The sequence below is a fragment of the Scatophagus argus genome, chromosome 8 (assembly GCF_020382885.2).
Source record: "Scatophagus argus isolate fScaArg1 chromosome 8, fScaArg1.pri, whole genome shotgun sequence".
Taxonomy (NCBI): Eukaryota; Metazoa; Chordata; class Actinopteri; family Scatophagidae; genus Scatophagus; species Scatophagus argus.
This window is the reverse complement of record NC_058500.1, coordinates 25,293,295-25,435,424: the sequence shown is the minus strand read 5'-3', so window position 1 is coordinate 25,435,424 and position 142,130 is coordinate 25,293,295. Positions and strand designations below refer to the sequence as shown.

Here is a 142,130-nt window from a genome sequence, read left to right as displayed (position 1 = left end):
TAGTGTGTTAGCATGCTAACATTTGCTAATTAGCACTAAACACAGACTGTTGACAGTGTGTTCTGTGAATAAGGCAGAGAGACGGAGAACATTGGTTTTGGAAAGAACATTGCAGCACTGGTGGTTTTAATCTTAGATAACAGAATTTAGAACCTAGACAAATAAACTTCGGACTATTTGAAACAGATGCCACCAGGGGGGAAATGATTTTTCTCTACTCGGGGTGAACTCAGTTTGAAGTTGTATGATATTTACTTCCTGAATTGCTGCCCACTACTTATCTACCCAAGGCCAACTTACTCATTTTTTTAAGCTTTTGATAGTATTACAGTCTTTATTAACTGATTACATTTGTTCACTTGTCATTGAACTATAAATATTCAAACCTACCACTATTCCATTATTAATAATGGTAAAATGTATTCTGTCAGAACCAAGCCATAAGAAAAGGCTTTAATGATAAGGACCTAAGCTGTACTCCAGTCAAGGTGTTAATGGCAGTTAACGGCAGTCCGTCCGTTGTAAACACCACCTCCAGATGCATGTACTACAACCAAAGAGACAACAGCTGTATGTGACACTATGTCCTACTTCACAATGAATGAAGAGCAAATTTCTTATTGTGCATAGGCAGCCTTAATGGGTTGACAGTCTGTGTAAATGTATTGCCAACATTCATCCATTCGCTGAGTGCAGAGGATACCATGCAAGGTGCCACCTCCTTATCAGGAGCAATTTGGGGTTCCGTGTCTTGCCCAAGGACACTTCGACATGTAAACCACAGGGGCCAGGGGTTGAACCACAGACCTTTGCCAGAAATGTAGCTATCAGATCTGATTCACAACTGAACCTCGAACTGCATGTCACCAATCTCACTGAATTCTTCCATCTACGAAATATTACTAAAATTAAATCAGATTTATTCATGCCTTTGTCTTTTGGTGTTTGGACTACTGCTATGCACATTTTACAGGCCTAGCTAGTGTATTTTAGGTCCAGTCATAGGTCTCACATTTTTGCCTCCATTCACTGGCTGCCAACCAAATTCAGAATTGAATTTAAGGTTCTTTTAATGACTTTTAAGGTCCATTATGGTCTGGTCCCCAGTTATATTACAGAGCTATTGACTCCCTATGCTCCGAGTTGTAACCTGAGTCTCTAACCTACATTCCTTGTTGTTCTGGAGAAAGGTGATGACTAAGGGTGATCGGGCTTTTACCATCAGGGCCCCTAGACTTTGGAATTCCCTGCCTCATAACACATTAGCTGTTTCCTAAATCATTATTATTATTATTACCTACACCTCTCGCAGCTTACATTTTGATTTGTTATAACAGTTCATCAAAGGTAGCCGTATTCCACTTAGGGCCTTGGTAAACAAAGTGATTCAAAGATCATCTAACAGCATCTGATATCAACTTTGTAATGGCAGCTTCTTTCAAGTGGGGACTTTATCTGTAACTCTCTCTAAAACTTTTGGAATTTGACACTCGCACAGTCTTTTTTCTTTTTCCATTGTTCATACAATCACTGCTATTACTTTTTGTGTGTACAAGTAGGGCAACATATTCAGTTGCCCTGAATGAATTCATTGCGTCACAAAGTCAGACAAAAAAATGTACACTCTCTAGTCTCAGTGTCTAGTGACAGCCTGCTTGCTCAGCTTTTTCAGCCTTGCTGATGTGTAAGTCAACTGGAATATGCCTGTTTATTAAGAGCATCAAGTTGATGTTTCCAACAGTTTTTGAGGTATTTTAGTTAATGGAGCCATATTTTCTGGTTAACTGGTCCAAACATTGTATTTTTTGTGTTTATAATTTATGTTTTATCTGTCTTGACTTTGATTGGCTTTACTTTGTTTTTTGGATCTTATCTGCTTCTACTGCCTCTACTTTAAATTCTTTATTGAAGGCATTATATGTGGTGCTCCAGTAACAAAGAAGGTTCATGAAAACAGCAATGACATGATGCGTAATACACGATATCTGGGTTGCTCTGAATGGGTAAATAACCTGTTTCCTGCTTTTATTGCACAGTCTGTGCTATTGTTGATTGAATGGTGTATATATTTGGCCAAAACCAGTGTGGTAATTAGTCAAGTATGATTAAAAATCCATAGATTATTGTTGATTTGTAAACTATAAGTATCCAATCAGTATTCTTTTTTTTTGTATTCACATTAATTTTTTTGTAACACTCCACTGAAAAATTAAAGTACAAGGGTTACACTGAGAAGATTGCTTTATCGTGATTTGTGATCACCAGCGTGTATTTAAAATATGAGACCTGGTGTGGTATTTCCTTGATGACTGAAATGACTGTCCACAGATACATCTAATGGAGAGCCATGCAGACTCATTTTTTTTGTCTTCCTTGTCTAGGATCAGGAGGTGACAACATAATCCACCAACAAGGGGACCCTGCTCGAAATGGCGCAATGTGGATTGAGATGTTCCTGCTCCTGTTCCTTGTGAACTGCAGAAAGGAAGCAACCACGAGGACGAAGAAACGACTAGCAGACGAAGGAGGTGGTGGAGGCGTGGTGTCTTTGGTGTCTGAAAAAAAGGTGGCATGGGTGGGGGGGCATTTGGGATGGCAAATGGAAATGAGAGCAGCGAAGGGCTGGCTGGGCCCATGGCAGCAGTGGTGGCTACCGCAGCAGGCTTGGTAGCCGAGAGTCCTTCCTCAGCTGTTTCTACCTATATCAAACTGGTGCTATTGGGGCTAATCATCTGCGTCAGCCTAGTTGGCAACCTGGTGGTGTCTCTGCTTGTACTGCGGGACCGGGCCCTGCACAAGGCACCTTACTACTTCCTGTTGGACCTGTGCCTGGCAGATACCATTCGCTCAGCCATCTGCTTCCCCTTTGTGCTCGTGTCTATAAAGAATGGCTCAGCCTGGACCTACAGTGTACTGAGCTGCAAGGTGGTTGCCTTCATGGCAGTGCTCTTCTGTTTCCATGCCGCTTTCATGCTGTTCTGCATCAGTGTAACACGTTACATGGCTATTGCACATCACCGCTTTTACTCAAAGCGCATGACATTCTGGACATGTGTGGCAGTGGTGTGCATGGTGTGGACACTGTCTGTGGCAATGGCTTTCCCACCTGTTTTTGATGTGGGCACGTACAAATTCATTCGCGAGGAGGATCAGTGCATTTTTGAGCATCGCTACTTCAAGGCTAATGATACGCTAGGCTTCATGCTAATGCTGGCTGTGCTCATTTTAGCCACACATGTTGTCTACATGAAGTTACTCCTGTTTGAGTACAAGCACCGCAAGATGAAGCCGGTCCAAATGGTGCCAGCCATCAGTCAGAATTGGACCTTCCATGGGCCCGGGGCTACTGGCCAAGCAGCAGCCAACTGGATTGCGGGCTTTGGCAGGGGGCCGATGCCGCCCACTCTGCTGGGAATCCGGCAGAACTTGCACAACCAGAACCGGCGCCTGTTGGGCATGGAGGAGTTCAAAGCGGAGAAACAACTTGGCAGGATGTTCTATGTGATCACCCTGCTGTTCCTGGTGCTTTGGTCTCCCTACATAGTGGCTTGCTATTGGAGGGTATTTGTCAAGGCCTGCACAATACCACACCAGTATCTCTCCACCACTGTGTGGATGAGTTTTGCCCAAGCTGGGGTAAACCCTATTGTCTGTTTCTTCTTCAACAAAGACTTGAAGAAAGGGCTCCTTTCCCACTTACCAGTCTGCTGCAGGACTAAACCTCATCTGCCACGAGAGCCTTATTGTGTCATGTGAACAGAAATGATGGAAAAACCAAGGGGCAGTCAATGGACATGTGTTTGCTCGAGTTATGGTGGCTGTAGATTCAGTGCACATACTTTTAAGAAGTAGGTGCAAACTATTGAGTGTAATGGAAACAAGAATGGTAAAGATGTATTTCCATCTATGAATGTTTTTTTTTTCCCACTCAAAACAACTGCACACCATTAAAAATAGAAAACAGAAAAATACCTTAATAAAGAAACGAGTAATAACGCAGACATTGTGGAAACCAAGCCAAATATTGCCACAAACAAATGACAAATACTGCTTCATAAACTAGCCAGTTACAAAATTTGAATGACCAAGGGTGTTTGAGTTGTTTTGTCAAATAAATAAATAAAAATAAACATCCACTTTAGTACAGAACAGCTGAATTACAACCCTGATTCTGAAACAATTGTGACACTGTTTGAAATGTGTATAACAAAGAGTGTGGTAACTTCCTAATTGTTTTTGATATATACTCAATTGAAAACAGTTCAAACCTTCACTGATTTTTGTTAATATACGCTTATTGTGAATTTGATGTGAACAGTACATTTCAAAAAAAGTTGGGACAGGGGAAGTTGTTGGCATGCTAAAAGGCGTAAAACAACATCAAATGCCTGTGCCTGTTCAGAAAACCATTGTTGGTCAACATATTTCTGCATTACATTCACAATTACAACTCTACCAAGCAAAACAAAATTCAAATTCAGATAGAAAATTGTGCTGCTGTTGGAAATTGTTTAACCCAGATGTTGTGGACTATCTAGATTGTTACCAGCACAATGTTCAAAAGCCAACATCTGTGATGGTATGGGGTGTGCTAATGCCAATAGTATGGTTAACTTGCACATCTGCTAAAGTCGCTAACGCATGCTACCATCCAGGCAACGTCTTTTACAGGCACGTCCCTGTTTATTCCAGCAAGACAGTGAAGCCATATTCTGCATATGGTGCAACAGTGTAACTTTGTACTGAAAAAGTGCAGGTACTTGACTGGTCTGTCTGCAGTCCAGGCTTGTATGTTATGGAAAAAAAAAACACTTAAAGAATGTTGTTCAAAGAAAAGGTGATGGAGCACAGTGGTAAACATGACCCTGTAACAAGTTTTTTTTGCAATGTTTTGCAGACATCAAATCTAGAATGAGTGTATAGTTTTAAAAACCACAACACCAGTTTGAACATTAAATAACTTGTTTTTGTAATGTCTTTGTGGGAAAGGATTTGCAAATCTTTACATTCTGTTGTTATTTTCGTTTTGCACAGCATTATGACTTTTTCAGAAATGGGATTGTAGTAAAGAAAAAAAAATAGATAATACTGTTAGCAACAGTGGAGAGACAGATGAAAAGAGGGAGGGACGGAGATGCAATATCTGAGGTTGGCGGGGATGTTGCCGTTCATGGTCTGTCATTGTTGTCTCCCCACCCCCTTTGCCTCTCTTCAGGCGTAATATACAGGAAGAAAGAGAATTCCAGTCGTCCATGAGCTTATTGTTTTGATTTTGAGGAACATAAAATGACTGTTTGGGTCTGAAACAAACACATGAGTGACACGGACACCAGCTTTTATCACTATGATTTTGGTATTTTCTTTTTGTCTCATCTTTGTTCACAGGTTATCCATGTCCCCAGTATCTCTATTTGTTGCTCACTGATGTTAGCCTAAACAAAAGTCTTCTCCAGGTGACTGCAGAAATTCTTCCACTTGATGCGCATGTGCTTTTTATTCAAAACAAAAGATGAGACTTGATGAACTCAGTTAATAGTAAACAGAGGTTTCTCACTGACAGCAGCTTGTTTAGAGTCTGAACACAGTGTTCAGTTTCATAAAACGCTCCTATTACAAAGTAAAAATTTCCTGAGCCAACCATTACAATTAGAAATGGTGATCCCTCTATTTCTAAGATAAAATAATCATTTATTAGTCCCGTAGCGGGGAAATTCACGCTCTAGAAGAACAGCTCGCCTCTCTGAAGCATGAAATTCACTTGTGAATAGAAGTAAATATCTGTATTTTTTTGACAATTGAATTTAAATTAATATTAAATAATTAATTTTATTTGTTACTGACTTAGCAAACCCAGCTTATTATTGTTAAACGCAGCTTGCCATTTCTACCACTACCGGTTTCCCAATCAAAACAATGACAACAAAAGACATAGTGTGATGATGCACTGAAGTATGGTGGAATCGTGGCAGTTGTCTTCATTGTTAAATAACCACATCATGACTCAGGCAGACATGTTCACAGATAAGGTAACGTTTTCAAGTTTTATTCGTGTTTAGTCACATTCTCCAACTTCCTTTCTGACTCTTTGACACTCTCCTGGAAGTTATAGCGACAAGAGACAGATAATTTACAACTACAGATTTCTCCGGGTTTCTTGGAAATATGTGGGATAATTTAAGTACACCACTCAGCAAAATATGTAACAACGGTCTATTTGGTTTTTTGTTTTTTAGACATTTTAGTGCAGAAATGTTATTTTATATTATATCTTTGAGAAAAAAGAAATGCTCTGGGTTGCTGATAGATTAATGAGCCAAAGTAAAACAGACGCTGCAAATTAATGATGTCATGGGATGCCATATAAACAGCAGGGCACTTTTAAGAACATCTGCATGTCATCTCACGCATTTTACACTTTTCGCTTGTCACTTTACACCGTTCGCGTTGTATGAGTTTCAGGCGCAGGAAAGACTAAGTCTGGTGATTTTCTTTGTGTCACCTTCATTGTCTTTGTGCTGTGTTTAAACACTGCAAGTGCTTGGTTAATTTTAGGAAACATACATCATGCTTTGGGTTAAAATATGTTTACATTACCTGTGTGATGAAATGTTACTTAAGTTAACTTATGGCCATGTCTTAAAATAGATCAATAGTGAAAGCCCCCTGACTCAAAGTGAGTATTAGAAAAGAGTGAGTTAGACATATTCATTTGGTTAGGCCTGGCTGGCAAATTATATCTTATTAGCCTATCTGAAGAAAGAATGGGTTGTGATATAACAGACAGGAGAAAATCTTCTGTTTGTCAGTGCAAAAATAAAACTTCCATCTGTGGAAGTGATGAGTGATGGTATCCTAAAACATTTTAACATCATCACTCACTCATGCGACAGAAAACATACAATAAGGAATTATTTTCAGGCTTGGAATACACACACAGAGATGACAAATCTGTAAAACAGTTTTCACCGATGGTAACTGCTTTTCTAAACGGACGACTGATAACTGAATCTAATTCTACTGTCACTTGTTTAAAGCCTCTTTTTATCCGTGCTGAGGAGAAGTGAAATGCGACAGTGTTACAGCGGAAGCCAGACTCTGTCCTCTACAGCAGACTGGAGACTTCATTCACATCAAATAGCCATCTAGTGGCATTACAACAGCCCCACTCAACTCAGGCTTGATCACACAACTTGTTGTTGCTGTTGAAAAATGAACTTCAGCCATTAGTAGTCGTCACCTGTTGTCGGTTGATTATTTCATTTCTTCAGATCATTTCTATCCATTTTGGTTAGAACACTGGAAATCAAAACTGAAAGGTACTAAACCAAAATTTGGGCTTTTAAACATGTCCAAATACTGAAATGTTCTGTCCTAAGTCATATTTTTGACTTAAGTGTCAGACTTAAACCTTAGTTAAAATAAATCAATCTTCAATTTCTCATTAGATACATAAAGATATATAGTCCCAACAGCAATCATTTGCATCCTCCATCTGGTTGTGAGGTAAACAGTACGACTGGGAGCTGAGATAGCTGGCAGGAAAATAAAAAGATTTCTCTCCACCAGTTTGTAAGATTACAAGATAAATCTCAATATCCTCTTGACATGATTTCATCTCACAGTTTTTTGCGGAGGAGAAATGATCATCAGTGAACATATGAGGACGCGGCAAAAGTCATATCTACTGCTCTACTTTTGCACAAATCTAGATATATCGATTAACTGTGCTTCTTTCTTGTTTCTCTTTGGAAATGAACTTGAATTGGAGTTTTCGGTGGAAGTAAAGGACAGGACACAGAGATTGTAATTTGTCAGTGAATGTCTGAAAACATGACACAGTCCTTACGAATGAGGGGGGGAATAACGCGGGGCTTTGAGGTCTCTGCTGTGGTGTATCTGAAACACCCAGCGACAGCATGCCACAGCTAATCTTGTTTTTATTTTTCAGAATTATGGCCTTACTGCATTTAAAAAAAAAAACAAAACAACAACAAAAAAAAAACAAAGTCAAAACAATGCAACAAAGACTTGACAAATGTATCTGTTGTGTATGTGCTCAGTCATTCAAAAGGAGGAAACGGAATACTGTGTGTACACAAGTGACATCCAGAAGATTATTTGCTCTTCCCATCAAAACCTGGATTGACTGGACTGTGGTCATGGAGAGATGAAGAGAAGGTGGGGGAGGGGGGCTTCTGTTACATACTGATGATATGACTTCATGCTCTGGATTTTTTGTGGGATTGTTTTTCTCAGTTGTTTCCCTCTTGGATATCAACATGAGGAAAGAAGAAGAAGAAGAAGAAAAAATAACTTTCCATTTTCATTTGTGGATACAAAGCCAGAGAAAAATGTGGATTCACAACTGATGCTGAAGAAGCCTGACAGTGCTTTTTTAGTTGCCTCAGGCGTATTATCTTTTGTAAATTTTCTGTGACCTCTGTACTACGTAGTGTGTATTATATTGGCAACAAACCAACTTTGAAATGCAATGAAACGGTTCCTGATCATCATATTTTTAATGTGTGTGTGCCTGTGTGTCTGTGTGTGTGTGTGTGTGTGTTTCTACTGGCAGGTATGAATGTGTGTATGTGTAAGATGTGTGACACAGAAGACACAGCAGAAGGGAAACACTGACTGCGTTTTGATATTCCACTCACTCCACAGTATTTCTCATGTTGACCCTTTTCCTGGCACAAAGTTCTGAATGTGTTTTCAAACCAATGAAGTTTACTCAAAACTCTAAACAGGTAACGGATGGTTACTAATTGTTTGTTTGTACATCTTAAGAGATAGTGATGGTAAAAAGAACATCTTGAGATGAAACATCCAAATGTGACTGCGTACGCTGTCCTCTCTCTAACTGTTTTATTGAGGAAATAAAACAGAATTTAAAAATTAAGAATTAAAAGATGAAGACTGAACTCAGTTGCAAAATAATCTTTTTCCGAAATGAGGTGACTGTGACCATAACGTAGTGACCCCACGGTCTCAACTGTCAAGAAACAAACCAACGGGTTAGATGGAAGGTGCACAGTAAAAGTTTTGCGGTTTATTGAGGGATTACTACAGGCCTCTCAGCTGCGCTCACCTTCGGTTTGACATGCCAGTGTGTTGCAAGTGCTTTCTGTCATTTGGATAATTTTGTTTGATGTTGCTGCATTCCCTAAGATGTAACCATTGGAAATGATGGAGAAAATTACAAACGAATAAACCCAAATTATAATAAACTGAAATTAAACTTTAATATTTGTATTGTGGCTCTATAACAGCCGGGTCACAGCAGGCATAAGTGGTAAACAAGAAGCATTCATCAGCAACAGGCGGTTAAACAATACATTTGATACCGTATCACCAGACTCTTTTCCACTGCAGGTTTTACTTTGATTTTATAGAACTGAACAAGCTAATGTGGTGCGCCCTAAAGATGGAATTTGTTTGTGCACAAGAAAATAAAACATAAGATTTTATAAAATGTTTGCAAGCCAGGACTCTCCAGTTTGGACTCTGCATTGTGATTGTCCAAGACAGTTTTTGCCAGTTTTGCTGTCATGAATGCTGGTGTGACTGGACCCCATTAAGGAAGCCACATACCAATCTGACAAGTGAGTGTCCAATGTTACTGGTATAAAATGGACGGTAACATGAATAACAGTAACAATCTGTAACGGTGAAGCTGTAACCAAAGTAAGTACGAGGCCTGTGAATTCTCCAGAAACTTTAACGCTTTAATGTTACAGCAGAGCTACAGAAGCAGCAGCGGACCGGAATCGGACAGCTTTCAGCGTGCTCAGCCCGGACCAGAAGCCAGCCAGTCAGTCTCCTGTATGTTCGATTCCAGAGCGCTCCACTTAACATCACGCACGCCGTACGTACAGCTGTGCGCGCAGTGACGTCACAGCCGCACGCTCACACGTCCTTCACCGTGAGCGAAGAAGACACAAGGCTCACCGTAATACATGCAAGGCCAAAGCAAATCGTATGGGACAAGCACGAAAACAAACAACAACAACAACAAACCTAATCATACACGTAAACACACCATGACTCAGCTGAACATGCCCAGTTTGAGGAAGCAAAGGAAAAGCGTTTAAAGCTAAAGCTAAAGCTAGCCCGACCTCAGCGCTCTCCTGTCTTTCCCTGGTGTGAGCAGTGAAAACACCAGAGCAATTAGGAGGAAAATGATGGAATTCATCACCCTGGATGTCCAGCTGTTCTCCATAGTTGAGAATGGAGGCTTCAGAAATCTGATAAGTTACCGCAGTCCTGGTGAATTTATAAGCATACTGTAAAATGATATCAGTAACTGACATTTGTTTGGTTATAGAAATCTGTTGCACCTGCTTTTGTTTGGTAAAGTAAAATAAGTAAGATTAAGTTGGGTGTAAAGCTCATTTTAAATTCATTGTTATTTGTAGCTCTTTCAAGCTGCTTTATTTTGAAAGGAAACTGTAAAGTTTTCGAATTTCTTTTATTATGAAAGTAAAATTTTGCATTGAAGAAAAGTTGATTTTTGCTTCTATATGCTGTCAGTTATAGCTCTTAGAAAGAAGACTGGAATCATCAAAAATCAGTATTGGTAGGTCACCCTTGCGAAAAGAAAGAACGGAATTCGAAGTAGAACATTATTTGTCAAAACCTAAAAGAAAAATCCTATCTCAGCACATCCTGGAGTACATACAATCCATCAGGGTCATGGGGGGGCTGGAACCTATCTCAGCTGACTACGGGCAAGAGGCGGGGTTCACCCTGGACTGGTCGCCAGTCAATCACAAACCCAATGTGCTTGTTTTTGGTATTGTGGGAAGAAGCTGGAGTACCCGGAGAAAACCCACGCAGGCACAGGGAGAACATGCAAACTCCACATAGAAGGGCCCAGACCGGGATTCGAACCTGGAACCCTCTTGCTATGAGGTGACAGTGCTAACCACTGCACCACTGTGGCGCCCCAATTCAATTCAGTTCAGTTTATTTATATAGCGCCAGTTCACAACAAAACTCACTCACAAAACTCTAGACCAAATCCTTTAATTACATTGACACCTTAACTCTCCTTTCAGTGCATACACTCCCTGCATTACTTAATTTCAGTCCAACTTACATTCTGCAACTCCTGTTTTAAAACATCTGAAACTGTGTTTACATGTTCGATTTTCAGGAATGAGCACACATTCTTCATAAAACTGAATCTTTTGTAATTTTTAAAAATCCCAGAATCTGGCCAAATAAATTCAACAATTTGGATGGCGAGCTACTGTATCACTACAGGTAAAGGGGAAAATATGTTAGCTGTAGGAGGGCTAAAGGCTGTGCAGAATACTGAAGGAGTATACAGATTTTAATATCTTACAAAATATGTGGCAACCGCTGACTGCCTGAAATGTACGGAAAAATCTATTCAGGATTCTGAACTTGTATGATCCTTGTCAGGAGAGACAAAGTTTGTCTTTACGGGTTATAATGATTTAACTTGTTTCCAAGAATGGTGGGATTGATGTCCTGTAACACAGTAAACTTGATTAAAGCCCCATAATAGCTTCAGCAGAACTTTTAACGGGAACTGTGAATTTTGTTTCCCGTGTCTGTCATTTGAGTCAAAGAGTGAAAAAGATTATAGACACCAAACATGTCAGCTCCCCTATGGGCACAATAATAAGTATTACATTAAAAAATTGAAAATGAATTAATTATTCACCCTTTCAGTTCATTTTTTTTAACATGAAATGCATGCAGACATCAGACTACACATCATAATAGCCATGAATGATCCCAACTGTTCCTGATCAGCACTGTTGTTTCATTTGACCCAGACACAAGCTGTGAGCATACTTCACCTCTTAATGACATCAAGCACCTATGTCTCACTTAGAGCTCAGGAAGTCCTGATCCAAAGCAATCTCTGCCACATGAGGTGAGGCAGATGATTGGCTTTTACTGAGGACACACTCAATACCATCCTGGCCTACATTTTCATCCAAGTAGCTTTCAGAGCAGCAGCGACAGAGCCGATCTCTAAACAGAATTAGGCCAGACTTCGGCGTCTTGACTCCTGCTTTGTGCATGCTAATACCTTACTGCTCCTTTAGACCAAACAACAGTGATATCCAGACTCCATATATACCAAAAGTCGAAACAATTCAATTCAATTCAGTGTATTTATATAGCGCCAATTCACAGCAAAAGTTAGCTCATGGCACTTTCCAATTAGAGCAGGTCTAGACCAAACACATTCTACCATTTGCAGCAGCAGTGTTTGCAGTGTTTTGAAATAAATTTTCCTTCATGTTTATACTTGAGGCCTTATACCAAAGTACAGAAGTGCAAAAGCACAGTGCAGAGTTAACCAACTCTTGCATGATGGACCTACCCTACCTGAAAACTTTACACAGGATGTAACGTATGTCATTTTTCAGTCATTAATGGGTTATTGTGCAAACAGTTAATGTATTTTCTGATACGGGAAGGATAGATTCAGGATTGCTGTAAATGAGTAAAGTATCAGGATTTTCAGTACAAAGAAATATAATTGCCAAGTCTATGCTGTTATAATCACAAAAAGTGAATAACGCTACACATTCTCTGTATAATTTGGCTGATAGCTATAGCTGGTCACCATCTAGTGGCAAAAAGTGCTGCATGCTTAAAAGAAAAACTGCAAAAACATTAAAACCATTTATTTACATTATTTTATTCTCCAACTATAAGGAAGTCACACACTGAAGTACTAACAACTAAAATGTTTCAATATACACGCTGTAAAAGCTAGCTATTTGACCACAAAATACACACTGTACAGTCATAAGTAATGTTTGTAGGAAAAGAACTCATTTCTCATTTAGTCCACTGACATCCCCCCCGCCACACACACACAAAATAAATTAATTAAAAAAAAAGAAAAATACCATAATGACACTAAAGTGTCCATTTGTAAAACAAGTTGTACTATCCTGACCTTCCTGCATCACTGCTGCTGTTGGTGACAGGAAGCACAGAGTGTATACCTGCACGTACATATAATGAGCAGCAGTGCTGGCTGAGCTGCACTTTGTATGCAGGTTCAACTTCACTGAACAGTGAGCCATGTCTGGGGGGAGATCTGCATGACACTGTCACTTTGGCTCTGGGTGCTTTTCAACTCATTTACTTGATTAGAATGTAGTAAATGTTTGCTCAGATCATTTGGAGATGGTTCCATGACCACTTCATTAACTGAAATGAAATGAAGTGGACCTTTAAAATTATGTAGTTTTTGAAATCTTTATTTGAGCATGTTACAGCTTGGGTGTAATATTCTTACTTTTGTCCATCACTCCTGTCAGTAATGACAATACACTCACCTAGCTGATCTGGGAATACTAAAAATAATCCCAAAGTGTTTATTCAAAGGTCAGAGTGAAAGTGAGAATCAAGTGAATTGTTGCTACAATATCCCTTTTTGCACAGGACACTACAGTATGTACAGTAGGCCAAAGGTGAACCAGAAAGTGGCTCTTTATAACGAACAGATAACAATTTTACCGTTCATCTTTGTTTTCTGTTCAAATAAAGTTGCCCAACGTGAGATTTATTTCCAGTCAGCTCAGAGTTTGATTTATTGATGTGGTTGTGTTCCCAGATCTCAGCTTGTTGAGTACAATGTTTTCGCTGGTAGACATTGTGGTCAAAACTAAATGTATCATGTAATTTTGGAATATATTTATTTAGAGAGCACAACCATGAAATTTATTTATTTTCCTCAAAAAGTAAACGGCCATTCATTCTCACTATTGCACTTTGCGATGGATGAGCTGATATACCTACTTGCAATTTAAAAGCGAAGGATAAAGATGCCTGAAATCACTCATATAATCCATAGTCGACATAGTAATTAATAGTACAGATCAGATTGTGGGTAGGAATCTCTAAGCATATCACAATTTGAAAATGACTATTGAAACATCTTGTTCAGTTTTATTTGAATTCTATACATGATTTATTTTTTTTTCTCACGATGCAACTACATTCTGCTTTTACAGCACAGGGTATTTGTACTGAGCCATATTTAAAATAAACATATGAATTTACTTTAACGGTTCATTTATGTGCTGCAGGCAGCTAGTTTTTCTTTGTGTTAAGAAATACTGAATGTAAACTTGTGGGCACATGGTACATGCATAACTGTTTACACTCAGCAACGGCATTCATTTCCCCTCCTTTTTGTCACTGTTAAGCTCTTGTACATGCAGGATGTGACAGCTGGTCTTTGTGGTATTTGTTCCACCCATCCTCCACTGTCATTGGATCAGATCGGGATTTTCGTTTTGGAAGAGTTTGTCACGTTCAGAAAAACCGATGGCAAATTTCAGTTTTCATGAAAAAAAATAAAGAAAGAAAAGAAAACCCCATTTTAAAAAGCTGTACAATTTTTTCACATCTTTACACAAATAAAGGTGTTGCGTTTCCAAAAGTCTATTGTCAGAACAGGTATTTTCGACACGAGTCTGATCCACACCGACACTCCACTCGAATCCTCTTCTTGGGAGAACTGGTGAGCCCCGCTAGACTGAAACTGGAGTCCATTTTGGTGCTCTCTGTGTCAACTGGATCAACTGGAAACATATAAGAGTTGGTTTGGAAAGGGCTCAAATTTAATTGAACACGACCCCTTCACAAATTTATCCCCACCTCTTCATCAGCTGTTAACGACACGGTGAACGCATGGTGCCATTTGATTCAGGGGTGTCATATACAGGCATGATTATACATCTCATCTGATATATTTTGATTGGTGGACAAAATTACTGAATTTCTTTGGAAGAAAACCACAAACCTCTGTTGTGATGAACACTAATCTTTAAAATCTTTTGGAATAAAGCGGATGGTCCTCCTCTTCTTCAGAGGACACATCCATGATTCCAAAAACAATCTGAAATGTAGACTTTGTGTCAGTCTCTCTCAGAAGTCAGCATGTTATTCATATGTAGTTTTTACTTTTTACTGAATATAGACTAATAATGATTTTCAAATCATTTACACAGGATCCCAACTTTTTTTGGAATCAGCAATATACCTCATGGTCATGTAAGCTTAGAAGAAAATCAGTGACACTGCTTCTTCTTCCACTGTGGGTGCCTCCACGATTGCTTACTCCAAAGCCTTGAAAAATTCTTAGTGCAAAAATTTGAGTTTGGTCCCACCATATCCTTTTTAATGGCCTGTATTCAAAACAGCCCAGTGCGCAAAATACTAACCGCTTTTTACTGCTCCTGTCCACAGCAGTACATTTCCCCAAACTAGGGGCACGCGGACCAAATTAGAAACTTAAAACTATCCCTTTATAAGCCTATTTAAAGTTCAGCTAAAAATAGAGTTCAAATCTGTTGAATCAGTGACACTTACTTTGCATCTTGTAGTCAAAGGTGAGCTCCTCTCCTGCCCGAATAGCTCTTGTTGAAAATAAAGCAATTCTCGGGAGCCTCTCATCAATGTTGTCGATGAACACATTAAATACCTGCAGGTTGGGGTTACACTGCAGAAGAACAAGTTTGTCAGGAACTTTTTCATTCGAATTCAGACTATCCTTAAAACACCATACAATAAAAGAAACAGCATATTTCCAAAGTGTTTGCACTGAGGAAGGATCCTTTTCAAGTCACAGATGAATACAGTGCATCCAGAAAGTATTTTTCCACATTTTGTTATGTTACGGTCTCATTCCAAAATAGGTTAAATTAAATTTCTCCCACAAAATACCACATAATGACAAAGTGAAACAAGTTTGCTTGAATTTTTTTGGCAAATTTAGTAAAAATAAAAAAACAAAATTATAACATGTACATAAGTATTCACAGCCACGACACTCAAAAGGACTCTTCCTAGAGCTGGCTTCCCAACTAAACTGTCTCCATACTCGTTCTACTGGATATCAGCGCTGCTTTCGACACAGTAGATCACAACATTTTATTACACAGATTAGAACATGAGACTAGGATCACAGGGATTTCAGATTTCACTTTGTTCATGTTAATGATGGTTCCTCTTCATATATAAGAGTTAGCCTCGGTGTTCCACAAGATTCAGTGCTTGGGGCGGTCCTGTTCACCTTATACATGCTCCCTCTAGGAAATATTATTCAGAAACATGGCATAAACTTTCATTGTTATGCTGATGACACTCAGCTGTACTTATCCTTAAAGCCTGAAGAAACAGAGCCGTTAGCCAGACTCCAGGCATGTCTTAAGGACATGCGTAGGACATCGTAGTTTTTTGTCTCTCCCTCCCTTTCTCTCTCTCTGTATCTTTCTGCAGGTATCTCTCCATCCAGATCTTCATGTTGAACTGTAGCCGGCCCTATGGCCAACCCAATGTCTGCTGTTGACATCTGCCTGTCATTCTTCTGTGCACTGACCATCGGCGGGGAATTGAACTGAATAGAACTGATAGGATAGTGATTTTCAACAGCACATAAAAAATACATGAATGATACAGCAGTTCATTATAATTTCATTATTATAATTTCAGTCTTGTGAAATGTTAAAATCATATTGAGGTGGCATCAAAAGTGAAACTAAACAGTTGAGATTTTGTTTTACTTGTCTTTTTAGTAATGTTGTTCTCATGTTGTTAACTGCTTTCCTGCCTGTACAACATCCATTGCACGTCTGCCCGTCCTGGGTGAGGGATCCCTCCTCTGTTGCTCACCCTCAGGTTTCTTCCATTTTTTCCTGTTAAAGGTTTTTCTGGGAGTTTTTCCTTAGTCGATGTGAGGGCCGAAGGGCAAAGGATGTTGCTGATGTTATGTTAAGCCCTTTGAGACAAACTGCTTGTAAAAATGGGCTATACAAATAAAGTTGTCAAGGCAAGTCAAGTCAGCTTTATTTAACTTTAGTTGTCTTGTCTTGTCTTGATCGGGGTAGAAGGGCCTTGGTCAGGGAGGTGACCAACGACCCAATGGTCACTCTGACAGAGCTCCAGCGTTGCTCTGTGGAGAGGGTAGAACCTTCAAGAAGGACAACCATTTCTGCAGTACTCCACCAATCAGGCCTGTATGGTAGAGTGGCCAGACGGAAGCCACTCCTCAGTAAAATGCATATGAAAACCCGCCTGGAGTTTGTCAAAATGCACCTGAAGGACTCTCAGACCACGAGAAACAAAATTCTCTGGTCTGATGAAACAAAGATCTTTGGCATGAATGACAAGCGTCAGGTCTGGAGGAAACCAGGCGCTGCTCATCACCTGGCCAATACCATTCCTCCTGTGAAGCATGGTGGTGGTAGCATCATGCTGTGGGGATGTTCTGCAGCAGCAGGAACTGGGAGACTAGTGAGGGTTGAGGGAAAGATGACTGCAGTAATGTACAGAGACATCCTCGCTGACAACCTGCTCCAGAGTGCACTGGACCTCATACTGGGGCGAAGGTTTATCTTCCAACAGGACAATAACCCTAAGAATACAGCCAACATCACAAAGGAGTGGCTTTGGGACAACTCTGTGACTGTTGAGTGGCCCAGCCAGAGCCCAGACTTGAGCCCTTTTGAGCATCTCTGGAGAGATCTGAAAATGGCTTTGCATTGATGCTCCTCATCCAACCTGATGGAGCTTGAGAGGTTCTGCATTGAAGAGTGGGAGAAACTGCCCAAAAATAAGTGTGCCAAGCTTATAGGATCATACTCAAAAAGACTTGAGGCTGTAATTTCCACCAAAGGGGCTTCAACAAAGTATTGATCACAGGGTGTGAATACTTATGTACGTGTTATATAATTTTTTTTTAAATTTTACTTTTAATACATTTGCAAAAAGATTCAAGCAAACTTTGTCATTATGGATGCACTGTACGTGAAATACTGAATATGATTAATGTACGTATAAATACTCATGATGATGATTCTGGCACTGAGTTGAATTCTAAAATTAACTTCTTCATTAAAAGACACACAAGACTACAGCAGAATAGAAGCCCTGTTTTAAAACTAGGACATACACACTGCTACATAGACTATATGGGCAAAAGTAATGGGACACCTGGCAATTACACCAACAGGGACTTCAATGACATTGCATTCTAAATACACAGACAGCACTGCTATAACAGCTTCCAGTTCTCTGGGAAGGCTGTCCGCAAGATTTTGGAGAATTGTGTGCAATGGGGCACAGTCATGCAAGAACAGAAAATGGCCTTCCCCAAATTGCTGCACACAAATTTGGAAACATAGCATTGTCAAAAATGTCTTGGTATGCTGAAGCATTAAAATTTCCCTTCACTGGAAGTAAGGGGTCAAGCCCAACCACTGAAAAACTCCATACAAATACTTTTATCTATATAGTGTATGTAGTAACAAATTCAGTGTGGTCCCTCAGACAGAGAGCTGCATGCAGTATAGTCTGTACACAGTTTGAAGACACTTACACTGTGGTTGACAAAGTGGGAGATGTTGCCTTGGTGAGCTGCATCCACTGTATACACATCCTCCACATAGTCCAGGTCAAATAGGTATGTGGAGCCTTGGCGGTCATACACATGACCCCTCCTCTCTGCTTCATCTGTTGTGATGATCTGGAGGATAAGACATGACTTTACTGGAACAAATCTGTCAGTGTATTTCATTATTTTAGATACAACAGCAAAAAAACAACATCAACTTCAGATATTAAATATATCAGTACAAGCTCAGCCACAAACAACTACTGTTGACATACAGAACAATAAGAAACTGAATATAAACAAAAAGTGAGTGTCCAGAAGAACAGAAAGCCCTGCAATTAACCCACCTTTGGTAAACTCTGGGGGTTCAGTTTTTCTTGAGTGTCACAGATGTTTTAGGTTTTAATTTTACTTTATACTTCCACGTGCCAGAGACTATTTTTTTAGATTTCTGGGTGCCTACTTATTTATTACTTATTTTTAATACAAGTGTGAGTGCTGCTTCACTGATGTTCTGGTTGTGACGTGACAAGCTCCGAAGTTACTGGCAGGGAGCTGGAGTCCCCTCTTCCCGTGTCCCAGAGGAGATATGGAGATATGGAAGTCATGAAAAGAGAGCCAGAGTGAAGGTTCAGGAGAGGAAAAGGAGAGACAGGAAAGTGAAACCATTTCTTCCTACAGTCATTATGGGGAATGTGAGGAGCACCGCCAACAAAGCAGACAAACTCACACCTTTGGAAAACAACCAGCAAGTCTACAGGAAGTTTGCTTTGCTTTACAGACACATGGCTGAATGAGAATATACCAAACAGTCTGCTCAAACTAGCCTGGCTACACGTGAGTACGGGCGCACAGAGGAGAAGGCTGGGGTTAAGATGGGACAGAACAATTCAAAAAATGAGTGGGATGAAACCTATGACAGGCAGCGGTGTGACTCTTTCCACTGTGCAGGGAGAGCTTGATTCTGCATCTATGCTCAACCTATTCCTCACTGGGTTTGACACCACCCCCTCCCTTGTGGACTCAGACAGTGTGCTGGAGCCTCTGCCACCTTCCCCATCAGCAGCCTTACTATTCCCCCTCTCGGTAAACCTCAAGCCCCAGAGGACAGCCCCCCCTTACTTTCCAACCCCCCCCCCCCCATTCATCAAACAGAACCACAACACATCATCAATTCTTCCAGCCCCCCTCCCCATCACCTACCCGGACCCTCACCCCCATCCAGGTTAAGCAGGAGCTTGCCAGACTTCAGAGGAGCAAAGCTAGTGGGCCTGATAACATCAGTGCCAGGTTACTGAGGATGTGTGCTGGCCAAATGGCAGCTCCTCTTCAGCATCTCTTCCACCTCTCCTTGAGACTGAGGGAGGTGCATAAACTGTGGAAAACCTCCTGCATTGTCCCCATGCCAAAGACAAGTAGTCCCAGCAGTCTGTGACTACAAGCCCATAGCGTGGACATCACATGTCATGAAGACCTTTGAGAGGCTGGTTCTGAGGCACCTGTTTTCATCTTTCCTGGACAAACTACAATTCGCACACCAGTCACACATCGGAGTGGAGGATGCCATCAACTTCATGACTTCTCAAGTGCCTCCCACACCATCCAGCGCGGGTTTCTGAGAGGGAAGCTACTGGAGACACAAGTGCATCCCAACACAGTGTGCTGGATTATGGACTACCTGACCAGCCAGCTGCAGTACGTCAAAGTGGATGGCTGTAGCTCTGAGGTCGTGCTGAGTAACTCCCCAAGAATGTTCTGCCACCATTCCTCTTCACATCTTACACATCGGAGTTGTTTTACAACTTGCCACCTCCAGACATTCTGTTGACTCTGCCATTGTCGGATGTAACAGGAGAGACAATGAAGAGGAGTACAGAGAACTGATAGAGAGCTTCATCACATGGTGCAACAACAACCACCTGAAGCTCCACATGAACAAGACCAAGGAGCTGCTGGTGGCTTATTAGACATTACCCTACAAGTACCGTGGTGTACAAATAAACAACTGGACAAACAGCACTGATGCCCTCTACAGGAGGGGCAGAGCAGACTGTTCTTCCTAAGGAGACTCCGGTCATTCAATGTCTGCAGTAGACATCTGAAAACTTTTTATCAATCTGTGGTTGCCAGCGCTCTGTTTTCTTTGCAGCGGTGTGCTGGGGTGGTAGCATAAAACATAAAACAGACTAAACAAGCTAGTGACGAAAGCCAGCTCAGTGGTTGGTCTGGAGCTGGACAGCCTGGAGTCAGTGGCTGAGAGGAGGATCAGGGACAAGTTTAGAGCCAGTCTAGATAACCCAGTTTGCCCTCTGCATGACGAGCTGTGGCAGCTATGTAGCTCATTTAGTCACTGGCTAATACCAACCAAGAGCAGGACAGAGGGCTTGAGATGCTCATCTGTGCCCACTGCAATCAGACTGTTTAACAGCTGTGCCCCCCATAGCCCCGTTCACTGTATACTGCACTGTCCACTTTAAGACAGCACTGCACTAAATTTGCACAAATGTGTTTCTATTCTGTTTTCAGTGATTAACACATTACAGCCTACTAGTATCTATGTATAAGTATTTTGTATATATTGCCCTCAGTACTTATTCCTATACATATTCTGTCATGAGATGCTGCAACACTTGAATTTTCACTTCGAGGGTCAATTACAAACTGTCTTACTTTATTTTAATTTTAGGCTTAGCTGCTAGCTGCCAAATGTTGCTTTATAAAAAAAAAAGCATCTGTTACTAATGTTAACAATGCCCATTACATGTTGTGTCTAAGATGTTATGTTAACAAAGAATATAACTAATACTTTCAAATGACTCTTGTAATTTATGCAGTATTTTAACTTATAGATTAAATTGTACTCAATTTTGACTGTTTTTTTTTTTCTTTTCTTACTTTTAAACTAGTTAACTAGTTTAAGTTCAAGTTTTCTGGTTAAAAAGTCAGGGAAATTAGTTGTTAGGAACATCCCTAGTCAGAGAGTTGTCATTTCTGTTCATGGTGGTGTTGCACTGGATATGTTAAAAAAGATATTTCTAGTGTTTTCCCTTCACATACAAATATTAGAAACACCTTTCAAAATAATCCAATGAAATCTAACCCTTTCACTAACTATAGCCTTGAGTAGACATTATCTGCTGCCTTCCACTGCATCTGTGCTTCTCTAAATGGCAGAGGTAGAGTGTGGTTTATGAGCCAAAAACACTGAGATTACAACAGTCCAAATGATGGGACATGTTTTGACGTACAAGCAGCACTGGGTATACACTGTATACCCAATAGCAAATTCATAAATAAAAAAAAAGAATCAGTGTTGGATATCTGTTCTGGTAGTACAAATTCAACCCTACCGTTTTAACATGATATGGTTTCTGAACAAAATACCTAATTCAGTTATCAGCTGAATTTGTGGTCTTGAAACAGTTAATGGGTGACACGGTGGTGCAGTGGTTAGCACTGTCGCCTCATAGCAAGAGGGTTCCAGGTTCGAATCCCGGTCTGGGCCCTTTTTGTGGAGTTTGCATGTTCTCCCTGTGCCTGCGTGGGTTTTCTCCTGGTTCTCCGGCTTCCTCCCACAATACCAAAAACATCCACATTAGGTTAACTGGCTACTCTAAATTGCCCCTAGGTGTGAGTGTGAGAGTGTGTGGTTGTCTGTCTTTGTGTGTTGGCCCTGCGATTGACTGGCGACCAGTCCAGGGTGTACCCCGCCTCTCGCCCGTAGTCAGCTGGGATAGGCTCCAGCTGACTACGGGCTGGCTGACTCCTGACGGATAAGCGGTATAGAAAATGGATGGATGGAAACAGGTCGTGTGATTTTCAGGGCTATCCAGTCTGTTTTATAACTTCAGATGGCTTTTCCATGGTTACATAATTGCATAAAGCCAAGAAATGAAAAATGACAGGACATGGCTGACAGCGAAAAAAGCAGTTTTTGAGGTCTCACCTCTCCCACATACTCCATGACGAATGTGTTCTTTTTGATATGCTGCAGTGTACGGACGCCCCATCCCCGGCCGTTCTCCGTCTTGAAGATGCACAGGTCGAACTGGATGCCCTTCTGCACCACTCTGTTGGGACAATCAGGGCCACAGCTGCATTGGGAGTTACACTCATATATGGGCTTCCCCGGCCGGATCCGGACCTGCCCTCTGGCATTGTAGGCCATGCGGTGCAGGGAGGCCCCCGGGCAGCAGCCATTTACTGGCTCCTCTAAACAGTTTTTACACTCACAACCCACGGCCATCTCATCTAATATGATTCCCTGGCCTACTTTGTAGTTGTTAATGTAGGTGAAGTTTTTTGGGGGCCCCTCCAAGTCCACTTCATTCATGACAAAAATGCGACCTGGGTGGTTGCGTGTCTGGTTCAAATGGGCTTCCCACCGCTGCAGACTTTGACGGAGTTTGGCTTTCTGGATCAGGGATAAAGCAACTTCTTTATCGAGCTTTTTTGGGGTGCAGCGTCTCTTGTGGCGCCTCAGCTCCTGATCCAGGTCAAGGTGGAACTGTTTCATCAGTTTTGGACATTTGAGGTTCCTCTTGGGTTCCCAAGTGTTTTCCGACTCTGGGTAGCCTCTCCACTTTACCAGATAGAACTCCTCCTCCTTAAACACACAACAGTTTCAGTTAGTGGCAAAGACTGAATTCTTTCTCATTTATGCAACCTATTTTGTATGTCAACACATATACATGAAACACAGAGCATAGATATTCTCAGCAGTAAAGTGTTGGTGATTTGAAAATTCACAGCACCAAATCAGCACTCAAGCCTTAATGTTTAAGATATGATTACAATTTTCAATTCAATTTATTTATACAGCACCTTATACAATCAAAATTGTCTCTAGATGCTTTACAGAGACCCAGAGCCTGAACCCCCGAGCAAGCAGACAGTGGCAAGGAAAAACCCGACTCACAAGGGAGAACTATCCTGCTGATAGTTGGCCGGGTGAAGGGGGGAAAGAAGAGGTGGACAGGACAGAGAGGATGAAAGAGAGAGAAAGAGAAAGAGAGAGAGAGAGAGAGAGAAACATACATGCAATAAACATCATTCATTACAAAGGACAAACATGACAGGTTGTTATAATTGGAATTCTGAAGACTATGTATTGTATGTATAGGGCTGGGTATCAAACTTCAGCTCTTTTAAGGTACCGACCGAAATACTTCGATAGTATCAAGCATCAAAATATGCCTTGTCTTTCGGTGGCAAGTTTTGGTACCCAGATGTTAATCATGTGATCAAGGCCTGGTCATGCTGCCGCCGATTGGCTGTAACGTTACATGTTGTTTGCGCATGCAGACGGGGTTCACATGCATCTGTGTTGGAAACTGTAGTTGTGAGTGTGTCAACGAACTGGTGTAAAAAATGCCGTCGAGGTCAAAAGTGTGGCTCCATTTTTGCAAACTTGATGCCAATAGTGAGCGATGCAATGTAAGCCAAAAGGTCATCGTCGGTAAGGTCGGCAACACAACAAACATGATGAAGCACCTGACTGTACACGGAATAAATTTAAGAGCAGAAAGTTGCTCGGTGTTTGACTTCAAGAGGAGCGGACCACAGCCTTCCTCAGTATTCAGGTTCGCCTGTGGACGTTACAAACCCGGAGCGACCTGATTCAAAATCTCCACTGTTGGACTCCGCTTCATCCCAGAGTACCGAGGACGGCGCGGTGTGTGGGATTTTAACAGGTAAGTTTACGTTCAGCGAAATACGGCATTAATCTTAATGTTACTGCAACTTAATACGTGCATTGCGTGGTGAGTTAAACTGGGATCTTTGTTACTCTAACTTCAGATGTTAGTGTGTAGCTTTATTTTATGGCTATGTCGCTAGCTAAATCAAAAGCTAACTAAAGATTGACAGTAACATATAAAGCTTAGCTTGTAAAGATGTGCTCATCAATTGGGTCAGCTGGTTAAACAGCTCACCTAACGTTCACTGTTGTTTATCTTCTCACGGTAGCCTCTGACCCTGACGTGAGGACGACAGGGCCAGCCAGTGTGAATCCATTCTGGAAATTATTAAAAAAGGATCGTTCAGGAACCGGTATCGAAGTGAAGGTATCGGTATCGAAAATTTTTGATTGATACCCAGCCCTATGTATGTATTTGTTTTTTAGCTGATATGTTGTTTACAGTGATTCAAACTATTAGAGTCAGAGAAAATCTTGTTTTCTTGATGTTTCATTGTCTAATGAATTCCATTAAAGCCTTTTTATGGTTACTTCTGCTTTCTTTGAAGAGTTCTGCAGCTAGTCTTTCTCTGCCTGCCAGTCAGTGAATGTCTGAACCAAAACAGTAATGTAATAAAAAACTATACTGTGAGAATCAGTGTCAAGTCCTTTGCAGTCTGTTATATTGTCTACGATATATGTTTTTATATAACAATGACACAAAACTGTTCATTTTGAACACTCCTGTGGTATTAAACCAAGTATTACTTAGTTTTTCTGGCCAGTTCACCCACCCCTAAACAGCAGACAACTGTCATGTGTAGGGTTGCCACAAATTATTATTTTACATGATCCATTATGACAATTATTTTCCCCTCTGGTATAAATAAGGGAATTCTGATGATTACTTGTTTAGGCCATAAAATGTCTAAAAAATTGGGAAAAAACTCTCCAAGAGGTGATGTCTTCAAATTGTTTCTTTTGTCAAACCAACAGACAAACCAAATCTAAAGGCTCCTCACTTATTGTCGCAAAACGACGAAGAAAAGCAACAAATCACTACATTTAAGAAGCTGGACCCAGCAAATGTTTGCCATTTATACTTAAAAAAAATGACTGAAATGATTAATCCATAATCAAAATAGTTGAAGATTAACTTTCTTTCAGTGAACAAATTGATTAATAGACTAATGGCATGGCAGCTCTAATCATGTGTTCCAATACTGATACCTTACCTTAGTCTTCTTGTAGTCACAGAGGAATTCCACCTCATAGTCGTTGATATTGGCCCTGTTCACCCCAAGCTCTTTACAGTGGAGCCTCTCTCCACGACACAGGGCTTCCAGCTCACCCCAGGACATCTTGCAGGGCACACTGCAATACACTGACACAGCAACTCCCCTTAAAAGTGGGGTGAGCGATTCTGCAGACAGAAAGCAGATCGTTTAATTTGTTGTTAGTTGATGAGTGTAATTCCCAGGCTTGGGTTGATCATCAGATAACAACAACCTGGGGGGTGCGTGTGGTGGGGTGCTATAAAATAAGAGTTTACCTAACAGGTAATCCCCCCACATTTAAATTTAAGCTTAAATGCAGACAGAAAACTATCAAAGTTGCATGGGTAAATACTGTCCAAAAGCACTTTGTGTATATTATAAGAACTATATGAAACTGTTCATTGCAAAGCGATATTTGACTATGAAGACATGACATTTCAGTGTAAATTATGTCAACATGTAATTTGTACTGCAGTGGTTAAACTTTAACTTGATTCAACATTATCTGTGATAAGTACCAGCTGACTACCTAATCATTTTTTTAATCAGTCTTCTATTCTTTGCAGTACCAGCAGTGTAAAACTTGGCAGTAAATCAGGACTAAGAATTAAAACATGATCAACAGTGATCTATACACAGCATTATTCTTTTAGCGTGTAGATGATATGCCATGTAAATTTTAAAGTGTGTAATAAGTGTGCGAAACGTCTTGAAGAACCCTAACAAGTCCAGATGCCCTAAGAATATACTACACAGAACAGGACCTGGATGACTGAGAACCTTCACCAATAAATTTTAAAGTGTTAATATTACCTGGAGCAAAATCATATTCTCCAATAAGTCCCCATGACCAAAAAAAACAAAAAAAACACAACATGATGCAAACGTCTTGTGTAAAACAAGGCTTCACTGTGTGACATTTTAACATATGGCTTAGCCAGACTGCATATATTGAATTTCCCTCGAGATCAATAAAGTATCTATCTATATGACATATTCCCTCAGATGAGAATTTCATTCACAGAAAATATTGCTAGAGAAAGATTTACTCAAAGCACAGCGCTTTTTAATAACTGACTTTTATCTGAAACTCTGACTATAACCTCTTCCAGACAATATAAGGTGTGCAGCATATGTTACCATGGTGATTTAGCCAGGTTAAGAGCCAACTTTGTGACAAACTAAAAATTCTTTAATTCAGCATACCTCGTTAAGCCATTAATCGCAGTTCGCAGTACACCACTCTGGGGATGAGGAGCAACGATCACCTTTCTCTCTCCAGAACTGCTCCCCCGCCTTAAACAAAGTTAACTTAGACCCGCGGCCAGGCTAACTCCACCTCAAACTACCATTGCCATCCGCTTTAAATTGGCATTGTCCATTTCTAAATCCGTAAATGCGAAATAACTTTACTTTTATACCTATTAACCTTGTCTGGATACCTGCTTTAATTCTGCATACATATATCTCATTGAATAACATTTTTCTCAATAAAACCACTTTCAATCTGATAAATACCTTCTACCGCCTAACAGTGCAGGGGAGAATGATAACAGACACAGCCGAAAGCACGCTAAAGGCGGAAAGCTTAGTCAACTAACCCTCAACAGTTATGTTGTCTGCTAACCATTTGGCTCTCAGCTATTCAAGCATTAAACAATACTTTCTTAATGTGTCATGGTTCTCTAGATAAACAGAGAAGCAATGGTCGCTTAATGTTTTTGTTAAAACGTCACTGACATGTCCCCACACAAGGAAGTCGAGGTTTTGACCAGGTTTTGGGGATTTGAATCGTCACGTCCATAGCCTCACGGGAACATCAAACAACCGAAAAAGACATTTAAACATTTGCGTGGCGCTGCATGGCGCGAGAAGCTTATTGAGAAACATTAACGTTACATTTTTTGCCCGCTAAATCAAGAAGCCTGTCCCCACAATGCAAATTGCTAAACTGACTTCTCAAACTGATTCATGTATGCTTCCCAGAATGTATACCTTACATCTACACTGAATCAACTACTCACAGTTCACGTTTCCTCACAAAAGTGACCGCCGCTTTTAACTGCAGTAACTTGACTTCCTCGAGTCACCACGACAAACAATTCCACCGTTGTCGTTAAAGTTATGTGAACTTGAGAATAAAAAAGCGTGCATACTTGAGATCTTTAAAGAGTTTGCCCTTAGATTTAACTAAATACGAATGGTGAATAAAGGTATAATTGAATATAAAGTCATATGTAGTCATCATAAGTTACCTTTCAAATTTTCCGCCATGTTTTCCGCACAGCCGCCAAAATAGAAGAAACTATAGTAGCGGGGAGGGTCCTACTGCAGAGTAGACTGTAGCGGCCGCTGATTGGATGACTGTCATCTATCAACCCTTTCATTGGCTCAGTTAGAGTCAGGAGGGTCGACCGGAACAGAGTCCTCGATTCAGTGGAGCTATAGGCCGGAAGACAAAAGAAACTGTGAACCAGCGTCGAACACGGGTCGGAATAGTGTATCCGCATCTTTTTCTTGCTTTAATCCCTGAAAACGTCACATTAGTGTCTATTGAAGTTGACAGGAAAAAACGCTAACACGTACGTTTTGCACGCCACCTTCTTCTATAGAGGACTCAACATAACGCGTTAACAGTTTCTGAAGGGAAGCCATGCATTCAGTCGTTTCAAAGCAACATTAGCTTTCGTCCAAGTTCCCACTAGATAGCAGCATTAGAGCACAAATAGCAGCATGTTGAATTTTGAGTAGCCTGGAATGGAGACAAGAAGAAGGAGTGTGATGTTCTTCAGTCCATTGATTTCAAGGCAAACAAGATCCTTTCTGTTGAATGGTGATACTGGCGTGACTTTTTTATACTGCGATGAAAAAAATCCAATTTAACGTTTGTCCTTTACAGAACAGACTGTAAATTAGGAGTCACTATTTTCTTATTAAAACACCACATTTGTGTTTAGAAATAAATAATTGTATATCTGAGGTTATTTGAAAAGCAGCACTCTTGTCCAGCTAGATATATCTGACATATCCCATATGGAAAAATAGATCAGAGGTCAAAGACAGCACAGTTTGCTGGGACAGACTAAGTCATCCAGATGAAGGACGACTTGTGCCACCCTGCTGTTTTGAATGGAAATGATATATGCAAACTGTCAAGTTCATTTTTAGCATTCGTAACATGATCTTAACTTTTCCAAAACTACACGATCAACACAACAGCAGTTGGTGTGGACTAAACTGCAACTTGTTATTGCTTTAAGACAAAATCCATTTAGTTTTTTTTGGTCCTCATTCAAACTCAACCATCATTTTGCTGTGCATGACCGGAAGTCACAGAAATGGTAATAAAGAATTAAAGTGATTAGCGCTGTCAGGTCTAGCGCCGACCTGAAATTAAAGGAATATGGCATGTATAAATATGCCTATAGGCTGTCCTCACAGACTGAGTGAGTGCATGAAGAGACTAATTTAAAGCAACCCTGAACCTCTCATGTTTGTCGTCAAATAAAATTATTTTTGTCTTTCTTTATTTAATATCAAATTATGAGACATCCATTATTTCCAAAATGCATTCACATTATGATTCTAATGATTCTCCAGGACTGTAGTCATGTAATGAGAGAGCTGGGTAAATTGATATGAAAAGGTTGTTGCTGTGAATGATGTGGCAAAGTGGGAGCATGTACAGGTTGAACAGAAGTGGGTTGAGAATTGGCCCTTGAGGGACACAACAGGTCGAGGGCATGCATTTTGAATTATAGATAGACATTTAAATATTTTTCTGTTCAGTGCACTGTATACTGATCTGATCATAATTAGATGAACTGTAACTCTGCATTGGTGCTCAAGTGGTGGGGCCACCTTATCACTGCTATTGGGTCTATTTTATTTTTTTTAGACAAAATGAACATCAGTCCATATAAACCACAGCTGGTGTTGTGTAATTGGCTGTACTGATATTTAAAATACGCAAGAACAGGAGACATCAGACAGTTGGCTTCTGTCAAAAGGACATTAGCATTAGCAAGACATTAACTACAAGGCTATTGGGTTGTTATTTCATTTGCAGTTTAAAATAAAACAATTAAATTGGCTGTATGCAAAGAAGTTCTCCATATATGTAAACAAGAAATAAACAGATTCTGATTGGTGGGGCACAATCATGAAATCAAAAAATGAAAACAGTAAATTTCTCTTTTCTGTACTCATTTCATAGGATATATTATTTGCACACTAAAAAAAATACAATTTAATTTCTGTTGCTTTAAGTATAAGGCGAGTGTACAGAGTGTTTTTGCTTGGGCAAGAAAGACCTCTCTTTCAGTTGGCTGACACTTTCATCCAAAGTCATGTATAAATGTGGTCAAATCCATGCCACAGTAGGTTAAGGATACACAATGTTGCAGGACACTGAACTTGGATGTTGTAGCACAGAATTTTAAGGGACAGCAGTTTCCAGCCCTTTCAAATTCTTAGGGTTTTATGTTATCTTGTATTCATAGAAACTTTCACTTTTATTGTGATAGTCTGTGGAACAGACAAATAGTATATACAGTACAAAACATGAACTATTAACACAAACTCTAGGGATTTTAAATAGCCAGAAACAGAAACATGACATTTCTATTGATGAGACCAAGTGTTGAATAATTCATCATTCTGTAGCAGCTTATGGCAGCAGTGTATAGTTTGGACAGTTTAAACCTCAGAAATGTAAGTTTAAAAGGTTTGTTGAATCTGCCCCAGGAGATTTACCACGCTCAAACAGTTTCATGTTCGGTCAGTTTGTCATGGCTCAGTGTGCAGTTCTCCAGACAAGTCCTCAGGGCCCCACCATCCTCAGTGGTTAAGCTTAGACTTAGACACTTAGACACTGTATTTAGACTTTTGCTTGGTTTCTTATAGTTGATCAAACCACAGTGACATCCTTATAGTCCTGATAGTTAATGTCAGCCCTGACAGTAATGTGGGTCAGATCTACACCAGGTTCCTCTGCAGAACTGGATTCCAATGGTTCTGGCCTGCCTGACTGCTGACCTCCAGCCTGAGGGAAGGTGAAACCATCCAGAGGTGCATGCTCTATCCTGCACAGGCTGTCCTCGCTGTTACTCGTGTAACTGGGATTGAAGGCACCGGCAAGGCAGTGACCGGACAAGGTGTCCTCTGATAAAAGGTTGGGCTTGTGATGTGTCATCTCAACATTGTCTGTTTGAACAGCTTTGTCCAACTGCGACACACCAATAGGCCCCTCCAAATCATCTACCATTATCGGCTCCACTTTACGGAAAGTGTGGCGGGCATATAGACCGATGCAAAACATCTCCACAACAACACAGTAGTGGTAGATCACTGAGGAAAGACAGAGAACACAATACACGTTAGAAAGATACCAGCAACCAGTGCCTACAATTTAATGTCCTGGTAATGCAGAAACAAATAATTCAAACATTCTTGTATTGTTAGAATAACGACATGTTTTATGTTGTTGAATGCAAATTTCAATCGGAATTGCAAATTGAAACTTGCTTAGTTGGTATAACTTAATATTTTTATCTAAATCACATAAAAACAGGTAGTTCTGTCTCTGTTTGACAGTTGTCTCTGGTGTTTGGTGTAGATGTGATCTTTCTCCAGTTACCTACTGACTTTGGTCATTGAATCAATGTAGAGAACATGAATGTCTATACACAAAAAGACATATGCAGGAATAAGAAATAAACCAAACCAAACAGATCACTGACCCAGACATGGAAGGTACATCAGCAGCACCTTTAAAACCAGATTTATGGTGTTTCAGGTTGGTTTTCATTTTGTGAAAACTGATTTGTGAGGCCAATAGACCATATTCACACAGCGGCCATTTTCATCTGACACCATGCTCAGGGTGAGAAGCTCAAATGCTGGGATAATGTCATACTGCTGTGTTCTTGATAGCATATAAATGCTGGGAATATGAGAAGTCAACAAAGGATAGTGACAATCAAGCCATATTTCAAGGCAAAACATATTTAAAGTTAGAAATTTCACTTATAGTTACCATTTTTGTTTGAGTTACATGAGATGATAACATGTAAATAAATTCTTATGTATCAATAATATCACAATACGTTAACATTACTGACTTCACCAGAACATTTCTGAAGTTGAGTAATAAGACAGCAAGACTGTTAATTACAATTAGTTACAATACAAGCTTGATTACACTGTCACATTTTGAAAACAGCTCAGGCTGTCTCAAGGACCATAACAATGGCCTGCCGACTCCCCAGATCACAACCTGATCAATAATCTGTGGGATGCACTGGAATAAGCAAAATCCATCCTCCAACCAACTTGTCAGGAGAAGGCACACAGGACCTCTGGGGGTATTTTGTGGTCACCGGCATTGAAATGTCCGATCCTTTTGGTCCTGTGCAATGAGGGTAAATTAGCCATATTCTGGGGTATCCCACATATTCTCAGTCAGGTTTGGATCTGCTGAGTCTGCATGCCTTTATTGTGGTCCTGTGACAGGGTACATAGTCCAGCTGTGGACAGGTTGCTGCTGATGGAAAGAGTCATTGCCATGGGGACGTGTATTTGATCTGCAATGTTTGGGTGGGTGGTGTGTGTCAAAGAACATTCAAATGATTGTAAGAACCCAAGGTCTTCCCACAGAACAGTGCATTGTAAACATATGATTAATTTATTTACATCATGTGTCAGTGGTTTTAATGTTGTGGTTGATCAGTGTATAGTACCTAATGGATTATCAAATTAGTTGTTTTGCCTTGAAATATGGCCCCACATTGTCAGTATCCATTGTCTTTTTGGATACTGATTGACAATTTGTCATATTCCCTGTGTTTACCCAGCTTGCAACATAGAGCACAGCAGTATGACATTGTCTCAGCATTTGGGCTTCCTACTCTAAGCATGACTTCAGAGAAAAACAGCAGCGGTTTGAATATGGTCGACAGAATATCTGGGAAAGCAACGAGGCAAAGCACAGTTCAGTTTGGAAAACCCAGTTACACTACAGCTTCCATCTGAGGTACTGGTAAAGATGATTTGAGATTAAAAGAGAACAGATGTGATGTGACTTACACTGGGACCTAGTCAGAACAGAGAAGGGAGGAGTGCATGGGATAACCTCCAGAGCACCCATAGTTTCTAAGATGCCATTCTGCAGGCCACACAGCACCAGCACCACAATGATGCAGATGAACTTGGCTCTCAGTCCGTAGCCGTGTAAAGCACTCTTAGTGGCTTTGTAAAACAGAAGGTGACCATAGAAGGACACGAGGGTTGACACACATATGATACCATTCACATACAAGTTGGGGTTGACTGAATCCACCTGGAGAACAAGAAGGTTGTTGTTACCAATTTAGTCCTAGCTGATCTTACACTGTTTGTACCTGCCTGAGAGTAATTCAAATGAAATGAACCACTGCAGCCTCAATAGGCTGCTAGCCAGGTTTTGATATTTTCAGGCCTCAGTATGCTTCAAATGAACCTGTTCCTACAACTGCCGAAGTGTTTCTAGTGGTTCTGAATATCCATGCTGCAAGGAGAAATGAAGAACCTGGCTGCATCTCATTGCCCCTCTGCTGTCTCTACAAGAACTGTGTCCTGTTGTCTAAAATACAAATGGAGTAAACAGGACAAACTTTCATACATTGAAACATTCAAGGTACCATTGTTCACAGGAAAAGTGAAAAGTCAATCACTGCATAAAGTGTGAAACATATTGTATGTTTTGAAAAATTAAAAATATTATTGGACGCATTTGCAAAGGTAGTTTAAGATGCTGTTCTGACAAGCACTTCATTTGAAGCATGCTGAGGCCTTTAGTTGTGTACATACAATGCTCAGTTTCCAAGTGAACGACACTATAGACTTCTAATCTGCTGAATTAAGGTCAAAAACCATTTTGAATAAGAACATGATTGCTGTGTTTCATAGATACACTGTAGCTACAGATGGGCTTGAAATGGCACCTAGTAAAATATGGCCAGAAATAGGAAGGGAACTCCAAACAGAGTAACCACCACTCCTGCTCACTATACTGTTTGCAGTGGTTTTCTTTTAACTATAGCTACCATTAGCCATATTCCCGACTGGATTGTGATTGCACAGCAACCTTAGATTACAGCTGGAGTCACTGTGAGGAGCAGCTGCCTGCAGCCTCCCAATGAACAGTGACACCTGACTGGGAAAGGACACAGCGACTGAGACTCTGAGACTTAACAACATGGAATACAGCAGAAGAGGTCTTTTACTGCTGCTCTGACAAGGACTATGACTCCAGGGACAAGAAGACCAGAGGTGAAGCAGCAAAGAAACAAGAGAGAGTTGGGCTCACTGTTTATATATGTTTCCCAGCTGAAACTACAGCAGGGTATTACCTACAAGAGACAGGACAAGCCGCTGGAGCCAGCTATTTAGCAAGCTAAATATAGTCGAAAACTGTGAAGACAATACAGTACAGTACAATACAATACAAGACATCTTTGACACAGTGTCAACACTGTTGTAGTTTTGTCTAAAATTCTGGCCATATCTTACAAACTACACATTTGAATAAGGTGCCTTAACAATTTCAGTGCAAACATTTGGTAATTTTTATGTGTTGACAATGTTTTAAAATACTGTAATATAGACTCAGTTAAGAGAAAAACAAAATGTTTTAATGTGGTAATGCACTGAAAAAAAAATCCAAGAGGAGAAATGTCCTTTAACCAGGGTATGTAGAACAGACAAGCAAAGAAGAAAGGCTGAGGAACAGTTCTAATATACAATACATTACACTACCACAGGTAACACCTTGACTGTTTATAATCCCTGTGATGTTCACTGGGAACATTCACAGAAATGGAGGTCTGAATAAACGACTCACATCACCATAGTTGTACTGTTCATCTGTCCACAGAACCAGAGTGATAAAGAACAAGATGCTGCGGACAACAGAGAGCTGCAGAACAGCAGCCATCATCCAGCCACGACTGCTGCTACACACATAAGAGAAGGGAGCAAGCTTCAACATGTTAGTAGCATGGCAAGTCTTATTGCCTACACGCTACTATTTTCTACAATCATGCAACACAACTGCTCACATGACTTTTGCCATAAGCCATTTTGTACTGAAAATTGGGTTTTTTAAACTTTTTGTACATATTTCCTGTATTTTCTGTTTGTATCTGTATCTATAAAGACACCAAAAACTTTGCTGAAACAACAAATCTAAGGGGTGGGGGGGTTAAGACTTATGCACAGTATTGTACATGTATATGCATAAACATGCTTTTCATTGTGATGTTGTCAATATTTTTAAACTGTCCCACGTGCAGGTAATACTTAACCTAAGCCAGGACAGTAGCTATACACATATACAAATCATTCTTAAAATTGCTCTCAGATGACAGGAAACCATGCACTATCCAAAATAATAATCATTAGTAAATGTGATCATAATCATAACTAAACTGCTCCAACTGATCTTATTGTGTAGACTGCAGTTCTGTGTGTAGTTTGTCCAAGTGGTATCTGCTCACGGGGGAATGTTTGTTTTGTGTAAGAGTCTGGACCTGGACCTGCTCTACATGAAAAGTATCATAAGTTAACTTTTGTTGTGATGTAGCTTTACTAAATCCTGCTAAACAAAATCTTGGTGACAGTATCTGGACTTGTCTTTATATATGAATGTATAGGTTTGTTTTTATACAGTTGTGTATTATACATACATTATATTAAATATTTGAGCTCTCTTGGGGGGCGGGGCATGTGTTTGAAGATGTTAGCTCTACCATGACGTTGACTCTATTGAAATCTATTCTTAAAATATCACATTCAATGCAGTTTGGTGTCTGGTGTGTACTACCTGTTGATGGCCACCATAGGGAGACAGCAGCAGCAGCAACAGGGAAATGGATCTGGAGATACCTGCTGTCCAGACAAAGCAGCCAGCATACGAGCTTTCCCTCCAAAGAAGTCTGTGATCAGTCCCATGAATTTCAACAAAGTGATCGAGTGATACCTGCACAGATATATACTTGAGACAGGGGCAGCAATGTGCAGTACCAATGTACAACACGTGATTATAGTCTTAAGTTTATGTTAAGACCTATTAACTCACAATGAAGCAATGAAATTACACAGTGAGGAAGAGCGTGGCACATACAGCGCTATAACGGAGGTCAAGGCAAACACCTAAAAAAACAAGCCAAAGTGCATTTGGAAAAAATATGCTTGACAAAGGATTGAGATGGTCATTGATTTCATGGCACTGAAAGATGTGCAGCTATCAGAGAAGGAGGAGCTGATGTTACCGGGTACGTTCCTAAGATCCACAGGTAGAGCCATTTTCGTCTGGACAGGGTAACGTGGCGCAGGAAGAAGCCCACTTCCTCCAGAAACACTCCCAGTAAAATGACAGCCAGGCCGGCCGGAATGAGAAAAAGCCACAGCTCATCTTTAATGGCTGACAAAACACACAGTATGATCACACTGAGGGCTGGGCTGTATATCAAATATTTCAAGCTACTAGAAGCATCCCTGGGTCTCAAAAAAGACATACACAGCAGACAGGAATGCATACCCACACCCATACATACACTATATTCGCTCATCTGCCTTTACACGCATATGAACTTAAGTGACATCCCATTCTTAATCCATAATTCAATTCAGTTCAATTTTATTTATATAGCACCTTTCACAATCAAAATTTTCTCTAGGTCCTTTCAGAAACCCAGAGCCTGAACCCCCAAGCAAGCAGACAGTGGCAAGGAAAAACTCCCTTTTAACAGGAAGAAACTTTGAGCAGGACCCGGCATCCATAGGATTTAATATGTTGTCGGCCCACCCTTTGCAGCTATAACAGCTTCAACTATTTTGGAAAGGCTTTCCACAAGGTTTAGGAGTGTGTTAATGAGAATTTTGACCATTCTTCCAGAAGTGCATTTGTGAGGTCAGACACTGATGTTGGACGAGGCTCGCAGTCCTCTCTCTAATTCATCCCAAAGGTGTTCTGTTGGGTTGAGGTCAGGACTCAGGCCAGTCAAGTTCTTCCACACCAGACTTGCTCATCCATGTCTTTATAGACCTTGCTTTGTGCACTGGCACACGGTCATGTTGAAACTGTTCCCACAAAGTTGGAAGCATGGAATTGTCCAAAATCTCTTGGTATGCTGAGGCATTCAGAGTTCCTTTCGCTGGGACTAAGGGGCCAAAACAACCCCACACCATAATCCACCCTCCACCAAACTTAACACTTGGCACAGTGTAGTCAGACAAGTACCGTTCCCAATCGCTTTCACTTTGTTATAATACCACTGACAATTGACTGTGGAATATTTAGTAGCGAGGAAATTTCACGACTGGACTTGTTGCACAGGTCGCATCCTATCACAGTACCACCCTGGAATTCACTGAGCTCCTGAGAGTGACCCATTCTTTCACAAATGTTTGTAGTGCATGCCTAGGTGCTTGATTTTATACACCTGTGGCCATGGAAGTGATTGGAACACCCAAATTCAATTATTTGGATGGGTGAGTGAATATTTCTGGCAATATAATGTATGTACATAGGTCCAGACTTTTCCAGACAGCACTTCTTCTCTCACCTAGGTTCTCTATCCTCTTGCTTCAAGACCCATTGTAGAAATCTGGGTTTTAGCTTTGACAAAACACATAACTTTGGTCAACAGTCCATCCACTCATTCATTACATCCTGCTAAGACTACAGTAACAGCCTGACAAACGACTGGTTCAAGACCAAAAATTTTAGCAGAGAGAAGAAATAAAGTAGAAGACACCAGAATTTTAGAGAGAGTTATCTCAATTACAGAAGTTAAAAAATCACTTCTATGTAGCTAATTATTTGTTCATTAGTTGAAGCATGTTAATACAAATCATTTTATTTCTAGTGGGATGTATTAAACCTGTATGCATAATCATAAAACATCTAGGAATAACAGCATTTTGCCTTGAATGTTCAATCCTTCTGACTGAGAACACTTGTTTAGCATTTTTGTTTTTTAAGTAAGACAAGCTGAGATTTACTATTGTACTTTATCTTGAGTAAATAAAAAAACTTACCACTGAAGATCTCTGATGACAGAGGGATCTCAGGCCCGATCCAGCTACAGTTTGCTCCTCTTGTCATTGTATATTTAATGTTCCTGTACACTCTGTCTGTCACAAAACAAACACATAAATGCAGCCACCAACCAAAACAACAGATTAATGGCCAACTGAATATCAAACTAACTTTTTCTGGATCACAATGAGAGAGCGTTGTGTTCGGAACGGTTTTTGTCCTGTCGTTTCCGTGTACCTGAACAAACCCTGTCTGACTGGAGACATTAATGATTGACTAGATACAGGTAAGAGGACAGGTGGGGGATCCAAGTCCATCCTGCATGAGGTTAGTTCATGTAGCTACCATAAGAGCTACAATTCATTAAAAATACACCTGTATTTAGGTGTACTATTTGTTTGTAGGTGCACTAATCAATATTCGTATAAAAACAGGGTGAAATGAGTTTGTGCGTATGCTGAGCCCTTTTATCATTTCATCAGTAGCAGCAATTGCAGATATCAACAATTAGTTTGTGACAAGTTAAAATTCCAAGCAAACATATTCACAATGTAATTTTGACTTGTAACTAATTACAGATATCAACGAGTAATTTCTAAGTAGTCAAAATGTTCATTCTTGATATCCCTCTTTAATTTCTCAATGTGTGAAAGTGACAATGCACATTGTAGATATCTGTACCTTAGTTACAGCTAGTCAACTTGTACAATTGACTTCTATTCAAACTCAGTTACAGATATCTATAATTCAATTTTGATGCTTTATCATTCAAAGTCAGCATATCCATAATGTCATTTTAACTAGCTGCAATTCTGATTAATGATATCTACAACTCAGTTCTCACTTGTAAGAATGTATACTATTTATGTCAAAAAATGATTTCTCACTAGGGGAAATCCTCATCTGAGATATCTAAAATTGCTCCTACATTACAGATATAATAAATGGAATTCTAGATATTTAAAATTAATTTCTGACCCTCAAATACGAATTAATGACATGTTGGCTTGGAATTGTAACTCGTAGGCACAGAGATACGGAGATTTAGAATTGCATTTCAGTTGTCTGAAATATAATTTTAACTAGTGAAAATTATATTTGCACTAGCAACACTATTCAAAATACCATTTATAACTAGTCAGTGTTGAAGCTTAGATATCAACAAAGGAATTTCCACTTGTCGGAATGATGACATATCCAAAGTCATTTGTTGATACATCAGACACACTAGAAAAGCAAACAGTGATATCTGAGAAAACCAATTTTTTCTAGTAAAAGTAAAGAAATACAATAGTAGATATCTGTATTTGTTATTTTTACTAATCAAAAAAGAATTAATGATATCTATAATGAAATTTAAGATATCTGTGAATGAGTTTTGACTAGTTGAAATTTTTTCGCAGCTGAAAATGTACTACGTGTCAAAATTATTTGTCAAATAATTTAGATTAACATTTTAACTAGTCAAAATGACACTGTAACATGTTGAAAGACATAGTGGAAAGAAAACATCCAAATACGCATTTAGACCAGACAGAGCTTGTTACAGTACTAATCTGCACAGTATAGGAGAAGGCTGCACACTGGACAAGCATATTCTAGTTTCTGCAGGAATGTGGGAGTATTTCTGGGAATATGTGTCCATCTCTGTACTGTCAGAGTGGGAGCTTGGTTCACATTATCAGCAGAAAGTCAAACCAGGGCTGCCCTTCGTCACCAGTTCTGCTCACAACCTTTATGGACAGAATTTCTGGGTGCAGTCAAATGGCAGAGGGTGTTAGATTTGGTGACCTTAGGAGCTCGTCTCTGCTTTTTGTGGATGATGTGGTCCTATTGGCTGCATTGAACAGTGACCTCCAGCTCACACTGAAACAGTTTGCTGAGTGTGATGATGATCAGCACCTCTATATCTAAATTACGGTCAAGTCAGCCTCAGTATTTGAAAAGCACCCCAGTCAAGAAAGCCCCCACAACATTTTTCCTGCCTGGTGCGTCAAGCGCCTAGTGCGTCCATATGAGTAATAGCGTGTTCAAACCGATTTCACAATAAAAGCAGTGTCCCACACAACTATAGGCAAAGTTAGATTCATTCATTTAATCAATTCATCTTTCAGCCAGTCTCTCAATAATATGATGAATAGAATAAATGAATGAATAAATAAATAAATCAAGATAAATAAAATGAATGTAAACAAAATGAATATGAAAAGTAAATATTAGTCATCTAATATTTACTTTTCAATAGAATAAAACTACGGTACCTGATAATTGTACTTCGAAGACAAATTCTGTTAATAACAGAGGATTCATGAAAGGAAGTTACAATGTGATATTTCAAAATTAAAGCCTTCTAACTTGACTTTTTGGGGCTATTTTTCCTGCTTTTAATGAAAAGAAACCTCCAGTTTCCACAGACAAGTTTGACTTCACAGCCATACCAGACTACTCACAGTGTCACACAATAACTCACAGGAAGTTCTGATGTGATATTTCAAAATAAAGGTTGTCCCAAATCCCATATATCATCAAATGTGTTCTCTGAATTCAGAACGCTGTTAAAAGCAAACTTCCTGTTGCTACTGACCAATTTCACTTCAGCATGATAGCAGGCCTCCCCAGTGTCACACTGTAACTTACAGGAAGTTCTGATGTGGCATTTCTTGGTTTGTCTGTAGGATGAACCTCTTCATTAAAAGAGGTCCCTTAATTCTTTTGAAAGTTTCATTTATTTATTTTTATTTATTTTTTTGTATGTGGTTCTTTTTTCCCCACAACTTGACAAAAACCCTGAAGCAGTTAACTGAAAACTTGAACTAAGATCTCAAATGATTAACTTGAGGATGTCAATATGCGCAGGTGAGCAGAGTCAGTGGGCTGCACAATGCAAAGAATACTTAGAAGCTACAAACTTTTAATCATGAGCCAGCCTCTGTCCTCCATTTGGGCACGTTGCATTGAGGAAAGGAGGGACCCAATTAAAAGTACTGCAGGTGGCTCACGAGGTTGCAGGTCTGGGCCCAAAATTTCAGAATCTGTAATCTAGATCAGAATGAGACAGATTTTCAAAATTTATTTTGCTATCCCAGATCAGAATCAGAATCAGAATTCCTTTATATATCCCCAAGTGGAAATTCTTTTTTGTACAGACATTGCACTTGCAGTTTTCCTGACCAAGAAAGAAAGTGAAAGATATAAAAATATGATAAACAACAAGATAAGTATAAATCTAAACAAATACAGGTATTTACATGTGTAACATATATACATTGTATATATAAAAGTATGTGTCCGTCACAGAGCAGAGTTTGATGGCGACAGGCAGGAATGATTTCCTGTGTCGCTCTGTGGTGCTGGACACCACCGACTCATAGAACATCCTCAGCATTGTCCTGCAGATGTTGAAGGACCTCAGCCACCTCAGAAAATAGAGGCGGCTCTGGCCTGTTCTCTACGCAGTGTCCACATTCTTGCACCAGTCCAGTTTGTGGTCCAAATACACCCCTAAGTACTTGTACCCTTCCACCACCTCATTGGAGCCTTAGTGCTCCTCAGGTCCACCACCAGTTCCTTGGTCTTTGTCACATTGAGCTGTAGGTGGTTTTTCCCGCTCCATGTGACAAAGTTGTCCACTACCGTCCTGTACTCTCTCTCACACCCCCCAGTAATACACCCAACCACTGCAGAGTCATCAGAAAAATTGTGAAGATTTCTGAAGATGGCAGGTCTCTGCAGTGCTTAGTCTGTGTGTAAATAGTGAAGAGGAAGGGAGAGAGAATGGTTCCCTGTGGAGCAAACTGATCTTGTAGGTTTTTCAAAAAATGTTCAAATATTATTGCTATTTATTGTTTTTAATGTAGGTGATCTTGAGTGATTTGAAAGTCACCTTTAAATAAAATGCATTATTTTATTATCATTACTATTAGAAAGAATCATCCTCATACCAAAAGATAAGGCTTACAGAATCTAGATTTTCAGTGACTGGACAGGCATCCTTCTGATGGTCAAAGTAACACCTGATTATCTGATGTTCTATCAATTGATACAGAAAACAAATAAAAGCTCATCGGATCCTTTAATGTCTATATGCTCGTCAGGTGCTCAGTGACACCAGGGAAACCTTCCTGGCTCAGTGCACACTCCAACAGCTGTACAATGTCCCCAAAATAAAACCTCCTTTGTGGAACTCCTTTCCCACACAACCCAAATCAGGTTAAGAATGGCCTAATTTTTATGCAGGGATTGCACATGTAGGCACTGGTAGAGCAGTGCTTTTCATGAGGTCTTGATTATTTTTATTGGATCAGGAGAGCAGAAACTGCACATCTTCCATCATAGGCTGAAAAGTCAGACAGGTAAGAAAGTCTTTTTCTCTTGTTTCTAAATGTGGCACTTGACACAGTTTTGCATATTTGCTGCACGTTAATGTACCTGCATATTTCTTTCAATATGGGTTGTATCCACATGATGCATGGTGAATGCACTTACTGTAAGTCTCTTTGGATAAAAGTGTCCTCCACAGAGCTGTGAAATATCACTGTATATAAAGGCCCATTTGTAGATGGCTGTTGCAGATTAGCTTTAAGACAATCTCATCCATGAGTATATGCACGTTTTCTTCTGCACAGTCCATGTGGTCTGGATTTTGCAGTGAACTGTTCCTTTAAGTTGCAAGTGCAACATTACCCCATACTATATACTTGATTGATGAAGGCAATTATAATTACCAACAGAAAAAATTAAAATTTTCAGTGTGACCCCTCCATCCTCCATACACCCGACTCAGTCTGTTAGTATTGTGACTGCAGACCAACCAGCGTGTTTACATTTCCACAAATATTTAATAGAAAAATACAAAAAATAAAAAAAACCCTGAATTGTTACACTAATCTATATACCTATGTGTCTATAAAGCATGCTAAGCTGCTGAAATGGTTTTTGACCTCGATAGCAACATTCCAGAACTTGTTTCTGAGTTCTGAATTCCTTGTTCCTACCAAACATATCTAACCTTCTCCAAACAGTGATCTACAGGCAAAAGGGCAGAGGTCTTGTGTTCTTCCTTTCTTCTCATCTTATTTTCACTGCAGTCAAATAATTGTCCTGAAGCACTCCTTTGATCCAAGAAGTACAGGCTTCATAATATATTCTGTTCTCCATCTTCACATCCAAAAAATGTCAACCTGTAAAAAACTATCCACCTGTCCCACAGTTCTTCATTCACATCAGGTAACAAGAGACTGATATTCATGGAGACAAACCCCACCCCCCGTATTATCAAGTATCTGCTGTCTGTCGGCCTTCCCATCTGCTCCGGTGATGTCAGTGAATTAAACGGTAGAAGACCCAGCAGGCGAATGCAACCCAGTGGCTCGCCCAGTTCAGTTCAGACCACCTGTGGATGGTCTGGATTGCTGCGTAACCCTGCAGAAAGGACAAATAAGCACCAGTGTCAATTGAAATTGTAAAAAGAGTCTTGGTCAGTCTCACTTGCCTGGTCACTGTGGTGCTCTAAAACAGGCACTCTTTCATTCACTATATTTCTGTAATCCCTTCCCTTTTAGATCACCGGTCAAGGCAGATGGCCGCCCATCTTGAGCCGGGGTCTGCTCCGAGGTTTCTGCCTTCTAAAAGGCAGTTTTTCCTCACCACTGTCACCAAGTGCTTGCTCAAGGGGGAATGTTGGGCTCTCTGTATTACAGTTTAATTAAAGAGTTTGGTCTAGACCTGCTCTAATTGGAAAGTGTCATGAGATAACTTTTGTAGTGAATTGAATTAAATAAACTGAATTGAATTGAATTAAATCACTGTTATGATGGGGCACAAAGGAAGTGAAGCTACTTTTTAGTCTTGTGCTACTCACGCAAGTTTGATCACTGGATCATTTATTTTTATATGCTTTACTTCCGCAAATATGTAACATTAGAAGAGCAACAGTAAAACTAGTTAACGAGTTTACTCTCTTCTTTTTCCCTCTCCTCTCTGTGCATTTCTGAAGCACATTTCCCTCCAGTCAGCACTCAACAGTACAGAAACACACAGCAGGTAATGTTATGTCATTAACCAGCTGTTGCAAAGAGGATGATAAGGGAGTCTGAAGATAAATCAACTTTTTAATACCAAAGTGGAAATGTAAACTCAGTTCTCTTCCCGCCAGTAAAAACGCTCCAGCAGCAAGAGCAGACTCTAATGTGACAGTGGGTGTTAATTCCTCCAGAGGGTCCAGCTGTGAGCTCCCCAGGTGTACCCGTCCGCTCCACCTGGTCCTCACCACAAAACATTCTACATGTGCATATTTTTCCACTCAAGTTGAATAGTTTTAAAACAGAAATGACACATATTTTGCATATTTATGTCATTTGCATCACTGCCTTTGTATGTGATCTAGATGCGCAAAAAAAAAGTATTCATTTCCTATGTGAACACACCTCTGAACATCTGTCAATTAATCTCAACACTTCCTGCACAGATGTTTCATCACAAGATTCTAACTCAAAAGGTAGAATCCACCTCCGTAGGACTTTAAAAAAAAAAAAAAGCACTTTATCTTTTTGACCGTAACATAGCCTGTAAATATTCCTTTTTCCTTAAGCTCTGTTTTCAGGATGCTCTTACCTCTTCTACTTCCTGTTCATCAACTCCAGGATCAAACATGGAGCCTAGGTAAGTGAGGTGGAAGATGGCCAGCAAGCTGAAAACCAGGTTCAGCAACATCACCCAATACTCCTACAGACCAAAGGAAAATGAACAAACTGTGAAACAGCTGCAAAATCTTCATAGTGCGTCATTCTCTTCCTCAAGTGTCGCTCAAACTATAAAACCTGACAACTTTCAAGGACACATATACTTTTCATAGACACCATACACATTTTACAGTGAGAGTAACAATGCCAACGAGCTGTTACATGAACTCATCCTTTCCTCTCTCAGTGCCTTATACACACCAACACAAGTTTGCCCAGCTATCCTTGTTAGGTCAATGCACTGACTCTCATTGTGGACAGCACTGTAGACCCTAACCAGGACCTCAGAAAAGATGTTCCTCATTGGGACCAGGCCTTGATCACCACAAAGTCCACAGATCCCAGTTGGTCAGCAGTGTTTTGCCGGGGGCCCTCCCATGATGCACTGAGCTCTTTCTTCCTCTCCCTCTCCTTCTGCACACATTCATGTCCCATTAATGCATATTACTAACCCAACTTCTTCCCTGGAGTCCTTGTGCTTTCTCGTCTCACAGGTTCCCATGGATCGTGGTTGGACCTCCTGCTGCGGTCCTGCTCAAAACTTACTGCGATTACTACTGTTTAGTCATAATCTATTTTAATTCTGTTACTACTCTGTACAGCTACTACCATTATTACTGTTACTAATACTGCTATCATAATCACTGTAGTACCTTATGTATACTTCATTATCATTATCTACAGTTCCAATACTTCTGGTATTATTACTGCTGCTATGCTTCTCTGCTTGTGTGCTCCTTCTCTCCCTTCTCCCCCTCTGCCTCTCTCTCTCTCTCTCTCTCTCTCACAACCCAACCAGTCAAGGCAGATGGCCGCCCATCTTGAGCCGGGGTCTGCTCTGAGGTTTCTGCCTTCTAAAAGGCAGTTTTTCCTCACCACTGTCGCCAAGTGCTTGCTCAAGGGGGAATGTTGGGCTCTCTCTATTTACAATTTAATTAAAGAGTTTGGTCTAGACCTGCTCAAATTGGAAAGTGTCATGAGATAACTTTTGTTGTGAATTGACTCTATATAAATGAACTGAACTGAATTGAACTGAAAGTGTTTTCAGCTCTGATCATTGAGGCCTCACCTGGCTCAAACACAGAGTTCATGTCAGTGAGATTTCTCTGTTACACTTACACTCTGTCACTTTTGCCAACTGCCAGTTCAACATGTAGGTTAGCTTCTGCAATCTTTCTGAATTTATTGTATCTAAAACAACCCTATCATCCCAAACTAAGATTTTTAGCTTTTACTTATTTTAGATATTTTCTGTACCTTTAAATGAATAGATATGGAAAACATACAATTCCAAATCAAGCTTCCTGTTACTTTAAGCTTCCCCTAAAGTGGCATGTGAACTTGATATACTGATAGTGATGAAAATGTCCCAGTCCGGCACAGTATGATGCTGCTTTTAATGTCAGATACAGGCTGTCTTTCTCTGTGTGTGTCTATATGTTTCCACTGCTTAATATTGCTTTCCATTGCATACTGTGCTAAGCAGAGGTGAAGCTGTACCTTCTTATGCTGATGACCGCAGTCAGAGGCGCAGGGCCTGGACAGGATACAGGCACTGAAGATGGATGCAAGCTTCTTTCTCAGAACTGACAAAGAGAAATAAAATCAACAACCTTGCTGGCTAGTAGCGTGCTGCTGAAAGGGACAGTTCTTTTCTACCTTCATTAGTTCAACATTCAGTCAACTATGTGCACACAGAAATGTTATTCATACCATGTTCAACATATGTGATGAAGCCCAAAGAGAGCAGAACAGCTCCCAGGTGAAAACTCAAACCCTGAAGAAAACAAACAGCACATTACGTTCAACTAGTGATGGTCAATCAGTCAGCATCTTACACAAGGCGCATACTGCCTATGACTCATTTCAATCGAATTCATTTTTTTCAGTGATGGTCAATAGTCATTACATCAGTTCAAATGCTAGTTAGTGTTTAAAACAAAAAAGTAGAAGCGGAATGTTAAACCGTCCTATTCACAGTGTTTCTATCAGTCTACAGTTAAAGCCATGTGACAGCAGATGGTAGCTCAGTTTAAACTGAATTTTACATTATAATCAGTCCTGAATGGGTGCATAATAAACAAAGTCCGGCTGTAGCCTACAGTGCATTTCAAAAGTGAGGAAGCAGATCACAATTTAGACTGTAATTGTGTGAGCCCTACTTCCAACACAGGAATAACTGTCTAAAACATGATATTAGTGTATGTTAACATGGCCAGCAATGCTGTACAGGGCTCCAGACGAGTGTGCAACATCTTACTAACATGCAGTAAGGCGCTGGCTGCATATGTCACCAGGATGGCTGGAAAAGTGCCCAGTTTCATGGTGCTTTTAAAGACATCTGAGGAACATGGAGAACAGAACACACACATAATGACAACATAAATATACAATACAATCTGTAAAAATATAAGTAGATCTTCAACTATTTTCATTATAGATTAATTTGACTGGTATTTTTTTCATCCATGTAAAAGATAAAATGTAATATGGCCTCAAGTTGCGATTCTGAGTTCAAAGGTTTTTACGCTCAACCGAAAGAAGAAACTCAATAAGAAAAAAAAAATCAAACCTGTAATCAGCAATGAATGGGTTTCAGGCTTCGCAAAGGTGGGCAAAGTCACTTCATCTAGTTTAATTCTGTTTAAATAAGGAGGGAGACCAATCACACACTTGTTTCATGAGCTCCACTCAAAATGTTATGCTCAAAGTTTGTCCTCCTTTCATCAGATTTGTTATGAACTTTGGAGCGTGTGTTCAGGAGACAGTGCAGAATATCTCCAGTGACTTTAATCAAGACTACTTAAAGACATGTTGATTTAAAAGTGAATAACTGATATGCCACGCCCACCTGCACCAATCAATAGAACACCTCTCTGAGCACGCACACCGACATTGGTGGAAATTCTCTCTTTTGAGGTCTTTTTGTTGTATTTGTGGTGCCCCCTATGGGACAACATGAGAATACCTTGGCAGATATCTTCTCAAAGTCAAGGGTAGTCCCTTAGTAGGAAGGGTCCTTCCATGTTGGGTCCTACACAAGACTCCTTCCTAGCATGCAGAAAACACCTGTGATGCCGTCCCTTCGCTTCCATTTGCCATTTTTAAAAATTACAAGCATTATGTGCATAGACGATGGTTGGTGGTGATAATTCAGCAGCATTTGATGACATAGCCACCATAAAATTCAACTGTTTGAAGATCCTTCCTTGACTTTGAGATACACACCCAGCCTGAAGCTACTGTGCCCATACATGCACCCATAGCTATGATGACTGGTCCCATAATTCATGACCATTTTCCTGCTTTTTTATTTTTTTTTTGACTGATCTCGCTCATTTTTAATCCAATTGTATGTCACTGGCCAGCAATGCTGTATACCCAGTTTGGTGTTGATAAATTAAATAGACAGGGTCACACTCATGAATACACTTTTTAATATATTCCTCAGTGAGACCCTCTCTTTCAATATGAACACATATTATTCATTTAGGGTAACATTAACCAGGCTGACAGCACAGACTAGTGTCAATACAGTCAAAATCCAAAAATCCGATAGCAAATTATTGTTAAGACTGCAAAACGGTGTCAAATCCACCTTGAGTTCGACTTCTGTGTCTCCTCCATACTTGAATGACCTTTCCAAAAACTGCAGTTTTGGCCTTTAAATACAGTACAACCATCTGGCTGACTAGGCTCATGCTTCTTGAGGCACCTGCACATTATTTCCAGTTACTGGGCAAAGTCTCAAGTTTCTAGCACATTCCAGCTGACAGCAAATTGTGCCACTGCAGCAGACACAACAGAAACAACTCATAATAAACTGGTGCTGACAAAATAAAATACTAAGAAGTGGAATTCACAGTTTAAGGGCCACAATGATGTCTTTTGTTTAAAACTTTAAGATATTCAATTTACTGTCATATACACTATATAGACAAAAGTATTGGGGCACCTGACATTACACCAGCAGGGACTTTAATGACATCACATTCTAAACAAATAGACAGCCGTGCAGCTATAAGAACTTCCACTCTTCTGGGAAGGCTTTAAACAAGATTTTGTAGTGTTTCTGTGGGAATTTTCGCCCATTCATGCAGCAGAGCATTTGTGAGGTCAGGCATTGATGTTGGATGAAAAGGCCTGGTTCGCAATCTCCATTCCAGTTCATCCCAAAGGTGTTGGATGGTGTTGAAGTCAGGGCTCTGTGTGGGCCAGTCAAGTTCTTCCACATCAAACTGATCCAACCATGCCTTTATGGAGCTTTGCTTTGTGCACTGGGGCACAGGCATGCTCGAACAGAAAATGGCCTTCCCCAAAGTTCTGACACAAAGTTAAAGCATAGCATTGTCCAAAATGTCTTGGTATGCTGAAGCATTAAGATTTCCCTTCACTGGAAATCAGGGAACTAGAAAAACAGCCCCAATCCCAATACTTTTGTCTATATAGTGTATGACAAAGAAACCAGCCTATCAACACTTTTGAGGAGATGAAATGGCTATGGTTTGGCATCTTTGATTCAATATATGTTATTGATCTTTAAAATTGTTGTAGATTAATTTTGTTGACTGACTGATTATTATTTGTTCAGCTCCAAGTGCCAGACAAAGAGATGATCAGCTCAGTATTGGAACTCATATTTGCTCAGGCTGATAGTTTTTCTTAAGCGTATGTTGCATACAAGTAAAATATTTGGTGTGAATGGCAAAGGAATGACTGTCTGGACACCATAAATGTCTTGCCAGTAGCCAAATGACCAAAGTGCTGATCAGACCAATGGCACACTAACTTTACCGTTTTTAAGTTCAGCATCTAGGAGACCATACCGTGGCGTTTGATGTTCAGGCAGCAGTGTTCAATAATGCTGGTGTGTTTAACAGAAAGTGTAGAAGCAGGGACTTACAGGTTTTCAGCCACTGGGACATAGGGATGTTCCAGGATGTCACCACCAGGACCATGGAGCGAGGCATTTCCACACTAAGAGGCTTCACCACACTCATATCCCTGCACAACAAACACACACATACATACACAGTTCTGCACAACGTAGTATCACAGACCCACTGGTTCTGAGAAACCTGATGACTTTTGAAATGGACAACCTGTTTCAGCAGCTACTGCTCCTTCTCTCTGTGCTTGTGTCTACTTTACACTTTTTGAATGTTACTATTAGTACTGCAGTTTTTTTTTTTTACTTCTGATTTAACTGGTGCTGGTGTGTGTGTGAGTTTTTGGGGACTTGAAGTTTTGCACACAAGTTAACTAGAGAGAATGACTGCTCACACCCACGACAAGCTAATGAGCTACCTGCACAGAGGTATGTAGGCTTAGGGTGTACCATCTGCCAAAGGAGTTCCTGGACACCACTGCTGTTGTTATTTATATTCCACTGTCTGCCACAGGGGCGAGTGTGAGGGATGTCATCGACCTCAGCGGCGCTAAAGAACATTGTAATAAATGTTTATTAAAGTGCTGTCTAAATGAAGCTCATACTAGCTTGACACACAAGCATCTCTTCACTATCCTCAGTCTGTGAATAAAATCCTGTATCAGAGCGGCTCAGCCCCAGCTAAACTCACCACATGATGTTGTCTTTTTCTTCAGTGAAGCCAGCTCCAGCCAGCATGCTGGTGCCTTCACTGAGGTGACCCACAAAGTAGTTACTGAAATGGAAGGACACTGCATTCTCATAAGCATCCAGCCACCTGTGCAACATGCAATATATACAAGTCAAAAACACACAAAATGTTTCGTCCTCCCAAGTAACAACAATTCTTGTAATTTATTTATCTGCCATTTATTGTGATGATTAATCGATTAAAAGTTCAGTCCATAAAATGTCCAAAAATGTGAAGAATGCAAATCGTTATTTCCCAGAGCCCGAAGCGACATGGAACAAGTTGCTTCAGTCTGAAGCCCAAAGACTCTTCATCACAACGATAAATGACAAAGAAAAGCAGCAAATCTTTTCACTGAAGAAACTGGAAGCAGCAAATGTTTGACATTATTGTTTATAAAATGAATGAAACGATCAATCAGAATAGTTGTAACTAATTTTCTTCTGATGGACTACAGATTAATTGACTAACCAACTAATTATAGCAGTTAAGTTCTATACTTTGCTCACATGATGACAACTCACGCATCTCACTGTCAACTGTGGATATTCCATCCACTGATGAAGACTATGAGATGCAAAGAAAGTTCCAGAAAAAACTAGTAAGTGGATCTTGAATTGTTTTGTACCTAACAGTGTGTTACAATAACATCACACTGCACATAATCAAGTACAGTAACATTAAACCGGTGACGTGCTTTCTAGTGGTATGATGCTGGAACAGAACATTTTCTCCAAAGACATGACCCAACAACAAAAGTCCCCTGTGCATGTCTTATTATAAACACATTCATTCTAACCCTGATAACAAGCCTTACCTTTCTCATGTATCTTGGAAGCAGGGAAAGAAAGACAGACAGTTTGTTTTTAAACCAGCCTATTGTAAAAGTCGTTGGCACAACTACCAGCAAGTAAATAACCACCCAGCTGCAGAATGAAAATGTGCCTTACTTCTGTGTGACTGTGTTTCCTTGGATGGGGATAAACAAAATGAAGAGGTAGGGGGCAATGCAGGTGGAGACCAGCAGACAGATCTGACTCTTCAGGAGGCTGATGGAGGAACTCTGCAGCCATAACCAGCTCTGAGGAACATGCCACCTCATTACCACCACAGGACTATACAGGAGGCATAGCATCATACACACACACACACACACACACACACACACACACACACACACACACACACACAGGAAGCATCAATTACCTACCAGTTTCCTGCCTTCAACAGTGTCCTTATAACTGGAGAAACTGATCCAAGGGCCAAAGATAATAGTGCCCACAAAGAGAACATAACCAAGGAACTCAGCAAGGGAGGGAAAGCTGCTCACTGCTCCTCTGTCCAGGTCAAAGGCCAGAGAGATGGCCTTCATGGCCACCACCATCTGAGAGCCTCACACAGGGAGAGGGAGGGGGAGGGGGACGGAGGGAGAGAGAGACAGAGAATCATTTGCACTACATCTGAAGTATGCATGCACTGGACACTATGCCAGCAAAAAGATCCCAGTGACAACAACTCTAACAACAGGGTTCATGGCAGCTCTAACATCAACAATATTTCAATAATGTTTCAAGCTTTCATTTTGCTTTTAAATTAGTTACACAATATCAACAACAAGAACCACAAATAAACAAAACTTCCACCACAGCACTGTAGGACCAAATGAAGGAATATTTACCTCTTATTTTATACCAGGTCACAGAGTCAATTAAATGCAACTCTCTGAAATGAAGAGATAGAAAATGAATGGAACAAGATCTGGCTTATAGACCAGGAACTAGACAGTTTACAGAATTACTGATGAAATTTGTTCAGGAGGAATTTTGCCCAAAATTAGAGAGGAAATTATAAGATGGTGTAGGTGATGGCTGTACATGTCATTCCAAAGCAATATAATAGTATGATTCCAGACAACTGCTATTAGGCAGGAAAGAAGTATAGAGTATCCTTTTTAAACTCATTTTTATAGTAATTTTATAACTGCAATATTGTGACAGATGCACAGATGAATGTGAACAATGAGGACAAAAAGATCACATCTGAGCTGAATTAGAATAGGGTCACTTTTAACTGCAATGTGGATGTAGCCTAAAGAAGAAGAAGAATCAACTTTTATTGGCAGTATATATATATTTTTACATACACACATACTGAATTTGCCTTCTGCATTTAACCCATCCTTAGTTTAACACACACATGCAACACCCGGCAAATTACATGCACATGCAGTGAAACACACACAGGAGCAGTGGGCAGCATCAAGCGCCCGGGGAGCATATTGGGGGGTTAAGTGCCTTGCTCAAGGGCACATCACCCGGCTAATGAAGGGGGGGGGGGATTTTATCGCATTAATCACTCCACCACATCCAAATTTTTCCTGCCCGTCCGGTGGGGGAATCAAACCGGTGACCCTCTGATCACAAGCCGCTTCTCCAACCTCTAGGCCACGGCTGCCCCAAACGCACTGAAAACGCTAACCATGTGCCCTATCGACACACTTCAGGCATCTGATCTGAAGCACCAGAAGCAGCAGTATTTTAAGAAAATGTCTCTCCATGTGCAGAACACACACACTTACATAAGAACAAAACATCAAGACTCACTCTGACCTCTCCTCTCATTATTATTAACATTATCATTATAATTGGCTCAGAATTACAGAACTTTGATAAATATAAAAATAGCTGAATTTTGTCTTTAGGACTGTCAGGACAGTTTGACATGCCTCAAAATGCATTTGGTGTGTGTTCAATAGGCGCACTTCAAAACATGCATCAGCTGTGCTGCATGGGGGCAGCCGTGGCCTAGAGGTTGGAGAAGCGGCTTGTGATCGGAAGGTCGCTGGTTCGATTCCTCCACCGGACGGGCAGGAAAAATTTGAGTGTGGTGGAGTGATAATGTCCCCACCCCCTATTAGCCGGCTGATGTGCCCTTGAGCAAGGCACTTAACCCCCAATATATGCTCCCCAGGTGCTTGATGCTGCCCACTGCTCCTGTGTGTTTCACTGCATGTTGCATGTGTGTGTGTTTCAGTCAGCGATGGGTTAAATGCAGAGAAGTAATTTCCCAGCTTGGGATTAATAAATTAAATTAAAAAAGGAGGAACAGGTGGCATACTGCCTCAGCAGAATTGTTTTGAGCTTTTGAAAGAAAACTAACTGACCCAACGAAGAGGTAAATCAGAATGACGACTGAGAGGAAGAGGCCTCTGCTACTGGCATGTCGGCTGAGGAGCATAACAAGGTAACACAGCGCGGTGAGCAACAGCACCCAAAGCATGTGCTCCTCAAAGAACAGAAACAGGGCGCACATCCCAGCCAACAGAGACACTATGTGCTTCACAGTGGACACACCTCCTGGGAACATAAGCAAGGAGACAGCTGAATTAGAATCAAGTCCAATAATCTCACTGAAATATCTTTCATCATATCAAAGTTACTTTAAGTTGATTCTAACCAGGTGGAATAAAAGTGTATAATACGGAAAACCTGAAAAGTCAATTTAACTGTCATCTTATGTAATACGGTTGCAGAATATAATAAAAGCTTAGACAGGAATGATGTTTAAATAAAGAAAAAATAATGCATCATGTGAGTGCAGCTCACCCAGTCTGAAGCACAGCCTGCACAGGAGGCAGAGCAGCAGCAGCCTCCACACTTGTTGTAGGCCCTGTTGGACAGTACTGAGACCGCAGCTCTCAGCCAGCTGCCGCCACACTGCCAGCCTGCTGGACATGTCCATCCTGCAGCAATAAACAAATATGTGAGAAGCTGGATCCAGAAACGGCTTCAGCAAAACCTAACTCTCAAGCACTACTATGGAACAAATAAACCGGACACAGCATTTTCTCCACATAGCCCTTCTTTACAGGCAGTCTATACGTGCTAACGTCGCTATAGAGCTGTAAATAACCAGCGTTAGTGTTGGTTAAGTAACAACCTTTAATTCGTTAACCGCTTAATCTCAGATGCTTTCAATAATGTGCCTCGTTACCCTTACTGATAACATTTCGCTACGGTTAGTTGTTCGCAGTTAAGCGTAAGTAAAAGTCAATTCAGTGAAATGCAGCAGAGACTACAAGTATGTGTGTATATAAATAGTTCCACATTTGTTGGAGCAAAACTCCAGCCAACAAAGGCTAACGTTACAACTATAGTGTTTTAGTACGTTAGTCACTGTAATACACACCTAGCTAGGAAGCTAACCTGAGCTGTGGAAGACGGGAACAGGGAGCAGGTCCAGACTTGAGGAATGCTGGATACTACTTCTTTTTCTTTTTTTTCTTTTTTTTTTTCTTTTTTCTTTCTTTTTTTGTGTTGTCTTCTTCTTCTTTTTAACTCCTTCTTCTTCTTCTTCGTGTTTTTCTTCTTCTTCTTCTACTTTGCAAATGGCGTATTGTTGCCCTCTACTGTTAGCGCTTAGCGACATGATGCGAGTTAATATCTTTACGTAGTCCAACACGATGCAGATATTTCCCCAGCCTCGTCGTTTTTGTCCTCTTTTGTTTAGTCCCCATGTCTTTCAACAGCTTCTTCCTTTGAAGTGAATAATTCTTGCACTGACTAACTGACAACTATAGTCTGTATTCTTTCCTAATGAGCAAGCATCCTGCAGGCATCCTGCTGTGTGAATTCGATTATTTATTGTGGCTAAAATTACTGCTGAGTCACTGCAAAGTTGTTCAGTTTAAAAAAAAAACAATCGCTTCCTTTCATATTTAATTTTCCTGTGATGGAATGGCATCGTTAGGTTATGTTATGTTATGTATTTCAGACTTCATGTGATGAAATAAAGACATATGATTGTGTAGTACTGCTAACATGATCCTGTTACTACTGCTTCAACTACTACTCAAAGGTCATCAATAACAGTGTTATTCAAGGCCATAACCATGAAGGCAACATTGGAGGACCAGTGGAAGTGCTCATAACAATAATGGCTAATAATTAAGTTGAGTTACAAAGTAAATCTCCACAGGAACCAACTATAATTATAGCATAGAATACTTATACATGTATATTGATAGCATCACCAAAGTGAAATGCAAGACTTTTCTTTATCGTTGTTGATTGTTGTTGATAAGTTGTGAAAATCATAAATACAAGTTCAGTGTATGAGTTACTGTGTTTATAATTACAAGCAACTACAAAAAGGTGCAAATGTTACCATATCGTAATATTGATATTACAACTGTACAGATGTGCCATCAGCGTTAGAAAATCTGAGTTTTAAGCAATGATGATATATGGGGAATAACTAGTTCACGCATATATATTTATTTAGATAAATATATATGTATTTATATATTTTCTGTATTTAAAAAATAAAACAAATAAAATAAGTAACAATAAAATTAATGTATTTATTGTTAGTAGTAGTGGTACTAGTAGTAGTAGCAGTAGTGGTAGTAGTAGAAGTAGAAGTAGTAGTAGTAGTGGTAGCAGAAGTAGAAGTAGTAGTAGTTGTAGTAGTGATGTGGACAACTGTGTCTTTCTTTTACTCACTCATGTACCTGTAGTGTATTACTGCTGTTATTAGTTACTTTGACTACTTGTGCTATTTAGCAGCTTTTCTGTTATTCAGTCTTTATTAACATGAGGAGTGTGTTTGGTGAGGTCCTCCTCCTCCTCCTCCTCCTCCTCCTCCTCCTCCTCCTCCATGCCCCCGTCTTCCAGCTGTTTGACGGCCCTTTAAATAGTGACACCGTGTCGCCTCCTGCAGCCTAAGGACCAGGCCGCGGCCGGCTGCAGTTCTCTTGTCCTCCTGCAGGGGGCAGTGCAGCGTAGCTTCTGTCCATGGTGCTGAAGATTCGGCTGGATCTGTCCGCGGTGCTGAACAGCTCAGGGGTGTTAGCTCAGTTTGGGGCTGCTGTCATACGGATTAAGTCCCTGCTGTTGCTGCTGTGTTCTGGTGTTGTTTTGTGGCTGTGTTACAGTTAACGTCTATCTGCCAGCCCAGAGATGTCGGAGCGGAGGGGGAGGGGAGGGCAGTAAGGTAAGGCTTTATGTGTCTGACAAAGAGCAGAAAGCGCACTTATATGTCGTTATTTTCCGGGCCTTGGCTGCAGGACTTACGGCGGATTTCACACCGAGCGGGGAGGACATAATCAAACCGTATTTAGGCTCGTTCACTGGGGATGACAGTATGAATTCTGATGGTTTTACTTTCGTGGAGAATAACTATGCATACGAATGTGCGGACGATCGGGCTTCTAAACCGATTATTATCGTTGTTGGTTATTTCCGGCTCCGACAGGTTCGGTGTCGATTTAAGTCACTTTAGCTCAAAGTGTGCACTGCTGAACGCCGGTGGTCTTTGTTGTAATTTTGTCAGTGTGCCAATTTAGAAGCTGAGAAAGGCCTCGTCCTCGTTATTAGCCCGGCCTACTTCTCTGCTGCCACCACACAGCGAGCCTATGGCTCTGTACTTCATATTCGCTTTGTGTATGTGTGTGTGTGTGTGTGTGTTTGTTTGTGTGTGTGTGTGTGTGTGTGAGGGAGAGAGAAATGTAATAGTAGTCTATACTTAAGCAGATATCATGCTGAGTCTTAGTCATGCAATGGCCTCCCAACAGGCATAAAGTCAATTTATACCTTATTTATTTATTTTTTATTTTTGGCCCGTGTCCTTGTTTGAAAATCCCCAAACATCACGACTATCTGCTATCACACCGTCTCAAGCTCCTTTGTATTCTCAGAGGGATTGCCATCTAATATATTATGATGATATATTTAAGTTATGTCTATATTTTCTTCATTTATTTTTTTATCTTCAATTAAAAACAACAATATGCTTCATTATAGTCTTATACTCTCAATTAGACTCTCTTAGATTTAATTGAATCTTAAGACACTTCCCACACTGTATGTCAGAATAATGTACCTTCTGTAAGTGTTTCTTGCAGTGTTTCATGGCAGGACAGCACCTCCTTAGAATTTGTTTTTACCAGCTGCTGGAACAACCTTTCAGTTTATAGAGGTTTCTTTTACACTAAGACATTTGTACCAATTCAAGACAAACTGTCAAATATAACCATACTGAGTCTAAAAATATTCAAGTGAGCTTAGAGAATATTCACAATGCTGAAGTTTGAAGTGGTAGAATTTAAACTCCCCAAAGGCTGCAAATACCCTCAATTCTGAGAAAAACAATACTAAAGACATGATCTCTGGGCCTTCAAAAAGCTAGAGTGCTGCTTCAGTGGAGCCATGTGCTGTTTACACTGACATTTTCAAACCCAAGACGTCATGCTTTTTTATAGTTGCACTGTTCCATCAAATGCATTTTAGATGTCTTGTCCATCAGCACGGTGGTGCGGTGGTTAGCACTGTCACCTCATAGCAAGAGAGTTCCAGGTTCGAATCCCGGTCTGGGCCCTTCTATGTGGAGTTTGCATGTTCTCCCTGTGCCTGCGTGGGTTTTCTCCGGGTACTCCGGCTTCCTCCCACAATACCAAAAACATGCACATTAGGTTAATTGTGTACCTTTCGTCCGTAGTCAGCTGGGATAGGCTCCAGCTCCCCCGCGACCCTGACGGATAAGCGGTATAGAAAATGGGTGGATGAATGACTTGTCCATCAACCATTTTCCCTAAAGTATATGTTGTATCTTAAGAAAAATAAAACTATGTTTTCCCATATTATTACCAAGTGTCTTGCTAGCTTGTTGCCAGCTAGGAGGTAAATTGGATTTAAAAACTGTTCCAGTAATTTAATGTTTCACTTCCATGAAGTTGGGGGACCTACAGGAGTCATGTTAAGAAAAGCGGGATTATACATTTCCCATAATGCATTTCAGAAACGTTTCTTTTCGTTGCACCTTCCCTGATTTGCAAATGCCCACATTTCAAACCCCACACCTCTTGACTTGACAAAGTTCTTACTGAGTAATTCTAACCGTGACAAGTAAACTGAACATTATTTGTAGAATCCATGGATTTGCCATCAAATCAGTCTAATGGCTGTAAAATAATTCTTTTTCCATCAGCAGTTTATAGGAAAGGGGTTGTTTCTGTGTGTTTCATCCAACAGGAAATGAGTTTGAAGATCAGACATTGAGTCAACGGTGGACCAGGGCAGATCAGAGATCAGATCAGAGAGGACAAGCGTCAAAATCAAAGTATCTATCTATCTATCTATCTATCTATCTATCTATCTATCTATCTATCTATCTATCTATCTATCTATCTATCTATCTATCCAGCATTACTGAACTTCATCACTCCTCCTCCTCATCCTGCTCATGTCCCTCTATTATTCAGATGAACCAAGACATAACAGAGACTCGAACACGAACCCGCTCCAAAAGCACTCGAGGTCAGTATAGACACCATCATTCAAAAGTTTGAAATCATTTGGTAAAAATGTTTGAAACATATATTTTAAATGTAACTAATACAGTTAGGTATATATTTGGAAGTGTACGTTTGTTGGCATTTGGCTTCTGCACACCACCACACAAATGAAATACTTAAGATGTAAGCAAAGTGAAGACTTTCACCTTAAATTCAAGGGGTTTGACAACCCCTGAGAAAAGCCATTTTTATACACCAACCCCCATTTTGGTGGCTCATAAATGATGGCTGACAAGCAGTTTCATGGTCAGGTATGGCCAGGTATGGCCCATGACAGATCAAGCAGATAAAGGCCTGGAGTTGCTTCTGAGTGTTACAATTGCATTTGGTAGCTGTTCACTGGAACACTCAACATGCGGTTCAAAGAGGTGTCTATGCAAGTGAAAGATGCCATCAATATAGGCTGGAAAAAAAATAAAATAAAATAAACCCATCAGAGAGAAAATCATTTCCAAACAGCAGTTTGGAATATTCTGTTGTTGTTCACTGGTAATGCTGAACAACAGAAAGGCCAGGTTAGACTTTGCTAGAAAAGACCTCAAAAAGCCTGACCACTTCTGGAATAAGATTCTCTGGACTGATGAAACCAAGGATAACTTGTACTAGAATGATGGGAAGAGAAAGTATTTTGAGTTTAAAGTATTCAGTATTTGTTTAAAGTTGGTCAAGACCTGCTCTAATTGGAAAGTGTCATGAGATACCTTTTGTTGTGAACTGGCGCTATATAAATAAACTGCTACATCATCTGTCAAACATGATGGAGGCAGTGTTATGGCAGGGGTAATGGAAATGGGTCATTGGTGTTTTCATGACCTGACTGCTGTTAAAAGTAGCAGGATGAGTTCTGAAGTGTTTAGGGCTACTCTCTCTGCTCAGATTCTGTCAAATGATGAAAACTGATGGGGACGTCGCTTCACATTGCAGATGGATAATGACCCAAAACATACAACAAAGGCAACCCAAGACTTTCTCAAAGCAAAGAAATTAGATATTTTTCCCTGGATAAGTGACCTGATCTTAACCTAACAGAGCATGTTTTTCACTTACTTAAGACAAGACTGACAAGACAAGAGGGCAGCTGCAGTAAAGGCCTGGCAAAGCATCTCAAAGGAGGAAACTCAGCATTTGGTCATATCAATGGGTGCCAGACTTCAGGCAGCCACTGGCTGCTAAGGATTTTCATCCAAGTATTAAAAACAATCCTTGTATTTGCAGTTAGTTTGTCCCATAATTCATGAGCCACCAAAAATGGGGTTGGATGTATAGAAATAGGTGAAATTCCTAAATGGTTAACGCCACTCCTTTATCAAACCCTTTGAATTAAAGCAGAATGTCTTCACTTCGCTCATATCTTGAGTGATTCATTTCAAATTCAGTGTGGTGGTGTACAGAGGCCAAATGCCAAAAACATTATACTTGTCCCATTATATAGGAACCTAATCGTACATTTTGTATACAGATAATACTGTTTTCATGCCAGTGCATTGACATTATGTATTTGGGTTGTGAATCCTCTGTCTGTCTCATTCTTATGAATGCAACAGAACCCAAGGAGGAGCTGAATTGATTTTGGCTATCAAAGGCCACTGTGACCTCGCAAAACATATCTTTTAGCATTTATAGCTTCTATATTTAAAGCACTGTAAACTATCACAATCCCACTGGTTTGGCTTTAAGTTAGTTTAAGTCTTTAAGTTAGGGCATTATTGTAGGAAAGAAGAAAAACATGAACATAAAAGGTGACTCCCAGTTTTTGAAAGGTTAGTGTGAACTTGAATGAAAACTATATTTTGACACCACTGTACAAATATTAGTCTCAAGATCAAGGTTCCTGGAGGTCTGTGACAAGAGCAGTTGCCTGTTCCTAATACAGCCATGCTTACACTCATAAAGACAGAGAAAAACAGATATTTCCAAGGGTTAATTTCATAGTAATTAAACGTGTAAATAATAAAATACACCATTGCTTGTCTATACTTTAATATACTAGACTAGTATAACACATAAACTACCTCTCACTTTTATTTTCTGAATGAATGACTCTCCTGCTGCATTACTCTCAGTGTCGTCAGACCTAGTGGGACAAGAGATGAAGCAGGAATTAAGGTAAGTGACAGAATGCTTTAAAAGAAGATTATCATAATATGTGAAGTGCGTCTTCCATATATGAAGTGTGTATTTGTTTTGTTGCGTGTCAGCAGCAGCTGTCCCACCCCTGGATGTGATGGCAAAGGCCACGTCAGTGGGAGATACTCACGACATAGAAGGTAGGATTCGTACCATATTTCATTAAACTTTCTAAAAGTGTTTAGTTTAGCAAAGCAACGAATATGAATATCCAAATGATGAAATTTATAAAACCAAGACACACAAGTTAAAAGTCCAAAATAAAACAAAAATGCAAGCATCAGGCAGTCATTTGGAAATAAAGCGAGAGTAGTGCGGTGATATGAGAAGGTGCCAATACCAGACAAGTAGCACATTTTAAAACTGATTGGTTGAACATGTAGTAAAGCCCACTAACACAAATGGGATTTTTCAAATCATGAAATACAGGACAGATGTGCACGCATACATATGGTGTTACGACGGCATATCGGAAATGAAAATATCTAGACAACATATGCTTGTTCAGAAAAAAATACTCATACTAAATACTGGTGATAGTTTGCATATTTAGTCAGCATAAGTATAATTGCATATTAGGTCAATAACTGGTCACATTTTTGAAACTGACCTGCGTGTGTGAATGGTGTGAAACAAGTTGCCTACAGCTACACCACCAATCCACTGTGTGCTTGTTCAGTTCATTATTTTCTGTTTATGAATAAGAAATTTGAATCTTCTTTCTCCCTTTATCCATTGATGTGATTGTTGATGTCATAATCTTAATAATATATCAGTACTACAAGTACAAAGCACTCCTGGTGGCATCTAGAAGCTGAAATACTCATCACGTCTCTCAGTGTAAAAGTGAGGGACAAAGTAACAACAAGCTGTTGAATTTGGTGTTTCACGTTTCTGCACCCGTCCTGCTTTCCACAGTGTGCTGGGATGCCCGATTGTGAAGAAAAGGAAGCTGGAGGAGGCTGAGGCAGAGGAGAACCAGTCTGCTCCCAAGAGGAAAAACCAGCCTGCTAAACAGCTGGTGGATGGTTTCACCGTAGACAGTGACTCAGCAGAGGAGGAGGAAGAGGAGGAAGAGGAGGAGGAAGAAGACAGGAAAAAAAATAAAACAAAAATCAGGCCAGAAGCAACAAAAGGTGAGTGAAACCAAAGCAAAAAGTTACCATCGAAAACTGCCATTAATTCAGTTCGGTTCACTTCAGTTTGTCTACATAGAATCCCAACAAAATGTATCACATGACACAGAGCAGTCAGAGTAGAGTGGTCTAGACCTGTGTCCGCGTTCCCCCATGAGCAAGGGGTATGTCACTTGGTGACAGTGGAAAAAGCTGTGAGAGAGAGAGTGAGGGAGGGGGTGACACACAGAGAGAACAGAACTATGACTAACATTTACTGTAATAACAATAATCCTGCATCAAGCAGGACAGCAGCAGGAAGTTCAGTCATGATTCGTGGAGCAAGATGAGACCTCACATGCATTAATGGGGCATGAATGTGTACAGAACGAGAGGGAGAGAAGAGTGAAGCTCAGTGCATCATGGGAGGGCCTCCTGCAGTCCAGGCCTATAGCAGCATAACTAGGGGCAAGCCTAGATTTGAAGAGATTTGAAGCCAACTCTTAAACTTAGAAATGGTGTCTGACGGGGAATGGAAGATAGTTCCACAGGAGAGGAAATGGCAGCTGAAGACTCTGACTCACATTCTACACTTGGAGACTCTAGGAACCACAAGAAACTGGGAGCGAAGAGTTCTAGCCTGATAATAGAGCACTGTAAGCTCTTTAAGATTTGATGGTGCCTTATCGTTAAGGGCCTTGTTTGTGAGAAGACTGATTTTAAACTCTGCTCTTGATTTTACAGGCAGCCAGTATAGAGAAGCCAATATAGGAGAAATATGATCTCTTAAATAGTTCTCCACAGTACATGTGCAGCAACATTTTGGATTAGCTGGAGAGCCTTCAAAGAATTACTGGAACAGCCTGATAATTTTGTTGCAGCAATCCAGCCTGGAAGTAACAAATGTATGGTTTCATTTTTCTGCATCTTTTTGAGACAAGATGTGTCTGATTTTTACAGTGTTATGCAGGTGAAAGAAGGTATGTAGGTAGGCCTTTGAAATTTGTTTTATGTGGGAGTTAATAAGACAATAAGACATATGCTTACCAAAGATAACTCCCAGATTCCTTACAGTGGTCCTGAACACCAAGGTAATGCCCTTTCATTTATCATTAACTCTTGAGACAGTTTCGTTATTTATGATGCAGGGTGATTTATTTATGATGTAGAAACATTACAAAGTCAGCCTGTCAATCATGGCCAGCCTGTGCTGCATTCACAATTCCTACAGGAAATGAGAGTTTGCTTAGCTGCATTTTCATAGCCTAGCCAACATTGTCAGTGTTGGAAGTACCATGTTATTATGGCTCCTGTTGCTTTCCTTCTCTGCCTCTGATTGGTTGACTCTGGTGTTCTTAGACAAACCCAGTTTAAATGAAAGCACAGTGGCGTTAGGCATCTTGCCGGCCAGACATCTCCCTGGCGGATTGTTTTGGGCATGTCCATTCAGGAGCAGGCCCCGGGCAGACTCACCAGGCCTGGGAATGCCTCAGTGTTCCTCCGGATGAGCTGGTGGAAATGGCCAGGGAGAAGATAGTCTGGGCTTCCCTACTGAGACTGTTGCCCACGCGACCTGGACTCAGACAAGCGGTAGAAGACGAGTAGGGACAAGACACAATGACTTATCCCATGTGGGATAAGTGAACATGAGCCAGATTCTTTCGTCCCATAATCACCAAAGCAATGATTGGAGACCTGTCGCCGTGTCAACAACACACTCCCTGGAGCAAACATATTAAACTGGCAAATCAAAACAAGCAGCAAAATAATGCACAGTCATTAAATTATGACTGTATGTGGTGCTCGATGTTTTGACATGGACAAGCAGCTCAGTCCTCAGTGATGTGTTATTGTTAAAAATGCCCAGTGGGCATGGGGGACTTAGGAGACAGGAAGTGTGTACCATTTCATATCACTGGTGCAGCCTGTATAGGTTATTGTTTATTGTTAGAGAATCTTTGATTTGACACTTCTGCACCATTGTAACTCTGCCATGTTGTACCTCTATGTTACTGCCATGTTAATTTCATCTTTTAAGAGGCCACTGTAGCAGCCTCACTAATTAACACACACATTAACACTAAACAAGTCAGAAAAAGCCTCCTAGAAAGTCAATCACAATGCATGACTATATTTTTATTTTGAATCCACAGCAGACTGTTCACTGGTGACAACAGAGGACACAGAAACAGCAGTTTGTTCTGTGGCTGAAGACAGAAAGAATGAAAGTATCACCACGGGTACTGAGAATGAAACTGAAAGTGAGGAAGGTGAGGAAGTGAAGCCAGTAAAAGTAATTGATAATCATCAGCAAGAGGAAACAAAGACAAAGAACGAAGAAGAAGTTCAGCTGGTCACAACAGACCAGGCATCGGAGCAAGCCGAAGAAGAAACTGGGGTCACTGAGCTTAAAGACACAGAAGAAGATGGTGAAGAAGAAAAGAACAAGGAAGAGCAACAAGTAAGGCAAGAGAATATTGTTGGAGAAAGGGAGCTGGACAGACAGATGATACACCAGGAAAACTCTGATCACCAGTACTCCAGTGGAGATTACAACCATCAGGCCAAAGAGGAGCAGAGCGAGAGGGAGCAACAGGGGGAGGGGGAAGGGGAGGACGAGGAGGAGGAGGAAGCGGAGGATGAAGAGGAGGAGGAGGAAGAAGAGAGAGAGGTCCACCAAGAGGATGAAACTCCCTACATTTTGAATCCACACACTCAGGGATCCGAAGCCAAGGTGTCACTCAGGGAAGAAAGGGTCTGCACCCCGATGACTGAAGAAGAGGAAGAAGACGAAGAGCAGGAGGAGGAGGAGGAGAGAGGGGAGGAGGACGAGAGGCAGGGCAAAGAAGCAGGCCAGGTGGTGGAGGAGGAAGAGGATGACCAAGACTCCAGCAAAGCCTCTCCAACTACAGTAGTTATAGAAGTCCGCTCTGAGGAGGAGGAGGAGGAGGAGGATGAGGAGGAGGAGGAGGAGGACGAGGAGGAGGAAGAAGAAGAGGAGGGGGAAGAGCAGGATCGTGTCTCAGAGGGATCAGGAATCACAGATGACTCAGAGAACTGGGATATGACTCGGGGGAACCTGGGGCTGCTAGAGCAGGCCATTGCCCTGAAGGCAGAGGAGGTGAAGGGGAGTCAGGAGGCCCAGAGCTCCCCAGACTACCATCCATACAGCACATCCAGCAAGTGCTCCCAGCCTGCTGCTGCAGCCCGCCGCACCACTCACTACAGCAAAGGTACACTGACTGTTACTACTACCAAATGACAGTGCTCCTTTTTTATACAGTATGGAATGGTGGTCCTATGAAAAGTACTGTTAGAAATTTCTTTGCTATTAGTGTACATTATGATAGGCTACAGCATTCTATTAATCACAGAGGTTTTTTATTACGCTGATATCTTGTGAACAAATTTATGTCAAACTCTGATACTTACTGATACTTCAAGTAATACTTACTTTAAGTAATATTATCCATAAAATTTGTTTGCCTGCATGAACCTCTTCAGGGTTCAGTGAATTTTGAATGAGTGAATGGTTTATGTGGCCTTAAAGATAAGGGAGTTTTCTCAATTCCTAAAGAAATACTTTAGAAGTATCTATTATCTGTTTTTCTTAAGCATTTATAATTATGCCAAATTGGTGGTTGTGTCTGGATAGTGACACTACAAACTGCCAGGAATGACATTTTTGTGGGGTATTGACATTAGTATCAGGATCATTACCAAAATGTTGGATATATTTCAAATTAGATCATGTTCTGTGCAGGTGAACAATGTTTCTCTGCTGCCATGCATTAAACATTTTTGTTATTTAACAGAAAAAAATGCCTTGTGTTTTAACTAGCATGAAAAGTCAGTAACAGAGAATAGTAAATAGATGCCTTGTGTTTTGACAAAATACTCAGGATAATGAAATTATGTTCATAAACCTATTAATTATGTGATAAATTCATAAAACATCATAGTACATTAGCCTCCTTGAAAATAATAAGTATTGGTATCAACACCAATATCAATAGTTTTGGGCCAGTTCTGGTATTACTTGGTATGAAGTAAAGAACCACTTGTACTATTTACTAATGGATATTTAATTCATTATTGGTGCCATCTAAATCACATCTATACAGAAAAAAAGGAAGTGAAGTGTCCAACTCCAGGGTGTGATGGGACAGGTCATGTGACTGGACTGTACCCTCACCATCGCAGTCTATCTGGTTGTCCTCACAAAGACAGAATCCCTCCTGAGAGTGAGTATACATTACTTTTGATAACACTATAGACCACTAGTACAACATCTGACACACCTGATGCATATTTAGATTCTGTCACTTTTAGCTAAATTCAAACTTTTGAGAATTTTGCTGTGAATATTTAATTGCAAATAGCAGAGAACAGAGAACTCCAGGGACAATTTTCCAGTGTTAAGCAGAAGTGTAATATAGATTTGAAATGACAATGTTAAAAATTGATTTAACTCAACTGAGTAAGAGAATTGGTGTCATAGGGCAGTGTTTGGGACTCAACTCCCACAGACCACGCCTCTCCTAATGCATCCTCATGGATTTCTATCTCTAGTGTTACACAGAGTTCAGTTTTAACTCTGGACAGTTATTCTAACACTGGATCTGAGTTGTATAAGTAACACTTTAGGAAGTGTTAAATTAACTCTGCAAAGATTGAGACAAAATAAACACAAGCATAGTGTTAGAACTCAGTCCCTCAGAGTTGATTTAACACTATAAAATCTGCTGTGTTCAACAGCTTGGGAGTTTTCAGACAGAAGGCATAGTTACTTCTTCTTCTACTACATACTTTCTTACTATTACCATTACTACTGGCATTATTATTACTAAAATTATTAGTAATTGCTAGTACTACCATTCTACTGTACAACCACTGCTAATTCCTTCTTTTATAAAAAAAGAAAAACTACTAATGTTACTACTTGTATTGCCACTACTGCTTTTTTTAACTATTGTGTGTGTGTTTCACAACTAATTAATCAAATACTCCACTACTACTACTACTAGTAATGTCAAACAATCTACAGCAAACTAAACAGACTGACCTGAGTTTGCATCTGCTGTGTCTATAGTCCTGGCCATGCATGAGAACGTCTTGAAGTGTCCGACTCCTGGCTGCACAGGCCAAGGCCATGTCAACAGTAACCGCAACACACACCGCAGGTTAATGAAACACCCGGGGATACACACCTGCATGTGTACACACAGGATCATAAATAGTCCTAAAAATGCTGAAGTTTGAATGGGATGATTACGGGGTTCTGATTTCATGATGATGAAGACATGAATGTTTATGTGAATGAATGTATATTTATGAATGTATATATATTCTAGACAGGCAGTATTTTAGTTTTCACTAATGGTCTGTAGTTTTAGAGGCCTTAGGTAATAATTAGCATCTAAATGATATAAAAAATAAAGATATAATATTTGCTTAGAATATTGATTGAGACCCCAAGGAGAACCAATGGCCATCTAATGCTACTAACACATACTTACACTGTCTTTAAAGGTATATCAGTAATTGAAAAGGCTGTCTGTATATTATAAGTGTACCTACTCTTGAGAGTTGTATTCCATGAAATGCTAAAATTTAGATTTTTCTCCCTTGTCAGTCTGTCTGGCTGCCCCATCGCAGCTGCAGCTAAGCTGAACAAAAATCAGGACAAGCAGGTTCATTTGCAGGCATCAGCAAGTGAACCCTCTTCCAACTCTGACAGAGTGCTCAGGTGAGACATACAAGTTAAGTGTTTAGTTTGCCAGTTCATTTTCTTTAATACATAAATAAATATAATTGGGTCCACTTCCTGCAGGAATAGGAATTGGGGTTGCATGGCAGACAAATCTAAGTGTACTGACTGGTGGCATTGCAGACTTGCCTTAGGAATGTGAAATGTCACCTCTCTAGTAAGGAAGAAACAGAAACTGGTGTATGAGGTGGAGTGTTACCAGCTAGATATAACTGGGCTCATTTCTGTACATAGCACTAGTTTTGGAACCAAACTTTTGGAGGGGGGGTTGGACTCTCTCCTTTTCCACTGTTGCGCAGAGTGAGAGGCACTGGGTAGCTGTGAGAATACTTACAAGTGCATAGCTGAGTGCTGCTGAGGGTACATAGAGTGCTCTGGCTGTAGTGTTGGGTTGTGCACCGAAGAGCAGCTCAGTTTACCCAGCCTTCTTGGCATCTCTGGCTGAACTCCTGGAAAGGATTCGATCTAGGCACTCTATAGTTGTGTGTGTAGTAAAAGTGAGTGGGGAACACCTGGCAGAGGCTTCTGTCCATCATGTATTCAACTCCCAACTCCAAAAGAATCAGGAGAGTTGGAGCTGTAGTCTGAAGGTTCTCCTGAAACAGCACACAGTCTTGGGTGTAGGGGGAGCTCAAGGGAGGCTGTGGAGAAGGACTTTCAGTCAAGTTCAAGGAGGTATTGGCAAAGTTCTCAGCAAGGGAAAACAGAAGTTAACTCAGGCTGTGTTCAGCTGGGGAAGAGTTTTGCCGGCCCAAACTGAGGATATTATCAAGCTGTGGAGCTCCTGAATCCAATGAATATGTCCTTTGTGGAGAAGACAGAATTTGAAAACTTGGGGGAAGCCTCATCCACATCCTTGGCAGAGGTTGCTAAGGTAGTCAAGAAGCTATCCGGCCCATCCAATCTACAATTTATTTATTTGTTTATTTTTGGAGAAGGTGGAGAAGGTTTATGACCTTGTGCCTTGGGGAACTCTCTGGGGGTGCTGTGGGAGTATGAGACACCAGGGTTATTGCTGGAAGTCTTCCAGTCCTTGTAAACAAAAGTGAGGGTTGTGTCGGTGTTCTCAGCACAATGTCAAACATGTTTTCAGTGGGCCGTCCCTTCTCTCTGATCCTGTTTGTGATATTCATGATCAGGAGGAAGTGCAGCCAGGGGGAGGAGAGTGTCTGTTTTGGAAACCTCAGAATTGCATCTCTGCCTTTACAGATGATGTGGTTAAGTTGGCTTCATCAGGCCATGACCGTCAGCACACAATGGGTTGGTTTTGAAGCTGAATGTAATGCAGCCAGGATGAGAGTCAGCACCTCCGAGTCTGAGACCAACTGAGTCTGGATTGCTCAGTCCCACTTAGGCATGAGTTGCTGCTCAAGAAGTTAAAATATATTGCGGTCTTGTTCATGTATGGTGGTGAAATAGATCGTGAGATAGACAGGTGGCCTGGCGTTGCATTAGCAGTAATGACAGTGTTATACTAAACTGTGGTGGGGTGAAGAGGGAGCTAAGCTTGAAGGCAAAATATTTTGATTTACTAGTCGATCTACATTCTCACTCTCACCTATGATCATGAGCTCTGGGTAGCAATCAAAAGAATGAGATTTCATATGCAAGTAGGCCAGATGAGTTTCCCCCGTAAGATGGCTGGGCCTTAGAGCCTGCTTTGTGTTGAGGAGGAGCCAGATGAGGTGGTACATGCATCTCATTCAGATGCCTCCTCAGCATCTGCCTTTGAAGGTTTACCATGCCTGTCAAACTGGGGGAAGACCCAGAACTCACTGGAGGGATTATATATCCGATCTGGCATAGGAATGCCTCAGGATCTCCCAGGAGGAGCTGGAAAATGTTGTTGGGGAGAGGTACATCTGGAATACCCTGCTTAGCCTGTTGTCATGGTGACCCAATCCAGGATAAGTGGTAGAAAGAAAATGGATGGATGAGTGGATGAATGGAATGAAGATACATGCAACTATGTCAGTCTAAGAATAATGCATAACTAATGGCTTTTCCTCCAGGCCCATGTGTTTTGTGAAACAGCTGGAGATCCCTCAGTATGGCAGCTACCGGCCCAACACAGTGACCACCACGCCTCGAGCTAACCTGGCTAAGGAGCTGGAGAAATACTCCAAGGTGTCTTTTGACTATGCAAGCTTTGATGTCCAGGTGTTTGGAAAGCGTATGCTCATTCCAAAAACACCCAACAGCACTGAAACATCACCTAAAGCCTTCAAATGTAAGATACACACACTTCACCTCTAATTGATTTTGACATGCCATGTGTTACAATGCACAAGAAAGGGTAACTAACTAGTTAAACAGGTTATAGATAAACTTTGACCTTTGATTGATGTTGTGTGGAGTTTTCATAAAAAAGTGGCAATAAACTATTACTGAGAAGCATGGCTAAAAACAGACCAGATGACTAACTCTGATTACCAGCAGCAGCTTTGTTAGCCACATTTAGCTTTAAGGTTGCACAGATCCACTGTTAGGCTAAATAGAAGTCTAGTCTCTTATTCTTGTTGTTTCAGTAAATGCCTTCTGCTCCATTCCTATACAGCTAAATCATTCCCTAAGGCCTCCTCCCCCAGTCACAGTGTGTCAGGAAGCTTTTCCAAGACCTCTTCATCCTCCAGTGGTTATGACTACAGCCAAGATGCAGAGGCAGCCCACATGGCAGCAACAGCCATCCTCAACCTGTCCACCCGCTGCTGGGAGAGACCAGAGACCCTCAGCACCAAGCCCAGGGAACCCTGCACCAAGGTACACTGGCTTTCATTCAGACAGATTCTCACGTAGACTCACTCAACAGTGCACAACACACAGCACACTTGTGTTCTCTGTCACTTCAGCTGCACTGACTGTATGTGTGAATCCTGTAGGAATCAGACATTGAAGTAGATGAGAATGGCACCTTGGATCTCAGCATGAAGAAGACCAAGAGGGAGGGCATGCAGCCTCCAGAGCCTTCCTCATCTTCATCCTCTCAACACATCGGAGCCACCTTGTCTCAGGGCCAGACTCAGTCAGAGTGGGAGGGGCCACTTGATTTCACCAAACCAAGTGGAGTCAAGGAGGAAGACCACGAAGAGGTACTGTACACTCCCACTGAAATCACATCAACATGGGAGGAGACAAGTGAAGAGTGAAACATAATGATGGGTCAGAGTCATGTACTGTGTCACTTACCTGAGGGATTCTTTTGCAACTTTGTGCAGATTTCCCGTGTTTTATCGTTTTCCAGGTGGAGTATACAGCTCCCTCTTACACCTCATCTGATGGTGAGGAAGAGGACCAGGAGAACCTGGAGGACAGGAAGTACCCCGGTGAGGTCACCACTACTAGCTTCAAGGTCAAGTTTCAGCCCAAAGACAGCAAAAAAGAAGTTCTTGTGTAAGTCGCTGCAGTTAGCATACTTCCCATCAAAACACTGATCCATTTTTTTCATTTAATTGTAGCTTCTATTAACTGATCCCACAAAAGACTTTCTTAGTTAGATGAGATGTCTGGAACGTTAGTATAAAAATATTATCACTCAAACGGAGTCTGAGGCAAGCCAGACTACCAAATATAGGATGCGAAGACCGTTTGGTGTTCAGAAGTACCAACCATCACAAAAAATTGTGATAGGCTGAGGCATCCGTCAATAAGTCAGTCAAACACTGAAGTAAATATACCCTGACAGGTATTTCTCAGTAACCATTATACTGTGTGCATGTCATATGAATCACTGCAAATGCATCTCAGCATCCAAATGATCCTAATGATAAAGATGGCCGCCCATCTTGAGCCGGGGTCTGCTCCGAGGTTTCTGCCTTCTAAAAGGCAGTTTTTCCTTGCCACTGTCGCCAAGTGCTTGCTCAAGGGGGAATGTTGGGCTCTCTGTATTACAATTTAATTAAAGAGTTTGGTCTAGACCTGCTCTAATTGGAAAGTGTCATGAGCTGACTTTTGTTGTGAATTGGTGCTATATAAATAAACTGAATTGAATTGAAAATTGAATTAATTACCGTACTACCATGAAACTCACTCCTCTGAAAGCTCCGACTTTGAAAACCTAAATGTTAAAATCTAAAACCCAATTTTTTTTTCTGGCATGTCAGTACAAGCCCCACTTTTCAAAGCAAATGGACTGATCTGTGAGTATGTGTTCTTAGATGTCCTACTCCGGGCTGTGATGGCAGTGGACACATAACTGGCAACTACGCATCACATCGAAGGTAAGACTCTTGACTTGGAAATGATGAGCGAGGTATGTTTGCTTCACCAATCTATGGTATGAATGTGCAACATTTAGGAGGTGATTTGCAGAGGAATAATTAGTAAATAATTAGTAAATTGGACCTAATTTTTCCTGTTTAATGATTTATGGAAGCAGTGGATAAAGTCCAATCAAAGTGTCTGAGTCCAGCCTGTGGAAATGTGGATAAGCATGACACAGAGCTTGAATGTAGCCAGTGCTGAAGTACTCTAGTCCAGTACAAGGTTGTTGTTTCTATCCAACTGACTACCACTACTTGGTATTCATTACCACCACTTTCTAAATAATACAAGTAAGACATTTACGTAATCGTGGAGACTGTTGGTGTCGGATCTAAATACGTTCATTTCTCACTGTTGGTTACTTTGTGTACCACCTGAGCAGGAAAAATACTGAGAATCTTCCACCTGTCACCTGTGGAAAATATTCCGTTCACCTGATGCACCTATAGACACATTGATGGTTGGTTGTTTTTGGCAGCCTACTACACCTGCAGGCTACTTTAAAGCTCAGACAGTCAAACAGCTCCCATTCACCCTGTGTGTGCTGCCCAGTCCTGTCCTGGCTCTGTAGTCCCGTTAAGGTTCTGGCTCTTTCCTTCACTCATGCTCAGACATCTTGTTCTCAGTCTGGTTTTCTGACGTTCTCTCTCTGACCTATCTTCCAGTCTGTCAGGCTGTCCTCTTGCTGATAAATCACTTCGGACCCTCATGGCTGCCCACACAGCTGAACTAAAGTATGTCTGCTTTCTTCTGTCTCTCACCTCCAAAATATTCACTGAGAACTCAGTCTGCAGCTACAGCTCTGTCCCTGCTCTCCTTTAAACACTAATGTAAAATAGTCAGAATCAATATTGAAAAACCCAAACCAAAAACAATGAGCCCGTGTTATTTAGTGAAAACAACTGGTTTTTTGGCAGTTTCTACTGATGATGTAGGTGGAATGAAAGCGTGTCTGTGTGTGTCTCAGGTGTCCAACGCCAGGTTGTGATGGATCAGGCCACATCACTGGAAACTATGCTTCACATAGAAGGTAGGAGCTCTTCTCCTGGTCTGCCTGCTTTGCCATCACTCTCTCTCTCCTTCACTCTCTCACTCACTCTCTCTCTTACACTCTTTCTCTCTCTCTCACTCTCTCTCTCTCTCCCTCACTCTCTCTCTCTCTCTCTCCCTCTCTCTCTCACTCTTACACTCTTTCTCTCTCTCTCACTCACTCTCTCCCTCACTCTCTCACTCTTTCTCTCTCTCTCACTCTTACACTCTCTCCCTCTCTCTCTCTCTCTCACTATCTCTCTCTCACTCTCTCTCTCGCTCTCTCTCCCTCTCTCACTCTCTCCCTCTCTCTCTCACTCTTACACTCTTTCTCTCTCACTCTTACACTCTTTCTCTCTCTCTCACTCTCTCTCTCTCACTCTTACACTCTTTCTCTCTCTCTCTCACTCTCTCTCTCTCTCTCATTCTTACACTCTTTCTCTCTCACTCTTACACTCTCTCCCTCTCTCTCACTCTTTCTCTCTCACTCTCTCCCTCTCTCTCTCACTCTCTCTCTCTCTCTCACTCTTACACTCTTTCTCTCTCTCTCTCACTCTCTCGCTCTCTCTCTCATTCTTACACTCTTTCTCTCTCACTCTTACACTCTTTCTCTCTCTCTCTCTCACTCTCTCTCTCATTCTTACACTCTTTCTCTCTCACTCTTACACTCTTTCTCTCTCACTCTCTCTCTCTCTCTCTCATTCTTACACTCTTTCTCTCTCATTCTTACACTCTTTCTCTCTCACTCTTACACTCTTTCTCTCTCACTCTCTCTCTCTCTCTCTCACTCTTACACTCTCTCCCTCTCTCTCCCTCTCTCTCTCTCTCTCACTCTTACACTCTCTCCCTCTCTCTCTCTCTCTCCCTCTCTCTCTCTCTCTCCCTCTCTCTCTCTCTCTCAGTCTTACACTCTTTCTCTCTCTCTCTCTCTTATTATTATTATTATTATTATTTCCACTGGTCAAAATATGAAGTTTTGATATTAACGATTAGTTTTTTATTATTTACTTATCTGTACTAACCTTATGCCCAGTTTGGCTGTCAGTTTTGCCAGAATTGTTCATAACATCAGAAGAAGCTGTAAACAGCAAGATATTAACACATGTGCGCTCAGCAATTTTTTTCACACATCTAATGTATCACAAGCTGGTCACAAGCCCGAAAAACAACAGTTGCTCCATTACAATCACTTTTTGAAGAAATACTGAAGACACTGGAGCAAAGGCTATCAGGTTGCCATTGTTGAATCATTCAGAGGTGTGATCTTCTGACCTTTGACAGCTTGGTGTGTCTTACTTAAGTTTAGTGTACAATATTATCAATGATCTGACGAGAAGACCACTTCAACAGCACTGCCAGGCCACAGGTCCTGGCCCCAGATTATGAATAGGTTCTTACAATGAGCACAAGATGTACAGCGAAGGGTCAGTCCACACAAATCTCATGTAGTTCCAGAATAGGTATTTAAGAACTGTGCCGAACAGCTAGCTGAGGTATTTACAAGAATCTTCAAAGTCAGCCATCAAAGTTCCAGGACCAACAGCAATAAAGAATCAGCAATTGGAACGACTCCTGACTGGTTGCCCTCAGCCCAAAAATAATGAAGTTCTTTAAAAGACTGGTCCTCTCCTACGTCAGCGCCACCATCCCTGACTCTCTGGACTCACACCAGTTCACTTCCATCTTTCTGGCTCTTCACAGTGTCCTGACTCACCCGATCAGACAATGCTCATGTGTGAGCATGCTATTTCTACATCACAGCTCTTTTTTTTCAACACTGTCAAGCCCAGCAAGCTCACCATTGAACTCCAAAAGCGTGGCACATTCAGAGTCACAAAATTACAAGTGTGCCCCAGATTTAATCAGTAGTGACAGAGCAGAGATAGTGTCTAACTTTAGGTTTTTGGGCACACACATTCCAGAGGACCTCACATGAGCCACTAACAGATCTGCATTGGTCAGAATGCACAGTAACGGTTGTTTTTCCTAAGGATGCTGAAGGAAAGATGATCTGCCAACAGTTACTGACTTTCTACTGCTGCACCACAGAATGCATCCTAACATACTGCATTTCTCTGTGGTATCTCAGCTGCACAACAGCTGACAAGAAAGCTCTTCAGCTGGCCTCCTCCAGCACACAGAAGATCACTGGGATAGAATGGTGAGCTTGGGCTGGTGGGAGCTCCCCACCCATGTAAGGACTCCACACACCCATGCCGTGATCTGTTTAACTCCTTTCATCTGGCACATGTGATAAGGCACTTCCGAACTGAGAGATATCTTCTTCCACAAAGCCGTAACTGTTTCCGTCCAATTTCTTGTTTTTACAGCATCGAGAAGGGAAGCTGCAAACTTAATCTCGCTGTACTGGTTCAATGACAGTAAAGATATTGTATTCTTTTCCTCTCTGCCAGTCTATCCGGATGCCCTCGAGCCAAGAAAGGTGGGGTCAAATCAACCCCCACCAAGGATGACAAGGAAGACTCTGAGCTGTTGAGGTGAGCAACAGCAGATTGCTAACTCTAAGCAACCATGCATGTATAATACTAGCCTGATCCTGTTCTATAGATATTTTGGGATTAGTGTTGAGGGTTTTAACTCACATGGTAAAATAAGTCTGCATTGTTCGAAAGTCCAAAAGTAAAAAATCTATTGAAAAAAATGTATGTAGATAATGTGTGAATGAAAATGGGCTGTTAAATATCTGGAAGAGTGATGAGGACAGTGGGGACAGGGAAGCTGATGGCCAGGGAAGCTTAGATGACTGCAGGGTTGATGGGAGAACTGAAAAAAGGTGGTAAATGGGTGAGGCAGTTGGTATTAATGAGAGAGAAAAACAATGTGAGGACATCTGGTGGACAGGAAGAGAAAGGCAGTGGTCTGAGGAAGTGGCTGGATGGTGGGACGCAGAGGCAGAAAGTGTGGCATTTAAATGAACCCATGAAATGTCAAATCAAATTACATTCACATATTTTCATTAATAAAAATCCATTTTAGGTCTAATAAAAAAAGGAAAGAGAAAATATCAATTTTGCATTATGATAAACTCTCGTTTCATGTAATTACACATACTGTGTCATATACTGAAACTTCCTTCTGATTCCTGCAGGATGTGACCCACATGTGGGCTGTTTGATGAGTTTGTTTTCAAGCTGTCAATTCCAGATATTCTGGTAACATTCTAATAGGAATATATATAGAGATCTATATAAGGAAACAATGAAAAATGTTTTATACAGGAATCTAACAATTAGATACACTTGTACTATTGGGAAAGAGAAATAAAGCGAGAATGTGGAAATTGAAGAGTCATTCAAAAGCACAATAAAGGATTTAATAGCCACTGCTGCTCAGTTAAGTTGTCAGAGGTCAAGGCAGATGGCCGCCCATCTTGAGCCGGGGTCTGCTCCGAGGTTTCTGCCTTCTAAAAGGCAGTTTTCCTCACCACTGTCACCAAGTGCTTGCTCAAGGGGGAATGTTGGGCTCTCTCTATTTTACATTTTAATTAAAGATTTCGGTCTAGACCTGCTCTAATTGGAAAGTGTCATGAGATAACTTTTGTTGTGACTTGGCGCTATATAAATAAACTGAATTGAATTGAAAACTGAATAGAGGTAGCATGGTGCCCACCCTCTCGACAACTGTACTCTGTCAAGAAATATCTCAGCACACAGAAGGATCTGCGGTATCTATATGAAGAACTGACTTTTGAACCAGTCAGATGATGCTTCACAACTGTTTCCAGGTGTCCAGTTCCTGGCTGCGACAGTCTGGGTCACATCAGTGGGAAGTACGCCACCCACCGCAGTGCCTACGGGTGTCCACTGGCAGCGCGCCGACAGAAGGAAGGTCTTCTTAATGGCACGCCCTTCTCCTGGAAGGCTTTCAAGACTGAAGGTCCGACCTGCCCAACGCCAGGCTGTGACGGCTCTGGACACGCAAATGGAAGCTTCCTGACACACCGCAGGTGTCCTGAATATCTGAGTTTTAGGGAATGGAGAACTGTGTTACCACAAACAATGCAAGGAAGCTTTAATGCTGATTAACCCACAAGAGAATGGACCATTATTTCAGTACTATTTTAAGTAATTGTTCAGTCCTGATTGAAAGCAAATTGTGCAGTGTGAGAGGTTTGATCCACCATGAGCTCTTGATCCTGATCAGCAACTTCTCTCAGTCTCTCAGGATGTCCCAGAGCATCGGCAAATAAGAAGAGGGCCAAGTTCCCTGGAGATGAATATATCACTGCAAAGTTCAGAGCCAGTGATGGTAATATGTCTCCTGAATTATTACTGTAAATGATACCTGGAATTGAGGAGGGTTTGTCCATTGTCTTGATATTGTGTTTGCTGTACGTTGCTGCCGTCATTCAGTTCTGGACAACGATGAGGACATCAAGCAGCTCAACAAAGAGATCAACGAGCTGAATGAGTCCAACTCAGAGATGGAGGCCGACATGATGAACTTGCACACTCAGGTGAGCTCAGTTTGTTAGCTCACTGCACTGCTGTTGACAGTCCAAATACCGTATATCCAGGAGACACTGCCATGTGTTCTGTCTCTCTCTGTTTCAGATCTCTTCAATGGAGAAGAACCTGAAGAGCATGGAAGAGGAGAACAAACAGATCGAGGAGAGGAATGAGGCCCTGTTCCTGGAACTATCTGGTCTGAGTCAGGCCCTGATCCGCAGCCTGGCCAACATCCGCCTGCCCGCCATGGTGAGAACACACAATTGTGTTTTGGTTTGTTTTTAAAAAAGGAGAAACTTGGACGAATTCCTTCCTGCCACCTCCCATCTCAAGTTTACAACCCCGAGCTATCTCATCTCCGAAAGTAAATCAGCCAGATCTCCTGTCCTGTCAGGTTACATTCTATCTGTTGTAGAATCTAATCTCTCTGAAACACAAGAAGCAGAAATATCTGTGGTAGACTGAAGTGACTGATGGAAGGCAGATCAACATTAGAAAGTGTCAGTTAAACCCATTTTCTGTCCACCTCTCTGATAACAAGAGAGAGAAGGAACTGGAGAGTAATAATCTAAAACTATTTATTTTCTAATTATGAAACACTTTTTCTTTCCAAATACATCTGTCCACATCTTCACATTTACAGACACTCAAATAAGATTACTGCAGTTGTAGGAACTGCTGTAACAGGCAGACACTCACATGGCACCATTTTGGGAAATAAACATAATTTTCATATCTGGAAAAATAAGTAATAATAATAATAATAATGATATGGTGGGATACGGACTGACTGCAACAAGTCAGTACTCAGACATAAAAGACTGAAGATTTACCTGACTCAGTTTATGTGTGTTCAGCAGGAGCCACTGTCAGAGCAGAACTTCGACAGATACGTGGAAACCCTGACCAACATGTTTACCAATAAAGACTGCTACCAGAACCCTGAGAATCGGGCTCTGCTCGAGTCCATCAACCAGGCGGTGAAGGGCATCGAGGTGTGATGGACGGGAGGACAGGAGGCGGGGCGCCACGAAGACGACGTCAGTCTTTCTTTCCAGGCCCTTTAGATAATGTATATAATTAATTCTTCTCATTTGGAACTTCGTCATCTGTTCTTTACATTTGTTTGCTCTTTGCATGTTGCTTTATGATGGTATGAGTGTGAACAGATTAGGGTATGGATGTAAAGTGTGTCGTAGCACACTGGAATGATATTGTTACTGTAAGCAAGGGCATCTCAGTGTATACACAGAAAGACACAGTAGTAGTATACAGCCTGAGCTGAGCAGATTCTCTTAGTGAACATATCCCACCTCCACTCAATAATGTTAATAGTATTCTATATGAGCATAGTGATGTTGCACATCCAGGACTAGTTTGTAGCTTCATTCTTACTATTGCTGTGTAACTATTTAAGTCTTACAAATGTTGGTTTAAAGGCAACTTATTTATTCATGTCTGCTGTATTATTTTTATGTTGGCCTATTTATTATTCATTATCTATTTATTAACTTTTTTAATTTAAAAATGCTACCTGAGATGATTTTAAATGGTAACCAAGGAAAGGGAATCATTTCCTCTGCATTGAACAATGAGGAAATATTTTAAGATATCAACTATGAATTGTTTTATATAGCTTATTATTTATTTAAAATACTGGGATCTTTTTAAGTGCAAATATTTTGTAACTGAAAGTTTTTAAATAATTTTCTAAAAATTTTTTTGGTGCTTCTGTTTACATGATTTTCCTTTTTATTTTCACAAACTATTTTGAGTACACTGTAGTACACTGGAAGTATTGAGCAGCACATATTTGGTATTTATTTGACAATGAAGAACAAAGTGATTGTGGATATTTATTTTGTATTGTCTGTGTGTTAATGATGGCTGTGTATGGATTAGTCTTTAATTTGCTCTTGAAATAAAAGTTAACCCGCTGTAAATCTGGAGTGGCTCTCATACTGGAGTTGAACAGTGTCTGTAACTCAATCATTTCATGACAGGTATTGAGGATTCAAAGACCCCATCCTCACCCAATTATCATTTTTACTAAACTTGTGAGTACAGATAAGACTTAAATGACAAAAAAATGACAAAATGAGTCAAAACACAAACCGGTGAAATAAGGTTGTTTACTCATTTTAATGGTTAAAAAAATACTTCTTTGCGCAAAGCAACAACAATAAGTCCCTGTTTGGAAACAAGGGACCAAAACAATGATGGTCACCAAATGATGACAGGTGGAGCAAGATAAGATGAGGTAAATGTTTTTGAGGAGAGAAAACAAAATAAAGGCATAATTTACAGTCAATCATGCCCCCAAATTCACAACAATAATAATAATAATAATAATAACAATAACAATAATAATATATCAGTACAACAAAAAAAAAAATCTGAAAATCTGCAACAACAAAAAATACAGACCAATTATAATATACAAGGCAGTTCTTGCCTGTCAGGCTCCCAATCAGGTTTGTGTACGCTCTGGAGCCACCCAGTCCTGCTGCTGATAATGTAATGACATCAGTCCTACAGCGCACAGGGACTTCAACATACTATCTGACCACCAAACATGATACGCACAGTTTAGAGGGCCCGATGCAATCGTCATGGCAGAAGGCACCGCAGCCTTGGCACATGATCATGGCTTTGAGGCGGCATGAGCACTTGAGCGCCACCTCTTCAGCTGCACTGTCAGTAAAGGCCTGGATGCTAAGGGTGGTCTGGCTGGAGGCCAAGCGGGGGCGCAGCTGGAGAACACCATCTGCCATGCTCCGGGAGAAACTCCCATTGTCCATCACTGACACATTGGCTGTGTAGCTTACCCCTCCAACGCCACCTCCACCTTGCTTGGACAGCTTTCCATACAGCTGGAACGGAAGGGAGGACACAGATGAGGAGGATGAGGGGGAAGAGGAGGAAGGAGAGCCAGAGGGGAAGGGAGTTTTGCCATGTTCCTTCTTTGCCATTCTAGCAAAAGTCATCTCCATGTTGAGGAGTCCCTCCATTGCCCCTCCACTCAGGTAGCTGTCAACAGAGCTCCCATGGTCCTTTTTGGTAACACTCATGGGTTTTGTGGGGGAGGATTTGGTAAGAGCCTGGCAAGAGGGCCGCACACCAACTTCATTCTTCATGGTGGGTCCAGGAGACAGCTGCTGTTGGTGAAAGTGGGGGAGCTGAGATTGTGGGGACTTCCAGTTAATCTTAATAGTAGGCACCACCTCAGTGGGACATGGGTCTGCATGGGGAGGAGAGGGACCATTAGACATGGTCCGGTGGGATGGCTGGGACTTGTCTGGAGTGGCCCCCTGTGAGGGCTGAGGACCATGAGAGTCTGTAATAACTGCAGATTCCACAGCAGTCTGGGAGCAAAGGTCTGACTTACTTCTATAGGTCAAAGAACTGGAGGAGGATGAAGAAGGCGGCAGAGAGGTGATGACCGGGACAGCCCCAGGGGCCTGCTGGGATTGATACTGTGACACGGCTGAGGCCTCCACGGGACAGGAAACTGGGCGGCCCGTGGGAGACTTGTTATGGATTTGAGAGGCTGCAGTCAGTTCGGGGCTAGGAAGCTGGGCTGAGACATCCGGCCTGTTGTGTTGCCCTGGGGTTCTGGCCACGGTTGGCCTAAGTTGGGGTCCTGGCAATCGGCTGATCTCCAGCTTGTTGGCAGAATGTGAGGGCAGAACTTTCTCCAGGGGCAGGCTGCCCTGTAGCAGCTGAGTGACCAAAGGGTTGTTGGCCTCCACACTGGACACTGGTCTGTTGGAGCTGGCCAGTTTTTTCGACGCAGCAGCAGCAGCAGCAGCAGCAGCAGCAGCTGGGTGAGTGATGGAGGACTTTAAACCTCCACGACATTCCTCTTCAGTAGAGTTCTGTCTGGAGACTCTACAATCATCTCCGGGCTCCATTTTGACCACAACGTTGGTGTCCCTCAGTCCCCGCGGATGGACTGCAGGGAGAAACTGGTGGTCCTGAGAATGAGAGCGGCTGTGCTGAGGGTGAGGCTGGCCACTGGGGAAGCAAGGCTGAATGACGGTCTGACCTTGACGGCTGGACACATGGGCTTGGATGACTGGCTGCTGGTTCTGAGGAGGTGGGCTGCAGATGACTAGCTGGCCATTCCTCTGTGTGTTCAGTTTGGGGCACCAGCTCTGGTCAGGCTGCTGCTCATCCTCCTGGCTCTCGTTCTCACAGTCTGAAGCGGTTTCCGTGGAGTCGCTATGTGTCCCAGCCTCGTCATCTTTCTCTCTGCCACAGGAGTCCACACGTAGGGAAGAGGGTGTGTCTGTTTGTCGGCTTTCTGCAGCTGAGTGAGAAAACACCTCCTGGGGGTCCATACGGTGGGAGCCATGCAGGATAACACCACCCAGTCTAGTCTCCTTGTCTTGTACTTGCTCTTTGGGCTGACAGGAGCTAGCCAGTGTTTGAATAACATCCACACCCTGAGCCCCAAACCTGGGAAGGGAATCTGGGATGGAGGTGGGGGTCAAAGAGAGTTTTTCACCATCCTGGTCTGCCCTCTCAGAGGAGACAGGGGCAGATTCGGGCACCTGGTTTTGTCTGGCTGAATGGGTAGCCAACAACTCAGATACAGCGTCAGCCGCTGGAAAGGACAAGTCAGCCTTATCTGTGAGCCCATTGGAGGAGCTATGGACACTGGTTGAAGTTTCCTGTGTTTCCTCTACAGCCTCTGGCCCCTCAGGTGCTTCCTCTGAAGGAGGGCTTGGGGTCTGTGGGGGCTCCATGGACACTGAAGTTGAGGTAGTGGACAGCGAAGGGGAAGGCTGGGGTGTGGGCTCTATACTGAGAAGCTGTAGTTGTGCTCCAGACGAATTAGTGCCTGTAGACGATCCCTGCTCCTCCATCCCACTACCTCCCCTTCTTCCACCTCCTCCTCCTCCTCCTCCTCCTCCGGGCTCGATAGGTCCTGGATGCTCTCGCGCTCGTCGTCCATTGCTGCTATCCTGTAGCCCAGCAGCAGCCCGCACCCTGAGCCCCGTCGTCCCTGCCCCGTCGCTAGTGGCTGCAACAGCAGCAGCGGCCTCGCGTTGGGCCCGGGCTTGCTGGGCACGGGCTTTGATGTCCGCCAAGGTGCGCGCACCCCCCGTCCCCGACCGCCGCGAGCCCTCACCAGGGGGCACGATCCGGGGACAGATCTGGTATGTGGGGTGCCCTTTGACCCAGGGAGGTTTGATTCTGGACAGTTGAATCTGGGACATGGACAAAAGGACAGTGGGTTAAAGTTGACCTGTGCAACAACTCATTCTGAACAGGAAAATTATTTTTGTACACAAATCTTGTGGACAGATATGGAACCTTTGGTTTATGCAACAAAATCTTACCCGGATAGGCGGCACCTTGGGCTCTTCTGTTGTCGGCTGCGGCTTCTCCGAACGGACGCTGTCAATTGTGGTACGAAAGGACTGACGATCATCAAGCCGGGGCCTCTTTTCGGGGAAGCTGGAGAAGGCCTGAGTCTCATCTGGCCTTCTCTTCTGGTCCTTGAGCTGGGAGCTGGGCACAGGGGTGGTGGCTGGGCTGGCTGAGGGGCTGCTCTCACGGCTGCTTGTGGCGGTACCCCCTGTGATAGAGGTGACCACAGAAGCAGTGTCATCCAGGGGATCGGCCGCAACTGCTGCACTGGAGGACGCTGAGGAGGATGAAGAGGAGTCCAGGCCTGCAGCAAAAGCTCCCTGTCTGTCGGAAGGTGAGGAGGGTGAGGAGGCAGGTGAGGAGGCAGACGAAGATGAAGAGGAGGAGGAGGAAGGTGAGGAGGCGGAAGCCAGTACAGGTGCAGCCTCCTCTGGGAGCAGGCGGGCTGTAAGTTCGGGGTCTTCGTTTGCACTGGTTGAGGCTGGACTGGGGCTGGGGCTGGGTGTGGGAGTAGGAGTAGGAGTGGGAGTGGGAGTAGGAGTGGGAGTCGGAGTAGGAGTAGGGACTGGCAACGCGACAGGCTCCGGAGTGGGAGAAGGCTTTGGCTCCATGGCACTCTCAGCTGGGAGTTCCACGCCACATTCACCCTGCAGCACCACCTCACCTTGAACCACTGTGTTTTCGGACGTGGGAGAGCCGACAGAGACTGCTGAGATATCCAGTGCAGTACTAGCCTCAGCTGCTTCTGCAGCCTGCAGGGCTGGAGCTGTGGTCTTGCAGAGAGTCCGACGGGCCCTGCGACGCAGGTCAGCCCGTGTGCGTCTCCTCATCCTTCCATCTCTTCTCCGCCGACCCACACTGCGTCTTTTAGGGGCACCGCTTGCAACCACAGCCACATCACTGTCCAGCACACTAGCTGAAACTTCACTGGCTTCACTCATGGTGAGTTTTAGGGACTCCTCCTGCGTCAGGCCGGACCTAAAAATACACAAACTAAGTTTTAGGACATTGTGCAAACACTGATATTTCATCTGTGTATCACAGCTACCGTGACTGATGTAGGTCATAATGGGCTTCTCTACCTTGACAAGAACCATCCCCAACATCACAAAACCTAATACACCCGTTGTTTGAACAGTGCTTATAGACTTGGATGAAATGCGTTGACACTTACTTTTGCCCATGGTACTCTTCAAAAAACTTTTCCTTCCACGCCTCTACCTTCTTCTCTTTCTCCATTTCTTGCCGGAAGCGCACTTGCATCTCGTGGGTGAACTCCCCTAAGGAAGTCAAACACACGTGAAGGTTTAAAGAAGAAGCCCTGTAATTCAATTTTCTGGAGATCAGTGTAATTGTTAGTATAAACCTGACTTAGCTGCCTTTCACTTAATAAAATAACAAGCTAGAGTTCAGATGTAGTAATGTCCAGGACAGTATTAAGTATTAAGACAAGCCCTCTTCAGATGACTGATGGGACTGATTCATCAAGTTCATGGTGTTCTGGTGTGCATTTCTACACTGTATTCTTCTTTTCATTCATACCACATGAAAAATGCTTAGGTACACTGTTGCCACCACTTGTCCCTCCCCCACAGTAATCAATAGATTCCCTCAGGCTTCATCTAATGTCACTTTTTGAGCCTGGCAGAAGTGTCAATATAATGTGACAGCTTGTCTATAATTGACCAGCAATTTACCCTCAGCCAGCCTTTCTTTCCAGCTCTGGGAGGCATGGGTGAAGAACTCATTGTTGAGAGCTGAACTACTCAGTCTGGCCATACCATCAGGTCCAATCTGCAATGGGAGATGATACAATGTACAATAACAGTAAAGCAATGATTATGCCAAAGAAAAATGGCGGCCTGTGCCTCACACATATCAAACGGACCCTGAAAGACAAAATGTGATGTGTATTTGACAGTAAGTGTGAATGAACTGAGCTCCAGCTAGTATATGGCTGAACTGTGTGTGTGGACAATGTGCCAAATCGCAGACAAAGCAGTGGTGATGTTGTGCATTTACAGTTTTCTGTAGTGGTCCCAGTAATACCTCCGGTTAGACGTTTTACTCAAAAAAATGTAAACAATAATAACTAATAATAAATGCAGCTGCAAGAAAAACACTTTCCATACACTATTCTGCAGTTCAGGTTCAGCCAAAAACAAATTCAGACATATTATGCAGGTTCCTCTGATAATAGCTCTTGGGTTGTACAGCAGTTCACTACTTGACAGTTGAAAAAGACTCAGACTCAGGGTGTGTGATGGTGACTCCTGCTGTTAAACGTCCAAAATACCGTCATTCTGTGCATTTCATTTTTGATTTCTAATTGTGTGAGCGACAGTTCTAGTAGGATATGCAACATCACTACAGACTTGAAAGCTGCTGACACAAAAACAACATACCTGTCGGTCCACCTCTGGCAGGAGCTGCAGCAGCTGCTGCTGTGAGTGTGTGGGGAAGGCTGAAAAAGTCCGCACGTTGATGAGGGCTCTGATGTTGGTGTTCACCAGGATGGAGCCTGGTGTTTCAAAATCTACGTCCACCCCTCCTCGACTCCTTTTCATGGGCCCTACCACAGCAAAAACCACAGCTTTAACTGAGCCACTCAACCTAATAGTGTGCAATTGCTCTTCTTACTGCAAGATTACCAGCAAATTCAATGCAAACATGCAAATGACGAGAATACATGAAATTTGCATCCTTCACAGGTGTTTAAAATAGTCGACTTCAGCATATAATTTATACATGTCGCAGGGCTTTACAGTGTTATGTGGTGAGGACCAGATGGAGAAGAGGGGCATGGCCGCTGCTTGGCTGCTGAGAGCCAGTGAGCTCTGGAGGAGACGGTCAGGAGCACAACCAGACCTTGTGGAGGAATTAACATCAACCTGTCTGTCCAGAGCAGACTGTACTTGCTGAGGAGACTGAGGTCCTCTGGAGTGCAGAAGGCACCACTCAGGATCTTTTCTGACTCTATGGTGGACATATTTTGGTAGCATCGGTCTGCTGAGGCAGCAGCATGTCTACTGCAGACTGAATGAAATCATAAAGGAGGTCAACTCTGTCTTAGCAGGCCCCCTTGAACCAGTGCAAGAGAGAAATGTTAGCCAATTGGATGACAGCCAAACAATCCTCTTTGCTGGAGAACAACTGTAGTACTGTGCAGCCCCATCAGTGGCAGGCTGCTACACCCCAAGTGTGTGAAGAAGCACTGTCGCAGGTCTTTCCTTCCAGCAGCTGTGAGACTGTACGACTAGTGCTGCTCCAAGCAGACCCATGCACTCCACCACTGACCGAACAATAAACCATGGTATGTGATTTTTTTTTTTTTTAGTGTATATATTTTTATTTGCAGATTTTACTTATCTGTGTTGTTATTTGATATGCTGCTGTGACAATACAAATCTCCCCACTGGAGGACTAATAAAGGATTATCTTATCTTAACCTGTCTGCAGTTGCAAATCGCAGATGTGCCTAGTGTCGAGTGTTTATGTAATGTGAATCCGACTGCTGACTGGAGGGAAAATATACTTCACAGATTCACAGAGGAGAGGGGAAAAAGCAGAGGGAGGCAGAGTGTCTGGTGAGTGTTAGCACATTACATTTTCTGTACATTAGCTTACGACCAGCAGCATTCTGGCTTGTTTGAATAATTCGATTAACTCAAGGTGTTGCTGATGTTTTTTTTTTTAACAAGATGTCTTGTCTGAGATGGACTGTAACTGGATTCATTTGAACCTCTTTTTTATTTCATCAGCATGTAGAGTTGTGACCTGTCAGGCTGATTAGCAGTCTGATTTTCATTACACTTATGTAGTTAGTGCTGTTGTTGCCGGTACCTACCTGAGGGGACGTGCTCTCCATTCACTTTAAGTGGTGTGAGAACAACACGGGGCATCATGACTGCTTTCTTCCTCTGTCTTCCTGACTGTAGCCGCACAAATGGTGGGATGGACAGGTGGAGATCATAGACAGTTCTATAGTTAATATGTCAAGCACCACTGTTTTCCTATAACTATTCTTGGGAGACATAATTAAAAACGCAAACAGTATTCACATTCAGCTCTAAAATGACGTGCACAGAATGTCACAGTAGCACTACTCTCAAATGAATCAACAACTAAACACATTTTAATGAATTATTTCCCCTGTAAACAATGAAAGCAGCCGGTGGCTCCATGCAGGGTGCTGACCTGTCTCGAGCGGCTCAGTCTCGTTTGGGCATGTGGAGCGTGCTGACTATGTTGTGCATCTGTGCGCCCCTGCTGTCCCGCCGCCCTACTGAGTCGGGTCTGAGGCTGGGTGCTGGGAGTCTGCAATTCTGTGGAGCAGGAGGCGCCGGAGGAACTCTCATCCACTGAGGCTTCATGTCAGGGAAAAACGCATTTACTACTCCACTCTGACACACAGATTTCTAAGCAGCAGTGACATCCTATGAATATTACCAATAATTATGCATGGTGGCCAATACACCTCATGTTGCTGGTAGAATTTAACAGCAAAACAACTTGACCACTGACATGATGTTTACAAAGAAAACACACACTGCTGCTCTTCCTGAACCTTACTTTACATCCCATCTTTAACACTATGACACTTATTACATATGTCCCATTGACATTTTAACAGAGATCATAAAACAGTAGCTTCAATCAGAGCTAAAGAGCTGCTATCCTAGTGTTTGGGCTTGTATTAGCAACAGGCAACATCCCCCCCCCCCCCCATCATTTGTTTGGGAAAAAAAAGAGTTGCTTTGAAACAGAAAATGCAGCCCACCATCAACTGCTCAATACAACACATTTATAAATAGGCTTCTGATATACATGTGAAAAGAGGTCACTTGTGTGTGGTATAGCGTTACCGTCATTGTCTCCACTGGCAGCAGTGGTTGTCTCGGTGGAGTCGCAGCTCTCCTGCTCAGCTGCCTCAGTGGGGCCATCCGGGGTCATAGTTGAGCCTGCTGCAGGGGTGTTGTTGCTGGGAGCTGGGGTGGCGTTACTGCCGGTCGGATCTGCTGGTGTCTCTGACTCTGCTGTTGTCTTTGTCCACTGGAGGGCATTTTTCTTGAGTGTGTGAACAATACAGGGTTATGGTTAATAGGTCCCTCTTCATCTGGAGAAAGCATTCTCTACAGAAATTCTTTCCCTTTTCATGAGTTTTTGTCATCAAGAATTAAATCCACTCCTACACTTAAACCTTCACATATTATTGAAAGAAAAGGTCAGCTTTAACCTGTGGTGTATATATCCCTGTAAGTTATTACAACCATCCATCTATACTGACACCTTCGGTGCCCATATCGATGCTATGGGATGCAACATGCAGATTATCTAACTCTCAAAAATACCCAGAAAAGGTTTTACATATATATAACCCTTTGAAGCAGGTTTATTGACACCAGTTATGATGAAAAGATAATTCACCACCAGCAGAGTGGTGAAGTTTGCTGAAAGTGAAGAGGATCGTGTTTGAGTACCTTGAGAGTGAACAGGCTCATCCGTCCAGGCAGCTTGAAGAAGATACTGTTCTTGACTCGGTCACCCCTTACCTGGGAGTGCAGCATGGTAACCAGGCAGGCCAAAGGAGCTGTGCCACTACACACACACACACACACAGATATACAGATATAGATACAGTACTGTGCAAAGGTTTTAGGCAAAAGGCAGCTTTCAAAAATGGAAGTGTTAATAATTTGTATTCATCATTTAACAAAATGCAGTGAATGAACAGAGGGGTCCGACCACCCTTTGCCTTCAAAACAGCATCAGTTCTTCTAGGTACACTTGCACAAAGCTTTTGAAGGAACTCGGCTGGTACGTTGTTGCAAACATCTTGGAGTATTAACCACAGATCTTCTGTGGATGCAGGCTTCCTCAAATCCTTCTGTCTCTTCATGTAATCCCAGACAGACTCGATGATGTTGAGATCAGGGCTCTGTGAGGGCCGTATCATCACTTCCAGGACCTCTTGTTCTTCTTTACGCTGAAGATAGTTCTTAATCACATTGGCTGTATGATTGAGGTTGTTGTCCTGCTGCAGAATGAATTTGGTGCCCATCATATGCCTCCCTGATGGTACTGGAAAGACAGATAAGTATCTGCCTGTGTTTCTCAGCATTGAGGACACTACAAATCCTGACCAAATCTCCAACTCTACTTGCAGAAATGCAGCCCCAAACCTGCAAGGAACCTCCACCATGCTTCACTATTGCCAGCAGACACTCGTTATTGTACCCCTCTCCAGCCCTTTGGTGAACAAACTGTTTTCGGCTACAGCCAAATATTTCAAATTTTGACACACCAGTCCAGAGCACCTGCTGCCATTTTTCTGCACCCCAGTTCCTATGTTTTTGTGCATCGCCGAGTCGTTAGGACTTGTTCCATGTCGGAGGTACGGCTTTTCGACAGCAACTCTTCCGGTCTGGCCTTCTGGCCATGTATCTAGGTCCCACTGGTTTCTGCCAGTTCTGAGCTGATGGCACTGCTGGACATCTTCTGAGTTCGAAGGGAAATAAGCTTGATGTGTTTTTCACAGTTTCCTTGGCTGATCACTGCGTCTATGATCCTCAACGTTTCTTTGTGCTTCTTCAAAAGAGCTTGAACAGCACATCCTGAAATCCCAGTCTGCTTTGAAATCTTTGTCTGGGAGAGACCTTGCTGATGCTGTAATCACTCTTGCCATGGTGTATGGCCTGCCACATGAAACTGTTTTGTCATTTAATTTTCAATCTTCCTTTCCAGAACAATATTTTCATTTTCATTTTCCTTTCCTTGTTGAAAGTAAAAGTTATTTCTGCAACTAATGTTGGAACCCTTTTGCATGTCCACTCACTTCGCAAAACAAGTCTGGCAGTTCTGCTATGCTGTTTAGACTTTATTCACTTTGTAATACAGTTAATCAGTTCATATATGTTCCTTGGACATGCATAAATAGCTAAAAGACTGATCAAAACATGACCAAAAAAAAAAAAAAATCAATGAGGAAGTATGAAAATGAGTTCTTTCACTTTTAGTCTTATTGTGCAATGAATACCAGATTTCATGACTATAGCACACCAGAGGTAACAGATCCTGTGGTGTTGTCGGCCTGTCCGTCAGCATTTAAACTGCTCTATCGTATGAAGTGTATTTTCTTTGATTCTTCAATCTTTGCCCAGGAGTATGGGGAGCATGTCCAATGCTACAACACCAATGACTAAATTTATTAACTGTATTACAAAATGTAAACAGAATGCAATGATTTGCAAATCTGTTTTACATATTCAATTGGATACAGTACAAAGAGAATATATTTATTGTTGAAACTAATCAACTTTATTTGTACTTGTAAACACACACTCTATATGAATTTGATGCTTGCAACACATTACAAAAAAAAGTCGGGGTGGGGTCATGTTTATCACTATACCATTGCCTTCTCTCTCTTTTTTTTTTTAAGTGTTTAAGAACTGAGGACATTAACTGTTGAAGTTTTAAAAGTGAAATTCTGTTCCACTCTTTCTTGATGTATGACCTCAATACCTCCACAGCCATTGTTATATTATATAATTCATAAAGCATCCTATATTTTCAATGAGAGACAAGTCTGGACTGTAGACAGGCCAGTCAAGTACCTGCTTCCTTTCACTACAAAGCAATGCTGTTGCACCACGTGCAGAATGCGGCTTTATTGTACTGCTGGAAGAAACACACATCCCTGATACAGCTGCTGTCTAGATGGCAGCATATGTTGATTCAAAAACTGTAAGCATTTTTCAGAAATAATGGTGACTTTTACCATCACAGATGCCGGCTTTTGAATTTTGTGCTAGTAACAAATAGATGGTCTTTCTCAGACTTTTCAGATCATTTATGTACAAACAGATGGATATTTATTTGATAAATGAACAGTTTTATAATCCCATTGTTTATGTGTATGTTCTGTAGCTCATCCACATTTGGATTGACATTTGGAAGCCTTTACAAACTTTATACTGCAAAACGCACACACAGAAAACTTGCATTTACCCACACTTGGTTTTGCCCATTACCTTGAGAGATTTCTCTGGATTCTTTGAATCTTTTTAATGATACTATGATATTATGCATTGCATTTCCTAAATTTCTTGTAAACTGTCCGTATAAATACAGGGTTCTTGGATGTGTTGGATTATTTGCTTATGCTGTTTTTAGTTTAGCTATGGAATGTGTTTTTTTGAGCACAACTTTCCCTCTTTCTGTCTTCTGTTGTTCCTGTCCAAACTTGTTTGGAAAGCATTGCTAGCATCAAATTCAAAAACAAGCATATATTTACAAAATCATATATTCATATATTAAATATATAGTTTCTGTACTGTTTTCAGTTGAGTATATGTAACAAAGAATTATTCAGTTATTGCACTCCATTTTATTGACATGAAAAAAAGGAGTGGTGTTTGGTTTCAGAAGATAAATAATGTGGCAAAGAAGGTCTACGGTCCTCCAACCTACCTTCTGTTTAGGTCAACAGCAGGCCAAGTTGTCCATGTAGAGGGAAAAAAAAACAAACAAAAAACAAAAATCAGTTCAACCACGCTGACTGATGTGATGTTCAATTAATGAATGCTGACTGGCTGCTACTAATACCAACAACTACAACTAATAATAATAATCAGATCAATTCAAACATGGGAACAAAGGTTAGGGCTACTTGTCTAGCACAATTGGATGCCTGTGTGTGTGTGTGTGTCTGACCGCATTTCTTTCAGCCCCTTGGTCTGGATGACATGCAGGATTTGTTTGGGAGTCATCGGTGCATCAGAGAAGTTCTCCAAAACCTGAAAAACCGGCACATAGTGTTAAATAAAAGACAGAAACACTTCTGCACTGTTAAAAAAAAAAAACGTTACAACATGACAAATGACTGTTTACTGATCAGTGTATTGTGTGTCTAAAGCTTAATGCATATTAGTTTTATTGGAACACTGATTATTATAGTAACATATGTTAAATGTTTCAGAGCAACAGAACTGTTTGATAACCTGACAGCTGTATGTATGTTCACAGTGACTGTAGCCTACAGATTTTTTTTTTTTTTTATTGTGATCAGTATCAGAACATTTCCTTGTTTCTAAAGATTTAAACTTCTGCAAATGAACGCATTCCCATACATGTTTTAACATCATCTGTACAAAACAGGAGATTTAACAGTTTGTCAGACAGCTCCCTCGGGCTCAGCAGGAGAGGAGGAGTCCGAGAGCAAGTGAGAGTTTGCAGGAGAAAACCTGCCAAGAAGTAGGTTAACTTCAGAGTATGTTACCAGAGTAACTGAGCTCGACTTTAAATTACCTACCTCTCCTTACGGAACAGAAGTCCCACAGTTTCCCTCATCTCAGGCTTAACAAGTTCAATTTTCACTAAACCCACTTTCTGAATTAGGGCACTGCAAAAATTCACAATCCACACTGGAGCCATGCTCACAATTCTGAGGCTGATATCAGCATCCATATTTGAAAGACGAAGATTACGGACGTGACGAGACTTTGACAGTTGGAAAATAAACTTGTGAAAAACTTTACATTAAAAGGAAATTTAAATTAGCATCAAAAACAATCAGAAAATATCAACAAAAACATACTATAAAAGAAATACTTCTATATTTGTAGGAAGAAAGGATACATAGAAGGTTTGTACTATCAGCTATCCACCAATGATCAAATAAGAGCGGATAATACCAGAACAAATCACTGACTTAACAAGTGCATTATCTACACAAACATTAAATCATCCATCATTGTTCACTACATCTTAGCTTTTTTTTTTAACCAACAAGTGTGCATGAACTTCTGTTCAAAACACAAAATGGGAAATTATCAGTTATCTTTTTCTTATTGGCAATGAGAATCAGGTAATTGTCAGTTTAGAACAGAAAAAAATCCATATTGTGCATCCCTACAAATTTGTTTATAGACATTACTGTAGATATGCATCTCGACAAAATGCAGTACAGTACAGTATAGGTCATAAACTCCTTCCCCTCGATGTTAGCAGAAGAGACATGGGGGAAATTGAAAATTCAAAGTAGGCATCAAATACATTCTTCCTGAAGATGGTTTCTGTCATTTTAGGTAGTATTTATCAAGCTGAAGTATGTTCAAGTATTCCATGACAGATTAATTTAAATTTTGTTTTGTTGTTGATGGTGGTGCTGTGAATGTAATTAACAAAATAGGATCTAATGTCATGGAATACAACAGCTCGGCCAGATATTCTACCATTATGACAGTGATAATGTTCAGTTCAATTTTGATCAGTGTTGTCAAAGAGGTATTGATTTATCTATGTTTATTATTAAAGTTGTAGTTTGCACAGGGTTTGAACCTGAGTGGATTACCCTGATGTGTGTTTCAAATGTTTTGTCCACTCAATTTACATTATATGAAGGAGGGAGATGTTATTTATAGAACACATTTTAATATAATGCAGTCCAGTACAGAGCTGTGTAGATACTGTATTGTACTGTGTTTATGCATTTATCAATATGCTGCATATGTCTCTCTATACAACTAGTTTCCCCTTTGGGATTAAAAAAGTTCGACCTATACTGATAATAAATACACAGTTGAATTAACACGTATGGCCAGTATAAGCTTTGTAAAACAAAACGAGTGGCAAAGCTGTATCACAGGATATGGTGGGAGACAGTGGTGAGTTCACTATGAGGAACATAAGACCTACTTTCAAGAACGCCCAATTATTCATTAAAGTCATTATTGATCTGCTTAAAACAGACAAAAACCAAAACCAAAACAGTGACTAACATCCATTTCATATTGTGTGCATCTCACCCGTAAGTTTTGGAATTTATGCAAACTTACTCTGCTAAGAGACAGGGAATGTGGCTTTCTGGTAATCTGAAACAAAATCTCCTTTTCATTTGGTTTTTGTGCACTTGTTATATGCCTGCCGTTTGAGTAGAAAGCCTGGGCCTATCCGACCAAAACAGACCCAAGTAGCTAATGAACCAATTGGCCTTACGCTGAGGATAAACACTAAATACCGTGCGAAAGCACACCACGCCACATTTTATTTTCACAACCAAAAATATATTTATCCGACATGTTCCCAGCTGTCCAGTTGTCAATGTACGTATTAATTAATTAAATAAAGTTAATTTGCTATGAAAACAACCCCCGCCCCCAGCTCGCTAGTGTTTAAGGTCTGCCTTTTCACCGATTCATATGACTACATTTATTATATTACGTTACTTTTCATTCACCTTCCGACAGACTGGTTGACTTAATGAACGTTATAGGGACTTATTTTATTTTTCTGCACCATTCCGTGGCAATGTGGATTCACAAATGAGTTAACGTTAGCCTTTAGCTTTGCTAACATTAGCGTGCATTTTGGTCAACATTAGCTACTATCACCCCAAGTTATGTGTTACATTAACGTTACAAGTTGAACAAGATTACACTTTACTGACTGATTTTTTAAAAATAAATGACCCAAACCTGCCGTAGCTTTGAAGTTAGGTGGCTTGTGTTGTTAGCGTAGAGTTAAGTTAGCTAGCTTGCTGCCTAGCAAACAAAGGGCTTAAAATATGAGACTGGCGTTAGCGTGCTAGCCAGCGTTAGCATGTTGCGTTGCGTAGCTCTTTATGCCAATAGCCAGAAAAAGCATGTATCATTGTATAATGTGTATATCAGTTACATTTAAAACAAACATAACCTGCCTGGTGGCCAGGTTAGCAATACTGTGTTAATGGCCAGCTGAGATTAGAAGAGAGCTCAGATTGTGGTCGTGAGGATAATGTCCAGACACAACAACACATATAGATCTTATTTCATAGATAATTTACATGCAGCTAGATAAATGCTCAAATAGACTGTTTACCATGCGAGCCGCCTCAGCCCAGGTCCGCTCCTTCTTTCTCTTTTGTTTGTCCTTCATTTCCTATGCGCTGGTGTCTGCGGCTAGCCTGCTGTGTGTCTACAAAGCAATCTCAATACGATGGCGATTTAGGTGCTTAGCAAAATGGCTAACAACGTTCTAAGTTAACTATAGTACTATGTTGAGGCCTGAAGAAAGACGAATATTTTAGCTCGAGGCGATGCTCTAGTGTTTGCTAGTCAATTGTCGCGACTCTGTCCACTGCCTAGTCTAAACTAGCTGCACACACATCGTCTCTCTGTGGCACAGAAGCAATGTGAGTCGCAGGTCTAGCTGTAGTGCTGCTGCAGGACAAGCCTCTGTGGAATGCAACAACCAGGTCAAAGGTCAAACCCTCCGCAGGAATGCAACAAAACGGCGTCCAGCCCTCCGCATGCAGCCTCGTACATTTGAACACGTCCTGCATACAAATAATCATATTTGAAGTCAGAATAGCACACTTAATATTGAGCCTTCCATCCCCCCAAGGATACAGATATTACACTACACCAACCATATTCGAACAATCGAGTTCATCTGTTACAATGACGAAATGTTGTCTAATTCACAGTGATATTAAAACTGATACCGAGCTGGCTGACTACGAGCTCTATTCTTTCTTGGCACGAAACACTAAGTGCTACTGAGAAAAAGTTTATCTTTATAGCTTTGATTATACACTGTAATAACTTATTCATTACTGAAGAGCAGGAAACATGTAGTGGTTTGCCTAAAAGAACAGTCAGGTTAAATACAAAACAAAAAAACAGAATACAATAATAATAATAGCAGTAATAATAATAATAGAAGATGTGTGAAAGTCAAAATTAAATTTTCAAAATTGAGAGGATAAATCTGCAAGCACTTACATCACCAATCTCCAGTCCATCCAGACCTTGATGTGTCTAACATGAAGAGTTTGGGTGCATAAGGCTTAGTGCTATTCTTAGGTCTTATAAATGCCTAAAAACCTACTTTATCCAGTAGTTTCATTTTCATATAATTTTAACATACTGACATCTGTATGTGTGTATTTATGTCTTGTAGGTCAATGTGTTTGTAAAAATGAATAAAAATAGATATATAATATTCAAGTTTGATTGATGTTCCATTGATTGCACAAGCACAGTGGAAGCATGATGGGAACATTACTATTATAGTTGCTCTTTTTCCTCATTTTGTTCTTGCTATAACAATGTTAACTTTATTTTTTTGTGATTTATTGTTTTTTTGAATTTTTTTTTAAGATTTTAAGAAACAGCTGAATACTGTAAATAATTTTCACTTTTATTATAGCCATCGACGGTTGTTGGTCTCACTCTTTGAAGGTGGAACATGTGTAATTTTTTGGTTCTGTGAGACACAGAGTACATATATACATTTAAGTGGTTAATAATTGAGTCGTATTAGGTACAGAGGAAAGTTAACAGAGTGAGGTTTTACTGTTGTGAAAGGGAGACATGCAAACACTTTGTAACTGCACTGTAATTTTACAAGATCTCTGAGTCACAGCACCTCAACAAAGTATTGTTTTCTAAGTGTTTTATTTTAGAGCTTCATTTGAAACGTCTTAATGGTTAGAATGGGCTGCTTGTAGCGTGCACATACACAACAGTATTATGTGAATGTGAAGATCTGGTTCCTTCTGGAGTTCCTCTGAGCCAGCACAGTCTGCCTACTACAGAGACGTGAGCCCAGGGTGTGACGTCATTCTCCCAGAATGCATGGCTTTCAACGCGGCGCCCAGTAGTCCAGGCCCAGACTCTAAGAAACATCTTTAAAACTTGTTCTAAAATGTCGATGTGGATACGGAATGGAGGCTGAACGGAGAGCTGGACTAAGGAACAAACTGTAAGTAGCGTGGCGCCCGTGTCTGTTAACCTAAGCTGGAGTTTAATCATGCTCGGCAAAGTACAGAGTATTTAGCTCCCACAAGAAAACTCCGTTACAACTTAGTGAAGCGCTCATCTTTTGTTTTTTAACCAGCATGCTGGCTCGGCTAACTCTCGAACTCCATCCACAGCTACACTAACACATGCAGGGACGTTCGTTCGATATTAAACAGTGTAAGACGCACACAAATCTCCAAACACTAAACCTAGTTTCACCTCCGCCGCCGAATTTTGTAAACGCAGAAAGGCTAGCAGTCAAATTTAGCTCCGGTCTGGTAATGACCCCGTTCCTCCAGTCTCTACTAGTTTAGACTTCGTCTTCATTGTAGTCAAGACAGCGTTTTTCACAGAATATGTGCTTTCAACAAGACAACCATTTTGGCAGTTATATTAAATCAATGGAAAGGGTTTAAGCAGTTTAAGTGTGTGGATTAAAGCTCCACGACAGTTCCATGTTGATGACCCACAAGATGGCACTGCCAGCTCCCACTACCATACTCTTCATCGTTTAGTCCATTTTTATGTTCATTATTCTTTATTGACGTTGAACGTTGAAATCAAAATTAGAAAAGATGATTTATGACAGATTTAGCTATTAGCTAATTTCCACCTGCAGTCCCCAGGTAGGTACACACAGATACAATCACCAGACACTAAAAACATTCACTTACACATAATACCGTAACATAGTTTCTATCGCACTATTATGTATACAAGCACACTTCAACATACATATACCAGTACACTCATCCATCCATTTTTAAAAAAGACAAACTATAAAATTACAATTCATTAAGAATAAAATCTGAATCACAGTCAAGTTAATGTTGCCATGAGTAGTTGTGTAATATAAATTTTCTTTAATGGTGGAGAAGTAGTATTGTACATAGTCTTAAATACCAATGGAACTTCTAAAAGAAGGCTGAGATTTTCAAAGTAAAAGAGACTGTAAAATGTTACAGTGATGATGATTTAATGATTTTCTGTCTAAAAAATGTTAAGGCTTGTTTAAAAATACTTACACAGTTTGACTGGCCTGAGACTGGCAAGATATACAACAATGGAGATGTGAAAAAATAAAAGCATGCAGGACTGTTTTTGATGCTTCTGTTGATAATGATATATATATATATATATATATCTCTAACAATATTATATATGTACTTTATATAAAGTCAAATTGAAATCTAAAACCACACGTAAATGTTTAACCTCATAAACGTTTTTGAATAATTCTCCATTGACACTAGGCTGTGGTTTGTTTTTGTCTAGTACCAAAATACATTGTCACTGTTTCTGAAGTGTTCGTGAGAGCTTAGCAGTCACTTGTTCATCATGAGTGTATATGACTGTGTCATCAGCATACATCTGATTTTCTGCATCCTCAAACAGATAGATCATTTGTGTGTAAGCTGAATAACAGTGGCCCTAAAACTGAACCTTGTGGCACTTCCATTGTGCATGATTTTGTTAATGATGGTTAGTTATTTATATGAACACATTGTGAACAACCGGTGTACATTCTTAATGAAATAACTATTGAAACTGTTTGACACAGCTAAGCTGTCCTGTTGTAGCATCTCATTTATCATGAGCTCAGCGTTTTCACTTTTAGGGCATTCTTTCTCTGTAAGTTTATCGATACTTTTCCAAAGCTTTTGTGGATTCCTGTTTTTCTGTAGATTATTATCTATAAAGTCATTTGCCTTGGGGTTTCTTAGTTGTGTTGTGACTGTCTTTCTGAGTTGTTGTTGTTCATTAGGTGATCTGGTTTTAGCTTCTTTTTTTTTTTTTAAGAGCAGAATCCTTCTTTTTCATTCATTGCCATAAGGCATTGTTAGACCATGTTAACAGTTGTGTACCCAGATCCCACTTTGGAATATATAAGACATATTTTTTTCCTCCCTCCATTATACAGTATATATCTTTTTGTAGCGCATCCTGGATGGTTATCCTGCTGCTAAAGTAAGATTATGATCGGAAAAATCTGTAATGAGATTGTACATTTCTGAGATGTGATTATCCACATTTTTTCTACTTGACTTTCTTGAGTTGTTGAGTTTGAGTTGAGAGAACATCCAATGGTGGTAAATGTATTTAAACTCTACTTGAGTAAAACATGAGAAAACTGAGCACTTTAAAGTAAAAGTCTCATGTAAAATTAAGTTATAAATTAAGTTATTACAACAGCTACAGAAGAACTCATAATACAATAATATCACGACGTTGTTCCCAAGATAATGGTATAATCACAACATACATGATGCATAGTCAAATAATGTAGTGTTTAATAGTAAAGAGATGCAGCCAAGTGTAAATGTCACAGCACTCATAAGTCACTCATATAGTCTCACCTTGTTAGAGGGTTTTTTGTGGTGGAAAATCTGTTTAAGTTTAACATATTCAATAATTGTTTTTAACATGAGGATAAAAGGGAAATACTCACAGAAGGCATTGAGTGTAGGATTTATCATTATGGACTTATTTTGCAAAGTCTCCAAAAAAACACTGCATTTCAAAACTGAACTATAAAGGGATATTTTTGCACTGCAGCCCTCGATAGAATGATTTACGGCTAGCTTCTGGGCCGAAAAGAAAGAAGTTTAGTTTCATATTTACTTTTACATGCAGGATGAAGTGCATGACACATTCTACCTCTGGAACACCGAGCTGTCGCTAAGACTGTCAGTTTCATGTCCACTCTTTGGTGAGCACAGGACGGCTGGAAGCCATGCTTACGTTAACTCAGCTTATTTCTCTGATAACTTATGATGCAGAGGCCTGATGAGTAAATCCTTTACCTGGTAAAAATATATAGTTTTAGTTAAAATGACATTGATCTGATTTGAAGCAGTTAATAAGTAATCATCATGAAATGTTTTAATGTGCCTCCACCCAGCCCACAAATGGTGCTTATGAATAACTGATGAAGAAAGTGTGCTAGCAGTCAAAAACCACGAAGGGAGACATTGCAGTAGCCTATTACACCACGGCCAGCAGATTGAAAAACAGCAGTGACAATAAATCTGCTTTCTCATCTCAGAAGTTTAAAAAATAAAAAAAACTCTTCGCTCTCCTCTCACTCATAGAACAGCTCCGGACAGAAGCAGAATCTGGTTGTTTTTTCCTCTAGAAGTCCTCCTCCCTCCTCCAAATCTTCCTGGCTCTCAGCAGGTCTGACCCTCCTTTGCACTCACCACACTTTATCATTTGAACAAAGAGATTTGAATACATCTGACTTAAACAGATTTCTCTCTGGAAGACGGAAACTACGCTCCACAGTTATTTTTCTTGATGACGGCTACCTGCAAACTCTATGATAGATAGATGGATAAATACTTTATTGATCCTGAGGGAAATTGAAGATATCTATCTATCTATCTATCTATGCTATGCTAGGCTTCATCTCAGCTAATTTGAGTCACTGAACCTGACGTCTTAGCAATGTTTGTGATGTTGATGCCTTTTAAAAAAAGTTTCACACAAATATTACAGAAATAATATAGCATGCCATGGGCTTAATGGTGCCAGCAGACATAAGCAGAAGGATGAATCTTAGTGTTTGGATTAAGGACTGACCTTACTAACTGGCAGACAGCTGCTGCTAGCTGGCAATCTCTGCAAGACAGAGCTTTGGGCAATGCCCGGTGGAGCTAGGTCACTGGAGGAATAAATATTAGAAGTCAAGAAGAGTTTAATTTGCTAAGTTCCTTATTTAACTTCTGAATGACATGGAAATGTACTTCAGTTGCCATTGGTACCTGCCACTTGCTGGCTTGCAGCTAATTTACAGGTATTCTGGCTGTTTTGGGTCAATAAAGCTGTGATCAAACTTGCACAAGTAGCACAAAATTAACACAAATGATCCCACAATCAAACTTAAGTATAACACAGGGCAAAAAATTTGCATCACTTTGTGTGTAAACTTGTTTGTTATATGGTGTACGGTGCGAGCACAGCAGTAGCTTATCTTGTTAGCCTTAGATAGCTGATTACCGGTAACTTGTTAGAGTTAGGTGGCGAAGTCTTTGTAGTACTCAGCTCTTTCATATTGCTCATTGTGATATATTATGGATTTTTTTTCATAACCACTAAAACCAGTAGTAACATTGAAGAAAGTCAGCATCTGTCTTGGAAGAAGGGTCATGTCATGAACTTCATCATCTGCTCCCTGATAAAGATGACTGAATGTTTTCAATGAATTTAAAGGCCAGAGATTTTTTTTTTAAATTTCATTAATGATGTGGTTTTTCTGAAATTGATACTTAAGCATTTGCATTTGTATTACCATTTATATTTAGTGTTTAACCGTTGTTAATATTTGTAGAAGGATAAAATGTACATGGCAGATTGTTATTGCTATAATAATTTACTGTACAGTATTGTTAAGTAAGGAAAGGTGGATTTGAGTGGTGAAAAAGTTTTAATTAGTTGCAATTAGGTCACTCCCTTTAAACCTGTCAGACATGCATCACTACTGTCAGATGGAACATTCTTTGTTTTAAATTATTATACAAATTATTATACAAAATCCAAGGTCCTTCAAGTTTACTTTTTTGATTCACTCAAGTACACTTAATTTTAGAACTCTGAGCTCAAGACATCTTGACACATATTCAGACTTAAACTGATTAATCATCAATACATTATATATCATAATGTATATATGACTGGTATAAAATATGCATGGCCAGTGGATTTCTTTTTCATCTTCCAGTCCTCTTGGCCAAAAATGAAATTCTGGGTGTTGTTTGAACATTTTTTGCAGTTGTCTGCGAACAGATTGTATGATAGAGAAAACAGTCCTGTGTGGGACTTAGTCCAATCACCACCCTTCTCTTTGCTAGATTTAATACCAAAGTCTGTCTTAAGAGGAGTCGGTCTCTGAAGTATCAATATGTGATAGGCCACGTCCACATGCGTAAATTATCCACCACCCGAACACAAACTCAGTGGGGTACCCCATCAAACCTTTGAACCCCAATAAAGCTTGAATAACACCAAGAGATAACTAGGTGTGGATAATGTGGTGACATTTAGGAATATAAACAAAAGGATGTGATAAGTTGCCTGTACTGTGGAGAGCAGTAAAAATTGATTCAGTTCAAAAGACAAGGGGTTTTCATTGAAACTCATTGGCACAAATGTCCAATATTTAAAAGGTATATAAAAAGTAAATATTGCGTATACTCCAGGGTCTTGTGGAGTAAAATGTGTGAATTATGTTCAGGAACATACCATTGATACCAAAAAGTATCATTTTACAAAATGACACTGTTTTTTTTGTTTTGCAGGTCTGCAAAGATGTTTAGCTGCCTCTGTGATTTCACTGGTGTTCAGAGCTGCTGAATGCTAAAATAGACTGTGGGCCAACAAGAGCTCTTCTCACGGAACACACAGATCCAGTCAGAGCTTCCAAAGCTCCCCATCACAGCAGCCCTTTTGGGGTTGCTATGGCAGCTGCTGTCACAGAGACCAAGTGCTGGACACAGGCTTGCCTCAGTAAGGCAGGACAAACCACTAGTCATTGCTGCAAAAGACCACCAAATAGTCAACAAACAGCACTTAGCATTAATTCTAGCACTCTAAGTTAACAAAACGATCAAAGGTGTTGTAGACTGATGGTCAGCTATCTGGAGAATCCTCATGAGTCTTGTCTGTGTCTGCTCAGGCTCTTGGCTAGAGTCCCTGTGCGGCAGCAGAGCCAGTATCGTTCCATGTGTTAGACCATGTTCCACCAGCAGGACCATTTGAAGAGCCAGCTGCAAGAAAGCCACTTAGCCACTAGGCAGCTCTTCCACTGCCAGGAGTGTGGGAAGCAGTACAACACCCAGCTGGGATATAGACGCCACCTGGTGGCAGCCCACAGTGCCACAGCGGGCCTTCCCTGCCCAGAGGGGGCGCCTTCCCTGCTTGAGCACCTGGGCAGCCATATTGATAGGCCTCCACCATCAGAGGGAAACACTAACGCTGCTGTGCCAGTGAGAGAGAGGAAGTACTCATGTGAGAGATGTGACCGCCGTTTTTATACTCGTAAGGATGTACGACGTCACGCCGTGGTGCATACAGGGCGTCGTGACTTCCTGTGCCCGCGCTGTGCACAGCGATTTGGCCGCAGAGACCACCTGACTCGCCACTTGAAGAAGAGCCATGCCCAAGAGTCAGGGTTGATGCCACCATGTACACCCAGCACTCCTGTGACTACACCAACCCCTGCCCCCCAGTGTCCGGTGAAGGAGGAACCCAGCCCCGTGACCTCTGATATGAGCTCTGTCTCCAAGGAGCCCATGGAGACTTACTCCAGGGACATGTACAACTCATACCCCATGGCCAACCCTGTCCCTGGATTGGGCCACCCCCATGGTCTCATGCAGGGCTCCTTGTCTTCGGGTATGAGTGTGGGCCGCCACATGACTCCTCAGTCTTCTCACCCCCACCACCATCACCTGCAGGCCCCAGCAGCTCCACAGCAGCAGCCCTACAACAACATGGCCAGGTACCAGCACAGCTCTACCTCATATCCTCGTGCCGACGTGGACAGTTTCCTGCTGGACCTGCAGAGTGCTCCACCACCTCATCTGAGTGTGGCCAATTCCTCTACCTCTAGTTCTGCCTCCCCTCAGAGGGAGGTGCTGGGTGAAGGAGTGGGTGCTGTTTCCGACTCCCATCTGCTGTCCAGGAGCCCTGCTATCTCCTCAACTGAGCTGTCCTGCACCACTAACATGGACCTTGGGCCTCTGCTGGGCTTTTTGCCTTTCAGCCTGCCGCCTTACAGCCCTCACATGGGGATGGGAGGGTTAGTGATGAGCTATCCACCTGCCACCACCACCGCCTCCTCTCCATCCTCCTCTACTGGGCTGTCCTCCCAGGCTCCAGGTCCTTTCACTTTCTTCCAGCCTCCCCAGGCTCATGTACCCCAGGGCCCCGGAGCCCACAGCCACAGCCAACTACCTCAGGCATACAGCAGTCCTGCTATGAGCACATCTAGCTCCCTACCTCACTACTACCAAGCCTTTCAACAGTAAACAGTTCTGTTCCCACAAATGTTTTTCATGGAAAGGGCAAAACATGAGAACAACATCTTTGTATAACAAATGTTTAACTTTAGGCTGTCAATGCTAAAGATGCTAATCTTAGTTGTTTTTGCTGAACACAACAAATCACCTCGTCAGTATTACCTCATTATTTAATAAGGAAGCTTGAACCTTTTGAGGAAATGTAGGCACTCTCACTACAACCAAAATAGTGTACTATTTCTTTTTGTCAGACTTGTTACCAATAGTCCATGCACTTAACTCTCATTACAGGAGCTGCACACCAGGGAGAGTCGTCCAATTTTAGGTTATCATGGAAAATACTACAGTGTTAGGGAATATTTGATCCAGTGATGTATCATGTTTCTTACTGAAACTAATGTGAGAATTTTTCATTTTAGAATACTGGAGAATAAATGGCCTCACAGAGTGGCACAGTATGTACTCAATTACAGTTAGTGAGTACATGCAAAAAAAAAAAAAAAAGAAATTGAAAAACTCAAAACTCAGCAGCAATGATGCAATATCTGGTGGTTAACACATAAAAATAAAATAATGCAGTAAAGACCTTTCCTTCCAGTTATCCAGCATTACACCAACTGATATGTCTGCAACAAGTGCATTAGTAGATCTGCCATTATTTCAACAGGTGTAAATTCATGTGGAATTCAGAATTGGGCATTTGACCTTTTGAAGTCTCTGCAGGTTTAGCCTAGAACAGTAAGAGTTAACAACTGCTGTAAGGCTAGGCTCTGATATAATGATACTATAAACCCAAACCCATCTATTATTTGTCAGATGAACAGCAAATAAATGATATCACACACTTCCTGAACTTGAACAGCAAAAACATTTATATTCTATCAGAATCCAAATGTCTTTTGTTATGTTCTTAATTCTTATGCCTTGATGTTGGCAAAATATAGCATAGCAGTTCTTCAAGTCTGAATTCCATATGCGAAGATCCTGGTGATTTTTAGAAGCAGTTATGAGATCACAGCAGCATGCTGACACAAACTATGGCTAATTTTTTGCTCCGTTACATAACATCACCAGATTAAAATACAATTATTTTGCATTTTCAACCACACCAAATAACATAAGGCAGAAAGCTGCTGAATTTTTAAAAAGATAAGTTCTGACCTTGTGGGCCGTAACATTTGATACAACAGATGGCATTCAGACAAAGAAATGTTGATTTAAAGAAATGATCTTGAGCTCCATATACTCCCAATATATATGGATTACCTGAACAGTTCATCCAAAAATGAAAATTCATCCATTAGCTACACACCCCAATGGTGACGAAGTTTCTTAGTCCGTGGCAAAACAGTGTTGCAGCATTCTCTCCCTTAATTGAAGATTATTATTTTTTATATTAAATTATTATTCAGTTTCCCTGAGGGAGTCATCCCAAAGGGATCAATAAAGTGAGGTCTAGGTCTCTATGCTGGGGACCTGTTTTAAAATGTACTTAACTTTAAAGCCACTGTACAAGATCAGATAGATCTCTGTATATCTCAGTACTTTACTGCTATATGGAAGCTTCTGTTACATATTGTTTAGAGAAGCATGGACGTGTTCAAGCTTGTGCACCCATTTCAGACAGGTGTAGCGGGTGTGGGGCAGAAACAGCACCTTATTAGGTGAGTTAAGCTGTATATGGTATTTTAAAATACAATGTGTGAATCTTTTCATCCCCTCAGGTTCCCAGAGCTCCAAATCTGAAACAGTCAATCACTGAAAATATTTGCAGTGCTTCAAATTTGTGACATTACTGTCTCTGGTGCCAGACCTGAAGCTTCCCTGATTCTACAGCATTACCAAAACGTGCTCCGTTGACATGTTTGTCTCAACACACCTATTGGTGGTGAGAATTGTTACTTTCTTTTTCTGTGAATTTCACTTACCAGAAACGGTGTTGTTTTGCCAGTTGGTTCACTGGACCACCATGGTGAGTGGGCCCCCTCTTCTCTACCCTGTTAGATGAGGTTAGAGAACTGGACTCCAGCTGTCTTCACCTTCAGCGCTGAGTCTCAGGTGCAATCTTCCAAATCTTGTCTTTGTGTAAGTTTAACTCAAATGTTTGCAAACGAACCCGCAACACTGTCAAGCATTAGATGATCACAGCACTCCCAGGACGAGCAAATGAACAAAGAACAAGGGCATGTAGGTTTTTCATACAGTTTCTGTGAGTCACTTTATCTGTCATAGTTACACATTGTCCTACCTGTGTAGGGCAAAAACAGAATCTTAAGAGATAATAGGGTGGTTAGATCGTCCTTATCGGTCCTGTCCTTGGACGTGGCGAGGGGCCCCTGCAGTCTGTCCTTACTGACACATGGAGCACAGAGAGAGAGGCTCCCACAGTCTGCTTGTTTGCTCACAGGGTGGGGTCCCCGGCATCTACCTGTTTGCTGAAGTCCCAACATTATTCAGTTTATGAAAATGCTGCAACACTTGTTTTACTGTGAAGTTTCAGAAATATTTTGTGGACTAAGAAACTTCGTAGAGCTTTCATGGACATGGGTGTAAGTAGATAATGACTGAATTTTCATTTCTGGATGAACCGTTCTTTTAAAATGCTTGCATTTTCGCAGGGATCATGTTTACTGCAAATGGAAAGCAGTGGGTGAATCAATCTGAAATTCCTGCAGACTTTAATTGCGGTCAGTCACAGTTTATCTGTTCCTCCCCTCCTCCTGTGATGCTCCCAGCACCCTCAGCGTGTCCTTGGCATCTCTGTCTGAATGAGGCCTCACAGAGCAGTGCAGCAGATGTTTGTTGTGTGGCCCTTAATTCTTTTGAGTCTGCTGTGTTTAAAGGTGAAATAGAGAAATCTGATATGCACAGTTGCTAACCAGATCACTGATCTCAGGGTTGCTGCCTGTCGCTTCGAAAACAAAAAAAAGCATGTATTAGTTTCTTAGGTGTTATAGAAATTAGCCCTGATGGCCATCCAACAGAACCCGCGGTCATGTGTTTATAAGATTTTTGGGAATAAAATGAAAATGATTTCATTATAGTAGGAGTTGGTCGTCCAGAACTGTAACACTGAGTTTCAGAGGAGCTAGAAAGCTTGTCAAAACAATTTAACTCATGGAAAGCAGAAAATCACCTGTACACTCACACCTTATGTCATACTAAGGAAGCACTTTGCAATATGTCGCTTTATCTCTTGTCCGGATTGTCCAGCCCTCTCGCCCATTTATGTATTTTCAGTATGGGAAGGTGGAAACCCTAGCTAACATAATGTGACCTGGGGCATTTGGGAACAGCCATTAGTTTGCCTTTAATTGAGGCAAATGGAAGTCTCAAAGTGCTCCCTGTTACCTGTATTTGTTCTTTTCAGACTGGACCACTGGATTTGAGCAGAGTCTGTCACCTGCTTGTTTTGAATTTACTGAAGTTCTACAAAGGCCTTCCAGAGCACTTGTCCTTATTCCCTACCTTTTACTTTGCCACTGTTGGTATTGATGGCCATTCCTTCAAGACTGTGGGACTGGATGTCAAGAGTTCTGATGAAATGAGGACTAAAACTCACCCCCCAAACCTCTTGTCCTGGCTTCCTCTATGCTGCAGGGCCTCAGGAAAACAGAGAAGGGAAGCAATTAAAGAGCTGTTGGTGTGTTGACATTCAAGGTTCCTTTAACAGTGTCACATTGCAGCATGACAAAAAAAATAATGGATCCTAATTGGCAGCCTTCCAATAATGGACACTCCACTCAAGAAATTGGTCAACTGTAGTGGATATGGAGGTGCCCTCCAGCTGGATGTTGTGAGTGATGTGATGTGATCTTGGAAAGAAGATATCTAGAAAGAGTCCAATTGTGCTTTCTATTTTGCCTTAATTCCATGAACTTGATGTTGAAGGAATTCCTTTCCTGGCATTGTAACCAGCCTCCAAGTGTTGCACCAATGTCTTAAAATGCTACTGTTGTGCCTCTCTAAGAGTGTCTGACCTTTTGACAGGGTTTAAGCACTTATGACATTTGATCTGTACCTCAGACGCATACAAATGTGGGTTTCTGTTTTTATTTGTATTTGCTTCTAGTTATTTTTGGCTCTTATTTGTGCCATTAGATTGAAACTATAAAAGTAGATTTTATGAATCTAAACTTTTTATCTAGCGGCAGACATTATAATTCAGTCAAACTTTCTACCTCTACCATGTCATATATCTTTTTGCAAAAATCATTAGAAATAGTTTTAACCTGTAACAGTTAGACCGTTTTTACCACTGTTGAAGATGGGGATATGTTCAGAATTCAACTTTGAAGGACCAGGTACACAAAAGTCCCATTGGTCTATTCCAGGGTCAAACATTGTTCTCTATATTTGCCTTTAATGATATATCTACTTATTTACTACCTCAGAAGAGACAGGTGACTGTCCATCTAACTGCAGAGAAAATGTCTGTGTAGAGTTTTATTTTTTGTCAGAAAAAGCACATGTACTTTGTAGCTCCATAGTTTTTTACTGAGATTAGCTCACAGCAAAAATAATGTCTACTGCAAGACCCAGTTCACACTGCATTTGTTCACACTGCTTCTTCAGTCTGGGATGTTTATGAATCTGGGTTTCGATCTAAAGGAATTCTACAGTTATATGTTGTGACAACACTTTGGTGGTGTGGATACTCGCTCTGAGTGTTTGACCTGAAAGCAACATCATCACTAACTATCAAACTGTGCCTGCTTTGAGTTGAGCGATGCTGATTTATCAAAAACAATTCCAAACACTTGTTGGTTCCAACCTCTCCAGTGTGGCCGTTTGCTGCTTTTCTGTCATTCTAAATGGATTACCTTTTTGTTTTGTTGCTTTTATATCAGGCAGTTTTAACATATCACTGTGGGCCCTGGAAGTGATAAAGGATGTTCAACTTTATTTTATGATTTGCAAAAATATCCCCCCCTAAATGAGGCTACATTCCCCATTTGGGGAACCAGACAATTGGGCTCCCTGAAGGCCCCATGTTCAGGGTGTACCAATTAGGTCATGGTAATTTGATCAATTGAAAAGTTGTGAATGTACGCCACAAAAATATCAGTTCAGCTTATAAGGAGACACTGTTAGATGATCTGACACACACACTTCATTTGAACCATACTGAGGCCTGTGAAATGCCCAGTTTTACATTTTACTGACAAGTAGTACCTGTAACAGCTGTGCAATAATGACTGCTGTCAGGAGGAAAGGCCGAAAAGTTGTGCCGTTACTGCACCATGCTGTTATTGTATGAATCCGTTCTATTAACTGTCAGTGTTAGCTTCTTTTAACCATAACCACCATCCTTTCGTAGTGTTGTTTCAGCAGTTATAAAATTTACCAAAACTTTGAGGTTTTGGATCAGAGAACAGTAATATGAATGACCTTTCTAAAGATCATTTTTAATGACTGTGGAAAGCAATGACAAATGATGGTGGCCTACTAATTGGAGCATGAGATGAAAAAACCTCATAGGTCAAAAACAATTTTGTGTTTGTGCAAATTGCTACAATCTCAAGATCACACGGGGCTGACAGCAGATTTTTGCACAGTGGAAGCCCCCCAACTGCAATAACTTGAGTTATTCACGTTACATTTGAGAGTGGTACATGTCTGCTCTTGCTGCATAGCATGTGATGTGTTTGAAGATGGGACAGTGTGTCTGTGCAACAATACTAAATACAAGTAGAAGCATTCCAGACTGAATGTAAAGAAGTGCAGAGCAAAGGATACAGAAGACACCAGGATTCATTTCACTGAACAATCGCTCAGTACCTTTGTGGTGCCTGCATTTAGGTCGGCCCTGAGAACCACTACGATGCAGGTGTCACAGCCTTTAACTTAGATATGTTTTGCATTAGGTGTTTGTATTATCACTTAATAGATTAGAAGACAGTGAAAAGGAGTTGTCATTTTCTGATTGTCTGAACATAAGGTAATACAAAATAAATAATTCTTTAGATTTCCACTGTGTTCCTGTGTTTTACTGTAATGGACTTGACAAGTTGGAATGTGGTCTATAATTAACCAAGCATGCTGACCCTAACCTATAGGTACAGTGAAAAGACATTAATATTGTACTTTTTAAGTACAGGTATCATCTGCATAAGATGTTAATATTCATACTAGCGATGATGGAACATCCTCATTTGGAAGTTTGTTTGAGTTTTTGAAAAAAAAAAACAACCAAAAACTCAGTTTCAGCCTTAAATTAACACCTTCAGGTTAGTCTCTTCCAGTTCTGGTTTAAGTAACATGCAGATTTACATTCATGGTACTAGTACAAAACTATATATGTTAGCTGCATCAATTTTGACTGTCAGAGTATGTTCACACATGGTGGAAAAGGGAACTCTAAACAGGAACTAACTAAAGTGCGCAAACACCATCCCAGAGAGGTGAAGTAAATGTGTGCCTTACAAGGATATTGCAAATACAGTGGCTTGCGAAACTAAAGTGCAGGAACAGTGCAGGTGCATTTATACAGAGACTTGATTACACACAGGTGGATTCCATTTATCATCGTTAGTCATTTAGGTCAACATTGAATCATTCAGAGATCCTCACTGAACTTCTGGACAGAGTTTGCTGCACTGAAAGTAAAGGGGCTGAATAATTTTGCACGCCCAATTTTTCGTTTTTTTATTTGTTAAAAAAGTTTAAAATATCCAATAAAGTGTGTTCCACTTCATGATTGTGTCCCACTTGTTGTTGATTCTTCACAAGAAATTACAGTTTTATATCTTTATGTTTGAAGCCTGAAATGTGTCAAAAGGTCACAAAGTTCAAGGGGGCCAAATAGTTTCGCAAGCCACTGTAAATACAAACAAGACTAACATACTTTCCATGTTGCTCATCCGTAGATGGTGGACTTATACCGGTCCTGTGCAGCTCTGCTCTACAAAGGAGGGTTTGTGTCAAGGGACTGACTGGGAATGAAAAATGGCCCAGGACCTTTTGTCTCAGACCAGCCCACCAATATTCCCCTAATGGTACACCACTCACACCCATGCCACATAGGATTAGAGACCAATGTAGCAATACTTTTTGTAAAATAAATGTAAAGTAGAACAATGCATGGATCAGAAAGCCTCTCAGTATCTGGTCTTACTGCTGTTTTGCATCCTTCTTTTTATTTGTCCAGCTTAGGCTCCTCTACCATAGTATTTATCCCAATGTTATTTAACAGAGATGGGGAAAGGGATATCCCCCAGATAAAGTTAGAAGGGACTGGACCCAACAGCAGTAGGTCGGTGCCAACTCACCTGGGCTACTCAGCCACACACAGCACTTGGGTTGTGTCTGTTTTTATTTGTCGGGGCCAATATTGTTTGAAAATATGTATACTGTACTTGTACATGAGTCTGATGTAGGGACACAGTCCTTCTAAGGACAGCCTGTCCACTCCCTATTAAACACCATTGTACAGAAAGTTTCCTGCAGTTCACCTAGGGGGCACGCGAGAGATAGTCCTCAGGCTAAAATAATTATTTACACAATTATTTAGTTTTAGTAGAGTCTACTAATGCCAGTTCGTTTTTCTTAAAAGGTACACGGCGTTAGCATTCTGGTTACTGCTGTAAACTGGCACGTATATATATATATATATGTATTTTATTTTATTTATTTATTTTTTATTTTTTTTGCACCTGAAAAGTTACATTTTGAGGTTGCACCTCCATAAGCCCCCTCCATTCTGGACTATCTCGCGAGCGCCCCCTACATAACCAGAAGTAGTAGAGTTAGAGTTTCCTTGGCAGGGAGACAGGGAGGCGTCGAAACATGTTGTCGCGATATTTCCGCCTGGAAAGGGCGGTACTGTTATGATTGTCCTCTTGAAGCGCGACGTCCCGAAGAAAGACCAAATTAGCTCGTATTGTGCTGAAACGAAGGTGTGGGAGACCGCCGTTAACGTCCACTGGGATTCCCATCCAACGTACGCTGTTCTCATTACTGCCAGTGCTGAAAATTACACGGAAAAATCAGTTTGTTGCCAAGGCCCCACACGCCCCCTTCACTTAGCATAGGTAGCTAACACTAATTACCAACTTTAATCACGTAGTAACGTCGTTGGCTAGTTGAGTTGTAAGGGTTTTAAAAGCCGAGTGGCCAAGATGCAAGAGGATTATTTGTAAGGAGCGATCCCCATCCACGGTAAGTAACCAAACCGAAATAGATGGACTGTTACTCCGCAGGCTACTGGAGTGGCTGATGCTACTTTAGCAGCTAATGAAAGATAAACGTAGGACTTGTTAGCTTGAAATGTATCATGGATTTGTTTCTACACTGCGCGGTGTCATGCCAGTCAGGACCAGGGAATTTTAAGCAAATATACAGCAGAAGGACAGGGACTGACATCTGAGAGATTTTAGGAACTCAATGTTAAGCAATTTGACATATCTTTACAAAGGCCTCCGCGCGCTGTTATTTAACTAAATGGATTTTGTCTCAGCTGGATGACTCGTCTTTCAACTTGGGACCTTCTTACATGTAATAAGAAGAATTACCTGGGTTTTGAAGAGTTGAATAAGGTATTTTGACTATGCGTACTGTGTTACCTTCATATGTGTCAAAGGTCACAGTTGAGTCCCGTCCATCGGGCGCTTATCGCATCATAACATTTAATCATTTTACTGTCTCTAATTACGAGGATATTCGTAATTGCTTTCGGCCTCGTCAAAGTTGTATATTCAGATTAAATAAATAAATAAATAGAATAGATATAAGAACAGAAATAGATGAATAGAGCAAGACAGCACAAGGTGCTACGATTGCTGTCATTCATTGGCTGATGACCTCAGGTCAGGTAGGGGTGTCACACACTTGACTGCCTGTGTATGAAAACTGTTTTGGACTCTATTTGCATGTATTTTCATTGTTCTGTGTCACCTTCATGAGGGAAGGAGGGTAAACAGTCCTTGTCCAGGGTGGGGTGCTTTAAAATCCACTTGTGGAGGCAGTCAGTGTATATGTGACTAAGGGGAGGCAGTGTAGTCCCAGTCACTCTTTATGCTGTCCTCACCACCCGCTGCGGGTCCTTCTTGTCCGCTGCTGTGCAGCTAGCAAACCACACAGTGCAGCAGTAGGTCAGGATGCTCTCAGTTGTGGCTCGATAGAAATGAATCAGCAGCTTTTCAAGGAGGTGAGCTTGCTTCAGCTTCCTGAGAAAATTGAGTCTCTGTTGGGCCTTCCTTACTTGATAGTTGTTTCTGGTCCAGGTGAGGCCTGCGGCGATGTAGACTGAGGTATCTGAAGCAGTCCACCCTTTCTACTTCCTGTCCATGTATGCAGAGAGCAGAGTGCTCGGCCAGCTTTGATCTCCTGTAGGCTGTTATAATTTCTTTTGTTTTTGCTGTGTTTAAGTCCAGGTTGTTATGGAAACATCATTGTGCCAGATGTTGGACCTCCTCCTCATAGGCTGTCTCGTTATTGCTGGTAATCAGTCCTACTACAGTGGTGTTAGTGGGGTGAATAGGTGAGCAGTCATATGTGAGGAGGGAGAAGAGGGAAGACTGAGGACGCACCCCTTTGCTGTTCCTGTGCTCAGGGTAAGAGGGGTTGAGGTGTGTCCAACCCCCACCCCTCTGACATTCTGGAGTCTTTTTCTGAGGAAGTCCAGTACCCATGCATGCTGTGAACCACCCAAGTTGCTCAGTTTTTGAACCAGTTTGTGTGGAATTACAAACAGCATGTTTACATATGTTGTTGTGATCCAGGTGCGTTGGGGCTGTTATGATTGTATCCTCTGTCTGTCTGTTTGCTCGATATGCAAACTGGTGCTGATCAAGATCGGCAGGGGTGACAGCTTTTATGCGAGAGAGAACTAATGTCTCACAACAATTTGTGACATGTGGGTTAGAGCAACTGGGCAATAGTCATTCAGACAGTTCGCTTTGCTTTTCTTAGGCACAGGGATGATAGCGAATGCCTTATTGTGGTTCTCTGTGTTTTGCCGGTTGAAACGAGCGAAGAAATGGTTCAGAATATCAGGGAGAGTATTGTGTATGGGGCTTCAGGCTGTACAGTTGTCTCTATAGCCAGTGACGGTGTTTATCCCCCTGCCACATGCACTGTTTTGGTCATTGTTGTTAGTGCTCTTCTATATATACTGTTTATATCTGCACTTGGCCTCCCTGACCCTCCCCTTCAGCCTTTGCGCCTCTCTGTATTCCAGCAGAATCCCATGCTCTGAGCATGCTGCATGTGTATTGCAGTTTAAAACAAAAAACAAACAAACAAACACCTGTTTTGTCTATCTTTTCAGTGCACCCCTGAGTTTGAGGTAATTATTACTTGAAAAAGCAACAGTGGCAGTATGAGTGTATTTCACACAATGATGATTAAATTTAGCAAAAAAAGAGTTGTTAAATCTAATGAGGAATTTGCCAAATTGGTAATACTGTGTCTTGTCTGTGTTTGTCTGCAGAACATTTGTGATTATCAGTAGATGGGAGTCTACTGGGTCATCTAATATGTTTCAGTGATCTCTCTCTCTCTGTCCTTCTTTCTCTCTCTTTGTTATATAGTCCATGGCATTAAGGAGTTTGTCATAGTATATAGTGACAAGGTGATGGTATTAAAATAGGGCCTAAATATTACATTTGCTCTAACCCTGCTGTAAATGTTTGTCTCATTTAATTGACACATTTGCAAGACATGGATAATTTGTCATGTGTGTGACTGTAAGTGAGACTGTTTTATGTTTTATCCTCTGTCCAGTGCCATGTCTCTGGTGTTCCCACGATCTAACACCAACACAGTCCACGGCAAGAAGGATAAGAGACTGATGGCGGAAGTGAATGCATCACCCCTCAAGCATTTTGTGACAGCAAAGAAGAAAATTAATGGGATCTTTGAGCAGTTGGGGGCTTACATCAAGGAGAGCGCTTCGTTTCTGGAAGGTACCCTCCCGCCTGCATTTTGCTCTTCGTTCCCTTTTAGACATGCACACAAGTCCAAGATGATCACTTGCCAAATACGATTTGGCGAATAAAAGAAACGAGATCAGCCACCGCTGGCAGGTTGTCCACATAGGTCTACTTCACGACAAACTCTGATCACAACATATAGGTTGACTGAACATGTTTTGTTTTCCATTGACACTACACTGATTACATCATACAAAGTATGTCTGTCAATAATTGTATCACAGTTCTTTGATTGGTCCTTGGTGTTATGTCGCTAGCTCAGTGTTTCTGTTCTTAACATTTATCATTGGTACCTAGTGTTTCACACAACTCTGCATGAGATACCATTGCACAATCAGGCACTTTTTATTTATCTTCTGTTAGAGGGAACACAATGCACTTGTTTTCAATACATATTTACTTTTCTACCTGCATTATGGCAGACTTAAGTAACTTAATGTGTGACGCAATTTTCTGTGACTGTAGCAATGTGCAGGTACCTCTCACACACTTACTTCCCTTAACAAACTTGCTAGACTACATCACATGCACAGGTTACCCAAAGTATGAAAGGTGAAAGTAGTCAGTGCAGCAAGACATCCCCTATAAATGTCCCACTAATATCTATCATATTATTATTACTGAGGTGTCATTGTTTCCTCTATAGTGACGCATGGTTCAAGATTTTTGCACCCACCTAACCCATTTTGAGAGCCAATCCACACCACACCCCTAAAAATGTGCACTACTCAACCACTCACACTTGACCCTGACTTTAGGCATTATATTAGCACACTTGTATGTTTGTGAGGATAATCAGAAAGAAGTCTTTACAGATATCAGTGACTTACAATAAACACTGAATATCCACCAAACCAGGGCTGCCCCTAATGAAAAAATAATGATTAAAAAAAATAAATAGCCGTCCCGGATTGTTTCGTGTGGTAAGAAAGCTCTTTAAATGTGTAGGTTCTTATTATTTTGTCGTAATCTGAAAGGGCAGGATGACATTTTATGGGGAATGTCAGTTAAGGGAACTTGGGATCCGAGTAAGAAAAAAAGGAAGAAAAGTCCTTTTTGGCGTTGCTAATATCCATACTGCTTCTGGCTGTTGACTGGATTGGAGCTTGCACACACAGGGACAGAGACTTTGTGGTGCTTTCAGGTGTCCCTTATAAGCGCTGTAATCTACATCACGTTGTGTGGAAAAGCTCACTAGCGTCGACCAGGACATCATGGTGCATGGCTCAAGTGCACCTTGTCAGCTCAGAAATCGATTCTCATATTGCCACCGGGGTTGTTTAAAATGGGAAAGTTTTCTTTTATTTTCCTTTGTTGAAATACACAGGCCACATCTGTCATTGCGTTCTTGTTCTTCCAAAAAGTAAAGTCGGACCAAGTGTGCATACATTTGGGATGGTAAAAAGATGGTGATGGTTAGATGGTGAGTCAGTTGATTGCAGACATTGAATACAGTGTTACAGTGTTTGTTTTTGGCCCGGAAAGGGAAAGGTTGGGGAAACTCTGCAATAGACAGCGTCACACCGTGAAGTACAGAGGGAGAGCTGAGTGATTGTACTGTGCATCATATAATGTCCCAATGTTGCATGTTCAGATTAAATGTGGCCAAATTTCATCGGTCTGAAAAGAAGTATGATGCAGTTATGATGTAGTTATTAGCCTGATATCAGGCTAATAGAAAAAATGATCTGTTTCTCATGATGTTTCTCTTTCTGATGTTAGATACTTACAAAAATGATGATCTGGACCCAGTCACCACGGAGGAGCAGGTCCAGGATGTTCGGGGTTACCTGGTCAAGGTGGCGGGGATTGGAGAAGTGCTAGCCCGCAGGCATATGAAGGTGGTCTTCTTTGGCAGGTATGTGTAGATGGATAGATACTTTATTGATCCCGATCCTGATCTGCTGGTTTTTTAGTTTTACAACTTGGTCTGTCAATGATGTGTCCGCAGATGAAATGGTTTAAGGCGCTGCTGTCGTTTGTTTTGTAGGACCAGTAATGGTAAGAGTTCAGTGATCAATGCCATGCTGTGTGACAAGGTGCTGCCGTCTGGAATAGGACACACCACCAACTGCTTCCTGAGGGTGGAAGGCACTGATGGCAACGAGGCCTTCCTCCTCACTGAAGGCTCTGAGGAGAGGAAGAGCATAAAGGTCAGCAGAACTCACTAAGTGTCTTTACATGTATACAGGTATGCCAGTCACCTCGTCTCCAGTCTCCACAAGTCCAGTCTGTGGTAGTGGAACGTTTGCTGTGTGTGTGTGTGTGTGTGTGTGTGTAAACCCAGCTAAATGCCGATGTTGTGTATCTACAGACGGTGAACCAGCTGGCCCATGCGCTGCACCAGGATGAGGACTTGGATGCTGGCAGTTTGGTCTGTGTCATGTGGCCTAAAGCCAAGTGTGCTCTGCTCAGGGACGATCTAGTGTTGGTTGACAGGTCAGACATAAGTTATTTATCCAAAAAGTAATTTCCATCACTCATTTGTCACATTAAGCTTTGACCAAAGTCAAGATATTGTTAAATGAATGACTCTTTCTAAGATGGCATATGTGAGTTATTATTCCACTCTTATTAGAATGGTGGAATAAAAGTTGCAAAACTGCCATTTGTAATTATATGTGACATTTGTGACTGGAATTTAGCAAATACATTGTCTTCATTGCATTTAAAGTTGTTCTTCTGGCACTGTACTGCATCCCCCAATTTAACTTTAATAATAAATAAAATGACATGAATATGACAAAGGATTTTAGATTTCTATGACTAAGAGTATGCACAGCATTTTATACCGAGGTGAAGGCAGGGACCCTGAGTGTAGGTTTAGCTGTTTTAAAGTGGTAAGACTGAAATGAAAAAATACAGAAGAAGGATCGTTCAGTTTTCCCTTGTCTTACCGTGCTCACCTGCTGAGGATGGCAGTTAGTTTATTCTTCTTCCTGCTTCCCTCTTCAGCCCAGGGATCGATGTTACTACAGAACTGGACAGCTGGATCGACAAGTTCTGCCTGGATGCTGATGTGTTTGTTCTGGTGGCTAATTCTGAGTCCACACTAATGCAGACGGTAAGGCTTGAATGGTCTGTGACGTTTGAGACAGAAACTGTTGTCTCCTCTGTATCTGGGTGAACTGTTGGTGTGGTGAGATGAAAGGGGAGTTATTGTGGTAAATAAAGTTGTTTTCACACCTGTTCATTTGTTCTTGTTACACATTGTAACATTTCAGCTCTGGTCACGTTCCTGTTTACACTGATTTTTTAAAAAGTGAACCAAAATGAGTATACTTGTAGTTATACATACAGATTGGAATGGTCATTTTTGGCATCCTATGTCATCAGAGCATCATCAGAATCCACGTATGGAAATCAGTCTCTGGTGTCCAAGTTTATGTAACACTTGAGTGTTCTGTGTATATTTATGTTCTTTGGTGTCACAAATGCTAATAAATGAATGACAGATTGTGAGCATTATTTGTATCGTTAGTTTACAGATCGATGGCATGTTATGAATAATTACAGGTAGAGACAGGAGGAAAACACTTCATAAATTAACAATTTTCAACGTAATTTTACCGTGGGATTGCTGTCACACACTTTTTAATGTACTTGAACTAACAAAGTGCACAGAGTAGATATAAACACAGCAGTATTAAGAGCTTGTGACATAATAATCAGAGAAAAAGACTTGAGTTTGTTTTAACCGAACAGATTAGGTGTGAGAGAACCTTAAATGCCAATGCAGTGCTAATATTTTAAATGTATATTCCACTGATCCCTTTTGAAACTGACGTTACGATATCTTTGTACAGGAAAAGTCCTTCTTTCACAAGGTCAATGAGCGGCTCTCTAGTCCCAACATTTTCATCCTCAACAACCGCTGGGATGCTTCAGCCTCAGAACCTGAATACATGGAGGAGGTCAGTCAGTGTCCATTTGGCTGAACACTTACACCCTGAAAGATGCATAAAAATGAAAAACATGCTTTGGGTTTTTTTTATGGTTTATGCTGTGTGTGTGTGTCTGCGTCTGCTGTACTACCATCCAAAAGCAGTTTATGCAGCTTCATGGTGCTGACTCAGAGGTGGTCTTAAATTAGGCAGGTTACTGGTATTATTATAACTGGTATTTCCACCATGAGGAGCACGCCTTGCTGCATAGGCCTCTGCACTCCCTGACTAATATCCTGCATCCTTGTCAGTTATCCCCAGTGTTCTCTAGCCATGTTGATACTATAGTTGATATATATTTGCCCAGGTTAGAGTGGTTACCATTGTTGCATTCCAGACCTCTGGGTTTTGACTTGACTGGACCTGTAGGATTCATTTTGTGTGGAGTTTGTGTGGGTATCCTCTCAAAGTCCGAAGACATACATATCAGGGCAGTCAGAAACTTGTCTGTAAGCATGTCTGTCTTGGCAACCCGTTGATGGCTTTTAGCCTACCTCTTGCCTAATGTACAGAATTACTGAAGTAAACCAGACTATGGCATCACTGTCAAAGAAGAAGCTGGTTGTGCACTCTCTGCATTACTTGTTGCAGTACATGTTTGATAAAATGTGCCGTTGCTGTGTCAGGTCCGCAGGCAGCATATGGACCGATGCACCAACTTCCTGGTGGACGAGCTCGGTGTGGTGGACCGGGCCCAAGCCAGTGACCGCATCTTTTTTGTCTCTGCCAAGGAAGTACTCCAGGCTCGTGTACAGAAGGCTCAAGGAATGCCCGAAGCAGGTGTGTATCACAAAAGCTTTTGGAAAATATCCGTTGTAAACATCACCTGAATATTAAATTCCACAGTACTAAGGCAGACAAATGATCACTCAAGTCACTGATGATCACAGAGGCAGTGGGCCACAGTAGTATCTTGTCTTGATGATACACAGTTGTATCTTATATTGTCTGTCCGTCCATCCAGCTGTCCTGTTCTTGTGAACATGATATCACAGGAATATCTTTAGGGGATTTCAATTCATCTATCCGGGATGTACACTTTGATTGAAAGATGAACTGATTAGGTTTTTGTTAACAAAGGTCACTGTGACCTCACAAAATGTATTTTTTGCCATAACCCAAGAATTTATTCACAAATTGTGACAGATTGTGACCATATTTTACATTTGATCAGAAACTGAATTTGTGACGCTAACCTTGAGTTTCCATGTTAAAACTGTGCTGATTGTATAGATATTCTGTGCTGCAAAGTTGAAGATGCATGTGAAGCATCTATGTTATAGAATTTATAGCTTCTTTGTAGCAATGTCTATAAGCATTGTAGTCTACCACAAGCTCATTGGTTTTAATAATATTGAGCCTCAGGTAATTGTTGTTGCACCATGTGATGAGTCTGCACAAACAGAGATATAAACTGAACTTGATTGGTGTGTGTAGGTGTACAACCATCAGGCAGCAGTTTTAGTTTCAGCCTTTTATCGCAATTTTAGTAAAATTGTTAATTGAGCCAATGTTAATTGAGCCAAACTCAACTCACGCAGTAACAGACAACGTTAGCTCAAAGTCAACAACTGTGATATGTTATACAGTTTTCACAAATGTGAGAAGATAGACATGTTCCTAATGACTAATTTTAAAAATTTAAAAATTAACCAGGCTGAAATTTACTACTACTCATGAACTCTAGGAGTGGAGTAGAAACTAGTTTCTTGAAAACCCTAGATAAAACGGTTAATTCTGAAATTGCTCTACAATTACTAAGAACAGAGGGATCGAGGTTCAGTTTCTTTAAAAGAAGTTGCACCAAGGCATGTTTTAAAGCAGAGGGAAAAATACCATTTTCTGAGGAATTGTTTATGATAAGTAAAATAATAGGACTGATAGCATTAAACGTCTCTTTGAGAAATTTAGTGGGACTGACGTCAAGATTGCATGTGGTTGGCTTTGTGTGTGCCATTATATCTACCAAGGAGGGTAGAAAGCAGTGTCCCTGTGGGTATGTAGAATCCCATCCGGTGGCGTTATTTGATTTCTGATGTTGGTAACTTTCTGGCTGAAGTGGTGTGGAAAGTTATTGCACAGCTCCTCAAATAGGTCAGTAAAAACACATGGGGGGGAGTAATGGTAATGGTGACCGAATCGATGACTCAAAATAAAATTCTGGCCTCTTTACCTGCCTTTTGATATGATTTCATTTGTCATGCCATAGTTGGTGAAATATCTCTTGTTTTGTTTCCATTTGTGCACCATTCTTCTACACTCCTTTTTTTTTTAGAGCTTTGTGGATTTATCCAACCAGGGCTGCAATGATTTCGCCAGTTTTTTGACTTTGAGAGGAGGAATTGAGTTTAGGACAGACTGGGAGGTGGAGAGCAGCTCCTCTGTATTAAAATTAGAATTAAGATCAGTTTGAACGGCAGAAGCCAAAACATCAGAGAACATACTAGTAGATGTTGAGTTAAAAACCCAGCGATGGACAGGGAGGGGTGCAGTGAGCTGATGAGTTAAAATGGCATTAAATAAAACGGATTAATGATCGGACACACAGATATCCTTGATGTCAAAGTTTAAGACACTGAGATCATAGTGAAGGACCAGATCAAGAGTGTGACCTTTTGAATGAGATGGGTCCCAAACTTCCAGGGTAAGATTAAAGGATTCCTCAATACCCATAAAATCAGAGTGGCTGACAGGGGCAGCAGACATGGATGTTAGAATCACCTAAAGTGAGTGTTTTTCTTGAGATAAAATGTGACAGAACCCTGGCAAACCCTTGAGAAAAAGCACTATTAGGCTTGGGTGGTCTATAGATTATAAAGAGAAGTACAGGGACTTTGGAATGGATCATAAAACCAATGGGCGGGTTACCTCAATAAGTGGACTGCAGTCATCTTCAGATAGCCCTGTTTCAGGCAAGATAAAAAAGTCCAGACTGTTAAAAGTAATAAGATTATGACATAAAATATTAAGTGACCTGATGTTTAAAATGCTAAATTTTTGCTGGTGTAAAAATAAGAGATAAAAGAGTTTGCTGAAGGACCTTAATTAAGTTTTTAGGATTAACAGCAGAGGGGCATGAACTGGCACGAGCTGGAAATTGTAGGTGTTAATGACCGCCTGAGTTACAGCTGTGTTGTGTTCCTGGGCTGCTGGGCACAGTGATGGGGCATGCAGGGAAGGCAGGGCAATCAGAGACAGAGCGGGAATTTCGGAGCTTGCGATGAAAAGGCAGAAAGAGGTCTTGAAGTGGATCAGAATCAGAATCAGAATCAGAATTCCTTTATTAATCCCTGGAGGGAAATTCTTGAAACAGTGAGAAAGATCGGGAGCGTCTGTAACAGGCTGCACACGTATCGACGCATGCGCACTGTGTGATGAGTGGTTGTGGATGAGTGATCGGTGCCAGTGGATAGTCCTGCATGAGGAGAGGACTGGATTGGATGTTTGCAGATAGCATCCGGCTGCCTTGCTTATTAGGGTGAATGCCTTTTCTGCCAAAAAGGGAAGCAGGGTCCCAGAAGTTAAAGCTATCAATAAAAATCGATCTGGGACCCAGAGGGGGACTGGAGCCAGGTGTGTAGACTAAGGATCCTGCTAAAACATTAAGCACCATGACTCAAAGATAGAGTAGGGCCAGAGACAAAGCTGATTTTTCCAAATCATTAAAAAGTAGGTTAAAATCATTTTTATTCCGTTCAGACTGCGACCGGGATGTGTCATTTGTGCCGATGTGGAGCACTATTCTTTTAATGGAGGCCAGGAGTGAGGGGAGCAAGTCTTTAATTTTGACAGGGACTGTGGCACCAGGGAAGCAGTGAGTGATGGAGTTTATAAAATGGATATCTCTGGTTATGGAGTATCCAATTATTGATGTGGTTGGTGGAAAAAGGGGACGGGAAGGGGTTGAGCCTGTGCTCCCTAAGCAGGAAAGCGGACAAGCAGCTACTCTTGCCTGGACTGGAGACAGTGATTCCGGTTGGTGAGGTGTAACTGGCTTGGGTGCTTCAGACCCGGGGAGACCCCCTGAGCGTTTGATGACAGCCTCCTGCAGCATGCGACGACTGTGTTTTCTCCTGGTGGAGGGGCGAGTCGTGTGACTGGTGCTGGCAACAAGTGGAGAGGATTTGGCAGCCCTGGGAGGGGTTACAACCACTATGGCGCTGTCGTGGTGAGCAGGGCCTCTTCCTTCTAGGTAGAACAGTGGTTGGAGAGGGCTGCAGGTGGCCATGCCCCCTCACCAGTCTTTTTTGACCTCAGCTAACCATCTCTGTCCAGAGTGGAGCTGTGGGCCGGAGCCAACATTCTGGAATCCATACTGGCCTCCTTGTTTTCTAGCAACATTGCAGTTGTGTGGCCCAGGTCAGGTGCGACTGCTGTGGGGGGAAAACATTGCTCCTATGCCAAGCTCATGTTTGAGGGAGAGATGCCCCACCGCGGCCTGAAGGACCTCTGGGCAGACAGGCGCAGTGCTAACGTTCATTGATGACAGCCAGGGGAGGGTGGCCGCAGAGACTGAGACTACCTGAGGCACTGTGGAGGAGGGTGACGGGGTTGCCAGAGCAGCACGGCTGGAGGCCTCTGTATATGAGACAGCATAGCTGTGTGTCTGAGGTGGTGGTCTGCAGCACAGCCCCCCTCCCCCAGCGAACGGTGCTCACACCTTTCCTCTTTACCCTTTACACTTCAGACTTCACCTACAACACCAGATGATGTCACCTCCAGAAGTTCTCTGACAACTCAGCCATTGTTGGCTGTGTGTCTGAGGGGAATGAGACGGAGTACAGGTCAGTCATCGTGGACTGGTGTGAGCGCAATCACCTGTGCTTAAACACCAGTAAAACGAAGGATATGGTGATTGACTTCTGGACAAAGACACCACCACATACACTGGTGAACATCCAGGGCTCAGACATTGAGATGGTGGACAGTTTTAAGTACCTGGGTGTCCACCTCAACCATAAACTGGACTGGTCACATAACATCGATGCCCTGTACAAGAACGGCCAAAGTCGCCTCCACCTTCTGAGTAGATCGAGGTCCTTTGGAGTGTGCAGACCCCTCCTAAGGACATAATATAACTCTGTGGTAGCCTCTGTTATTCTACGCTGTGGTCTGTTGTGGACCGGACAGCTCTGACCGGGACAGGAAGAGACTGAACAAGCTGGTCAGGAGGGCCAGCTCTGTCCTGGGCTGCCCACTGGACTCAGTGGAGGAGGTGGGTGAGAGGAGGATGTTAGCCAAGCTGACATCCATCATGGACAACACCTCTCACCCTCTGCATCAGACAGTGGAGGCTCTGAGCAGCTCCTTCAGCAGCAGACTGCTACACCCTCAGTGTAGGAAGGAGCTACAGCAGGTCCTTCATTCCCACTGCTGTTAGACTGTACAACTCAACAGTCTAGTCCTCATTTTCTCCCTAACCTTACAGAACTGTGCAATCATCACCTTCCACCTCAATGCTGATATGTATATAGCCTGTATAGCAGTATATAAGCACAAAGGTGATACCTACGTACACCTAACTGTAGAAATAACTGCTAAATGGACAGGAATAGAATGACAATAATTAGTTTAATAACCGACTAGTATTTCTGCTGCTGACTAGTGAGGATAGCAACATTTAAATGACTAGTCAACTAATCATGCACATTTCTGGTGTCCTAGATTTCTAATCTAACATAGCATATTTTTGGCTAGGTGATTTCTCAGTTTTGCTAATTTCACCCTAATTTATAAAGATAAATATCATGTATGGCTGCTTGTGCTCCTGCAAAATTTGACAGTTTAAGCTTCTTTTTTCAGTGTTAACTATGTGTTTTCTCAAACTAAAGCAAAAGTATCATTTTGGTATTGCTAAGTACTGAAAGTCAGGTATCAGCATAAAATGTTAATGTCAGACCCAGCCCTAACGCAGAGAGCAGGTTTCAGTATTACAGTATTAAATTTTGTTGTCCTGTTTCAGGTGGAGCTCTTGCAGAGGGTTTTCAAGCCAGAATGTTTGAGTTCCAGAACTTTGAGAGGCGATTCGAGGTAAGATCCTCTTATGTGCAACAAGTTGGAATAAGAGTTTGATGGGTCACAGACTTGAATAAATTCGAGTTAGTGCTATCAGTTGTGCTGACTTCCATGTTCTTATTGGGTATCAATTAGATTTTTTACTGTGACTTCAGTAACACTCAAGGATAGATGGTAAGAGGTTATCAGTTTCCCATACTTCCAGTATTTGTGCTGGTGTACTTGGGTAAACCAGTGGTTCTTAAAGTGGGGTCACCAAAAGCAAAAAGAGAATCAATTATTTTCACTGTAATTTCATCAGTAAGTAACACAGTGACATTTTGCTTTTTCCACATTTTGTTATGTTACAGTCTCAAATGGATTAAATTAAATTTCTCCCTGTGCCTGGAAACCAGACACTGCTCATCACCTGGCCAATACTGTTCCTCCCGTGAAGCATGGTGGTGGTAGCAGGAACTGGGAGACTAGTGAGGGTTGAGGGAAAGATGACTGCAGTAATGTACAGAGACATCCTCGCTGACAACCTGCTCCAGAGTGCACTGGACCTCATACTGGGGCGAAGGTTTATCTTCCAACAGAACAATAACCCTAAGAATACAGCCAACATCACAAAGGAGTGGCTTTGGGGGCTTCAACAAAGTATTGATCACAGGGTGTGAATATTTATGTACATGTTATATAAATTTGTTTATATAAATTTGAAAAAAAAAATTCAAGCAAACTTGTTTCACTTTGTCGTTATGGGGTATTTTTTGGAGAATTTTGAGAGAAAAAAATGAATTTAATCCATTTTGGAATGAGACTGTAACATAACAAAATGTGCAAAAAAGTGAAGCGTTGTCAATACTTTCCGGATGCACTGTATGCTTGTGTTGTATGTGATAAAACTATGAGATTTAATTCGTATCAAAATCGGTGCAAATGAAAACCACAAGTGTGTACATAATATGAATGCACAGAACAGTAACCTCAGGGAGCATTTCTCATCCATGACCACAGGGCTGCAATGAGCATGTGCTCAACCCTCACTACATGTTCAAGGCTGCACAGCGTGCTCATGGCAGCATGGACTTTGAAGTTGATTTTTGAGACCTCTGAACTGGGGCCAGGCCAATGGTGTCTCCCTCCTTTGATTGGTTACTTTGGTTTGATCACTGGCTTTTTCATTTTGGACAATACCAGACAATCACAATATGTGGTTCTCAAGCCATATACTGTATATTTACATAAATGCAGAGTCTTCTTCATGAGTTGGCGCCTCTGCCAGGAGGGGACAAAATAAAGACTCACCTAAAAGAGCATGGATAGTTCTGATGGGCCAACAGCCTGTTTTTGACTATGTGAGCAATCAAAGCAAAGTGACCAATTAAAGGTGAGAGATGTCATCACAAATCTAACAAATGGGGATCGTGGTCCAATTTGTGTCACTTTTGGGTTCCTTGATGTAAAAACCTTTGCAAACCACTGGACTAAACTTGGGAACTGTGAATAATAGCTATGTGATATTCTTCATTGTGCGTAATAAGTATATTATCCAGGTATGAGAAGTAAGTTCAAGCTGCTATATCCACTGACCTGATGTCTACATTGTTGGCTGATGTTTGTAGGAGTGTATCTCCCAATCAGCTGTGAAGACCAAGTTTGAGCAGCACACAGTGAGGGCTAAACAGATCTCTGAAGCCCTGCGGCGCATTATGGATTCTGTCCACATCGCGGCACAAGAGCAGAGGTGAGTCAAGTATTAAAAACAGATTGTGCATGAGTTGGACAAAGGCTGTATGTAAATGTGATCAACTGTCCTCTGATACCTACCTTTACACTCTTACACATCATGTGGGCTGCAGCAGTGTCAGCCCACGCTGTAAAACAGTCTCCATCCAGTGATGCAATGCGTGTAAAAAGAATTTACATCAGTGTCTTTCATTGTGACACTAAAAAAGGTCTGTCGGTCAGTTCAGTGCTGAAGTGTCTGTTGCCACACTACAGGACTGTTGTGACGCCACTGACAGTGTCTCAGCTTGTATCTCCTGCTTCATAGACATTGTCATTACAAGGGTCACCTTTAGGACCTTCCCAAACCACAAGCCCTGGATTAATGGTAGTATCCGTGCCAAACTCTGTGCACGCGCATCTGCTTTGAGTTCCGGGGACCTGGAGACATTCCAAAGAACAAGAGGAAGAAGAATATGCCTAAGGGGAACTACTGGAATAAACTGGAGTCCAACCGCAGCAGACAACAGCTGACGTGACGTGAGGAGCACCCTCAAAGGAGTGAACCCACAGAAGTCACCTGGGCCAGTTGGCATTCAGATCGGGTCCATAGAGCATGCGCTGACCAGCTGGCAGAGGTGCTCACCTCTATCTTCAGCCTTTCCCTGAAGCAGGCCACAGTCCCCACATGCTTCAAAGAAACCATAATCATCCCAATTCTGAAGATTCAGATTCAAATTCCTTTCTTTGTCATTTTTATGTACCACATAAAAATGAAATTGTGTTTCACACATCCAGTAACAGCCAGTAATTCAGTGCAAGACAAAGACTATAAGATAATTAGCTAATAAATAAGAGAAATTAAAATGACTCTAAAATAAAATAAAATAAAGTTTAATTTAAAATGTAGATATATTTATGTATTTTTTATATATATTTGAACATGCCATGAGAGGGATTAGTGGGGTCCTTTATGTTTCCACAGTGCTCAGTGTAAATGTCCCCCAGACGTGGCAGCGAGGCCAATAATTTTTTCAGCGGTTCTCACTATCCTGTTATCATACGTGTGTTCATCATGTGTTATCCAGACGGGAAGGGATGCATCTAGTGAGAATGCTCTCAGTGATGCCTCTGTAAAACAAGGTCATGGCTGGGGTGGGGGTTCACCTTCTTGAGCCTGTATAGCGAGTGAAGGTGCAGTGCACGGCAGAGTTTTTGTCTGAAAAACTCGACTGGCTTGTCTTTGTGCTCTGGATGTTTTGTCTCCAAGTGGCATCTTGGCTTGTTCGGCTTCAAGCTAGCACTCTAAGACAGACAACACACTGCGGTCTCTCCTCATTACCCACCGCTGCACAGGTGAAGCCAAAGACAGGATGTGTCGTCATATTTTGTATTCTTTTCCTTGGAAGGAAATTGCTTTGGAAGCACATTTGGCGATGCTTCATCCTCTGCTTTGCGTTTACGTGAGAGCCCCGTCAGAAACTTCCGTCCGTGTTATGCTAGCAGTGTCATTTATTGATTCATTCATTCATTCCATCCGTGCCCTGTGCCCCCCCCTGCAATGGCTCTGTACCCTCCACTTTGGGAACCACTGGAGTCGTCAGTGCTGTCAATTCAATTCAATTCAGCTTTATTTATAAAGCACTTTAAAAACAACATCGTTGGCCAAAGTGCTGTACACACACACTCACACACACACAAAAACATGACAGAAATAAAAACAAATTCAAAGGCAAAAAAAGAGATAATAGAATGTAAAAACAATAAAAACAAACAAACAAAAAAAAAAAACAACGTCTCACACTGAGTTAAAAGCCAAAGAGAAGAAATGCGTCTTAAGAGAGGATTTAAACTGGAGGTGAATCTGCCTGTCTAATCTTCAAAGGCAGCTCATTCCAGAGCTTTGGGGCAGCAACTGAAAAAGCTCAGTCACCTGTCATTGTCTTAGGGACAACCAGTAATGACTGCCAACCTGAGAGCACGTGAGGGAGTGCAGGGCTGAAACACGTCAGACAGATATTGGGGGGCGAGGCCATGAATACATTTAAAAACAAATAAAAGAACTTTAAAATCAATCCGAAAACGGACAGGGAGCCAGTGAATGGAAGCTAAAATCGGAGTGATGTGCTCTCGTTGTTTGGCCCCAGTTAAGAGCCGAGCAGCATCACTTTGCGCCAGCTGCAGGCGGGACAGTGATGTCTGACTCAACCCAACATAAAGTGCATTGCAGTAATCTAAGCAAGTCGTGATAAAGGCATGGATTAAGATCTCAAGATGATGCAGCGCTGAGCTCTAACAGTACAAGGACAGCGATAAGTCCCTCGTCTGATGTAAGTATGTCTTTTGTGACTTTGACCAATGCTGTTTCTGTGCTATGATGAGCTCTAAATCCAGATTGAAACTCCTCAAACTATTACTGTGTAGAAAGTCACATGGCTGATTGGTGACTGTTCTCTCAAGGATCTTGGAGAGAAATGGAAGGTTAGATATTGGTCTATAGTTGCTTTGAACCTCTGGGTTGTGTGTGTGCTTTTTAAGGAGAGGTTTGACTACAGCTATTTTAAAGGACTGGGGTACATAACTTGTTATTAGGGACAGATTAATCATATCTAATAGACAGGCAGAGTTGCACTCTAAATGCAGCTGCCTCCTGGTCTCAACTCTGGGTTGTCATGGTTTCGGTTTGATAAGAAACACAATAAGATTTCTAGATATGAGAGCTGCTCCATCCAAAGGTCTTCCCCAGAAGGTCTGCCAGTTATCTACAAAGTCCACATTGTTTGCTGGACACCACCTCGACAGCCAGTGGTTTGACAACAACTTTTCAGTGGGCAGTTGTGGCAGCATTGTGTCAGTTAGCAGGATCCTGGCCTAAGTATTCTTGTTTTCCAGAAGATTCAGAGTAGGTGGAGCAGGGTGGAGATGGCATCTTCTGTGAACCAGTTCACTCTGTAAAAAAGTAACTGGCCCAGATTGGTTGGGAGGCATGACTTGCATGACAGGCCACTCAAAACATTTCATGGCTATCAAGATCAAGGCTAACAGGGCGGTAGCCATTCATGGAGGCGGCTGGGTTCGGCTTCTTGGGCAAAGGTATTGTGGTGGCACTTTTTAAAAAGATGAGCACTCACGCTGAGGCTTGGCTGAGGGAAATATGTCTGTGAAGACGTCCTCCAGCTGTTCTGCTCAGTCCTTCAGCGCTCAGCCTGGGATGTAATCCGGACCTGCAGCCCTCTGAGGGTTAATATTGGAGAGGATCCTCTTCATGCTGTCTGCAGTCAGCTGCAGTGCCTGGTTGGTAGGAGGCGGTGCCCACCTTTGTGCTGCTGTGCTGGCTTTAACCTCAAACCAGGAGAAAAAGGTGTTGAGGTTATCTGGTAAAGAGGGATCAGGAGAAATCACATCACCTCCCTGAATAACTACTCTTCCATTACACTAACCTCCACCATCATAAAATCCTTCTAGCAGGTAGTTAAAACACACATCTGCACCTCCCTGCCTGATTCCTTGGACCCTCTGCAATTTGCATACAAGCCAAATAGGTCCACAGATGACTGTTTCTTCCCTCAGCCATCAGACTTTTAAACCAGTAGCTCCCATTTCACTTCTTCCTCACCTACTTTGCACGCTGATATTGCACATCTGGTCTAGTTATCATCATTATTATTATTATTGTTATTATTACACATGTATATACTGTTTCCATGATGTATGTCATGTTTCCTTCTTTTTTTAAATTCTTTTTTACTTATTTATTTAGGTTTTTATTTATTTATGTCTACTTGTAGTTGCTTGCCTGTCTTGTCACAAGTATTTCATTGCTCATATGACTGTTTTGATACTGTGTATATAACAATAAACTCTCTGGATCTACTGTATTATCAAATGCAGTCATTTGTGTGTGGTTTGCTGTGTTGCAACAACAACAGATTAGCTTGCACCAACAATTCTACAGCTTAGTGGCTAATGTTATGTGCGTGTCTGTTGTAATGCATAGGGTCTACTGCCTTGAGACCAAAGAGGACCGTCAGGACAGATTGGAGTTCATAGACAAGCAGCTCGACCTTTTGACCATGGACTGTAAGGTCAAGATCAAGAAGATTACTGAGGAGGTGGAGAGACAGGTGAACCCTTTTGTGATATCATAACATACCTGAGAAGTTCTCTGCATGTACAGTGGAACAGCTGATTACTTCCTAGTGATTTGTGGGATTTCGTTACAAAACTAGTTTTGTCAAAAACATCTTCATGTTCAGGTGTCTAATGCCATGGCAGAGGAAATTAGGAAACTCCATGTGCTGGTGGATGACTTCCACATGGACTTTCACCCATCACCGGTGGTGCTCAAGGTCTACAAGAATGTGAGTTTAAACTTCAAACCTTTATTGTCAGTATATTTTTTACATACACCCAAATTCTTCACTGCATTTAACCCATCACTGATTGAACACACACGTGCACCATGCAGTGAAACACACAGGAACAGTGGGCTGCCATTTCAGGCGCCTGGGGAGCAAATTGCTTGGGTTAAGTGCCTTGCTCAAGGGCACATTAGGGCTGCCCCACAGCCTGCCCCACATTAACATGTCATTGCCTGCATTAGTATGACCATGCTTTTAATGTGAGCTTCTGTCTGCTGGTTTTCGCTGCACATTCAGATATGTTTTGTTTATTTAGAGTCAGCACGTGAGCAAGTGGTGGCCGGAAGCAGTAATGGATGACTAATGGATGAATGTATAACTGCATGGCATAAATGTTGTTAGTTTTCCATGTGTGCAAGAGATTTAATTTAAAGTTTTTTGACATTCATCTGAAAGCCATCTTTAGTTCAGAGTAGTTTGGAGAATAGTGTTGATATTTATCTCTGTGAGGTGAACATGCCCACTAGGTCCACCATACTGTTGGCAAAGGTGTAATGGCTTACAGGAAGTCCCTGTTTTCACCACAGCTTCTCTTTTTGGCGAGGTGCAGAGTGTATGTGCATGGTAACAGTTAACTGTCTGTCAGCTGTTTTGTTATTAGTGATCAGCTAGTCTTTTTCTCTAATTGTTGAGGTTGGCTTCGGTGTCAGGGCCTGTCAACACACTTGTGCGCTAAAGCTCTAACATTAGCACATTCACAAACGCTGCTGAGGAGTCTGTACCGTGTAATGCGTTGTTAGCTCATGGAGGGGCCTCTGTATTAAAGACTAAATAAAAGTGTATGATGTAGACCTGCTGTATTTGGAAAGTGTCATGAGATGACTTTTGTTGCGATTTGGTGCTAGATCACCATCTGCATCTTTGTCAGTCTGGTATCTGCATGTGGCACAGCTCAATGAACCTGTGTAAAGTCCATGTAATCTGTGGTGTGTAAGAATAGTCCTGTAGGGTAATTTGGCATCATGCAAGAACTGGTGGTAGAAAGGGATTTGTTCCGAAGAGGCATATATGAGCAGTTTTCTCTTCTGCTGGGTAGCGCTAAAAAATATTAATTCCCCACTGGTGTGTGTTGCTTCAGACTTGGATGTGTTAACGTGTACGTGTAAGTGAACTAAACAGTAGCAGTTTTGTTCTTTGACTGTGCCTTGTTGTGACTGTGTTTTTGTTTTGTTCTAGGAGCTCCACCGGCACATAGAGGAAGGTCTGGGGAAGAACATGTCAGAGAGGTGCTCCACGTCCATCACCAGCTCCCTGCAGGCCACGCAGACTGATATGATCGGTAACACCACCTCCTATTTACACCTGACCACACCGATCTACTGTTTCCACTGCATGTGCTTCAATTAGGGATGTTATCATTAGGACTTAATCAATAATGATTCTACTTATTGATACAGATACAAATCTGTACTCTCATTGATACTGCTCTGCATAATGTGGTTGGAAAAAAACAAAGACATGACACGAAAAGATTCAGCTGCTAAGGGGTTCAAGGCTGCAGTTCAAATGAATTATTTCTCATTGTTAGGACAGTTTAGAAAAGTTTCAGACAGCAGTTAGCAATTAATGCTATACTATGCCCCTATGCCTTCTGCTGTTTATTTATCATTTCCCCCATCTAGAGATGGGGAAGGAGTTGAACTGGGGTGTGGCTGCTGACTGACTGATCTTGTGCAAAGGATCATTTATAAACCTAAATTAGGAGCGCTTAAAACCATGCTTTGTACCGAGTTTAATAACTAAAGATACCAACTAAACTAAAGATAAGTCTTTCTTGTGGTGGAGACACAGTTTGGCAAATCCCGCCAGTGTGGGACCCAGAGACTGTGCTGAGGACAAGCTTTAGCTGCAGCACCCACTTTGCCAAAGCAGTCCAACACTCTGCACTGCTTCAGATGTAGGATGTTTTATTTCTACGTGTCTTATAAGTATGCTGGTGTTAATCCCTTTTAGGACTCGGTATCAATTAAAAATGTTTGATACCGGTACCAATACCGATGCCTTTACTTCGTTACCAATTCCTGAACGATACTTTATTCGATACCAATTTTATAATATCAGTTCTAACAAAAAGAAAATTACATTACACATTACAGTACAAATCTTTAGTTTTATTTTTCAGCTTTGGTATTTTTCCACTCCAAGCAGTTTTCTTACAGAAAAAATAAACAACAAATAATTTCCAGTGCAGTTGCAAAGGTGGCCGCTCGGTACAGTGGCCAACAAGTACAAACGTGCTGCCTTTACGGACAGGTGTTGCAAATACAGAAACGCTCTGCAAATGAGAAAAACAAATGCAAAAAGAAAACAGCGCTTATTCAGTCATACAGCTGAAGTGCTCCAGGCCTCTAGGGGCAGTGCTTAGCGTCCACCCGAGAGACAGACAACGGACGGATCAACGTCAAAGAAAACACATAATACAGAATACATAGGATATATGTAGCACGTTTCTGTATTTGCAGCACCTATCTGCAGCGCGTCTGTACTTGTCGGGCGCCGTCCGCTCGGGCTTTGTAACGTCCACAGGCGGACTTGAATGCTGAGAGGACGAAGGCTGTGGTCCGTTCTTCTTGCAGTTAAACACGGAACAACTTTCTGCTCTGAAATTGATTCCGTGCACGGTTGGGTGCTTCATCAAATTAGCCGTGTTACCGGCCTTAGCAACTATTGGCATCAATCTTGCTAAAATGGAGCCACACTTTTGACCTCTGTGGCAACTACAGTTTCCAGCACAGATGCATGTGAACCCCGTCTGCATGCCGTAATCACATGTAACGTTACAGCCAATCGTCGGCAGCATGATCAGGTCTTGATTAACGTCTGGGTACCGAAACTTGGCACCGAAAGACAAGGCATATTTCGATAGAATTACCGAAGCATTTGGCTCGGTGCCATTAAAGAACTGAAGTTCAGTACCCAGCCCTATTCCCTTTGCACCTAATGTTTTTACATATATTGCATTTAGCTGCATGTTCAGTAAATTTAATGAAGTGAGCTCACACAACATTGTGCCCCATCAGAGATTACAAAATGTAAAGACTACATGTGGGAATCTCAGATGAACTTCTATTGTATTCTTCCTGTGCTAAGGATATATCATGACCAAGGCACAATCATGCATTTAACAAAGGACCATGAATACGATTCTAACGTTAGTAAGTGCCAGAGCTCCACTGAACTCTGTGTTTCCAGCACATATACAGAGTGGGCATTGTTCTTACATATCTTCATTGTCACTGGCAGTTCACCTGTTGTTCATCTGACAATCACCAGTCTGTTCAGCACCTTGATCAGGAGGTGGAGGTCATGGTCTTTTGGTAGTGTTAAGCCAAAATAGCCCAGGTCAAAGCATTTATAGCACATGCACAAGGAAATACCATATATTGCAGATACTGAACATGCAAACATGTATGTCTGCACACTGTGCACCATTTAATATATTATCCTCATCCAGACGCGTGCTCAACTGTTTGCTGTCTATGTGTGTGTTCAGAGGGTCTGAAGCCTCTGCTGCCAAACCCGGTAAGAGAGCAGGTGGACAAGCTGGTTCCTCGTCAGTGCTTCAGCCTCAGCTATGACCTGGCCTGCGACAAGCTTTGCAGTGATTTTCAGGAGGACATCAGCTTCCACTTCTCTCTGGGCTGGACCATGCTGGTAAACCGCTTCCTGGGGCCCAAGAACACCCGGCGAGCTCTCATGGGCTACAATGACCAGGTAACACCTTCGCTAACATACACCCAGACCTAGAGGACACTTTTGAGGATGTTAAGGTTCCTAATCGGCTGTGATTAAGGCCAAAAAATGCATTTTCTCACGCTGCCAGTCCAATTTCTGACTCAAATTGGTTGATGAATCGGGCTCAGTGTGCTCTATGAAAAATCTTCTTAGACCACAAGTCTGCCATGATGAATTTCTGTTACTTAAAGTAATCTGAAAAACCAAAATGCAACCAAAATACAACACTGTGGGACTGTGATACACAACAGTGTGGAAAAGGACGGGGCTTAAAGGAAAAATGGCTATGCGTCTAGTCGTCATAAATCTGGGTGCAGGTCTCCAGGCTGTGTCTGCGAGGAAGCCTGTCAAAGTATTTTCACCTTGGCCCATAGGTGGCACCACACATACCAAAGACATGTACCTCAAAACTTAACTCAAGATGCCTTTGAGCATCCTGGTGAAAGTTAATGGAGATATCCTTCACTGCCTCCTGAACACTGACACAAAGTTTCATTCAAATTCAGCGAAAGCAGGACCGACAGTGAAACTCTGTGTGCAGTTATTGAAAAGCTGCGTGGGCTTTGAACAGAATTTAACAAGATGAAGTGTCTTTACGCACCCTTCTGAAGCCTGAAAGCTGTTCCAATCACCGCTTGAGACCATATTGTAGTTGATTTTAGCAACTTTAAATCCCCAGATTCATTCATATTGAAAGTGTCCTGTGGAGTTTTTTTCTCACTTTAGATGTTGTCGTTAGGGATGTGCCTGATTAGTCAGCCATTTGTTTAAAGACTGACACCCTTGGCAGGGGCAGCAGAAATACTTGTCAGTTATTAAACTAATTCTTATAATTCTGTCAGTGTCCATGTAGGAGCCTTTTCCAGAGCTAAGCGTATGTGGGACACCACATTGGTCCAGCAGGTGTCTCTTTTGGCTCACTTACAGTATTATATGAGTATAACTGTTGCTTAGGGGACAGCTGTTGCTGGATTGAGGCACACAAATAGTTTTTTGAGCGCTCTGGTTGGCGAACACTGTTGTTGTATTGGTGAAATGTTTGGCTGTATGTAGATTATATATGTATATATATATAGATATAGATTTATAGACAATTATTACAGATTCTTTTATGTAACACTTTGAAGAACATCAACAGTGAGCAATAAATATTCATCAGATATGAGTTTAAATCCTGAATAAACCGTAAACTGTGCATCTTTGCCCTCCAGGACTGTGAGGAGCGCTCTGAGCCAGTCTCTCACCTGTGTTCTCCCTGCAGGTCCCTCGGCCCATGGCCCTGACTCCAGTCAGCACCAGCATGCCTCCGTTCCCCCAGACCCCCATGACCCAGGAAGAGCTAATGGTCTCCATGGTCACCGGTCTCGCTTCCCTTACATCGCGTACTTCCATGGGGGTCCTTGTAGTTGGTGGTGTGGTGAGGGACACACACACACACACACACACACACACACACACACACACACACACTTTAGATCAGATATGACTCAAATGTGAATGATGAAGAATCAAGGCTCTAGATCAGGGGTCGGCCCGCGGCTCTTTCATCCCTCTTCTGTGGCTGTCGTGACTGGGGGGGGGGCATATTAGGGGGGAAAAATGATGTGAATAAATAATGGACACTTAATTTAAATTGATTTCATTCATTTATTCAGAGTTTTTTTTTCATGTAATAGTAATTTGTTTAGAGTTTGAGGTGCTCTTGTGACATCAACGTAAAACTTGTTTTGTTTTTTTTTAAACGTTTTAATATTTTGTCTATCAAAATATCCGTCAAGTCCTGTTTGCGACAGCTGTTGCCGCCAAATAAGTGGCTTATTTTGGTAAGCTAGCAATGGACAAATCAAAGAAGAGAAAAGTTGGAGATGAAAATAGATCATTTAATGCCTCATGGACAGATTGGTTTGCTTTTACTGCTCACAAAACTGGTTTACCGGTATGCCTAACGTGAGAAATTAGCATTAGCAAATTAACATTTATTTAATAAATTTTGCCAACAATTATTTTATCGCGCTATTATTTTTAAAGTCCGTTACTCACTTTCTCACTAAAAAAAAACTGCGTTCATGCGCGATAAAATAAAAAAATAATAATTGTCGGCGTTAATTAATCAATGCGTTCCTCGCCCAACCCTAACGCGTTAACGTTGCCACAGCCCTAATAAATGTATATATTTTTTTTATTTGAAAATAAATGTATAAGTGCTTTTCTCTCAAAGTAGCCTACAAAAGAATTAGGTGTTCTGCGCTGTTAAAAATGGAAAATAAAAAAATTGTCATTTTCCATTTAAAGTTACATATTATAATTCTCATATATAAAGCATAAGTTTAAGGAAACTGTATGTGGTGTTACTTTCAGTTTAGTGGTCAAATAGGTTTTGTGGCTCCGAGTGGGTTTTAATTTGGTGGGAAACGGGCCAAATGGCTCTTTTCACGCTAAAGGTTGCTGACCCCTGGTCTAGATCAAAGAGAAGAAAAGTGAGATGTGGTTGAAAGCTCTTGCACAAGCTAGTAAGTGAACCTTCAGTTTGATGTTTTTTGGTATACACTTACCAAAAATAGTGAAGGGATTTAGTAAAGTAAAAACAGGATGTAAGAATTTCATCGAATTCTCTCATATCATCATAAAGATACAGTCATGGCCAAAAGTTTTGAGAATGACACAAATATTACATTTTCACAAAGTCTGTTCCTTCAGGGTTTTTAGGTGTTTGCCAGATGTTTCTATGGTATAATGACATACAATTAGAAGCATTTTACAAGTATCAAAACCTTTATTGAGAAATACATGCAATAGGTCAACATTTGCAGTGTTGATCCTTCTTTTTCAAGACCTCTGCAATTCTCCCTGGCATGCTGTCGATCAACTTCTGAACCAAATCCTGACTGATGGCCGTCCATTCTTGCATAATCAATGCTTGGAGTTTGTCAGAATTTGTGGGTTTTTGATTGTCCACCCGCCTCTTGAGGATTGACCACAAGTTCTCAATGGGATTAAGATCTGGAGAGTTTCCTGGCCAAGGGCCCAAAATCTTAATGTTTTGTTCCCTAAGCCATTTTGTTATGACCTTTGCTTTATGGCAAGGTGCTCCATCATGCTGGAAAAGGCATTCTTCATCACCAAATTGCCCCTGGATGGTTGGGAGAAGTTGCTCTCGGAGGACGTTCTGGTACCATTCTTTGTTCATCGCTGTGTTTTTAGGCAAGATTGTGAGAGATCCCACTCCCTTGACCGAAAAGCAACCCCACACATGAATGGTCTCAGGATGCTTCACTGTTGGCATGAGACAAGACTGATGGTAGCGCTCACCTCGTCTTCTCCAAACAAGCCTTCTTCCAGATGCCCCAAACAATCGGAAAGGGGATTCATCAGAGAAAATGACTTAACCCCAGTCCTCAGCAGTCCAGTCCTTGTAACTTCTGCAGAATATCAGTCTGTCCCTGATGTTTTTGCTGGAGAGAAGTGGCTTCTTTGCTGCCCTCCTTGACACCAGGCCTTCCTCCAAAAGTCTTCGCCTTACTGTGCGTGCAGATGCACTCACACCTGCCTGCTGCCATTTCTGAGCAAGCTCTGTACTGGTGGTGGCCCGATCCCATAGCTGAAACAACATCAGGAGACGGTCCTGCCGCTTGCTGGACTTTCTTGGGCGCCCTGGAGCCTGTTTGGCATCAATTGAACCTCTCTCCTTGAAGTTCTTGATAATCCTATAGACGGTTGACTGAGGTGCAATCTTACTCGCTGCAATAAACTTCCCCGTTAGGCCCTTTTTGTGCAATGCAATGATGGCTGCACGTGTTTCCTTGCTGGTAACCATGACTAACAGGAAGGGAACAATGGCACCATCTTCCAGTTCCAAGTGTCCAGTCACTCAATCCTGAGAGATTGATCTCCAGCCTTGTCCTCATCAACACCCACACCTGTGTTAATGTGTGTGACACCTGTGTGTCATTGAAATTATGTTAGCTGGCCACAAAAGGTGGCAGGGCTGAAATGCAGTGGAAATGTGGTTTTAGTGATAAAGTTCATTTTCAAGGCAAATAGGGACTATGCAAATAATTGCAGTTGAGTGGATCACTCATAACATTCTGGAGTATATACAAATTTCCATTATAAAAACTGAAACTGCAGACTTTGTAAAAATTAATAGTTGTGTCATTCTCAAAACTTTTGGCCATGACTGTACATATGAGTTCATAAGTGTTCATCTTTTGACTTCATTTACAATGAAAACCCCAGACTGGATAACATTAACATTAATAACATTAACATCAACCAGCCAGTGCTGTGCCGCAGCATCTGTGCAGCAGGATAATAGTAATGTTGACAGAGCTACATCCATGAAGTAGTCATTCCCACTGTTGCAGTGTGTTGAAATCTCATTGGATCAATGGATTTAGTCAGACCTAAGGCATTGCTGCTTTGTGCAGATCTGGAAGGCAGTGGGCTGGCGTCTGATCGCCCTGTCAGTGGGTCTCTACGGGCTCCTGTACATCTACGAGCGGCTCACCTGGACCACCAAGGCCAAGGAGAGAGCCTTCAAGAGACAGTTTGTGGACTACGCCAGCGAGAAGCTGCAGCTCATTGTCAGCTACACTGGATCCAACTGCAGCCACCAAGTCCAGCAGTGAGCACACACACACACAGCCGTTACACTGCAGCAGTTATCATTTCAGTTTCATCAGACATTTGAAAGAAGACTGTGAAGAACCCAAGTTTAGACTACATTAATTAAGGCAACCAGAGAACTTTTATTTGCTCAGATTGTGTTATTCTGATATTCTTTAACCATGTTTTTCTACCGGGTGTGTGTGTGTGTGTGTGTGTGGTTATCAGGGAGCTGGCAGGTGTGTTTGCTCAGCTCTGCCAACAGGTAGATGTCACCCGTCAGAACCTTGAGGATGAGATCACAGACATGAACAGCAAGATTGAGCTGCTGGACAGCCTGCAGAGCAAAGCTAAGCTGCTGCGGTAAGAACCTCCCCGGACAGCGGGCATATACGGACAGTAGGGCAGGAGGACAGGTGTCCACGCAACATGCAGTGAAACACGCAGGAGCTGCCATGTCAGGCGCCCAGGGAGCAGCGGGGGGGGGGGGGGGGGTCAAGCTCAAGGTCATGTCAGCTGTTGCTAATGGCGGGGGGGGTTGTCACTCCAACCATTTGTTTGAACATTCCTAATCTCACCAGTGGGCAGAAGAAACATCAATCACTTATTAAAATTATTATTATTATTGCATTGATGTCCACGTGGGAGTATTTTTAGAGCAGAAAGTGTACATAGGTCACCACATTGCTCCGAGGTGTCACCTTTGTACTTTGGCTCACTTGTTTCGGTGAGAACCTTTCACTCAGGTGTCAGCTGTTCAATTTTATTTATATAGCACCTTATACAATCAAAATTGTCTCTAGATGCTTTACAGAGACCCAGAGCCTGAACCCCGAGCAAGCAGACAGTGGCAAGGAAAAACTCCCTAGTTGGCTAGTCTAAGTTTATCCTTTACCATTTAAATGTCAGGGGAATTAGCCATGAGGAACATCACTAATTGTCATTAGCCTGTATTTCTAGCACGTTTGAAAGATGCATCTCGTTAAGTAAACCCGGATATTGTTGTTTTTGTTTGTTGTTAGGAACAAGGCGGGGTGGCTGGACAGCGAGCTCAACATGTTCACCCAGCAGTACCTTCACCACAGCAAGTAAACCTGACAGCACCCACCTAAGAGGCAAAACAACACCAGGAGGACATGTGGTGCAACAGAGCCATCAGCAGAAGAGGACGGAGAGGAGGATGAGTGGGAAGACTTCCTGTGTGCTTGTGATCTGAAGTCCTGTGGTCAGCTGGTGACACAAAGTTAAACCACACACTACAGGATAGCTGTTAAATAGAAGCCATGTCCCCTCAATGGTGTTCATTCCTATCTGTTGGCCCCTTTGGTCCTCAGTTGTGGTGATATGCAAATGAGCATGAACCTTAGTTCTCAATGTGGCGTGGATGACGCTGTTGAGTGAACTGTACCAGTTCCTGTCATACTGGCCTTTAAATCAGATTCCAGTTCACTCTGCCATTTTGAATTTGTGTGCGTTTGATTTTGTGTACACATTTTGACCACTGGACCGTGTAGTACCGTGCTGAAGTGCAAGGCAGTCCATACAAGGGAACGGTAGGAAAAGTGTCTTATGTTAGTAGGATAATGCAATGAACTGAAGTCATGCAAAATAATTTATTCATCCAGTTGTTGTTGGATATTTGGGAATTAAACCTTTTTTTTCTCTCTCAGTTAAACAGTGAAGCAGAAAATCGAAAACTGCAGTTTTGTGTGTATTATTCCATTTTGTGTACAGAGCCAAACTGACAATGGCAATGACAGAGCTTCTCTCCATCTGACTATCCAAATGTGTTTTTAAAGTAAATCTTTAAAAACACCTCACAGATGGATAGTTTCTTTTGGAAATAGGGCTCAGTAGTTTCTTAACAACTCCTCCCTGTAGCTTTTAACAAACAAATGAAATGCTGCATTTGTTGGAGACTGCTTTGAGCTGTGACAATGGGGCTTTGTGGTACAGAGGAGTCACCCCTGCATCAGGCCTGATGTATCAAGCTTTGGTACATACACACAAAACACTCAACAGGTACATTCAGTGTTGCTTTGGCTCTGCATGTGAAATTTATTGACAAGAAGCCAAATATCATCAGACTGATTCTTTAGCTGGAGTCCTGTTCTAAATGATTTTATTCAGTAGCGAGGTTCAGATAAGAGTTGACTTAAATGTCAGATTTTAACTTAAATTACGCTCAAAATGTTTTTTGTGGGATACCAACTTTAAAAGTGGCCTCCAAATTTTGTTGTAGTGCTTGTAAGAGTCCAGAAATGCCAAAGATGGTCTGTTTGAGGTCATTTGGAAACAGTGTCTCGATTTCAGAGTGTGTCCAGCAGAGGGCGCTGGTGTTGTGTTTATAATCAGCACACCACTGCTCTGTAATACCAGTAACCATATTGAAGGGATTTTTTTTAAATCAGAAGTGTTGATGTTCTGTGTTTATATAAAACATGAACTTACTGATGTATCTTGATCAGATTTTTGAAACTGTCACTTGTGTGTCATAAAATCCACCGTTGGCTCTGCTTTGGCACTTTATATTTCATGAGTGGAGTTTGGAGGGACTTTGGTCAAACAAAATTGGAGTGTGCAACTTTATTTTCAGATTTCTTTAATAAAACCCAGTATCCAGATTTTTCACTCTCTTCATAAGTTGTCTCAGACTTCAGAGCTTCTTCCATGTTGTCTTCCATACATCAGTAATGAATCCTCCTTCTTGAAACCAGATATTTTGAAAAAGAAAAAAAAAAAAATGTTATTAATGTGACACGTTGGCACTGTTGATGGCTGCCTCACTGTTTTTGTGGATCTTTGTGTGTTTAACATTTTTGTCTTGCACTGAATGCATATAGTGACCAGCCTCTGTAGCTGCAGAGCTGTCCTCTCTCTCTCTGCCTTTGTCCACATCACATATGGTTTGAATCAAGGCTGCTTATAATGGGGTACGAACACTTGGCCAAATCCAGGAACAGCTGTACTTCTGGTTTCTAAAATGTCTATGTAATGTGATTTAATAGTTTGCCTTTGGATTGGAAACACTGGAAAAAGCTGAAGGAGAGGAAACCACAGCAGAGTGGATGAGCCTGTATGTTAAAAAGTCTTGGCTGATGGGCCCAGTTCTAATGTAAAGCCATGCACTGTGTGTTGCCAAGTGAGTAGGAGGGCTGCTGTGTGCCCCTTCCTTCAGAGTGAAAACTTGCACTTTATTAATTTGCTGCTTTTTTCTTTGTCCGAGATAAAGGGGTGTTTTTCCCATAAATGTAAACCGCAAAGTAGTTGTGTTTGGCTTCAGGAAAATCAAAGTAGTTGCATGCAGAGGCTGTTATACTTTCTTGTTCTGTTAAAATCGTCAAACATATGTATATATGTTAAAATATATATATATATATATAAAAAATAAAGACACAATGCAAAAAAAAAAAAAGTTTACTACTAGTATTTTGAAAATGTGTGGAATGATTGCTCACATCTTTATCATCATTGGAGTCACTGTTGGTGTGGACGGCCACAGCAATCTTCACATGTGGTGCTGAGCCCAACCAAACAGTGTGCTGTCCCTGTGTTCATTTCAGATGTATTCAAAAAAGTGCGTCCATTGAACAGAGCAAATGCAAAGTGTGCTCGTATATTTAAAAAAAAAAATAGTAATGAAAACACTGGTTGGCGCTGAATGAAT

General features: G+C 41.5%; 8 protein-coding genes and 1 long non-coding RNA gene across 23 annotated transcripts in view; 5 read left to right on the top strand and 4 right to left on the bottom strand.

Annotated features, from left to right (window-relative positions):
• gpr173 (G protein-coupled receptor 173) overlaps positions 1-3,939 on the top strand; it is a 5,900-nt gene extending 1,961 nt beyond the window's left edge. The window contains exons 1-2 of one of the 2 annotated variants that reach the window (XM_046397719.1): positions 2,386-2,528; positions 2,567-3,939. In XM_046397719.1, coding sequence (XP_046253675.1) covers positions 2,438-2,528; positions 2,567-3,756 — 1,281 coding nt within the window. In that variant the 5' untranslated portion in view covers positions 2,386-2,437 and the 3' untranslated portion in view covers positions 3,757-3,939. Of the gene's footprint in view, positions 1-2,381 lie in introns of those variants that run through there. The other variant, XM_046397718.1, reaches the window with a different exon arrangement.
• Positions 3,940-12,660: 8,721 nt separating this feature from the next.
• LOC124063390 (histone-lysine N-methyltransferase SUV39H1-like) lies at positions 12,661-27,718 on the bottom strand. 3 transcript variants are annotated; one of them, XR_006844103.1, is made up of 7 exons: positions 27,610-27,718; positions 25,313-25,500; positions 22,347-23,006; positions 18,386-18,532; positions 15,379-15,508; positions 14,810-14,905; positions 14,367-14,588 (listed from the first exon to the last, which is right to left on the bottom strand). XR_006844103.1 is itself a non-coding variant. In XM_046397010.1 (6 exons), exons 1-6 carry the CDS (start codon positions 27,626-27,628, stop codon positions 14,455-14,457), a joined length of 1,278 nt encoding a protein of 425 aa, XP_046252966.1. In that variant the 5' UTR covers positions 27,629-27,718; the 3' UTR covers positions 12,661-14,454. The 3 variants fall into 3 exon arrangements, 2 of the variants coding, with proteins under 2 accessions (XP_046252966.1, XP_046252967.1); XM_046397010.1 differs by lacking the exon at positions 14,810-14,905 and having other exon boundaries at positions 12,661-14,588; XM_046397011.1 differs by lacking the exons at positions 14,810-14,905; positions 27,610-27,718 and adding an exon at positions 27,379-27,580 and having other exon boundaries at positions 12,661-14,588.
• Positions 27,719-29,125: 1,407 nt separating this feature from the next.
• Positions 29,126-38,525, bottom strand: si:dkey-16n15.6 (organic solute transporter subunit alpha). 3 transcript variants are annotated; one of them, XM_046397009.1, is made up of 8 exons: positions 37,608-38,525; positions 37,436-37,531; positions 35,665-35,816; positions 35,472-35,545; positions 35,217-35,372; positions 34,236-34,347; positions 32,441-32,693; positions 29,126-30,703 (listed from the first exon to the last, which is right to left on the bottom strand). In XM_046397009.1, the coding sequence occupies exons 2-8, from the start codon at positions 37,500-37,502 to the stop codon at positions 30,264-30,266; spliced, it is 1,254 nt and encodes a 417-aa protein (XP_046252965.1). In that variant the 5' UTR covers positions 37,503-37,531; positions 37,608-38,525; the 3' UTR covers positions 29,126-30,263. The 3 variants fall into 3 exon arrangements, with proteins under 3 accessions (XP_046252965.1, XP_046252964.1, XP_046252963.1); XM_046397008.1 differs by having other exon boundaries at positions 37,436-38,525; XM_046397007.1 differs by lacking the exons at positions 37,436-37,531; positions 37,608-38,525 and having other exon boundaries at positions 35,665-35,913.
• Positions 38,526-42,254: 3,729 nt separating this feature from the next.
• Positions 42,255-54,315, bottom strand: LOC124063557 (protein-serine O-palmitoleoyltransferase porcupine-like). Of its 3 annotated transcripts, none has more exons than XM_046397331.1 (13): positions 53,983-54,315; positions 53,400-53,536; positions 52,958-53,150; positions 51,473-51,516; positions 51,005-51,186; positions 50,745-50,875; positions 49,756-49,881; positions 49,080-49,180; positions 46,441-46,517; positions 45,890-45,953; positions 45,677-45,762; positions 44,049-44,159; positions 42,255-42,857 (listed from the first exon to the last, which is right to left on the bottom strand). In XM_046397331.1, exons 2-13 carry the CDS (start codon positions 53,533-53,535, stop codon positions 42,756-42,758), a joined length of 1,353 nt encoding a protein of 450 aa, XP_046253287.1. In that variant the 5' UTR covers position 53,536; positions 53,983-54,315; the 3' UTR covers positions 42,255-42,755. The 3 variants fall into 3 exon arrangements, with proteins under 3 accessions (XP_046253287.1, XP_046253288.1, XP_046253285.1); XM_046397332.1 differs by having other exon boundaries at positions 49,756-49,839; positions 54,000-54,315; XM_046397329.1 differs by having other exon boundaries at positions 54,000-54,313.
• Positions 54,316-55,546: 1,231 nt separating this feature from the next.
• LOC124063765 lies at positions 55,547-58,114 on the top strand. Its single transcript, XR_006844150.1, has 3 exons — positions 55,547-55,788; positions 57,825-57,912; positions 58,055-58,114. It is a non-coding gene; the product is annotated as an uncharacterized LOC124063765 (long non-coding RNA).
• Positions 58,115-60,129: 2,015 nt separating this feature from the next.
• On the top strand, positions 60,130-78,881 carry LOC124063764 (myelin transcription factor 1-like). 4 transcript variants are annotated; one of them, XM_046397753.1, is made up of 20 exons: positions 60,130-60,253; positions 60,349-60,414; positions 61,193-61,410; positions 63,543-64,622; positions 65,514-65,633; positions 66,482-66,572; positions 67,025-67,138; positions 69,172-69,389; positions 69,717-69,919; positions 70,039-70,248; positions 70,401-70,549; positions 71,314-71,376; positions 72,085-72,153; positions 72,387-72,449; positions 74,863-74,946; positions 76,194-76,415; positions 76,626-76,717; positions 76,822-76,925; positions 77,023-77,166; positions 77,775-78,881. In XM_046397753.1, exons 1-20 carry the CDS (start codon positions 60,180-60,182, stop codon positions 77,916-77,918), a joined length of 3,528 nt encoding a protein of 1,175 aa, XP_046253709.1. In that variant the 5' UTR covers positions 60,130-60,179; the 3' UTR covers positions 77,919-78,881. The 4 variants fall into 4 exon arrangements, with proteins under 4 accessions (XP_046253709.1, XP_046253710.1, XP_046253707.1 ...); XM_046397754.1 differs by having other exon boundaries at positions 60,131-60,253; positions 60,346-60,414; positions 77,778-78,881; XM_046397751.1 differs by having other exon boundaries at positions 60,131-60,253; positions 60,346-60,414.
• Positions 78,882-79,040: 159 nt separating this feature from the next.
• asxl1 (ASXL transcriptional regulator 1) lies at positions 79,041-94,557 on the bottom strand. 3 transcript variants are annotated; one of them, XM_046396642.1, is made up of 12 exons: positions 94,156-94,557; positions 91,012-91,094; positions 90,769-90,771; positions 87,777-87,894; positions 87,162-87,363; positions 86,494-86,621; positions 86,144-86,228; positions 84,702-84,868; positions 83,994-84,090; positions 83,471-83,576; positions 82,266-83,274; positions 79,041-82,133 (listed from the first exon to the last, which is right to left on the bottom strand). In XM_046396642.1, exons 1-12 carry the CDS (start codon positions 94,210-94,212, stop codon positions 79,476-79,478), a joined length of 4,713 nt encoding a protein of 1,570 aa, XP_046252598.1. In that variant the 5' UTR covers positions 94,213-94,557; the 3' UTR covers positions 79,041-79,475. The 3 variants fall into 3 exon arrangements, with proteins under 3 accessions (XP_046252598.1, XP_046252597.1, XP_046252599.1); XM_046396641.1 differs by having other exon boundaries at positions 86,494-86,663; positions 94,156-94,556; XM_046396643.1 differs by lacking the exon at positions 94,156-94,557 and adding an exon at positions 93,774-94,127 and having other exon boundaries at positions 86,494-86,663.
• A 1,291-nt stretch (positions 94,558-95,848) lies between these two features.
• LOC124063256 (zinc finger protein PLAGL2-like) lies at positions 95,849-109,071 on the top strand. 2 transcript variants are annotated; one of them, XM_046396712.1, is made up of 3 exons: positions 95,849-96,042; positions 99,173-99,257; positions 101,378-109,071. In XM_046396712.1, the coding sequence occupies exon 3, from the start codon at positions 101,813-101,815 to the stop codon at positions 103,106-103,108; it is 1,296 nt and encodes a 431-aa protein (XP_046252668.1). In that variant the 5' UTR covers positions 95,849-96,042; positions 99,173-99,257; positions 101,378-101,812; the 3' UTR covers positions 103,109-109,071. The 2 variants fall into 2 exon arrangements, with proteins under 2 accessions (XP_046252668.1, XP_046252667.1); XM_046396711.1 differs by lacking the exon at positions 99,173-99,257.
• Positions 109,072-110,877: 1,806 nt separating this feature from the next.
• On the top strand, positions 110,878-141,878 carry mfn2 (mitofusin 2). Of its 2 annotated transcripts, XM_046396594.1 has the most exons (19): positions 110,878-111,259; positions 111,558-111,636; positions 113,825-114,006; positions 115,756-115,891; positions 116,024-116,186; positions 116,348-116,472; positions 116,989-117,097; positions 117,840-117,947; positions 118,604-118,757; positions 123,940-124,007; positions 125,600-125,721; positions 129,700-129,826; positions 129,959-130,063; positions 131,300-131,402; positions 133,617-133,837; positions 135,120-135,275; positions 138,286-138,482; positions 138,692-138,826; positions 139,486-141,878. In XM_046396594.1, exons 3-19 carry the CDS (start codon positions 113,829-113,831, stop codon positions 139,553-139,555), a joined length of 2,277 nt encoding a protein of 758 aa, XP_046252550.1. In that variant the 5' UTR covers positions 110,878-111,259; positions 111,558-111,636; positions 113,825-113,828; the 3' UTR covers positions 139,556-141,878. The 2 variants fall into 2 exon arrangements, with proteins under 2 accessions (XP_046252550.1, XP_046252548.1); XM_046396592.1 differs by lacking the exon at positions 111,558-111,636.
• Positions 141,879-142,130: the final 252 nt, after the last annotated feature.

Coding starts and splice junctions, on each gene's coding strand:
- LOC124063390 (XM_046397010.1), bottom strand. Junction 23,007..25,312: donor GTGACTACAAGAAGACTAAG/GTAAGGTATCAG, acceptor TGTGTGTTTAAG/GAGGAGGAGTTCTATCTGGT. Junction 14,589..15,378: donor CTTTGACTACAAGATGCAAA/GTAAGTGTCACT, acceptor ATATGTTTCCAG/TTGATCCAGTTGACACAGAG.
- si:dkey-16n15.6 (XM_046397007.1), bottom strand. CDS start 35,910: ATGTCTTTTTTGAGACCCAGGGATGCTTCTAGTAGCTTGAAATATTTG. Junction 35,546..35,664: donor GGATCTTAGGAACGTACCCG/GTAACATCAGCT, acceptor TTGTTTTTTTAG/GTGTTTGCCTTGACCTCCGT. Junction 34,348..35,216: donor CCTATGGTGGCCATCAACAG/GTAGTACACACC, acceptor TTATGTGTGTAG/CAGCAGTCGTGGCTGGATGA.
- LOC124063557 (XM_046397331.1), bottom strand. CDS start 53,535: ATGGACATGTCCAGCAGGCTGGCAGTGTGGCGGCAGCTGGCTGAGAGC. Junction 49,882..50,744: donor GGAAACACAGTCACACAGAA/GTAAGGCACATT, acceptor CATGTTGCACAG/GTGGCTGGATGCTTATGAGA. Junction 49,181..49,755: donor GAAAAAGACAACATCATGTG/GTGAGTTTAGCT, acceptor TTTGTTGTGCAG/GGATATGAGTGTGGTGAAGC.
- LOC124063764 (XM_046397751.1), top strand. CDS start 60,180: ATGAATGACTCTCCTGCTGCATTACTCTCAGTGTCGTCAGACCTAGTG. Junction 70,550..71,313: donor AGCAAAAAAGAAGTTCTTGT/GTAAGTCGCTGC, acceptor ATGTGTTCTTAG/ATGTCCTACTCCGGGCTGTG. Junction 76,416..76,625: donor AGCTTCCTGACACACCGCAG/GTGTCCTGAATA, acceptor AACTTCTCTCAG/TCTCTCAGGATGTCCCAGAG.
- asxl1 (XM_046396641.1), bottom strand. CDS start 94,212: ATGAAGGACAAACAAAAGAGAAAGAAGGAGCGGACCTGGGCTGAGGCG. Junction 91,095..94,155: donor GGGCTGAGGCGGCTCGCATG/GTAAACAGTCTA, acceptor CCGGTTTTTCAG/GTTTTGGAGAACTTCTCTGA. Junction 86,229..86,493: donor GACTGAGCCGCTCGAGACAG/GTCAGCACCCTG, acceptor GTGCGGCTACAG/TCAGGAAGACAGAGGAAGAA.
- LOC124063256 (XM_046396711.1), top strand. CDS start 101,813: ATGTTCCACCAGCAGGACCATTTGAAGAGCCAGCTGCAAGAAAGCCAC.
- mfn2 (XM_046396592.1), top strand. CDS start 113,829: ATGTCTCTGGTGTTCCCACGATCTAACACCAACACAGTCCACGGCAAG. Junction 115,892..116,023: donor AAGGTGGTCTTCTTTGGCAG/GTATGTGTAGAT, acceptor TTTGTTTTGTAG/GACCAGTAATGGTAAGAGTT. Junction 129,827..129,958: donor CTGAGGAGGTGGAGAGACAG/GTGAACCCTTTT, acceptor CTTCATGTTCAG/GTGTCTAATGCCATGGCAGA.